The sequence below is a fragment of the Acomys minous genome (genome assembly GCF_964271855.1).
Source record: "Acomys minous genome assembly, chromosome: 15".
Classification (NCBI taxonomy): Eukaryota; Metazoa; Chordata; class Mammalia; order Rodentia; family Muridae; genus Acomys; species Acomys minous.
In genome coordinates this window covers 12179000-12323178 of record NC_140497.1, presented here as the reverse complement: position 1 = coordinate 12323178, position 144179 = coordinate 12179000, and positions in this window count along the sequence as shown.

Sequence of the window (144179 nt, the reverse complement as noted above, 5' to 3'; positions counted from 1 at the left end):
CCCTCCTCTCTGATGAAATATGAAGGTTTTTTTTTTTTAAACAGCTGAGGTCCAGGACTTGTCCATCTTTGTCTCCTTTGCATTACCAAGCACAGAGGCATGTATCCCACTGGCATTTCATACCTTTTTTTTTTTCCTAAACAGAAAACAAGTACAATAGGGAAATGGCCATGATGAATGTTTTATATGGGTACATCCCAAACACTAATGAGTTGACAAAGGAAATAGCACTGTCCTTAGTCCAAATGTGTTTGAAGCCTTCCCAGCGAGGCCTGGGGAGAGCCAGAGCTGTAGCAATTGCAGACTGTGTCTGCGGATTCGTCATACCTAATGATGGTTCCTACAATTAGACCGCCCATGGCACACTTTCCAGACCACCACACGTCCTTCCTATGTTTACCCTCTTTTTCAAAGTTCTATTGCCACAACCTGGAATAATAGGAAAGAACAGAATAGTGGGCCGAGAACTAAATCATGACGATCTTAGCACAGACGTGGAACAACAGCAAGGGACATGGACAATGGTGCAGATTTATGATTGCAATAATTTGTTTTGCTGCCAATAAAAAAGTCTGTTAGTCTAGCTTGTTTCAAAATACTAAAAATGTTTCATACACATAACATTCTTCACTTTTTTGCTTAGTATTATAATATTCCTATCATATACTTCTATTCCCTGTGGCATTTTTTTTTTTGCCAAGGCACAGAAAGTATGTTATTTGTAAAGCCAAAAAGTGATTACCTACATGAAAGTATGTTTAAGTAATACTGTTTTGAAAACTCATAATATAAGTTGGAATCTGTGTCCCCTGATTCCAGTTCACAAATTGAGATCTTATCCCAAGGCAGTAAAATTAGAAGAGGGAACCTTGGTGGGAGGATCAGGTCATGAAGACAGGGCCTTGGGGCTGACATTAGTACTCTTAAGAAGAGATACAGAGGGGGCTAGAGAGATGGCTCAGTGGTTAAGAGCACTGTCTGCTCTTCCAGAGGTCCTGAGTTCAATTCCCAGCAACCACATGGTGGCTTACCACTATCTATACCCTTTAACACCTTCTTCTGGTGGACAGGTGTACATGCAGATAGAGTGCTCATATACATAAAATCTTTTTTAAAAAAGGAGATGGAGGGCTCATCTGGCTCTCTTCTACAATGTGACAGTATGAGGGTATGTGCATCCTTAGCAAATGTGGAGCCAGCCAGCAGCTTGCTCTTGTGAGCCCCAGCCTCCTGAGCCATGAGAGGCAAACATTTAATGGTTGAACCCTTTGATCTGTGTCATTCTGCTATGACAACCACAGGCGCCCAGGACACATGCACTAGTCAGTGTCATTGCGACAGCCTTTTCTCATGTGGTCCTTATTTTGTGGAGTCTCATTGTGTGTGTGTGTGTGTGTGTGTGTGTGTGTGTGTGTGTGTGTGTGTGTGTGTGCATGTGTGTGTGTGTGTGTGTGTGTGTGTGTGTGTGTGTGTGTGTGTAGATGGGCATCTCAGATCCAGGTGTCTATATCGCCGCTTTCATTTAGGGGTGTGCGATTTGCATGTTTTCAAAGTGAAGTATCAAACTAGATTATACAGTTTGTTCTTGTTCAGTGCAGTCTATCATTCCATTTACCAATAGTAGATATTTCTATCATGAGAACAGCAATATCAATAGATATTTCCCACTTGGATGTTACAAGAAACATTATAGAAATTAATCTGAGAATGTTCAGCAACACAGAAACAGACCGCTCATCAGCCTCGTAGATATAACTGGAAACTTTACATCTAAGCAACAGAGGGAGGGATGGAGGTGTCTCTACATGTTGCCCTGTGAGCCCTACCAGCATTGTAGCTCAGTGTCCTCTCAAAGAACTCTCAGGACAATGCACCCCTTCTATTCACCATCTGGGGTAGACTACCAAGAGCAGAACAAGAAAGGGATAGAAAGAGGAGAAATACAAGAACCACCACTGACATGCTGAGTGCCTCCAGAAACACTCGACTTGGCTACTGTTTATGGATGACATTAGATCACTAGAGGTTAGTGTTCAGCTCTTTGTAATTTCTTTAACCTTGGGAAATATATTACAATTAAGAATGTGTGTTTCTCCTTTGGTCAAGTATAGAGCAAAATTATCTAAAATGATTTCACATGGACTCTCTACTTATGGACAGTAATTGTAAAACATTGTCCTCTTAACCTGTTGCCAACCTCAGGACATCAGTCAGGCTGGTGACAGATGAAAGGCCAGGACTTCTGGTAACAGTCAGAGCTGTGTCTGCAGCCACTATGCAGCCTGTGCAGCACAAGGCCTTCCAGCTTCTGGGATGGCATCCGCGGCCAGGACAGTGGTTAGTGAGAGACAGAGGCCACTACTTCATCCCGAGGGACCTAGAGTAGGGAGTCAGATTCTGTCTTTCCTGTGCATGAAAGAGGAGAAGTGGTGATGATGAGGCTGAAGACAATGATGACAGTGATGACGCTGATGAGGACAATGCTATCTGCCTTTTTTTTTTTTTGGAAAAAACCCTCAAGGAGTTGATCTATAGGCACCATCTGGAATATGGAACAACGACTGGACACCAGCTAGTACACCAAAGGGATCATTGTTCTTAAAGCCTAGAGCTGAGTAGTGAGGACCCCGTTAGGATCCTATCAGTTCTACGGAACTGAAAATGTTCCTCCGTTTCTTTGAGCCTCAGTGTCCCCCACAGCATTTGTAAAGTAACACTCGCAGTGTAGATTTGTGTTGACAATTAGGCGAACATGTATGACTAAACTCCTGATAAAAACCCCTGAACACCGGAAATCTCCTTATCCATGGGTGAGGGCTTACTGACTTTGCTTTCCCCTGGTCTCTTACAGCTCTGACCTCTCCTCTAAAACAAACATGGCATATGCTAAACTGGGCTTTTGCCTCAGTTCATAACAGTTATTAATAGGAAAGTTTAAAATGAGAAATGACAAGAGTTCTATTCTATAGATTAAATAAAAGCTCTTAGTGTCTACCACCACCTTTTACTGAAGAAGCACTGGAGCTCAAAAAGTGATGAAATGTCTTCAGTTTCATAGGGGTGGGTGGATCCCAACCCAGGTCCTTACTGACCAGCTCTGGGCTCTCACTGACAAGACTCTCGTTTCTGTATTCACTGTGTCCAGACACTATTCCAGATGGTGTCTGTAGATAAACTCCTTGAGCGCTTTCCAGCATCCTAGAAAGGAAGATACCATCATCAGCACCCTCAAAATGTTTCTCATTGTCCTCATTGTTGTCACCACCCTCATCAGCACTACCACCACCATTGTCCTTATCACCACCACCTACGTCCATTTTAAAGATAAGACAACCAGGCAGAGGGACTTGAAACCATCACTCAAGGTCCCTCAGGACCAAATGGCTGCAGTTGAATGGTTCCCAAACCCACACTCAAGGTCCCACAGTGCACAGAGCTCACTGCTCAGTGCTTCAGCCCTTTCTGAGTGTTTCACCATTGTTAGTGCACCATGGTCTGTCTGTGGTCTGCTAGAGGTCCTGATTATCCTGTTGAGCCCATGCTATGTAGTAGATCACCGTAGAGACAGCATGGCTCAAACAAGGGACTGCTTCCTTGACAGTTCTGGATGCTGGAAGTAAGGATCAGAAAAAAGGATGGCCCGTGGTTCAATGTGGTGAGGGATCTTCCTGGTTGGCAGATGGCTACCTTCCCATAGTGTGCCCACATGGAGGGAGAGGGAAGGGGGGAGAGAGGGAGGAAGCAAGCTCTGTCTCTGAAGGTAAATACTACTTAAAAGAATACATTTTGCAGTGACCAGCTGGAGCAGTTGCTTATGACAACAGGCTTCCACACTCTCTCCCTTTCCGATTATCTCTGAACCTATAAACCATACTACTGAGGCAGCAGGGTGCAGGTGTGCAGGGAGAGAGGTGAGCGAGTTGCACTTTTGTGGCTTCTTGTGGCTGCCCCTTTGTTATATTGTATTAGCCTCCTCCAAGCCCAGAGGGAAATGTGTCGATCATTACCCACATCCGCTCTCTAACAGGCACTCACTCTTCCTCCATCAAGGAGGTCCTGGATGCCTGCCTATGTGCTCCGGTATACTCTCTGTGCCAGGTCACAAATGGCCCAATAGGTAATGCTTTGTTTCCCTTCATCCAACCCCTGGAAGGATCAATTTTATTTTCTACAACTGAAATAAAAAATTACGGAAAAAAATCTGATAGCGGCAAGAAAAATTAATGCCAATTGAAATTCCTACAATATCAGGCCCACCCTGCTATTTTTCATAGACTCGAGCAGTGATCTGATGGGACCTATGTTCCTAATGGCCATTTGCAGTTCTCTAGCTCATGAATCTTTGCGATCCTTCAGTTTCCACAGGAAGAGGGCTTGACACCCCCCCCCATGACCTCCGCTGAAGCGGGGCTTGGCACTCCTCCCCATGACCTTCACTGAAGAGGGGCTTGGCACTCCCCCCTGCCCATGACCTCCACTGAAGCAGACCTGCCATTTTCTGTGCCCCTTTTGCCCATTGCCCGACTTGGTTCTCCACACGGCCTCCCTTGGCAGTGTGAGCATATCTGCAGCTTGTCGGGATGGGAAGTGCTGACCCAGAGGCAGTTTTCAAATTGAGCCAAGCAGCCTAGTCCGGGCCATTGTGTCATCCTGCTTGGGGATCGTTGGTCATGTTCTGCGGACCAATTATTTTGCATAAAGGTGAGATGATGACTGTGACAGTAAAAACTGAATGTGAAAGGAGTGATTTTAAAACAAGCAGTTTGTGGGGACCACAGCCTGGCCATGTGCTCATTACTGATTTGATATTATCTATATATGTATGCTGCTTTATGGATTTGGCTGATGGTAATTTTTTTTTATAAAAAAATGAATCACAGTCTTAATTTTATTAGCCCGTTTCTGTTGGCCAGATGGTTTTGGCTTACACTAGTGGGTCTGGTGATGTTTGACCGCATGGCACACTGACAAATGAGGTGAAGGGTTCCTCAGTGTGTATCTCAGGGAAATGCTGCTGCTGACAAATGTGATACCTGGAGGCGCCAGAACAGATTTTTCCTTATAGTAAATGTGTAATCTAATTTCCCATTAGTCTCATGCTTCTGGTGTTTTCTCAAGTCCCTCAATGTGAAACCTTCCTTGGAACTTGTGTTAAATTACGATGTTAGCATAGGAAGCCAGAACAATGGGCAATAACAACTTAGCAGTGGCAAGGGCTAAACGGGGCCCAGCTGGTTGCATTATCTTTGCATGTACACAGTTTGCCAATTGTTTTTTCCAGGGATCCTTTTCAGCAGGGTTGTGCAGGGCTTTGGTAATACACAGATCACGCCGATCTGACAACCAAAGCCCCGTGAACACACTTTCGGAAGACCATGATGAGAATCATCACAAACTACTACAGATGGCTGTTGGAAGAGAGGGCATGTCCATGTCAGGGATTGGACAGTGGCGTGTGTGTGTGTGTGTGTGTGTGTGTGTGTGTGTGTGTGTATACTAAGTCTGTATGGGTGTATGTGTGTGTTGTGTATAAGTGTATGCTGTATGTTTGTTATATATGTGTATGCTGTATGTTTCTATATATATGTGTGTGTGATTTGCGTTATGTCCTTGTGTGTTGTGTGTATGTTATGTATATGTGTGCTGTGTGCAATACGTCCATATAAGTGTATGCATATTGTGTATGTATATGCGTGTGATGTATTTGTGTGATGCATGTGTGTTATGTACTCATGTGCCATGTGCTATGTCTATGTATGTTGTGTGTATGTGTGTATACTATGTATATTTGCATGTGCTATGTGCATGTGTTTGTGCATGGTGTTTATGAGCTATGTGCATATGGATATGTGAGTTTGTGTGTCTGTATGTATATGCTTTTTAATATATATGTATGTGTATATGTTATCATGAGCATAATTTGTGTTCATACTGGTATATTATCATAACTTGAGGCACTATGGTTTGATATGACATAGTCTCCCCAAGGCTCATATATTGAAGGCTTGATCTGCAGCTGTTGATGCTGTTTTTGGAACAGCCCTGGGAACCTTAATGAGACAGGATCCAGTTCCTCTTAGGCAGTGAGGGCAGGGACCATGGTGTATTGTGAGCTGCTCATATAGAACACATGACCATCTCTGGGTGGACGAATAATTCTTCTATTGGGTAGGAGAACATGCCTTGGGCATGTGGACTCTTGTCCCACCCTGTGATATGCTAGACAATTGTCCGTCTCTATAAAGATCCTCCCAGGTTCTGTCCAATTCCTGTCTTAAGATTCCCCCAAAAGCCCACTGGAAGGGACAGCATGGGGGAGGTCATCCTTTAGAACCTTTTTTTTTTAAGTTTTCTTTTATGAGTTCTTTTTTACTTTTCATTAATAAACCTCATTTGCTCTGCTTGTTCCTTGTCCATATCTCCTCACTATTTTGGTTATGAAACAACAAACTCAAAAACTCAGCCCAGGGTGGTTTTGGTGTTCACTGCATTTCTAGGGCCCTAATTTCCCAGTGACTCCTACCAAGAGCCAAGAAGGTTCTGCACACTCAGGTAACCCTCTGGTTGGGCAGTGGGGGCTGGCTGAAGGCTGTGGGTTGCAGTGGACGTGTCCTTGGAAGCATTTCTTGTTTCTGTGTTGTGTCCGCGATGAGCAGAGTAGCCTTTACCACATGTTCTGCTTCTGTGGTGCTTTGCCTTGCCAGGGGCCCAGAATGAACAGAGCTGGGAAATATGGGCCGAGGCCTCTGAAGCCGCAGACCAAAACAAACAACTCTTCATTCTACGTCATTGTCCTCTGGTGTTTGTCTCAGCAATGGAAAAGTATGACTATACACTTGAGCATCACAACCATATTCTTCTGAACCCCAATATTAGACTGCACGCGTTTCATCTGATAACCAGCCATGTGGTCACAAGACCTGGGAAATGACCACGCTACCTCCCTGACTCTCACACCCTCCCTCTTGTCCATGCCGCCCATGGCGGCAGGGAACTGATGTGTTACAGTCATTATCGAAGTTACCGTGGACTAGCATAGCTCAGGGCCTCATGTCGGGGCAGAACCATAGAGTAGAAACGTAGGGAATGTTCCAGCTCATGCTTGACAATGCTGCCTTAAGCTGTACATATCCTATATGCAGTAGAAAGAACTGACTCCTGTGCAAGAAAACTGCTTACCCTAGGGAACAATGGACTCCCAAGAAAGTACAAGTTAGTTTTGCAACAGTAAATATTTTCCACATCACTGTAACTTTTTATTTCCTACCAGCTTCCCAGTATTAGTGAAATTGCATTATTTCTGTCCCCCTGGCACCTTGTTGTGTTTGTAATGTACCAGCCTGTGAGTGTGGGTGGGTAAGCACACCTCCCCACACATGCAGACACTGCATGTTGGGTGTCCTGATATACAGTGTTCCACCTTATTCCATCAAGACAGAGTCTCCCACTGAGCCTGGAGATTGGCTGGTGGCAAGAAAGCCCCAGTGATCTTTTTGTCTCCACTCGAATAGCCCTGGGGCTTCGGGTATGTGTGTGGCCTTGCCCAGGTTTTCAAGTGGGCTTTCGTACTTGTGCACCATGCGCTCTTATATTGATCTATCCCCCCAGACTCCAAATTATATTACTTTTAATGCATAAGTACCCTAGATTTAGTCTCATTTGCTGGCCTAGGATAATAATGGCCTGTTAGATGCAAACAGGGAGGCTCAGCTTTTGCTGCCCTTAGGGGCGTCTTGCCGACTTTTACAGACATATGTCTAGGCTTTGTTCATTTTGCATAGGTTTTGGAGAAGGTCCTATCCTGGTAAGAGCTCAGCATTGTTTCACATCAGGTTGACTCCGGTGGAGAGCGGCCACGTGGGGCCAATGGCTCTCCTTGGATTTGGGTGCTTGGTGAAATGACCAGTCTTTTCCCTCTCTTTCCTTTTCTCACTTTGTAAACAAATCCAGGTTTAGCCAGAACATAGGTTCGTGTGCATGTCCTCTCAGGCTCCTGAATTCCTGGAAAAATGTATTTAACTGTCAATCTCCATTCATATTCCTTTATTAATTTTGGTACCTTGTTGAATATTGATGTTTTCAGTTTAGTGGAAGGAAAATGTCAGCCCAGAAATGTCACATGACTTAGCAGAGGTCCGAAAATTATTGCAAAGCAAGTAGCGTTTCACCTTTGGGGTTCTGAATGTAAACTGGTATTGTGGTGGCCAGAGTTGGAGCGCTGAGCCAGGCTGGGTAGCATTTGGAGCTGCACGGGGCCTCGTGGAACTTAACAGTCACATCAAACAGATGTCACCTCTTTTGTTTTCAGTAGCTCAGCCCCTGACATGGATCCTAGAAGTGACAGGTGGCTCTTAAAATAATAAACAGTGTCCAACATGGAAACAAATCCATCTTTATGATATACACAGTAGAAAAGATGTTGTATGAGCTTGCAAAGGCAATACAATTGGGTAAACTTAATACTATCAAAAAGGAAGTTTAAGAGCCTGATTGTGTGCCATCAGCCTAACTCCTACTGTGGCTCTTCTGGCGCTGACTGTTAACAGCTCTGCCATTCTTCTTGTGCTCTGCTCTGTGACAGGGGGATGGGCTGGGTGGGGGATGGGTCTGGGTGTGATTTTCACAAAAATGTGTCCTCATTGGAAGAACAGTGATCGCCAGGCCATTGGAAAAACCTGCCAAAATCCAGTGCCTCTCTCCTGACTCAGCCAGCATTCTTCACTCAGGCCACGTGTCACACACTGATATTATTTATCTGTGCAAATGTTGAAAAAGACAAAAATAAAAGGCCAGAAACATTTTAGAAAAGGTGTAAGGCAATTTCTGTCATCTGACCTACTAGATTAAAAAACAGATACCAATTGGGAAGGAAAAACAATCAGGCAAGTCCAGCTGTTATCCGAGCTTCTAAATTAGGTGGAAAAAAATGTTTTCTAGAATTAGTTGGGCTAGAACATAAGTGTGGCCTTGTTTCCTTCCCAGAGCAGTCACAGCAGCGTTGGGTGCTTTGGCATGCATCAAGACACACTGATAAGTAGGATGCAGGCTTATCTTAATTTCCTTTGCGTTCACTTTCTTTATTTTTTGAAATAAATCACCAGATTTGTGTGTTTGATGTATGAAAGGAAGAAAATTAAATTCTTTCAGCATTAAATGACACAAAGACAATGTACCTGTTGCGAGGCAGTCAGGTCTTTCTCAATTACCCGCTGCAAGTAATTAGGTCAATCACATTGACAGGAAGAGAATATGATCAACTTGGAGTTGTTTCTGTGGCATAATATAGGTGTACATGTAGATGAAGGGAGTAGCCGACTTGGATGTTTCTGACACTATGACATACGGAGAATCTATGACATGGGTGTTCTATAGAGGACAATGATGCCTGTGCTATGCTTAGCTTTCACTATCAACTTGACAACCTACAATTGCGTGGGAAGGCTCAGTGAAGACTGTGGGCATCATACTGTAATGGAGTCATGTAAATCCATCTAAACATTGACAAGGATGGTACCTTGATGCTCTGAATCTGGTTTCCCATATATAAAACTGCTTCCTCCAGAGCACTGACTCTATCCTGACATCCCTTATCAATGTTTTTCTGATAAAGTAATGCCAGAGAGACATTCCTAGATAGCTGATGTACATACTGAGCTGTATGGGCTTCCTTAATAAGATGACGAGGTCGTAACAGCAAAGCTAGAGATAGTGGCTATCAGTGCTGAAATTCCTAAAAATAAGAGAGGCCACAAATCTTCTTGCTCGCTTTAAGGATAAAGTAGCTCTATGCAGTAACTCAATTCTCAGATTACTAAACCAAGACTGAGTGATGTTGACAGGCAGCGTAACATAGGGGGCGTTGCTTCAACAACATAAAGGTGTCCTGACTAGTTTCAGTGACGCAGTTAGTCAAAACACATCCCTTGCCAGAAATAGGATAGACACCCTCATTCCTTTTTGTACTGCATATGCCTGAGTCTCCAAGTATTTCGTTTTCCTCTGTTCTTCAACCTCTACTCAACAACTAGATCCTCTAGCTAGTCGTTCAACCAATGACTGTTTCCCAGATGTCCACTGCCTGCTCAATTCTCCCTACTGCAGATCCTCCTCTCTTCTCTCCTCTTTGCCATTCTTGGAGCTGGCCTTGGGGAGTGGCATGGGATGACCCAGCCAACTGTGGGTGGTACCATTCCTTAGGCAATAGTTTTTTGAATAATATGAGTGGAAAATCTGAGCTGACTAGTAAAGTCAGCAAACAGGTGACGATACATGCATTCATTTCTCTCTACTCTTGATTACGGATGTCATGTGACTAGCTGTTTGAAGCTCCTTCCTTGACTTTCCCACAATGATGGGCTGTGACCTGAAATAGTTAGAATAAATAAACCCCTTCCTCCTCTAAGTTGTTTTCCGTAAAAGCAATAGAAACCAAAACAGGACAGCAGGCCTGCTGCTTTGCTTTGATTAGCTGACATTGTGTTATGCAAACACAATATCATGCAATGGCACATGTGGTTGCTAAGTAGGGGTTTTCAGGAAGGCCAGAGCAGGAGGCCTTGCAAAAACATGTAAGGCACATAGGCATGTCAAACTGGTAGGGGACAGCATGCTGGTGGCATGCGAGGAAAGATAAGTAAATTGGCTCATGGTGGGCATTGAGTGGCTGTCAGGGCAGTGGCTTGTGTGCATGACTCATCCTTGTATGCGTAACGGGGCACTGATGTCTGTTTCTCTGGGGCTCATTCAAGCATCCAGGAAGTGAAGTTCCAGTGAGCTGGAACATCTTCCTTCAGCAGATGTCTAAGCAAATTGTTCCTGGCTGCCACTGTCACATGGATTGTCTAACTCAGTAAACAGCTCAGCTGCCTGTAGGACTCATGTCTGCCCTGTTATTTTTGTATCCTGTTTTGATTTAAGGCTGGTTTGGGCCACCGTTTGGATGTGCATAAGCCCCTAAAAAGCTATGCTTCCTGCATGCGTCTGTTTCCTAGGGAGTTCACCTTCTGCTGCAGCTGACTCAGGCCAGATATTGCAGGTTTCTCCTTAAGGAGTAGACACATTAGAAGCCACTGTTCCTAAGAAGAATACTTGTATTGCTACTGCAAGTGCAAAGTGACACTGCAAAGCTGCTTACCTAGAAAAATTACCCTATAATTATTCATTATTTTTAACCTATGACTGTGTGTATGTAAAGTTCTAAAACACACACACACACACACACGTGTGTGTGTGTGTGTTTATTCACATATATATGTATATATAAAATTTTGAGAACTTCATACATTTATATAGTTTTGATCAAACCCACTTCTGGTCTCTCCCCTCCATCTCCTCCTAGATATGTGTCGTCAGATCTCCCACTTCAAGAACACTTTAATCAGAGTCTGCCCAATGCTGCTAGTATATACACAACTGTAGGAACACCCACTGGAACGTGCTCAACTTCTCAGGGCCATGTCCCCGAAGAAAGCTGATGCCTTTGACCCCAGGAAACATCTTCAGCTAGGGGTAGGTTTTATGAGCTCCTTCCTCATCCGTATTGGGATTTTGGCTGGCTTGACTTTGTGCATGTTTTGAGCATGGAGCCACAGCTGCTGTGATTTCATGTGTGCAATGGGCCTGTCATGTCCAGACAATACTATGTGGCACCAGTCTTCAGCTCAGTCCTTGCCTGGCTCCAGGGATTCACCTAACTGTATGTCAAGGGAATGAAGAAATGACAAACACACAAAGACAGAGACAGAAGAGCTGGGATGGGGTAGATTGAGCTCTCTGAAGGAGAAGCCTCAGCATTCAGAAGCTCAGGGTTATTGCATGTAGATAAACAAGGAGGTAGGGTTGGCTAATCTTGATAGGACCAGTCTGCAGGGAAACAGTCCTCAGCCTATAAATAGCCAGGGAAGAATGCTACAGAGGGCATTGTCTGTAGACATGGGCAACATGCACACATGTACCAGAAGGCGGCCATCCTTCTGAGCCTTGCCTAGGGCTGAAACATTGCTCCTTTACATGGCTGTGGCTCATTCACTTGTGACTTTTTCACTCTTTACATATTTACTAAAGGCTTCCTTGGCTCTTCACAGTCCTTTGAAAGCTCTGACTCTTTCAGTCTTCACCCTTGCTCTCCAGGGGTTATCCCTGAACTATCAGGGGTGGGGTATAATAGACCATCTTCAAGTGTTCAGCTAGAGGTGCCTTCCAAATGGAATTTTGGGTTGTTTTACACTTCTGGCTTCTTAAGGCCACAGTAAAGTAAGAATGTTTAGGGAAGTTGATTTGGAATCCCTGGTCAAAGCTAGGGAGTAGAAATCAGATTGATATAGAATTTAGTTTTTTTTTATTAGTTCATTTGTTGCTTATTTGAAAAATACTACATCTTTTGTGTGTGTGTGTGTGTGTGTGTGTGTGTGTGTGTGTGTGTGTGTGTATGTGTGTGTGTGTGTAGGCCAGGCCATGCATGTGGAAATTTGAGGACAACACAAGCTCTGAGAATCAGTCCTTTCCTTCTCCCATGTGGGTCCCAAGAATTAAGCTCAAGTCATCAGGCGTGGTGGAAAGCATCATCGCCCACTGAGTCACTTCCCTGGTCCTGTTCATTTTTTTAAGGCACCAGTAGTGGCCCCCTTTCTAATGGTGTATAAAGAAAGTGTTTTCATAGGGAGGATGAGTAGCCAAAGAGATGATGGTGAGTGGATGAGTCCAGGGTTCTCCTGTGGCCTGTCCTCCATTCACTTCTAAGCTGGGGAATCACAGTCTGGTTGGCTATTCTTCGTTGCTTTCTGGTAGCCCACACTCCTCTGCCATAGAACGGTCTGGTCATTACTTCCCTGAGTCCCATGAATCAGGAGGCGGAAGCAGGCTCTCCCACCATTGCAACACTCACAAATTTTCAGAGCTGGCCTTGAAAACATGGACAATGAAATATACTTTGCTCATGGTTAGATAACTATGAAATAACCCACTTGGAATTTTTAAATTTGCTGATGCTGTTTATTATTTTTATGCCATCTAATATGTTAAAGAAAATATATTTAAAGAGTCACAGGATTATTCCACCGCCAGGCTGACTCTTACTTAAAGGAAAAATAAAACAAACTAACAGAATCACTCTCCAGTGATTCTAGAATGATATCTATGCAAATTTCCCAAACACTTTGGGAAATATTAAAATTTTTTTGGGGGCCAGTTATGTATATAAGAAGAGTATCAGTCATTGGAAGGTGGTGACAATCCTGGAAGATATTTTATTCAATGAGCACATGGTCAGAGGTGACAGATAACACATGGCTTAAGTAGAAAAGGCAGATATCTACTTACGAAATTAGGACTGGGACATGTGGTACTGGTGATGAGTCTCAGGTGCAGCTTGACCCAGAAGCTCAAGCACATCCTTGGCCCCAAGTCTCTCCCTGTCCTTGTCTGGGCTATTCCCTTTCACATGGTCTCATCCCTCGCCCTCTGCCATGACAGGAAAGATGGCTCTGATTACTGAGAGTCACATGCTTGTCCTAAGAGACAGAGAAAACTGGTCCCTCTCCCAGAGCACACATAGAAAAATCACACAATATTCTTGCTCCCTCTGCTGAAGTCATGTGTTCATCCACACGAAGGGAACAATAAATCACCATGAGACTTGGTTATATCCTGAGCCCACCATGGTAGGAGCTGTTTTGAACACAAGCATCAGGACAGGCTTGAATTTTAGAGGGATAATTTTTATTGAGGGGATCACTGATGGACAGACCGCCACCACGCCCACCATGGAGGGTTATTTCGTAGGTTGCGATACATCTGTCTCTCGTGGGGAGACAGCTTAAGTGTAGTGCATTTAGGTAGGCATTTGATAGTTAGGGCAGCACTGGGGTCCACTCATCTCCAGCGCTAGCTATTCTCTTGAAAACACAGTGGGCGTGAATTGAGTGTGAAACGTCCCACATAGGTTCGTGTGTGAATTCTTGGTCCCTAAGTGGTTATGGTGTTTTACAAGGTTGGGAAAAAATTTTAATATATTTTATTAATTTATTCATACTACATCTCAATTGTTATCCCATCCCTTGTATCTTCCCATTCCTCCCCCTCCCTCCCATTTTCCCCATACTCCCCTCCCCTATGACTGTGACTGAGGAGGACCTCCTCCCCCTGTATATGCTCATAGGGTATCAAGTCTCTTCTTGGTAGCCTGCTATCCTTCCTCTGAGTGCCACCAGGCCAAATGAATTGAACTAGAAATGATCATAATGAGTGAGTTAACCCAGAAGCAGAAAGAGTCAAATGGTATATACTCACTTATATCTGGACATTAGCCCAAGGGGCATGTCCCATGAAAGTCTTCACTCACAGGAAAGTGGGACAGAGGGGAGGACATCTTACTGGGACTGCTCAGGAGGAGGGATGAAGAGGTCTCGAGGTATGGGACGTGGAGAGGCAGGAGGAGCCTCTGACCCTGGTATTAAGAAGCAGTCTCCATAGTTTGAGCAGGACCCCTGGGCCCAGATCTGCCTATCATAATGTTCTTCTTGTAGGTTTCTAGGACCCTCCGGTTGTGAAATTTTTAAGAGGTGGAGCCTTGCTGGAAGAATTCGGTCACTGGAGGAGGGCCTTGAGGTTCTATAGTTTGGTCCTACTGTCTGTCCTTTCTCTACTTCCTCACTGTGGATGCTGTGTCCACTCCAACATCTACTCCATCTATGTGCTGTTGGAGCATGTGATGGGGGTGATCCTGAAGAATCAGAGATCATTACTGAATGAGTGGTCCTAGGCCTGCTGGCCAACTCTCAGCATAGAGCATTGGGCTGCTGCCCACACTTCTTGTCCTTTTGGGAAATGAATAATGTGTGGTTGTGGTGCTGCCTGCAGGCTATAAGCACAAAGGTGGAGCCTGTTGAGCCTTGGGGCAGGTGACATCAGGGCAGGGAGGTATGTGTCAGCCTGGAGCTCACATGGAAATTTCCCCTGGTTGCTCTGCACGTATGATCACCATGACTCTGGCCAACAGCAGGATATTCAAGATGAGTCTCAGTGATGGTCCAGAAATTATGGTGTGTCAGCAACCAGAAACCTTGAACCAGAGCAATGACCCATTGCACTGAATATTTGCGTGTAAAGTTGCCCATGGTATATGTTGCCACCTGAAGCCATGTTGATGTCTGTGGTCTGTGCACCCACCTGAGGCCATGTTGATGTCCATGGTCCATGCTGCCACTGTGGTCCTACTGCCGCTGGGGGCCATGTTGGTGTCTGTGGCCCATGTGAGCACTGAATGCCATTTGGATATCCATGGTCTGTGCTGCCACTGGAAGCCATATTGATGCTCATGGCCCATGTTACCACTGAAGGCCATGTTGATGTCTATGGTCCATGCTGCCACTGACGGCCCATGTGGCTGGGGGATATGTTGATGTTTGTGGCCTGTGTTCACTACCTATGGCTGTGGGGATGTCAGCAGTCTGTACTGCTACCTGAAGTCATGTTGATGTCCTTGGACTGTGCTGCCAGAACATGTTGATATATGTGGTTTATTGGTAGTCTATACTGCTGCCTGAGGCCATGTTGATGTCCATGGCCTATGCTGTTGCCCAAGGCGATGATGGTGTCCATGGCCCATGCTTCGGCAGAGGGCCATGCTAAGGTTCATGGTCTGTACTGCTACTTAAGACCAGGCAGAGGTCCTCAGTACATGCTGATGCTGGAGATCATGTGAATGTTCTTGATCCATGCTGTAACCAGAAACCACGTAGAAATTCATGATCTATGCTCCACTGACTGTAAGGGGCAAGGGAGCTACTTTTGCAGTGGTATAAATGACTGCAGTCACAACTGAGAAAGAGGGACACAGAAGGCTTCTGTGACAACCCCTACTCCCACCCCAACCCCCACAAAGCTACAGCCTAAAAAGAAACCCATCAAAGATAGCTCTTAAAAATTGCGATAAGGATGTTGAAGTGTAGCTCTTCACACTCGATGGCTTCTTGTTGGGGAGAAGGGCTCAGTTTTCTTCAAGGGGCTGGCCACTGGGAGTTTGACCATGCTTCATTGAGTATACTGACAATATGGATTGGTTCTCTCTCTCTCTCTCTCTCTCTCTCTCTCTCTCTCTCTCTCTCTCTCTCTTCCTTTCCTTTCTCTCTCTCCTCTTCTTTTCTTTTCCTCCTCCTCCTTCTAGAGTGGGATAGTAGTTATGGAAAGTGAGTGTGATCAGGGTGCATAATGTAAAATTCCCAAATATTATTTTCACCCTTTCTTTTCTTCTTCTAATTTTTTCCCATGCACCCTACCTTTTGGAAATCATGACCTTCTCTCTCTCTCTCTCTCTCTCTCTCTCTCTCTCTCTCTATATATATATATATATATATATATATATATATATATATATATATATATATATCCTATATAAATATAACCTGTTTGGTCTATTCAGTGTTACTTGTATGTATATGATTTTAGGACTGACCTCTTGTTACTGGATAGCCAAGTAGTGGACTCATTCCAAGGAGGAATATTTCTCCCACTTAGCATTTCTTAGTTGGCTATAGCTTTATTTCTATTGGGGTCCCATGAGATCCCCTCCCATGTCTAAACCAGAGCTGAAAAAGCACACTGATTGTGCTTATTTTATAAGGTAGGTGTGTGTGTGTGTGTGTGTGTGTGTGTGTGTGTGTGTGTGTGTGTAGATTACTGTGCCTCAAGGATGTCAGCTGGCATCACCTAACCAAACTCAGAGACAGCATGCTTCTTGTGTTTTTAGCTGAAGCAGGTGTTTTAAAAGTCTCAAGGATGTTCCTGGATGAGTGGTGTGTGGAAGACCAATGGCTGCTTAGAGCCTTTTCTGCTTGTAGCTGATCTCTGTTAGAACTCTGCTGTCTGAAGGGCGTGGTCCCAGGAACAGGGGCTGGGGTGTGAAAGGTACTCTGCCCACTGAAGCTGAGGACTGTCACTAAGGAAACTTCAGCTGGATTTTTGATTAATCTGGAGTCTCAAGGACATAGAACTAAAAGGTCAGGTTGAGGCAGAAAGAGCTCAGAGGAGCCCGGCTCAAGATGGATCAAGGAAAGTCCTTGTCCTGGGTTATGTCAGAGTGAGATGCTACATGGATAAACTGCCTGAGCATGGAGGAGTCTATGCCATGAAGGCCACCCTCCGATGTGGCTAATTTCTATACAGTGAACATTTCTGCGTCTCCTTCATTGTTTATGTCTGTTGGTATCTGCATTTAAACTACCACTTTCTTCAGGGACTGTGCTGTGTTGGGGCAAATGAATACTAGAGAGAATTATCTGCTTTGTCATTCATTTCTTTCAGCTAGGAAGAGCTGGTGTCGCTGGAGAATGTCTGGCCTTGTCTGAGCTTCAGATATGAGTCCTCAAAAAGGACACACAGGAGCTTGCAACCTTGTTGAATTTACTTACTTCCTAAAGCAAAGGACCAACCTCTTAGCAGTCATGTGTTAAATACTAGATGGCTTTCCCATGGGATCTGTCAATGCTCAGGGATGCTCTTGGGACTGGCATTTTGATATTCTTCCTAGCTCTGTTACTATGGGGTATGAAAGGTCCTACCACCAAATAGGCACTTTGAATGTAGATGAATTTTTACATCACTCATCTCTTCTTCTCTTTGTATTTAAATCACGTGGGTTTACATCCCCTCTCTCAGTGTTGATTTTCTGTTCTAAGTGTGTGTGTATTGAGATTTTTTTTTCTTGCAGGGTCTATGAGGTGGCCTCCCACTAGATTTCTCTCTTCTGCTTGTGGCTATGTTTTATAGGTACTGTTTTGTCTATGGGAGTATAAGCCCAGAATGTGGGACAACTGAAGAGTAAACAGGAGAATCTAAGAGCATATGATGGAATGGGAGGGGATTCATTGCCATGCATGGTTAAAAATAAGGGGCACAGCGGGATCCTTGAGCCCTTGGGTGTAAAGGAGCAAGCATGTCAAAGGAAAGCCCTTTTCCTTATGTTTCCTAGATTTTCAGGTGTGTCTTCTCTACGTGGTTTCTGAGGAGGCCACATCATTGTGAATTTACACCAGACCAATATTAACTCCTGCAGGAAGAAAATGTGCCTTTTCTATATTATGCCCCAAAGGTCCCAGAGGTGTCCCCTCACCACGGGCTATGCCTTTTGAGGACGAGGTGTGTTCTTAATGGCCAAGTTTGGGTTGCTGTGGAGTTTCAAAAAGGTTTGCTGCCTGGGCCTTGAAAGCTGTGCAAACAGAGAAAGGGGGAAGTAGATTTGAAAGTAATCACTAGATTACTGGAGTCTTCATTTACAGTTTGTAGCCCTGCCACCTGACTCTTCACAGAAGCCGTTCTTCAAAGATTCAACAGGCTTTACTTGATGATAGGCCTTTAAGATGAACCCGCCTATAGTAAATATACTCCATGATAGGCATTTAAGATAAACTGTCACGGTAAATTTTCTGTTAGTATTTTTTTTTTTAAATTCTGAGCATATCAGGTGTGCAAAGGTTGCAGCTATTTTCCAGGCTAAATGGTTCACAGACTGAATTAGTGAACTAACAGTATGCAACTATTCAGTGGTGTAGTTCCTGTCCTGCTAAGTCTGCCACCTCTGTGAGATTGAAAGTACTTTTCATCTTTTGAAAAGATCGACAGCATGTGTACTGCTCAGACATTTTGAGTCCTCTGCTGTGTGCTGGGCTGGTGGTCCTTGGGCTGAAGATGGGGAGTAGGCAGGGAGAGGGGGTCAGGTTGTAAGGAATAGAGTATTGTCACTCCCCAGCAGGAAAGTACCCATTTTGGGAGAAATATAAGTGAGACTGACAGAGCAGGCCCTGGCACTGGGATAAACCTGTATCTCAGACTTGTGTCCTTGTGATCATGTTAATGACAAAAGTGTCACTAAACCCAACATCTGCACTCAAAGGCTGTGATAGTTTGGAAGGGCCACTTGTATTTGTATTTCTTGGAGTCTATACAGAAGCTGTGACTCCTGACCCTCTTCCTATGGGCCCCAGAATACCATCTTTGTAGCCATCTTGTGCGTCTGACTGTGGGGGTAACACAAAAAGTTACCCTGTCGCTTTGCAAGCAGTCATTGAATTTTCTATAGCTGCTTTGTTCTCCTCAGCTTCCTGCTCTGAGTGGTCGCTGGCTCCTGAGCTCCATCATCTGCAGTGGTGGGCTCCTTTTCCTTCCTGTTGCACATCCTTGTGTTACCTCTTTGCTCTGAAAAGCCTCCATTTGAACTAATTGCAGTAGCAAGGGGCACAGGTGAGCCAGGCCCCAGGACTGAGTACCAGGAGCCCTTTTGACTCTATTTCCTCTGAGTTACACTACAGAGAAAGGCACAAAGCTGATGCTGGAAGCAAATGTTTAAGCAACTGAAGCACACAGGGCAGAGGCTGTGGGAAATAAGCTGGGAAGAATATAATTATTAAAGCAAATGTGTGTGGACAGAGGTCGAGCTTCAAGCTTGTGGCATTTGGTCTTTTCTCAGAGAACAACATCAGCACAAAAGCCTTCTAGAAATTTCTGTGCATAGCACATCGATAGCAGTGGAGGCAGGATGTCATCACCAGTTAGCATTAGTCCGTGCATATTGATTGGTGGGTTGTAACAAAATTAATTAGTTGCTGAGGCATAGGCTTGTCAAATCATGTTAAATGATTTTATCTCCAATACAGAGAGCTAAATGTATTCATTGGATTTGAGATGCGATCCCATAATTAGTAATATTAAATTAAGGCTTTATGTTGAAGCGGCAGTTGCCATATATCTTTTGAAGTTTTCCCGCTCTCCCCCCCCCCCCCAGCAAGAGAATGTCTGGAAACACCAGAGCCTTGGCACATACGCATTTATGTCCCCATGTCAGGAATTTCCAAAGTTGACTGATTAGAAAATAGGAATTAAGAAACAGTGTAAACGTGCTCCTGAGTTTGCTTCTGGGGGGTGCAAGCTCCTCTTCAAGCCATTAGACAAAAAGAATCCTAACACAGTCCGGAAGGGCAGTGTCCGTCTTCCGAGGATGAGGGCCTCTTAGTTCTTCCTGTTAGAGATGGAACTTCCCATGTGAAATCTGCCAAAGAGGTCCAGGAGTGAGAAAAAGCCACCCAGCCAGATCATGGCCCAAGCTCCTAGACTCTGGAGGTATGTGGTCTCAGGCAAGGCAGCAGCACCGGCCTGGAGTCCGACTGAGCAGTGGGCAGTGGGAAGGCTTGTAGTCCTCTTCATTGCTAGGCCTATTGACTGAGGCAGGGTCTTGCTCCCTGTATTAGCCATGCTTCTCACAGCTGTGACCCAGATAGCAGAAGTTAATTAAGGGAAGGAGGGTTCATTTTGGTTGATAGTTGAAGAAATACAGTCTCTCAAGGCAGGAAAGGCATGGTGCCAGGAACGAGAGGCCAGCTGGTCCTATTGCAATCCTAGGAAGCAGAGAATGAACCGGAAGTGGAGCCGGGTTATAAAACCATAACCCCCACTTGCCTCAGCAAGGCTCCACCTCCTAAATATTGCACAACCTTCTTGCACAGTACCACCAGCTGGGGATCATGTGCTTAAGCACACAAGCCAGTGGGTACATTTTATATTCCAACCGCACGCCCTCTCCCCCTTCTACTACCCAGATAGACTGTTCTTTGTTGGTCATGGTCTAACTCTCACTTACTCAGTCATCTAAATGAAAGGTGTGAACTGGCTGCCACTTTGTACTCACATCAGTTGCTTTAGCAGGCTGGAACTATGCAACCTTTTCCCTTGCAATGTTCACAGATGTACATTCCAACTCACCAGGTCGTGTGATAGGCTGAGGGCACGAGCACACAAATCCTCTATTTGCCTGAGGGTTCAGGTGTGGGTGCTCATATGGTATTTCAAGTTGCTCACTTTTCCCTCTGTTTCCAGGTCTTTGAAAATGTGCTTACAATGCTTCATCTTGCAGGACTTCGTCATCGCATGGGAGCTGGTTGGAGAACACCGTGCTCCTGATGTCTTCCTTATCACTTCCCACTTTACTAAGTGGGCTTCCATCCTTGTAGTGATTTCCCAGGCTTTCCACCACTTAATACTGTGTGAGAGCATATGTGTGTACATGTGTGTGCATGAGTGTATTTATGTGTGTCATGTGTGTGTGTATGTGTGTGTGCATACATTAATGTGAGTGCATGCATGTATGTAAATGTGTGTTGTGTAGTCCGGAAGGAAGCCTTAGGTGTCATTTTTTGGGAATCAATTGGGAATCAACCTTGGGGATCCATCTTAAGAGGTCAGAGAGAGTCTTTTACTTGTCTGGCTTTAGTTAGATAGGCAGACTGACTGGCCAGTAAGTCTAAACACACACACACACACACACACACACACACACACACACATACACACACACACACTTTGTCTACATGCACACACACTTGTGTACATGCACACACAGATGCAGATATAGACAGACTATTTATTATATGATAATTTATTATTATTAGTAGTAGCAGTATTATTAGTATTAGCCTTATTTAACAGACTTTTCATTCTTTTGAGACACAGGGAGTGCTTTCAAGTGTAAATGGGATGAGTAGTGGAGAAGAAGTTGATGATGGTTTGGGGAAAGGTCATGCCCTTCTTGGAGGTGTGTGGTCAGACTAATGGTTCTTATGTCCAAGAATAATTGTGCAAATTCTCTTCTTTCCCTTGTCATTGGATCCAGATTCTGAGACTCCGAAATGCCAATATCTAGGATGGAAACCCAACCCAGCCCTTGCTAAAAAGGACAGAGCTTTGACCCATGAGGTCAGGGGTCACTGTGGGTGGTCAAGTCCATGTGCTCAAGAGACGCTGCAGAGCTTACTTTACTCCATCCCCCAGTTTCATTCTCTCACAAGTGATCTTTATTCTCAGGCACCACACAGCATCCAGAAGCCCATGCTGATGCTGTTTTCCCAGAGGAGAGGCTGTCTCTGTCCCAGAGTCTCTGGGGATTCCAGGTTGACTCTCACGAGCCTCACTTTACACAAGTTCTCATCGACCTCACCTCTTCAAGCTCGCAGGGGGCATTGGAGTCAAACAGATCAATCCATAGTGATGAAGAGGAATGTGGGGAGCAGGATAGTTAATGTATGCCATTTGTCTTGTCTGAGAGATGTCCAGATACTGTCGCTAGGGTGCTTGTGAGGGTGCTTCTTGCATCAGGAGACTCACTAACAAGTGTCCTGTCCCCTGCCTGGGAAAGAAGCACCTGAATAGCTTGTGCTGGGGCAGTCATCTCCTGTTGCAATGTGGAGTGTGGTTGGCTGGGGCAATCATCTTCTGTTGCAATGTGGAGTGTGGTTGGCTGGGGCAATCATCTCCTGTTGCAATGTGGAGAGTGGTTGGCTGTGCTCTGACTCAAGTGACGAAGTCAGAACCATCTTCCCTTCTCTCAGACAGGAGACATTCACCTTGGGATCTCTAGCCTCTGGCATGTAGACTGTTGACTCCTATAGGTCTTAAAACTTTGGGCTTGAACTGTGTTACACTTCTAGGTCAATCTCAGTGTTGGCGTGCGGTGGGACCGTCATATGAGTGGGGTCTCATAATATACCTTGTCTTATGTGTTTGCATGTAGATGAAGGATTGTGTTTCTCTGGGGAGCGCTGACCAATATAGGGGGTTTCCCAGAAGGAAGTGACTAGAGTGTCACCATTACCTGAAAACTACAGGCATGGATGTGGAAAAGTAGCCATAGAAATGATTACAAATATGTATGGCGCGACGTGGAGAGAAGACATGCTTTGCCTAAATAATCACTGGTTAAGTTTAATCGCCTAAACACAAAAGAAGACAAACAGGGCAGGCAGGGTGAAATCCATTTCCCGTGAGCCAGCAGAATCAGCATTGTGGGGGGTACTTTCAGGGGAGGAGAATGAAATCCTAACGCAGAACGAAGAGTATTCGTTCTGATTAAATGGCAAACACTGCTGTTTGAATGTTATTACCGCCACCTTGAACGTCTGCCATCAGTGAGCTCCCTGCCCTGCCCCCTGTATCAGTGGCAACCTCTTTGTTTGGAATGGTAATACACTTTGCCCTGGATGTTCCTAATAATGGAGTTTAAATTGGTGGCTACAGATGCTATAATTTTCTGGAGGTTGTTATCTTTGCATGGAGATTGGAAGAATCCATTCAAGACACATTTTCAGCTCTCTGAAAGAAGGGGGCTAAGACTGCAGATGGCCTAATTTTCCTTCAGCTGCCACACCAGCTCCTTCCCGCTCTTTCATTTTCCACACTGCTGAGAGAGTGGTCTCTCTCCAACATCAACCCAATCACGTTTTCCCTGCTTAAAACCACCCGATGGCTCATAGTTGCCAAGAGACTCAGGTGGAGTCTGGAATCCTAAGTGGGAGGAGGCAGCAGCTTTCTTTTCTTGGCTCCACTTTCCCTAGTCCCCCCTTTGCTGTGGACACAAGGTTATCTTCTGTGTCCCATGGCGGTTCTGCTGTGTATGCCTCTGGGCTTTTCTGGTACCGTTCCTCCAGCCTACAGTTGTGTCTGTAACTGGCCCTAGTTGGGTTGGGGACTCTTCATTCTGTTAAAGCCTTACAGTACCTCATCAGTGTCTATTTGCCTCAGTTTGTGCTCCTGAAGGATTTGTTTATCTCCCTCACAACTGTGAGCTCTTCACACTGACTTTTACAAGAGTATTTATTGTTATGAGTATGAAGGTTTGCCTGAATGTATGCAATGTTTGCATGTGTGTTCACCTGCTGCCTGAGGTGACCTGGACGGGATGTCAGATCCTTTGTAAATAGAGTTAGAGATGATTGTGAGCCACCTAGTAGGTGCTAGGAGCTGATCCTAAGCCCTTTGCAAGAGCAGCCAGTGCTCTTAAACATGCTGAGCCATCTTCCCAGTCCCTGTGTCTCAGTTGCTGGCTCAGTACCTGGCATCTGCTTGGTGAAGGGATGTCTTAACTCTGCTGCCTTGGCTGAGCAGCAAAGATCAAAGCTCCTTCTGCCACCAACACCCCAGCTGAGGGAGAGATCCCAGAGTCTGGCAGTCCATTGCCTCAGCCCTGGAGAGGGCTGTGGGGGAGGGGCTGAGCCTGACCCCAGCCATGGCAGTCCATCCCCAGGCCCCAGCAGCCCACTTCCACGCTGTAGTGGTCTGTTGCTTCCCCCAAACTGCTGCTATTCAGTGCCTCTGTCCCTTCCCAGCCCCGTGACAGTAGACCTTCCTCAAGCTGCAAGGAGCCCCCTTATCACCACACTCAAGAGCTATGTCTAGCTTTTGAGCAGCAGGCCACTAAAATTTAAAGTGGCTCACTGGGAGTCCTCCTTCCAACCTCAGGGCAGGGTGGTCAGTCTCTCCTTTCCACCCTGGGGCTATATAGATGAGACATAATAGTGGCTCCTGTCAGTGCCTGAGCGGGAGCTGTCCTTGGTGACTATTCCTGCCTCAGATGATGCTATGAAACCCCTACACAACACCTTCCCTGCCTCAGAATGCCTGTGGCTGCTGCCATGGGAGCTGTCCACGATGACAACCTCTTCTGCTTCAGCCTACTGCCTTCACAGTTTTTGTAAATTTTGGACATATTGTAAACTTTATTATCCCTCAAGGCAGAAAATTGGGCCAACCACTGCCTGAGAAAGCTCCAGCAGCCCAGACCCCCCAGATCTCTATAACTGCCATCTCTAGCCCCTAAGTAGGACTCATGCTAGATTATGTTAATTTGGGATGAAAAGTCTGGACAAAACCCCACCAATCCCTGAGCTTCTCCCAGTTCAGGACTTGAAATCCCACCCATCTGCACTCTTGAAATCCCCACCCCAGAAAGCTCGGCCCCTAAGAAACCCTATATAAATAGGCCATCTGCCTAGTTCTCTGTTGTCTTCTCCAGGGAGCAGAGGCAGCCACTGCTGGATTTGTCCCTCCCATAAATCTCTTTTAAGAGATTTGCAGCATGCTTTGACTCACTCATTAGAAGAAGAAATGAAGAGGAGAAGCAACGAAGGAGTGGAGCTCAGGCTCCAAAGCTCCTCAGCTCCTCAGCTCCTCAGCTCCTCAGGGTTTAGGGGACACCCTCCCCTAGAACTGCAATGACTGGAGAAGTAGAGGAACTCAGGCTCCAAGGCTCTTTAGATCCCCGGGGTTTGGGGTGACCCTTCCCTGGGAGCTGCGACACCTCTGTTGAGGAGGCCTCCCGTCAGAGTTGTTAGGTTCCTGGGCTCCCGTGCCTCAGGATACCCTCAGGACACTGCCCCACCTCAGGGTTGGGATACCTTCCCAGACCTCACAGTTGTGGCCATCCTTCCACCCAAGGACCAGAAGGCAGGCCACCCACCTATGCAAACAACAGCACTTGGCACTCAGTATATTTATGGGGACCATGAACTCAAGGAAAACCAACCATATAAAACATGAATTCTCTGCATTCCATACAGTTGGCCAGAGATAATTTGGAACGCATTAGTTGTTGCTATAGAAACACGTACATAGCAGGGTAGTTCTAAAGCTCGGTTCACCTATCAGAGCCATTTTACCCAGGAAAGGACCGGACTACTGGATTCCATCATCCACAGGTCATGTGATTTCTTACAGGTTGCAAAGGGAGATGAGAACTCTGAATTAAACACTTGTCAGAAGGGCATGAAGCCCATGCCTACAATCCCAGCCTTGGGAGGCTCAGTCAAGATGATTGTTGTGGGTTTCTGGGCAGCCTGGGCTACATTGCAAGACCACATCCTAAAGCAAAAGTTACTAAGTCAGGCCCAGAAAGCCATAGGTTTTCCCTGAGACACCTCATCTATTAGGCTCCAACTGTATGACTTTTTTCATGCATTTATGTAGACTTAATTTTCTTAACCAAAATATTTTATTAACAACTTAGTGACCGAGCCTACGTCAATTATAACCTGATTAACCAAAACAGTAGGAAATGAGGATTAATCAACACAATAACAAAACCTTAAGGATATCAGTTCCGAGGAACGATTCTCTGGCCGGGAGCCACAGGATTTCTTCCACTGGAACCTGGGGTACCCAGACCCCAGAGCCTCAGCAGGAGCCGGAGCTCTGAAGCCTTCCCTTGAGTGGTTTTCTCTATGAGCATCTTGAAGGGCACTGATGAACAGCTAAATCTATCAAAGTCTCCAATCCGCCTCCTCCACCGCCAGTTCTGGGCTCATTTCTATATCTCCTCCCAGAGTCTGTTCACAGGATCTTTTTCATCTGGTAGCAATTAAGCTCCTGCATGAGGTGGTTGCTCTTCTAGTGAATTAACATCACCTGTTCTCTCATGAGACTATTCCGATCCCACACTTGGTATCCTAAAGAACAGGTTTCTCTCCTTCACATTTAGACAGTAGCAGAGTGCACAATGCTTGGAGCCTTTAGAAAGGAAACTTTAGAAGGTGCATAACTAAAGGGGAGTTCTAGAACCCTGAGAAGCACAGTGCTTACTAAGCAGTCTCTATAAGTTCCACTGTGGGCTGGCTTAATGCTGTCATCCACAGGCTGGTGAGGCAGGGTTCCTCTGTGACCTGTGCAGTCTTCTGTCTGTCACTGATGTTGGGTGGGCTGTCTGGACTAGAAGAACTATCTTCCTTGCTAAAATCCCAGACATGTAATCTGTTGCTCTCGCATTCTAAAAACAGAGACATTGTCAGCCTGTTATTTGCCTTTAGTTGTAGTGAGAGATGTCTTTCATCCTTTGGCCAAGTTTGGAGGTACCTGGGAAGGGCACGAAGCACCCAGACTATGGACTGCTACGGTCTGGAGGGAGGTCTTCCTACAGGAGATAAACCACCTAGGCCCTTTAAACTCTTGAGTGTCTGGAAAGTCAAAGCTTGCACATTTCCCCTTAATGGAACTAATGGGAGACTACAGCTAGATGTGGGAACTGTTTATTAGGACAGCTGCTAAGATCTTGCATGAGATTTGCATCTGAAAACACTAGTGCTTCAGAAAGTTGGTGCCATCTTTCATCTGTCCAGGTAACTCTAGGAAGAATTTATAGGGTCAAGCCTGGGGGTATTCAGAATAATTTGGAATCATCTGGACAGTGTGAGTTATACATTGGTTTGTGCTGTTATGGTTGTATGAATTTAAAACAAGGTTATTGTGAATTAGAGGAAGGAATGGTCACCTCTCCTGGAAGGTAGTGTAGTGATAATAGGACATTTGAAAGCGACGGTGGCCAATGGCATTAACGGTGGTAGAAGTGTTTTCTTCTGACTGCTTTTACTCCATTACCATTTCAACTCACAGTGTGAACAAATGGAAGGTGTCCACAATCCTTGTATTTCTTTCAAGACAATAACTCTCTTCCTACATGTCCTTTAGACAGACATGGCAAGGTCACCAGAGAGTGCTGGTCCCATTGTGCATGGTTAAGGGCCAGCCTTTGTGTGCCTTTGGTTAAGACACTTTACCTTCTTCTCCAGCTTCAAGCCACGAGAACCGCCCCTGGCTCTGGCTTGCCATCACTGTTAGATGAATTAAGAAGTGTAGACTTTTAGAGTAGTGCTTGGCACATGCACATGTTAAGTACTAAATATTTGAAATGATCATCAACTGTGAGGAACAGCTAGCTGCTCTTTCATGTGTCAGCCAGTGACTGGGAAAGGACAGTAAAAGTCCAGCCTTGGTTTTCAGCCCTATAGACAGGGAATGGTTGTAGTCACGGGGTATGTGACTCCTTCAGCCCTCAGACTAGATTTGGATGCATTTGTTTCTTCAGTCCGCTGTCAGTGTTCTAGCTGGAGTGAATAGATGTGTTGTGCCATACAAAGTTATGCAACAGTGTGATAAATATTTCTGTATGGACTTGGTAATAGAGAACAGAAAACTTACCTGTGACACACTACTACTGAATTGATAAATATTTTCTTAAGTGACAGCTCAGCCTAACTACGAAGGAACTGGACAACTGTGCTGGAAAAGTTGAGGAGCACAGAAAAGCATATTCAAAGGCCAAAACACATATGTTTTTTTCAAAACACACATGTTAATGTCAAACCTGGCTTTTCAGTAATCTGATGTGTTTCATGCATTTCTTTTCAATAATCTGATGTGTTTCATGCATTCAGACACGTGTGCATTTCTCTGTTCATCTCTACTATATCTATAGATGGGAAGGGATAAAGCCCTGGGTGTCCCATTCCTCATGAATTCTCATTTCTCCTAAGCATGACATCAAATGGCTAAATATGAAAGCTGTTTTCTTCCCTAAAATATGGTTCCTTGAAAAAGGAAGAGCCTGGAGGAGGGGAAGAGATGAAGCACCTGAACTTAGAGGAAGTGGGGTGGTGACTGGTAATCATGCTGTGTTTAAAGGGGACATCCCCCTTTTTGTTGAAAGGCAGAACCCTTCTGCTGTACTGATGTTGTGCTGAGCATCCATGGGGCTTGGCCTTCTCCATAGATACGAGAAATGCCAGGGATGAGACACACCCAAGCAAAGGTCTGTGGTGAGACAGAGTGAGTAAACTAGCCAGAAATCCTGGAAGAGAGGAGGGACAGTGAGCTCACCTTGCAGGCCACTTGCCGGCACATTCACGAAACCTGGAGGGCCCAGCTGAGCACTCCATCACCTGCCACTCTCGTCCCACATGAGAGAATAATTCTTGGTTTGCTTCAGCTCTTGTCGTGGAAGAAAGAAGAAAGGAGGTTTCTTTCACAGCAATCCTGCCTGCCACACCACAGGTTTTTAAATACATATATGGCTTGTTCTTGATAGCCTTGCCTGTTTTGGGGAGCAGCTTGGCTGAGGACTGGACTCGGGGGTCCTTGGTAAGCAGTCTCACACATGGCTTTGCCTGTGCCCCAGGGTGGATGAGCAATAGCATGGGAGCACATGGCCCGTGGCATTTGCTTGTCTTGTTAAGACAATCAGAAGAGAGAACAAACCAATGGTATCCTAGAGCCTTGTAAAATCACAGAAGCTTAACCTGTGCCCTGAAGATTATGAGTTACTCTGGAGAGCCAGTGGCCTTTGAGCTGACTGGCAACAGAGAGCATCATTAGGGAGGCTTGAGAAGATGCAAAGGAACAGTAAAAGATGCCTTCATGGGGCACCTAGTAACATCAACATATTTGGAAACCATCTGTGCTCAGAATAGAACATAAATGCTTTTTAAAAATTCCCTGCAATGATGCTTCTGTTCGCCTCACCGTTCTTCAATGGGCAAGTGCCTTTATTAGTTTCTGAAGAGAAAAATGTCCCTCCTGGGTATTACCTTGCTATGAGACCTACTTCTCGTCCTGGTAATTGAAGAAGTCACAGCAATGTACCAAAAAAGATTAGGGCTTGTGTAGGAAGGAATTATGTTGTATTGTCCCTCTCCCTCCCTCTTTTCCTCTCTCTCGCCTTCCCCTCCCCCTCTCTCTGTTTAGGTGCTATTGAGGTAGTCCATGCAGATCTCTTTACTAGGGAACAACACCATTACCATTTCATACGTTTTTAATCTTTAATCTTTATTAATTAAATTGGTTTCTTGACGATTTCACACAGGTGTATAATGTATTCTGATGGCTCTCACGGCTACCTTTGCGTAACTCCTTCTCCTTCCTGTCACCCCCCCTATAATTCTCTCATCTATATTTATGTATATTTGTTTTGTTTTATGGCCTACAACTAGAGCTGTCTGTGTATGGGAGTTTGGACGTTTCTGTGGTGCCTGATGAGCTCAGTGGTCGGTGTACAGCTGAAGACAGGGATTCCCCTCATATGGAACCAGGCAGTAGCCTACAGTTCACCAGGGAAGAGGCCCCATGAGCCTCTCCATGACCCACAATTGACTATTGACATGGTCAGTCTTGTGCAGGCCTTGTGGGTACCTGCAGGTGCCGTGAGTTCATAATTAAAAGGGCTGTGCCTTGACCAAAAGAGGGTATTTCACTGCCTTCCTCCATGTCTTTAACTCTTACCTTCTTTGTGATGTTCCCTGAGCCTTAGAGCGGGATGCACGGATCTTGTTTATGGCTGAGCATTCAATTACCATTTATCCTAGGTATCTTGAACAGTCATGACTCCCTGCATCCACTCCGAGATGCACCTAGAGAGAACCGCTTGAGGGAAGGCTTCGGGGCTCCGGCTCCTGCTGAGGTACTGGGTTCTGGTTACTCCAGGTTCCAGCAGAAAAAAATTCTGCTGATTACGCCAAGAGAATTGTTCCTCGGAACTGATATCCTTAAGGTTTTGTGTTGTTTAATCCTTTTTTCCTGTTGTTTTGGTTAGTCGGGTTATAAGTGACGTATGCTTGGTTAATAAGTTGTAATAAAATAGATTGGTTAAAAGAACTGAGCCTACAAGGGCTGGTACTCTTGTGATGTAGAGTATAGTTCATCTCGTTGATACGTAATCCAATAACTAATGAAATCCTAAGCATGAAGAAAGAGAGGGCTGCTGGATATAGATGGAGTACAGATAGCAGGGAGCTACTTCCTTTAGTATTTTCTTTTTTTAAAAAAAATTAATTCATTCATCTTACATCTCAATAGTTATCCCATCCCTTGTATCCTCTCATTTCTCCCTCCCTCCTGCTTTCCCTCTACTCCCCTTCCCTATGACTGTGACTGAGGGGGACCTCCTCTCCCTGTATATGCTCATAGGGTATCAAGTCTCTTCTTGGTAGCCTGCTTTCTTTCCTCTGAGTGCCATCAGGCCTCCCCATCCAGGGGACGTGGTCAAATATGGGACACCAGAGTTCATGTGAAAGTCAGTCCCCACTCTCCACTCAACTGTGGAGAATGTCCTGTCCGTTGGCTAGATACGGGTAGGGGTTCGATGTTTACTACACGTATTGTCCTTGGCTGGTGCCTTAGTTTGAGCAGGACCCCTGGGCCCAGATCTGCCCATCATAATGTTCTTCTTGTAGGTTTCTAGGACCCTCTGGATCCTTCTATTTCCCCATTCTCCCTTGCTTCTCTCACCTAAAGACCCAATAGGATGGTCCTTCCCTCTGTCCTACTTTCCTGGTAAGTGAAGACTTCCATGGGACATGCCCCTTGGGCTAATGTCCAGATATAAGTGAATATATATCATGTGAGTCTTTCTGCTTCTGGGTTAACTCATTCATGACGATCCTTTCTAGTTCAATCCATTTGTCCACAAAATTTGGAAATTCCTTGTTTTTAATAGCTGAGGTAGTGGTGGTACACACCGGTAGGATTTGCTGAAGGAGGCGGAGGCAGGAGGATCACAAGTTCGAGGCCAGGCTGGGCTACTCATTTAGTATTTTCAATGATATCACTTGCTTACAGCTTTCAGAAGATGTGATGGTTGATATTAGTGACCACGGGACAGGATCCAGAATCACGGAAAGACAAGTTTCTGGGCTTATCTGTGAGGTAGTTTCTGAATTAGGTTAATTGAAGTAGGAACAGTCACTCTGAGTGTGAATGGCACCATGCCATGAATTGGGGACCTGGACTTAATATAAGAGGAGAAAGCCGGCTAAGCATCAGTGGCCTTGCCACCATGCCTTCCCCACCACAATGGACCGTTCCCTGGAACCGTGGGGGCAGAATAGACCCTTCCTTAAGTTGTTGCTTATATTACAGCACCTGGAAAGGAATGGGCACAATCAATATTCCCAGTCAAGTTATCAATGTGCTCATCACATACAAAGAATTCTTCCTCTTCTGGTGCTTGGTGTGGTCACAGTCTGCTCAGAAATGATTTCAGCTAAGTCATATGTGGTGGCTTTGTCCAGGAGTGGTCTGTGGCAATGGTGTTGTAGAAGCTTACATTTAGAAGTCTCTGAGAGGAGCCTGGTCCAGCTAGCATGCTACTGCAACCTCAGTTACTCAGGCCCAGGGGATGAAGGACCTTCTTACTACTTGGTTACTGTCCACAGACAGTGCAGTTAACCTGGCCCAGGTGAGCTTAACCCTGGTGAAACCAGTATTTATCAAAATGTTTTATGGGTGCCTTGGCTCATTATTTTCTCCGTTCTCTGTACTACAGGGAACATTAGCTTTATGACTAACTCATTCAGCAAGTTCTCTGCGATCAGACCAAAGCTTTATAGATTGCCTGTGGTGACACCAGCTCCTGCATGCTCTCCATTTGGAAATTAAGCTGCCTGTGGGTTTATATCCAATTCATAGAAACCCAGGCTAAGGCCGGAGTTCTGCCTAATGGCACTGGTAAGAACTCAGTGCAGGGAGCCGTTTCTATAAGAAGGTCACTCGGAAAGCTGCTTATTGATTGAACGGTTAGTTACGGCCACATAAAACCTGACTGTGGTAAGCATTCTCTCTTTCTGTCATTTGAGCCCCTGCAGGAAGAAGAATATTTGGTATAGTGAAGGAAATGTATAAGTTATCTTCAAGGGGACAGGGGGAAAATAGGGAAGCAGTATTGATTATGCCCATAACATTCCCATACTCTCAGAGAGTGTTTCACAGGCCATTAACTGGGTAAGCTTTGGGTGACTGATGGGAGGAAACATGCAGTCATCTTCTAAGTCAAAGGTCAACTTTACTAGGTGGCAAAAGGGAATGTAATTAACCTGCTATTTCATAAGGAAAACAACACGTGCCCAAATTGAGGCTTTCCTGACCTGCTCTGCTGATTGGTGAGAGAGAGAAATTATGGCTGATTTGTACCTAAAAAAGTGATTTCTTGGGATAAAATTTCCAGAAGATGTAAAACTGTGCAAATGTTCTAAATTGAAGACAGTTTTTTTTCTTTTAAAAATTTAATTTCAAACTTGCTGTGGGAGCTCACCACTATAGTCTCAGCACTTACAAATCTGAAGCAGGAGGAATCGTGTGAGTTCAGTGCCAGCCTGGGCTGCAGATTGAGATCCTGTTTGAGTGCTCTACCTAGCCTCTAACAAGCTAGCAAAGCAAGCAAGCAGCAGACAAGCAGCAAGCCTGCAAGCAGCAAAGCAAGCAAGCAAACAAACAAAAAAAATCAATTTACTCTTAATTGTCAGCTTTAACTGTTACTCTTTCTGCTTCTTTGTATAGTTTGTTTGAGCAACATGGGTGGGTGGGGGGTGCACTTGACTCTTTCTTAGCAAAATGCCCAGGAGCCATTCAGCTGCATTTCCCAAGATTTGATTTTCTGAGTCCCTGAGCTTTCCCTGGATTTTCTTCTCTTTGGCAGTCTTCCCTTGGAGGCTGGAAACACATCTCTCCATACATGGGCGGATCTCTGCAGCAGTGCCCGCCTCTTTCCTCCACACCTGCCCCTAGCCTCTCACCCCCTACCTCTCTTAGCTACCATGTATCCAAACAACCAGGGGGCCCCAAGCTCTTGTTCCCACACGGTGGCCATGGCATCCTGCTGAGCTCCTTCTGCCTTGTCTGCTCAACTTGAAGGCTGTTCCAGGCTCTGCTCACCTGTTGTAATACCTTCCAGTGACTCAGTGAAAGCCAGAGTCCTTATGTGCAAGAAAAGGCAGGTCTTCTTCGACATCTCTGACTTTGCTTCCTCCTTTTCTCTCCTTGGTTCACGTCCTTTATCACAGTGTCTCTGTTGTTCTGTAAAGAACCAAGAAGGGTTTTCTATCCCAGGAGCTTTGCCAAGGATGCACTGTTGCTTGGTTCTAATTTGCTATCCACCCATTCGCATCCTCTTCAGCTGGTTACTCAAAGGGTACCCACTGTGGAGCTATTCCATGACCATTTCTCCTCTCACTCTCCGTCCTTCTCCACACAATCTGTCATAAGGGCATGATCTCTTGTTTGTCTCTTACTCTAAATTGTGACCCTCACATGGGCTGCAAATTTATCTGTTTGTTCATTCCTATAGTTCAGGGCCTGGAGTAAGTATGCACTCCTCACATCTGTTAAATAAGCACCTAACAAAGTCCCTAGAGTTTAGGAGAGCCCTGAGGCAAGCTGCACAGGAACCAGACATTTCCAGGTCACAGAGATAAGCTTGAGCAGTGGTGGAGGAGAGGGTGTGGAGCACCCACCCAAGCCTGCTCTTGTTGGCCTCAGCTCCCTGCTTCCTTGCCTTCAATTTTCTCAACACTAAGCATCAGCTTCTTGCCGACTTCAGGTCTTCAGATGGTAGAAGAGGCAGAGCCCTAGTTAATACTTCAAAACCTCTCCACGATGGTGCGCATCTGACTGCTGACCACGTTTAATTTCACCCCATCCCAAATCGGAAGGGACAGCTCTTTAACCTTCATCAACACTTTGATGACAACCTAGTTTTCACATACCACATCAGGCTGCTTTGTGAGGTCTGGATGACTTGTCTCTTTTATTTTTGAAGCAGGGAAGATGTTTGCTAATGGCCTCTTCATCATACTGTCCATTTTTGAATTGTCCTGATCCACTAAGTGACTGTTGAACTTGGGGCTGATATCAGAGGTTTAAAACACATTGCTGGCTTGTCATCTAGAGTCTCTTTTTTGAAATATCTTTTATAATTTAAAATCTATACTAAAATTCTGTAGTATTTTCAACCTCAGACAAGGACAAATTAAAACAAAACAAAATTACAGAAAAGCGAGCATATCTACAGGGAAGCATATGAAGATAACGGAGGGCCAAGCTAAAGGGGAAGCCTCGTGGAAGTGCTCATCCCTCAGAGCTCATCCCTGTTGTCTCTGAAGATGCTCATGTGATTAAGAAAAGATTTGGGAGGATCTGAAAGAGGTTTCACAGGAAAGAAAAAACAATTTGCCAGATGCTCAATGGGAATTTTTTTTCCCTTGTCATAAAACCTTGTAATTAAACTTGCAATTTAGTCATATTTTATCTCTTTAATTTTTTGATGTGTTAAACCATATAGGTAATTATCTATAAGTAGTCAATCAAAATTCTGGATTATGCTTTCAGGGGAAACCAGCAAATGAAAACATTGTCATAGAGTTTGAAAATACTACACGATACTCCTCAGCGACTGCCTGAGCCTGAGCCTCTGCAAATAGGTATCCTATACCTGGCACAAAAACAAACCTTTTCCTTGAATCAAAGATTGTGGTTGACATAGAGGGACAGGTCACAGACACATACTGAGCCCCTTTCATGCTGCTTGCGTGGTGTGTGTGTGTGTGTGTATGTGTGTGTGTGTGTGTGTGTGTGTGTGTGTGTGTGTGTGTGTATGTCTGTCCAGGACTAGCTGGTTCAGACTGAGTAACTTTCCAGCAGCCATTATTAACTCCTCCTCGTAGAGGAGGTCTTGGGAGATTTCCCTCAATTATGTGGACAAATCATTTGGTAGTGTCATTTCTCTCAGGCCCTGCTCAGGTAACCATATTGCTGTGGTTTCTTTGTCATATACACTAAACGCCATCTCACAGCAGACATCCTGCCCCTCTGGCCTTTATAATCTTTCTGTTCCATTTCCCTCAGTGTGCCTTGAGGCTTAATTGTGGGGGTTGCACGTAAATACATCAGTTATGGCTGGACACATGTGGACAGTTGCTCTATGCGTTTTGAACAGTTATGGTTTTGGAGTGGGGTCAAGAGTGCTCAGAGGATGTGGTGTTAGGGTTAAGGAATTGGAACAAGTTCTAAAAGATGCTATGCTGGGACCCACTTGGCAGGCTCTTGGATTTCTTTCCAGAACATTTTTGCATTCATAAAATAAAAGACGTAGGGTTTCTACAGACACTGACTACAACGAAATACCTTACTAAAAACAATACTTGGTCATATTTGTGAACTGTATTTATGAATAAAATAAAAAGATATTATATAAGTATAAGCATATAATAAAATATAAAAGAATATTTTCCAACCATAATTACAATTCACGAAATGCCGTTTAATGAAAGTGGTTGTACAAATTTAGAAATGGATTTACATGTGCTTCTGCATTGGCACGGTAAATACTGAGATGCAGAAGTCAGGCTTGAAGCTGATTTTAAGGTAGAGATGAGGGCATGGGAAAGGCAGCACCCCTATGAGAGCTCTAGTTATCTAGATTTTCTTGGTGTGTGAGTAGAGTGGTGGGTGCAGCTCCAGGGATGTCCTCTCTGCGTTCGTTTACCTTGAAAGGGTTGCTAGGTTTCAAACAGAGGCACAGAAATCTGATGGAGGCTAGCGTCTCTGTATCTAGGATCACAGATGCTGCCCCAAACTGGGATCCACTGGAGTCTGTGGAGTGGGGCTGGCTGAGAATGGCAGGAAGCACCGATGGGTCCTCGTATGTGTACAGATGTTCTCTTTCCCGTCCATGTGGATCACGGGGGCAGGAGTAAGTGCAGAAAAACCAGTGACTCCAGCCCTTCATTACATCATGGGTTTCTCTTTTTCCTTGTCTCTACCTGCTCCAGAAATAGAGAACTCGAGCTTCAGCCAGGGTGAGCTGGAAAGTCAGCTGACGCGAGTTTGCATTCCCCACTCACACTTGTCAGGAAGCAATTTCCTTCCACCCTTATGGTTGCAGTACACTCTCTTGGACACTCAGAGGTGAGGTAGGTGGGCTTAATGCTTCATGCAAACTTTACAATTTTCTAAGGCCATTTTGTATTTTTAATCAGAGGTAGTCATCAATCCTTGTCTTCATGCATAAATATGTGGAACGCAATAGGATGAACCATGTGGAGTGTGTTCCTGGTTGTGTTCTCTTTATCATTATTTAAGAGACCAGCCACATCCAAAAATACAGAATGCTATCATTTTTAAGTGACAAACACATTAAATGAGGGGCCCAGGAGATGGCTTAGCTGGTAAAAGCACTTACCTCACAAGTCTTCGGACAGAAGTTCAATCCATGGGACACATGTACAAAGCAGGATGTGGAGGCAATACTCCAAAATCAAAGCATTCCTAAAGTCCAATGGGAGCAAGAGATTGGGGAATCATCTGGGAGCTCACAGGCTGGCTAACCTGGAGTATGCTGTGCAAGATCAGAAACAAGATGGTCAGTACTTCCAAACAAGGTGGAAGGCAAAAACTGACTCCCAAAAGTCACACAGGATGTGTGTACACACACACACACACACACACACACACACACACACACACACACACACGGTCAAACCTCCTCTTTTTCTCTCCTCCCTTTCCTCTACTCCCCTGTGCTCTCTAATCCCACACCTCCAGTATTGTAGGGATCCCCTCAAGGTCTGTTTCCAGTTTCCATGTGGCTATTACCTTTGGAAGTCAATATTCTTTAACAGCTCCTAATGCCTTTTCCATCTACAATTAAATGGGCTTGTGTTAATTTACATGTGGGTTGAAATGTGGATCTTCTGTGTATCCAGTCTGAATTCATAAACCCCAATTGTTGTGTTGAATGATCTGATTAAGGTCATCATCACTTTATGTAGCAGAAGCTTAATTTTCATTTGAGCAGCTAGAAAAAGAAAAAAAAAAAGCAGCACCTAAAATTGCAATCAAAGCAGAAGTGTCTGTGCTAGAGGTAATGTGCAGAGAGGAAGGCACACAGAGTTCTCACTTCTCTCAGTGAGCCTGTGGTCTTCTGGTCAGGAGGGCATAGAGCCTGCTATTTTCAAGTAATTATGGTCCTTTCATTATTGAAACACAGATGTGCCAAGCAAGCTGGAACATTCTGCATATGCACAGAATAGCAAATCTCATTGCCGCATTCTACAGACTAGTCAAAGCATCATGGTGGAAACAGATGATCACTTCCTGAAGGTCTAGGACAGAGGATCCTGGAGACGGGCCATGGGTCTGTGTCAGGAATTATTTGGAAGTGGAAATTGATGGATGCCCAAGGAAGATGCACTTGCTGAGAATTTGTCTTCTCTGCCTTGCACATTCTCAACCTTCTCTCTTCTTCAGAGGGATCCAGTGTCCCCATTGTCCTCTTTGTGTTACTGTGTTCAGAGGTCAGGAGACAGAGCTACTCTTCTGGGGCTGATCTGGTGGAGTTTTGCTCTTAGGACCCAAATATATTTCATAAGACCTGAAATGGAGGTGGGTGTGGTATAATGCTAAGACTCATAATGAGATGTTGGTTGTCTTTAGATGTGATAAGTATGTATACACACACACACAGGGGGAAAGAGTGTATATATATATTTTAAAGTATTGAATAATTGAAAATAATATCTGAGTGTAGTTTGGAAAATATTTGTTTTCTTGGGCATTTATAGTTGTACACTTCTATTTGTGGTCAATTTCTGGTTTTGATGTGATTTACCTTCAGAAAGGGTTGAATATTTGATCACAAGTATGCATCCTTTTGACTTCACGTGTATGTGTCAAGTTGATAGTTTTGTGAGGCTTTCTAGTCAGACCCAAGTGTATTTTATGAGACCATAAAGCAAAAACTCAGACTTCTGTGAGTGTGGCCCTGAGGAAAGGGTAAACCCAGACCTCATGCTGATAAAGATCTTATTCCTTGTATCCTTTGCTCTCAGCCATCAGGGATGCCAGCCACACACAGGAGCTCCTTCCCTCAGTCCAACCAGCTCTCTAACTTTGTGCTTTGAAATGGTCCAAGCACCCTGCATTATGTTGACCTATTGGGACACAGACTTCTTTACAGATAAAACTGAAGTTTTTGTCTACTCCCATTTGGAGAGAAGGATTTCTCCAGGGTAGATGGTTGATAATTCACCCACCCATTCATGATTCATCCACAATCTTTCCATCCATCCATCTACCTACCTGTCCATCCATCCACCCATCTATCCATCTATCCACCATCAATCCATCTACCCATCTATCCATCTATCCACCCATTATCTATCCATCCATGCATGGGTCCATCATCCATTCATCCATCCATCCATCCATTCATCCATCCATCCATCCATCTATCTATCAATCTATCCATCATCAATCATCAATGTCTGCTTTTAATGCTACTGTAACAAAGGGCAACTTGCAAGACAACCATAAAGAGATCTAATTTCTCTAACAGCTCTGAAGGCTGAACGCCTAAGGTTAGAGTGTCCTAAGATCTGGCTCCTTCTTAGGACCCTGAGGGAGAATCTTCCTTAAGACTCCCTCTGGCCTTTGGTGGTGTGTTGTCCACTTTTAGCATTCTTTGCTTTGTGTGAACATCACTCTATATTTGCCATTGTTGCTATATTACTCCCTCCCCCCGCCATGTGTGCTCATGAACTCAGGTCAGAGGGGCAACAGTAGGTATCTTCCCCAATAAGCTTTTGTTTTATATATAATATATTACCTAATATATATATATATATATATATATATATATATATATATATATATATATATATATACATACATACATACATACACACACACGCACACGCACACACACACACATATATATTTCAGTTTATGACTGAACTGGGAGCTTTATAGTTTGACTGGACTGGCTGGCCAGCAAGTCCCTGCCATCCCCCTGTTTCCACTTCCCCAGTTTTAGGATGACCGTTGTATGTCTGAGAGTCCATGTGTTTATTAATGTGAGTCCTAGGGAATCAAACTCAGTCTTCATGTTTGTGCTGCAAGGGTATTACTGACTGAGCCTTCTCCCTCAACTATCCTTTTGTGTATCTTTACATGGTCAGTTTCTAATAAAGACATTATTGTTCAACGATTAGCACTCTGCTCCCCCTTCTCCTGTTGCTGCTGGATGCACAATTAAACCCACAGGATTAGGAGCCCATTCTGCTTCAGCATGATCTCACTGGAGCCATTTCCTAATAAGGTCACATTCTGAGGGCTGCTGGGGCTTTCTGAGTGATTAATGGTGCTGCCTATCACACGGTTTTGGATTTTGATGAGGTTTCTGGATCATCAGTGGGTAGGGGACACATTACAACACATCTCCCTGTGTGAGTCAGGCCTGTCCACCGCTCCTTCCCATGAACATCCCTGGATTATCAGAATGTGAAAGTGGAGTCCTGCACGGTAGCCACTGGAAGCTCCTCTCCAGGGAGGAGAGGCTAGAGGTGCCCAGGTAAACACCGAGTGGCTGAGATGACATTGGTTCTTTTCCATCGATGCCAGTAGAAACATACAGGGTCAAAAGCAAAACAGCACAACACCAATTAGACCTGCAGTCATGCAGAGGCCTCCAGAGCATGTTTTCTTCCTTTGCTTATCAGTACGAGCTGTTGGAGCCACTGTCCTCTCTCTCTTTCAAATCCACTTCTGAACTGCTACCTCTGTACAAGTACTTTGGGGTCTGCTGTTATGTTTCTGTAATGTTTTTGCCACCTTGGTTCATAAGCCATGTCTATTGATTACCTGTTACATGAAGTATGGGTTATGTATTTTCCTTTTGAACCAAACTTTATAGAGGAACTATACTACCTTTGGAGGAAAAAACAATCTAAAAACCAAGTGTAAACTACATTAATGCTACTTTGAATCCCCGTTACGGTGGCAGGTGATATGGGCAGCCTGTATCCACGCAAGAGATCTCAGGTTCAAATCTATATATTCCAACATCCCCACATTTTTTTTCCTAAGGAAAGATTACAGATTGGGGAATGTTCTGTGCTTACAATTAAGTGAATTACTTGCTGGCTCATCTCTAACTTTAATTACTTTCTCTTCCTCAACTTTGCAATTAGCTGATGTTGCTACAAATTTTTGTCACACACTTAATCTTTATATAGCATTTTTGGCCAGAGTGCAGTTCAAGTCTGTACGTTACTCCGATGTCTGTATCAAGAGGTGAGGCTGCTGAGGCTTGATCTTTAAAGAGAGTCCATGTGTGTGTGCGTGTGTGCATGTGCATGGATGCATGTGTGTGTGTGTGCGTGCATGTGTGTGTGTGTTTGTATGTTTTTGCCACTTTGTCCAACAGCAACAAGCTCTGTTTCCATTGCTCTTGGCCTCTATCCTCTCGTGTATCTAGCAGGTACAAGGTAATCTTGGACTTGCACATTTTTCTGAGCCCTCCATGAGGTTTCTAATCTATGTAAGGTTGGGTTTGGACCAGCAACCCTCAGACATTGGGTTTTGTTCTCCTTTGTAGAACCTCATGAACGCCTACCCTGTCAAGAGATAGTGCAGTGGAGAAAGAAAGAATGCATGCCTCAGTTGAGCTAGGACTTTATTATTCTGCTGTCTTCTCTCCAGCCTTTGAGTTCCACCATCTCTACTGCTAGCCACCCCTGTGCCATGCTCGCCATTTGTCACTGGAAGGAGGGAGGAGAGCCACACATTTAAAATTACAGGAGATACCTGATAAGGCAGGTTTCTGTGCTGGGAATCTGAAGTCTCCTTTAGGGAAAAGGCCAGATGTTATGTAGACTTTCTGGCGAAAAAGAACGTAGTGGATTAGAACCCCCAAATGTTGCCTTCAGGGATTTGAAAGGGGTTGAGAAGGGCTCTTAGGTATACATTACACTGAGTAAGGCGGAATCAGGAAGGTGCTCATCTGAAGGGTGTAAATCTGTTGTCTGAGATGTCAGAATGATGTAATAACATACTGCAGATACTGCAATGTCCTCATCTAGTGGCAAGTTAGGACAAGCAGGTAGAGCTAAGATATGCAGTAAGCAAGCCAGATTAGTGCCAATTGGAAATGAGTCCGTTGGAGTTTCTAAGTCTACTTCCAAATGAGTGGCCGAGAACACCAAGGTGAGGGTTAAGAATTTTGCTCAAAGTTACTTAGAAAGTGATAAAGCTGGAGCAGGCACCAGCTTTGCTTGGTTCTGCATCCAAGATCTTCCTTGTGTGTCTGTTAGTCAAGAACAGATGCTCTGCATAGGGCTGAAGACTGAGTATGTGTCCTCACTTAGTATGAGCCTTGGGTCAACAACCTAGGTCCCAGAAGCAGCATGTAGCAGTATCCCAGGGTATGCATCGGGGTAGTTTAACCCTGTGTGGGGGCTAGTCTTCAGTGACATCCTGACTGGGATCCCAATCACATGGAATCACATACCTTGAGGTGTGTCTGAATGTGTTTCCAGAGCAGCTTGCCTGACTGGGCAAACACCCTCTTCAAATGTGACTTATTGGGCTACTATGTGAAATTGAATAGATTGCTGTTATTCATTTTCCCTAAAATTATTGGGTTTGTGTGATAGAAAAATGAACTATTTATAATTCTTCTTAAGTACATATAAATAAAAACCTGCGTGACACCTCAGCAGATGCAAGCCCTCCAGTATTTGAATCAAACCTCAGGTAGCCAAAGCTATAATGCCTGCACTGTGAAGGTGACTACTGAGGGTCCCTGGACGTTCCTCACTTCAGATATTAAATTCTCAGTTAAGAAGCACCAGCCCATCTTTTATCTTTGCAAGTTTCCCACAGTCATTCCACACACTGGTGGTACTGATGAGGCTTACTGAGAAGAGACCAAGTCTCGAGGTTTCAGTGATCAGTGGGACTAATTCTGTTGGAAAAGATGCTTCCTGGAGGTGGCTGTCCCTGTCTTCTATGGTGAGAATGCACCAGGAAAGGGTTCTGCCCACAAGAGTCTGCTTGGCTTACCTATGCTCTGCACAGGAGAAACGCAAGGGGTTTCAACAGGCACCCAGCAGGGGTTTGACCATATTCCACATCACCTTGAGTAATACATAAGGGGGAATAAGCATCTGTTGGGGACTGGCTGGACATGAAGCACACCAGCAACCTTCAATAGCTTCTCTTTTTAATTTTCACAACCATCTTGGAGATCGTGTTAATCTACCTGTTTCAGAGATGGAGCACTGGGGGCTAAGACAAGTGAATAATTGGGCCAACATAAAATAACTGCTGAGACATTCTGTTGGTTCAGCCACGGCAGGAGAGGCAGGGCAGGGTGAAGTGGAAGACCCTTGGGAGTGGTTATGTACCAGCAGTTGCAGTGGGGCAGGTGGCAGTGGGATGGTGGAGGAACACTGAAGGTTCCTTTCTCTCCCGTCTCTGCTCTGCTCTCACTCTCCAGTGATACGTTAGGATTTACCTTCTGTCAAAGCAGGGCTCAACACAGAGTTTTCGCTGGTGCCTGGGGCCTTACCTGATTCCAGGCTAGCCTGTCCTTGCAGACCCATCAGTAGGAGGAAGAGCATGGTCGTGTCCTGTCATTTTGAGCACTTTAGCCTTCATAGAGGAGCCTGGACGAAGTCAGATGGCCCAGAACCCTGTTTGGTTGCTGCTGAGAGCCTGCTTCCTGGCGCATGGAAACCTTCTTGCTTTGTTTTCACACAGCAGAGTGATGGCCAGGCCTTCTTCAAGCAGTCTGATCCCAGCCTAGGCACTCAACCCCCAGACCTCAATCATCCTGATCACCTTTCTAAAAATCCATCTTCAAATGTCACCATCTTGGGCATAGCACTAGGCTTGGATTGGACACTCAAATTTCAATTTATTACACTCTCTTTGCACATCTGTAACACACTGTCATCTTCATAGGCTGTGAATGGAGACAGGCAGGGCCCAAGTCCGTAAAAGAGCTGAGTGGAAGTGGGAGGGATGAGAAAAAACTCAAATATTTGGGTTAGAGTCCGTAATAAAGACATCTAAAGGCAACTGAGACCTAGAAAGTGGCCTGTGAATTGTTTGGGAGAAGGAAGGGCCCTGATGTCACCACTGACGGACTTGCCCCTGTTCACACCGTGGAGAGACCTGTGCATGCTGAATGTCTGCTCTTTCCTGTTTGACTATGCAGCCATAAATATTTCTGGTGAAGCACTCCCAGTGACCCATTGCCAAGGAAATGGCTTTTTAAGCTAGTGAGCCACATCTCTACACGACACTTTTCTGTTCCCTCTCTTCATTCTCATGTAAAATATTCCAGATGACATTAAGTGTCCCCTGAAATCAGCATGGGGGTGAAAACCGAGCAAAGCTTTAGACATATCTGCATATTCTAAAATTGTTTGCCAAGTAATAACACACACCAGTGAGTAAATCACGCAGAGAGAAGAAAAGGTTACATCCCAATTTTATGAACCAGCAGCTGCCATGGCTGCAAAAGAGAAAAATCAATACTGTAAAACACGGCTGGATTCTGAAGGTGTCACAGAGCGGAGTTTCCAACTAAGTGTTTTTGGCAGCGCCCCAGTATCCACTTACACATATATAGATTTGTTCATACTCTTTTTCTTTAGTTTTTTTTTTTTTCGGGACATGAAATTTCCTGAATTGTTTTGCTAACTCAGGGTATGATGCGAAGGTACAGATCTATACTCCAGACCGGTATCCTGGCTCCAAGTTTAGCTGGGACAGGTTTCAAGTGGAAAACTTCAGAACCTCAAAAGAAGAGAAAGTAATTTGTCTTTCACATAAAAGTACAGAAGGAGACAGTGTGGGGAAGACTGGCTTCAGGGAGTGTGGCTCCTCCTAGCTCACGTGTGCTGGTCACACCTGCTCCAGTGTGGCAGCTGAAAAGGATGTGCAGTAGGTACCCCTCTTCAAAGCCATTGAACTGACAAAGCAAAATTCCCAAAATACAACTGAGTTCATTCTGTTTTGGCCATCCACTGCTGGACATGGAGCCTGCCCTCAAGTGTGATTTATATATGCAGTGAGACTTGATTGGAGAAAACTGTTGTTTTCCATTGTCAGCAGTTGTCAACTGGAGATAGCTTCTTGGTTAGGCACAGGAGCTCATGTGCACTTTCCCTTCTCAACACTGGGATGCCATCTGCCTTGGACCTGTGTGGGCCCTGTGCATGTTGCCATAGGCTCTGGGAGTTCATGTGTGCATCAGTCTGCTGTGTCTGGAAGACACTGGTTCCATGGTGTCATCCTCTCTGGCTCTTACAATTGTTCCACTTCCTCTTCCACATAGTTCCCTGAACTCTGAGGAGAGAAGTTTGATGGCATCCCACTTAGGACGGAGAGGATGCGTGGAGTAAGTTGGGTAGATAAGACTGTCATATAGTCATACTCTCTGGGTTCAAATGGCTAATAGACAAGGTGGAGAGTGACATGGAAGACACCTGGCAGCAGCTTCTGGCTTCCACATGCACGCATACATGTGCACCTGCACTCATGCAAACGTGCATACATACATACAAGCGCATACAAAACTAGCACCGACGCCAAGTGACGTTGAGGGAAATAAGGGCATGTACCTTCTCTGAATGAGAAGCCTGGAAAGCTTTAAAATATCAGAAGCCCCATTCTCAAAGTAGATAGCAAAAAACAGTTTTACATTTATTTGTGTTTCCTATAGGGATGTGTAAGTGTTTCTGTCAGAGTCTGCTTCTTGGGGAGGGTGGTGGCTGTGGGCATGGTGGAACTTTACTCTGAAGTCCTTTCAGACCTTGGCTTCTGTGTGAAAAACACATCTTCACACAGACAGGGTTGCAAGTGCTAAATGAGAGAGTGTAATTTGAGCAACAGGTCTTCTGTCCTATTCTTGATTAATACTAGCACATCGTCAATCCTTGTTTTTTTTTTCTTATTGAAAATAAATTATTTTCTCACACACTGTATCCTGATTATAATTTCCCCTCCTTTCTCACTCCTCCAAGTACCTCCCCACCTCCCTTCTCCCCAGAGTCACCCAATTCTGTCTCTCATTAACAAGAACAAGCTTTAAGAGATGACAACCAAACATGACCAAAGAAAATATAAGATGAAGTAAAATCTACCATATCAGAGTTGGTCACAGCAACCCGACAGGAGGAAAAGAGTCCCAAGAGCAGGCACAACAGCCAGAGACCTACTTGTCCTCTCAGGAGTCCCATAAAAATACTAAGCTAATAGCTATAGTATTATACACAGAGGACCTGCTGCCAACCGTATAGTCTCCATGATGTCAGAGTCTCTGTGAGTTCATATGCATCTTGTTAGGGACAATTCATACTGGGGAGGATGTGGAAAAGTGGAATAGTCCTCCACTGTGGTGAGAGTATAAACTTGTACAGCCACTGTGGAAATCAATGTGGCAGTTCCTCAGAAAGTTGGAAATTGATCTACTTCAATGTCCAACTATCCCACTCTTGAGCAAATACCCAAAGAATGCTCCATCCTACTGCAAGGTCACTTTAATTCAGCTTTATTCATAATAGGCAGAAACCAGAAACAACCCAGATGCCCCTCAACAGAAGAATAGATTTAAATATGTGGTACATTTACATAATGAAGTATTACTGAGATGTTAAAAAACAACATCATGAAATTTGCAGACAAATGGGTGAGACTAGAATAAGTTATCCTGAGTTAGGTAACCCAGACCCAGAAAGACAAATATGGTGCATAGGCACACGTGGATATTCACCATTAAGTAAACGATAACCAAGCTATAATTAGTGAACTCAGGTTAGGTAGAAAGAAGGGCTCTAGCGGAGAATGCAGGGATCTCCCTAAGCAGCAATAAATAGAATATATTTTATGGGTAGACTGGGGACAGATGGGGAGTGGGGAATAGTTGGGGGGACATGTCTGGAATTGGGAGGTTTTGGGAAGGTGATGTGAAAACTTAAGTGGAAACTTCCTGGAATCAATGAAGGTGATCCTGTTGAGGACTCCTAGTAATGGGGGACACAGAGTTTTAACTGGTGACTTCTTGTAGCCAGGCAAGGCTTCCAGTGGCAGGACTGGGTTACACTCAACTGATTTGTTGGCCAAGGGAGTCCTATGGCAATCCCCAGACAGTGGGACCCCATTGCTGAGGACAATACCCACAAGACTCATTAAACATGGTGAAGTGAAGCTGGTGCCTACAGGGAGCTCTTGCCCCAATGTTCTAGTCTTTTTGGTGCAGGAGGGTACCCTGCAATCAACTGAATGAGAAACATGGACACCAACCCGGCCACAAAGTCTTTGACCTACAATCTGTCCTGCCTGCATAGTACGTTATGGCAGTAGTGACACAGAACTTGTAGGAGTAACCAACCAATACCTAATTTGACTTATGGCTAACTTCACAAGAAGGAACCCATACCCAACATTGCCTGGGTAACCAAGAGCCAGAGTCTAGATAGCCCAAAGTCTTGGGGCTAAGTACTACTGGTCTGAAAAATGAATAAAATGATGATATTCTGTTATAGTCATAAATCAGTGCTTAGCCGTCATCACATAGACTTCCTCCAGCAGCAGATGGGAACAGATGCAGAGACCCACAGGTAGACATTGGGAGAGAGAGAGAGAGAGAGAGAGAGAGAGAGAGAGAGAGAGAGAGAGAGAGAGAGACAGAGAGACAGAGAGAGAGAGAAAGGTGTGATTTGGAGGTCTCCATCAAACCCCTCCTTTCAGAACTCAGGGGATCCTGAGAGAAGGTAGTGGAAAGATTGTGAGAGCCAGAGGGGGTGGAGGGCACCAGGAGAAACAGGTCCTCTGAGCCAACTAAGCAGGGCTCAGTCCTTGTTCTTAAACCCCACAAACTGTCCATTACTGAAATTTCATAGAAAAAGATGAACTTTGAGTTTGTTTTCTGAAAATGCTATAATTTCACATCCTGTTACCTAACAAAGCTGTTCAAAGTATCCTAAGAGGTCCCAGGAGAACTCTTCTCCTTACATACTCCACAATCCCTTCTCTGCCTCCCCTCCACAGACGCAACCTTTCCCTCATAGTCTCTTATCATTAATGCTCCTGATAAGTATAATGGGCGAAAATTAAAAGAATGCTCAGCATTCACCCAACCCATGAGTTTATGAAGCTCTTGAACATTACGTGTGCACAGCTCCTTTCTAACAGTCCCTCATGGGATAAGTGCACCGCCTTCTCAAAGGCCTTTCTGACCTTAGTGTTCACTTAAGTAACAGCAAAGCCTTTCATTTCTATGGTGGGGTGCAGACCCCACAGATGTAACTCCTCTCAGTCCTCCTGATCAGTGGGGTTATAGTAAGTGGATGACTACAAAATTAGACCTTTTGGTTTAAAAGATATTTTTCTGCATAAATACAAATCAGTAGAGATGTTTTCTTTAGAAGCAGAGGGAAATAAATTCATCTTTTATCTTACACTAAGCTGGCATGGGATAAGTATAGTCACATCAATTAATCCTTACACAGTACTGATTCGTGGCTCTGCTTCTTAGTTTGGGTAATTAATACATCCCATTAATATAAGAAATCTAATTTCTTTAGGTGATTAAACCATTATAAAAATGTAAAATGTAATTTTTCTTCCATTTATCAAGTGTAGTATTTGGTTCATATCAGACAGTCAATAATTGCAGGCAGTATCATGTGCTATTCACCTGCACAGAATGTCAGAGTGGAAAAATTCTGAGTAGAAGACTTGAGAGTGTGGTCTGTGCTAGTTTTTGTCTTTTATGAGACACTTAAAAAAAAACCACATGAGAGGAGTCCGAGAGGAAGCTCAGGAGTTGAGAGCACTGGCTGCTGTTCCAGATGACTTGGGTTCCATTATCAGCACCCACAGGGCTGCTCACCGCCATTTGTAATTTCTGTCCCAGTGAGCCACTGGCACTCACAGCCCTCACTGGTCCTCACTGACACGTGCTAGCACTCACAGCTCACGCACACACGGTGCATGGACTTACATGCCAGCAAAACACCAAGACACCTAAAATAAAATAAAATAAAAATCACATAACCATGTGACCAAATTTCTTACTTCTAAAATCAGCATTTGATGTCAGTCTTAGAGAAAAAGGTGAAGGAGGGGAAATGGTTTCATTTGTGCATGATGGCTGAACTCTTAAAACCTCTAGGGTGTGTTGTACAGCTTGTGTCTTCAGTAGACATTGTGTGTATCTTTAAAAATGTGTTCACCTTGTAGCTGTTCAGCTAGGATTCTTATCACAATAAATGAAACAAATAGCATTAGATTAGGACTCACAGTTGATTGCAAATTACAAACCCTTAAGCTAGGCTACATGTTAGAATTGGCTCAGCATAGGTATGCTGAGAGTGGGAAAAACAGGCTATTACAAAAATTTGGACAAGAACCCTTATGTTTTCTTTTTGAATCATCATAAATGTGCCTTGATGGCATTTTTGCTTCTTTTTATGGTATTTTTTCAGCTTCTTGGACTTAAAATGACTAATAGGAGCCGGGGTAAGTGTAATATCTCAAGCACAATGTGCTCGGCTAACACTGTACACCATCCCCTCAGTGGGGTCTGGGGACCTTTCACTCCAGCATTTCTTCCTTTGGAACAGATCAGCTGCATCTTTTAGTTTACTTATGTGCTAGGACCTTGGACACACACTTGACTGTATAAAGTCTTAAATAGCACCTAACAGTGCCTTGGAAAATGGAATAGATCTTATGTGACCTCTAGAAATATAGGCATGAAATATAGGCATTAAACCGCCACTGTAGTAACGCCTAAATATTTTGCTATGGAGAGGTAGGGCCTTAAACTCGCCGGATATAAAGGTTTTCCCATAAATGTCTCTCCCTGAATTGTGTGGGTTTTTCGCTTAGTTGCTCACTGGGCTGCCCAAGCCTGTAGGGAGTGTGTGGAGTGAGTCAGTTTTCTCAGGAGTCCTGGTTAGGAGCTTCTAAGTTTGCTGATTTTACACTGGCCATGAAGCTCTTTCTGGGTGAACACGAGTGTACACCTGAATTTCATTTTCTGGAGATTCGCTCTCTTCTGTCATGTGCTTTAAAGTCTTTACACATTAGTTAATATGAGGCTGGATGGAGAGATGGCTCAGGGCTTAAGAGAGCTTGCTGGTTTTCCAGAGGACCTGAGTTTGCCTCTGGGTTCCTCTCCCAGGGACTCACGGCCATCTGTAATTCCACATCCAGGGGGTCTGTCACTCTCTTCTCTGGCCTCTGTGGTCACCACAAATGGCACACACACATATAAAACAATATTAGAAATTAGCTACTGTCAAAGTACTATTCATTACAGAGGTTTATGATCTCAGGTTAACAAGAGTATTTCATGATTGAAATAATTTTGATGAAATAGTATCTCACTCAAAATTAATTCTCATCAATTTTTATGTGGTGTGAACTTATGAAAAAGTAACTTTGATTATATAATCTAGAGAGAGAAATCTGTTGTTAAACAACAATGAACTATTTTATGTTTTTAAAATTACTTTTGAGTTAACGCAGAAATTTAAGTACATTTGTGCTATTTTATTAGAACTTTTTCCCTCTCTCAGGGTGAACATGTTTGTATTTAATTTTAAATGTATTTAGTTATAGCTTTAGGGTATGAATAATTAGGAATGAATGCATGAGAGTTCATTTAATACTGAAAACAGATGTTGGGCAACACATTAAAAACATACGAAAACCCACTTCCAACTTTCTTTAGTGTAATTAATGCCAAGAAAACTCACGGCTGTCATCTTAGAACCATACCATGTAATTTATCCTACAGTCATAAATAGCTTATAAACTATAAATCTTGGTCATCACATTTATATTTAAAAATAATGCATGCATAACCCAAGAGTAGGAGCCTATGTGTTGCAGGTGACTCTATGTCCACATTAAAAGAGGCAAATAGGTAATTTTCAGAATGTCTATGTGAGAAAAACAAAGATGGACTTAAAAAAAAAAAACCAAAACACAAAACAGGCTCAAGTCTAACTAAGTGACCACTTTCAGGCCCAGCTTTGCCAGGTCTCACTCTAATCCTGAGCAAGTAGTTTGATTTCTCCTGGACTCAGTTTCCCTATCGGTGATACGGAGCTCCATCTCTGAGGGCCCTTCTGTCTTCTACGTGATATTTATTTCCACACTTTCCTCTTTTTGTTTCTTCTTTATTTTGATTTTTCAAAACAGGATTTTTCTGTGTATCTCTGGCTGTCCTGGACTCACTCTGTCAACTAAAGCTCAGAGATCCACTGCCTCTGCCTCCTGAGCGCTGGGATTGGAGTCAAGCGCCAGCTACCATGCCTGGGCTCTTTCTTGTTTTCTAAGGGATATGTTTAGAGGTCTCCCTGCTCTTCCCCCAGACTCCAAATAGTGTTTACTTTAGAAATATTTTGAACACAGACAGTACAGGAAATAACAAAAGCTATGCACACGTTCAAACTTATGTATGTTAACACTGTGCCATACTTCCTATAGCTCTCTAGGGAAATAAAACGTTCTGTATGCAGTTGAGTACCCCAGCTCCAACCTCAGCCCGGGGATTGTTTTGGTTTTGCCTGGCCTGTAGTGTCTCGATCCAGCCATTCTGTTCTCCATCCTGAAGCCGTGTGCAGCCCTCTCCACTTCAGGTCTCAGTTCTCACAGTTTCTCTCTGGATGAAAAGTGGAATAAAATGCCAACTTCAAACTTTAAGAAGTGCTGACACCACACAGCACATAACTGCCACCCATCATCAAAGCCCACTATCACCTTCCAGTGCTTTTGTATAATTTATGGCTCATATTCTGGTAATGGTTTGTAGCACACACTAATAGATGAGCCATATCTTTTCTCACTGTGGTGACCAAGTGCTTGACAGAGGGAACTTAAGGGAGGCAAGCCTTATTTCTGCTCATGGTTCAGGTGGCCAGTGTCCTTCCTGGCAGGGGAGGCGTGGTGGAAGGCTCAATGGCAGTTGGAGCTAAGATCTCTACACCACAGCCGGCAGACAGGAAGAGGGGGAGGCCAGGTTGGAAGCAGGGCTGGGCTGTACCCCTCATGCCCTCCTCCATCGCCAGGCAAAGTGAGCGGGGAGGACAGCATCTGTTCAAACTATAAGAGACAGGTCTATTTTCCTACCACAGCTGATCAAATCTGTATTATAAATTGTTAGTTTATGTTTCTTCCAGTTTTATGATTTGGAGCCATGTAATGAAAAGTTTTCTTTATATTGATTTTTAAAGGTTCATGTTTACATATGTGTGTGCTTATACCACATGTATCCAGGTGCCTACTGAGGCCGGAAGCGAGTGTCAGCTTCCCTGGAGCTGACGTTACAGGAGGTCATGAGCAGCCTGACGTGAGTGCCAAGACCTGAACTTGGCTCCTTTGCAGGGGCAATTAGTGCTCTTAACCTCCAAGCTATCTCTCCAGCGCTGAGTTTTCTATTTTTAATTTTATCAGTCTGATGACTCAGAACATTCTCCTCAGCTGATCATATTTCAGACCTCATTTGTTTTCATCGTTCATGTACCCCAGAACTGGTAGTTTGGGAGTCCATTGCATACAGCCGTATAATGCCTTGTTAACTACGGCTCTGACCCAGTGATCTCACAGTCAGAACAAACACCATATGGGTGACAGGTTTACTCAAGGACAGACTGTAACAACTTGATTGTTTCAAGATTGCTTTAAATAACAGTTGGACACCTAGGTATACTCTACTAACACCAAAGTAAATATCTGCCTGACTCAGCCTCCTGGTTGCTGGATGCCAACAATGCCTGTAGAGAAACCAGCTCTCAGGAACCAAGCAGAGTGTGTCAGGAGGCAGGTCAACGAGAGAAGCAACGGTTTCTCCACTGCAGTTTCTCAAATGTTGCAAAGACCATGACTAGAGACTGGAAGAGGAGCTTAGGCGTGGCTGTCCACGCCACAGGAGAGCTCTGCTACCAAAAGCTCCCAGGTCAGCTGAGGTCTTATCTAGTTGAGAAATTTGATGCAATAATTTAATTAATTTCCTCCAGACAGCTTGAAGACCAAAGCTGGGCTGCATTTGAGTGCTGTCGGTCTCACTGCTCCATTCTGCCACAGCTGGTAAGGGTCAGCAGCTCTGGCACATGTTGTTGTGGCCTTTAGATGCGTAGCACTCCACTACATATATAAAGTATATGTCAAGTGCCTTCCAAATGTCAGATATTATAGTAAGAATTGGAAAAAGGGAGATGCCTAATTTGGTCCTTGTCCTTAAAGATATTAATTAGTATTTTTATTAGAATTCCATTCTTATTTTTGAGATTATGATATGACTACATCATACCACCACTTTCTCCTTCCAAACCCTCACACACACCCATACTTGCTTTCATGGCCTCTATTTTTATTCATTGTTGTAACATGCTTGTATGTATGCACATATATATTCCTGTTCAGTCTGTATAATGCTACTGTATGGATGTTTCCAGTACTGACCACTTAGTATTGGACAAACCGATTGATGTGATCCTACTTGAAGAGAGGACCACTTCTCCTGTTCGCAGCTTTCCTCAGTTCCTGCAGCTCTTTGTATAAGAGTGGAGGCCTCATGGGCTTTCCAGGTTCTATCTGGGATGTCTATTGCTGTCTTTATTCAGCTCACGTTTAGGCAATCTTTTTTATATGACTTTATGGATGTAGTTTCTGACATTCCTAGGAGGCACAATCTCAAAGAAAACTCCCTGATCATCTCTAGTTCTTACAATCTTTTGACTCCTCTTTTGCAATGTCCCCTGAGCCTTTGGTGAGTTGTGTTTGTAGATGTATCCATTGGGACTGGGCTCTCAAACTCCGCATTTTGATAGGTTGTAATTTTCGGCAAAGGTTTTTCTCTGTTGCAAAGAGAAGGGTTTTTTGTGTGTTGGTTTTTTTTTTTTTTTTTTTTTTGCTTAGAAGTGAGGACTACACTTATTGGTGGGTACAAATATTTGGAATGTAGTTAGGCACTATGCTGGTTTACTAAAGTGGGTGGTTGTAGGTTATTCTCCAAGATCCATGACTTCAGTAGCACTGAATAGTTGGCTAGATTTCCAGTTCCAGTCATGATCTCTCTCTTGCAGAGTGGGTCTAAAGTCCAATTAGAGAGCTATTGGCTGCTTCCAAGCTATGTGTGCCATTACTGTACCCTTAGGTTCATTGTGCCATCCATGCTGGTCATGGTGTTATAGCTGGGTAGGGCTGTTGGTTGCTTCTCTTTTTTGGAACCTTTTGTGGCAGCTAATTCCTAGGGAGGGCTCTCCCCTCTCTTTTCCACCTCTTCATCTCTCTTCACATTCTTGATGGGACAGCTCTTCTGGGAATGTTCTAAGAGAAGATTTGTTTGTTTGTATATATATATATTTAGGTTTTTTGAAACAGGGTTTCTCAGTGTGGCCTTGGGTGTCCTAGACTCACTATGTGGACCAGGCTGGCCTCGAACTCACAGAGATCCACCTGCCTCTGCCTCCCGAGTGCTGGGATTATAGGCGTGTGCCACCATGCCTGGCTTGAGACGGTTTCTTCTTGGTTCTTCTCAATAGAAAGAATGCAGCCAAGAGACCCAGGCAACTTAAGTGGAAGTTTATTTAGCAAAGCAAAACTAAGTGAAGTGAAGGGAGCACAACGATTAGAACGGGCTGACCTGGAAGAGGTATAGCAGCTCAGTGGGTTTAGTGTTGTAAATGTTAAGATGTTTCTTATGGCCCCGTCTTTTTCATGATGTCACTGTGAAGTTATTCTACTTGGGTACCACCTTTATTTTTGTCTCACTCTATCAACAATGCTGAAGGAACAAGATGTCCCTGCACTCTTTTTCCCCCATTCTTGATTATCACTATGTTCATTGATGGACATATATTGTCATTGGGAAACTGCAATGGAGCCTTAATTTCTGATATGATAAGAGGACTACCAGAAGCTTCAAGGACATTGAGCCGAAAGGGGGCCTTTATTATACTGAAATACACTCCCTCCACCTGTAGTTTCTTTATGTTTACCTCATGAAGGGATATTAGTTATTTTTTTGTCTAGAGCTTTTACTGTGATTATTGAAATTATCATGTGATTTTTGTCTTTGAGTTCATATATGGTGAATTGCATGTATTGATTTATACCAAGCCATGCTGCATTTCTGGAATGAAGCTAACCTGATCATAAACTTTTTGATATGATCTTGAATTCAGTTTACAAAATTTTTAGTGAGAAAGTTCAATGGCAAATGCTTTGACTTGCTAAGCCATCTTGCTAGGCCTTAGCTAAGAGACATTTTATTGCTGATAGTTGCTTCAGTGTCATTTCTGGATATAGATCTAATGACTTATTTAATCATTAGTATGTCATGCATTTACAAATATATGTATTTTTCTTGGATTTTCCAACTTAGTGGAATATAGGTTTGTTTTCTGGATCTCATTAGAATATATTTTAATAGGTAATGGACATTTTACCATTGGTTTACTGGGGCCATCCATGGTAAGGAGCAGGTGCCTGGGCCCAGTGTAGAAAAGCTTTGCAAACGAGGACTGACCCAGGTGAGGTCTTTGTGGTGGTTTAAATAAGAATTGGCTCATATATTTGAATGTTTATTCATAAGTGGGTGGCACTACTTGAGAAGGAATAGGAGATGTGGCCTTGTTGGAGTGGGCGTGGCCTCTTGGAAGAAGTGTGTCACTGTGGGTGGAATTTGAGGTTTTAAAAGTTCGAGCCAGGCCCAGTGGCTTTTTCTCTTCATGATACCTGTAGATCCTGATGTAGAACTCTCAGCTACCTCCCCAGCACCATATCTACCTGCATGCTGCCATGCTCCCCACCATGATGATGAAGTTGTAGGCAAGCCCCAAATAAATATTTTTTGATAAGAGTTGCTGTGGTCATGGTGTATCTTCACAGCAATAGAACACTAAGCCAGCCTGCATTATCACCAGTGAGGACAAGTAGTGTCTAAGTATTCCTTGTTTCGAAATACCTAACTCTTGACTCGTTAATATTAATAAGTCAGTGAATACTTGTGGCTGAATTTTTATGTATTTTCTTCCCTCTCTGCCTAGCACAGCTCATTGGATAGGTACCCATTTTCACACATATCATTGGAAATCCATGCGAGCTATCCTATTCAGGCTCTTTTATGAATCCCTTGTAGACCCTCCAGAGGAAATCTGTAAGGAGGCAGGAAGGATTGCATCTATGTTTCCATTCAAACTGGGTCAGAATAAGGGGGTGACTTGAAAAATTTTTTTCTTCCCAATCCCACATTTCTATAGGGTATACTAATTTTTGCAAAATAAATTGTTTGAATAGTGACTTCACAAAATAATTGTTAAAACTTTGCAAAGGTACCTAGAAAAAAAGGCAGCAACATTTTATAAAACCACTGTGAACACAAGTCTGTCATAGGCAAATGGGTAGTGAAAGGATCCGGATACTTCAACAGTTTCATGAGTAGCCAGGGTTACTGTTCAGAGCCACCTGTATATTGTTTGTGTTGCTCAGAGATTTGACAGGTTAATCTGAGAAATTAGATTCTTGAGAAAGATGAAAATGCCTATTAAATCTTTATTCTTAGTCACTCTGGTTTACAACTACCCGTTCATCCCCATGGGATAAATTGCTAATGGGAAGCTACAATTCAACCACAAGCAACACAGCAAACATTTATTTAGAAAAGCCACCATCATTGCTACATAGCCATAAGGGGAGTCTGTAATTAATTAATGAGTTAGGCATAAGGATTGGAATTGCATGAAGTTGCAAACTATGCCAAAGCATGGCAAGTTACCCAGTATCGGTAACAGTCACATTACATCATAGCGGCAGGCATTTATTTAGTGTCTACTGGAGGCCTGACACTGTTGTAACATGGACACAGGCCTGGTAGTGGATACCACATAATGTAGCAGGCTACTTATGTAGGCAGAGAGACAGAAATGCTCATAAAATATATCATGCCAGGTGTGTGTGTGTGTGTGTGTGTGTGTGTGTGTGTGTGTGTGTGTGCAGGGGTGGGGTGGGAAGAGAATGGAGATAGGCAAGCCATGTAGATGACCATGTAAGCGCTGGGGTAGTCTGAGCACTGAGTACAATTACTCCGTGTCCAGTGGGAGAAGCCTGCCTGTGTATTGGAACAGTGTCAAGGAGGATGGTATGACCGGAGAAGGGAGGTCAGCTGATAAGAGTCTGAGACAGGACAGACTCACCGGGTATTATTTTGGGTGGGATACCCAGTCGTTGTCAAGATTTGAACACAGCAGTGAGGTGAAGGCTCAGAAGCACTGATGCTTTCTGAATCCAGACTGTGGATTTAGGAGCAATGTGACAGAGTGTGGGCTATGACTGAGACAGGAACATGTGGTCTCTGAACCAAAAAGGGAGAGAGGGACTACAGAGCCCTTCTGGAGGTGAAGCCTCAGGACCAGTTAGGAGGAACCTGGCTGAGATTAATGAAGTGGCTGGGCCCACACACAGATCACTGTGCAGAAGAAACTTAATTAGTAGACAGTGACATGTATGATGATATGGTACTGGTAGGTCTTAGTCCCACTCCATCATGTTCAGGAAGGCTCCTCTCCTCTCTTGAGCCTGTGCAGAGACAGCTGATACCAGATCCGCAAGGAACTCTGAATCAAGGCCAACAAGAAGTCTGAATCTTCTTGAACATCACTTTGGTTCTGTTTCTTTGGACCTCTGGATAACATTCAATATCATAGAGGGGACTTTGAGAAGGTCACCACTCATCTGATGGCATCCCTAGCTAAACTGTTAACAGTGTCAGGAAGGAGGAATGGCTTTTTAGCATATTACATTTAATACCTCAATGGGAATAGTGCCAGTTCTGTGTCATTAGAGCAAATATATATGCCTCCAGTGAAACTGTTAACAGTTTTTCCAGTGTGGGGAGATGAATTGAAACCAGTGGTAAAGTTTTCTAAAACGTTTAGATGTTTCAGAAAAAAAAATGAACTAACTGTAGCTTTCCTGGTACAGTAACAAGCCAGAACAGAGACACTCATTTTTACTTGCCTCTCATGCAGAATTCAAGCTCCTTGTGTAGGACCTCAAATCTCAAAAAAAAAAAAAAAAAAAAAAAAAAAAAAAAAGGGCACCTGTCAAGCCAGATGTGGCAGCACTGGAAAGAATAGAGGGAGCCTGGAGCTGGGTGTCACCTCATGTGGGGTGGTCCACCTGCATGTCACCTTCCGTGGGGTGGTCCACCTGAAGTCACAGCTGTCAGATTCTTCGTGTATTTGGTGCAGTATTTTCTGTCTGTGTCTTTCTGAGAGGGTCAGCACAGAGGACTAAGCTCCTGTTACTGATTGCCATGATCCGAGAAGCAAAATGGTTGTGCGAAGGGGGTCTTCCACGAGTTTCTTCACAACTCTGAGTTGCTCAAGTCTGACAGGAGCAGCTCCTGTGGAAGTCAGCCACATAACAGGACACATTTGCCTTAGGAGAAACATACACTTTCAACTTTTACATTCGTTTAATTTAGTAAATCATAGCCCAAACCCCAGTTCTTACTTCCTTAGCCTCGTGCTCTGAACAAACACTCTTTTTTATGAACCTTAAAAAAAAATTGGTTAGCGTTAAAAATTTGAAATAGTTTCTTTCATACGTACAGATCAGTTGCAAGAACAGTGTGAGAACTCCCTCCCCATTACTACTAGGAGAGTGGCTGTTTGGTGCCTTCTGCCCTGAGAGTTTCTAGACCATTCCTAATGATAAGAGAATCATTCTACAAAGCCTAAGAAAATCCACCAAAACCAGGAAATTGGTACAGATGGGACACTGTCATCTAATCCAAAATCCCAATGTAAATTTCACCCATAGGCTTCAAATTTCCTCCTTGTGTCCGCTCCCAAAATTCATCCTGTGATCCAGACTAGACCTCTACATGAGTGTGTGTGTGTGTGTGTGTGTGTGTGTGTGTGTGTGTGTGTCTGTCTGTCTGTCTGTCTGTCTGTCTGTGTAGGTTCCCAGGTTCCTGTGTGTGTATAGGGCTCAAGTCAGCCTTAACTTTTCTTCCCTAGAAGCCATTCACCTTGCTTTAAGTGAGCATCTCTTAGTTGCACCTAGGACTCTATGGTTAGGCTAAGCAGTGAGTCCCAGGAATCTTCCTGCTTCTGCTTTCCCACAACCACGATTACTAATGTGTGCAACTGTACCAGACTACGTCTGTCTGTCTGTCTGTCTGTCTGTCTTGGAATTTATACAATATATGTTGGTTTTATTCTCTCCCCCAACTCCTCATACACACACCTCCCTACCCATCCAATTTAATGTTCTTTCTATCTTGAAAACAAGCAAGCAAGCAAACAAACAAACAGCACTTACCCCCAAAACAAACATGGAATCTGATTTGTGTTGGCCAACTACTCCCTGAGTAGGGCTTGCCCTGGAGTGTGGTCACTTCACTGAAGAAAGTTGACTTTCCCATTCCCAACAGGCATCAACTATGGGTAGCTTTTTGGGACTTTGTGCCCACCCCCTCCTCCTCCATGCTGGAACTTTGTATAGTGTACTTTTTAATGAGCGTTCCGGACACTCAAGCTCGGGCTGATGCCTTCACAGCAAACACTTTACTGACAGCTGTCTCCCAAGGCCTCTAGCCTTGACAAATTTGATGATTACAGTTGGCTTCTTGTGGAATGTTCCTCAGTTTGGGCTTGTGTGATGTTTCCTCATATTGGATTCAGGTTATTTACTAGGCAGGGATACCCTGAAGGCAGTTTTTCTCAGAGAACTACATCAGAGGGTTTGCTGTCTCAGTTGGTCTTGTTTGGGGATAACCACTATCTTTATGGCTAAGATGTTGCCTCATATTTTTCACTATAATTAATTAATTAATATATTTACATATTAATGAAAAAGTTAATAAGATGTATTTGAGACTATACAACTATCCTGCATCTCAGAAAGCCCTTGATGCATTTTTATCCCACATCTACTTCTTTTTATAACTCTTCCCGGATCTACCTCCCACACACTCTCCCAGCTTCATGGTTTTTTTCTTCTTCTGTCTTTTCTCCCCGTGCTGCTTGCATATATATAGGTGTGGGCCATCCACTGGAGTATGCTACACCTTAGAACACTGACTTCTTTCTCCCAGAAGCTATTATCTGCTAGCAGTTCCTCAGCTAGGGGTGGCGACCTGTGAAGCCTTCCCTGTTCATGGTAGGATGCTGAGTGCTCCTGTGCTGTGACTCATGAGGTCCAGAAAATACTGTTTTGTCCTGGTCTTCCCCAATCTTTGTGATAGTCTTTAAGTCTTTTGGTGTGTGTGTGTGTGTGTGTGTGTGTGTGTGTGTGTGTGTGTGTGTGGTTATATTTATATGTGTGTTCATTTCTGAGTTTGTTTTCTCTTGTGAAGAAGAGAGGGAACAGTAGTGCTTCCCTCATGGGACCTTCATGAGGGAGAGTACTCCAGAGAGCACTGTTGAAGTGTTAGCATGTCACACATAACACACATGCTATTCAAATGTTAACAGTTTTTGTAAAGTACTATATGGGCCTGTTTCACTTTGTCAAAATGTTGGCTTTTACAATATGATGAGAGGTGGGATCATTTCTCGGAATTTTTATCCAAATAAAGCAAAATAACAGTGTCTTTTGTGAACATGTAAGGGCTAAACTGGGTACGGAAGGATCATAGTGCAGGATTCTGATACTCCAGGTGTGAGCTGCAGGTCATCATTGTTACTACCCACCACTGCCACCGTGACTACCACCACCATTATCACCACCACCGTCATCACCACCACCGTCATCACCACCATTATCACCACCACCGTCATCACCACCACCGTCATCACCACCACCGTCATCGCCACCACCGTCATCACCACCACCGTCATCACCACCATTATCACCACCACCGTCATCACCACCACCGTCATCACCACCACCGTCATCGCCACCACCGTCATCGCCACCACCGTCATCGCCACCACCATCATCGCCACCACCATCATCGCCACCACCATCATCGCCACCACCATCATCGCCACCACCATCATCACCACCACCACCACCATCATCACCACCACCATTATCATCACTATTATCATCATCACTGTCACCGTCCCCATCATATGAGAGCTTGTTAGGAATGTAGATTTTCAGAGACTGAGAGATGGTTTGGTGGTTAAGAACATGTGTTGTTCTTGCACAGAATGCAAGTTCAGTTTCTAGCACCTGTGTCACGTGACTGAGAACTATCTGTCCCTCCAACTTCAGAGGAATCTGATCCTTCTGAGTTCTGGAAGCACCTGCACTCATGTGCATGTACTAATAGGCAAACATATATAACTACAAACAATTAAGAAAGTAAAGGAATGTGAACTTTCCGATTCTGCCCAGCCCTACTAGACCAGAGCGGGTCAAAGATCTGTTTCAGAGCATCTTGATTAGCATGGCCAAATTCTGTCTAGACACGGGGCCACTGGATGAGGCCATTCACACGTATGCTTCACTCCCACCTTTGCTTTTTCCCTTTGCTGAAATCCTTCCAACCTTGCCGTCATTTCCCCACTGTGCTATAAATACAGCACTTCTCCTTCTCTCACTTAGCACATTTGCATTTCTAGAAAGAAAGATCATAAACACTGTCTGGAGAGCAATTTTCCCCAGTGTGCTCGATAGGATTATTAACTGATCTAATAAATTTGGAAACATTTCAAAACCTATTAGATGCTGTTCCTGATCTTCAAAACACATTAGTGCACTAACTAGAACTCTCATGTACTGCGGCAGATTATTCACTTCCAACAGGAAGGATATTGCATATGTAGCTTTCCCCTAAGCTTAGTTTAATTCAAAATCTTAGTCTGGAAGGAAGAACCTTGGTTCTTAGAATATATTTTCAAAAACACTAGCCTGGAGTACAGGACAAGAATGAGTTATGTTTGAAAAGGTCCTTAAATTTCACGTTCAAGATGCTTGGTTCTCAGGAGAGGCCATTATGGAATGATCAAATGCAGAATCCATTCAACAAAGCCGATAAAACTGAAATAAAGACATTCACCAAAGGACTATTGTGCTCCTCTTCCATTTTACCCAAGATAAATTTTAGCAGAATATAATGGTTTTTGATCAATGCAGATAGCATTTTATGTCGCCCCTCAAAAATCTCTTAAATCATATCACACACCTCAATACACATATAATATAATGATAGATATGACTTCAAGTCCTCTTTTAAAAAAATGGCCAAGTCTGTAACAGAGGAAGAGTAGGAGAGCCAGACAGTGTATGATCCTATGCCTGCTACCTCAGAACTATGTGACTGCTCAATGGTTCTATTAATTGTTCAGTGTGACATCTTTGATCGATAATCAAAGAGCTGTTTGGCGCCATTCTCATGATGTGCATGCACTTGCCTGTGTGCGCATGTGTAGAGACTTCACTGTCTCTCTATATCAAGTTCACTTCATTTTTTTTTTGAGACAGGACCTGCCATTGAACTTGGAGCCACCTGCTCTGGCTGGATTGGCCAACCAGGGAGCCCCAGGTTGTAGTATACCTTGAAGTGGCATGTCTCTGTTTCTGCCTTTGGCAGTGCGGTTACACGCACATTCTGTGATAACCAGTGGCTACTTTTATGTGGGTGCTGTGGATCCAGGCCAAGTGCTCATGCTTGTGAACCAAAGACGTTACTTCAATAGCCATTCCCTCAGCTCCACTTTGGGGTTATTTTTCTTTGCAAAGCAGCAGCAGCAGCAGCAGCAGCAAGAATACATACCCAGACATATTATTTGCATACAACACATATCAGACATGTTATTTGCATACAACACATACCCAGACATGTTATTTGCATATAACACACACCAAGATATGTTATTTTGAATGTTTGCAATGAAATTGTGATCTAGATATTCTGGATTATTGTTTTCTGGAGTTGGATGTGCTCATCTCTTATTGATGGACATATTTTTGCACAGACAATTTTCTTTGCTGGGGCCCTGAGTCATACATACTAATAGCAACTGAAATTCAGAATCTTGCCTCCGATTATTTCCCCTAATATGCTCATGATGAGATTTTATTCTTCCAAGATGACTCATCCACCACAAAAGAGAATGCAGCTCTGTTCTCCCCCTTAGAAAACCACTGGAGTGAACACAGGCATTGAATGCTAATTTCCCAAGTAAAGAGTGTGCCATTGTTGCATATTCTCTGATTCTGGGTAAATCTTTTGGAAAAATATGGCCACCATGACTTTATACAACCATAAGCAGCATCCCCACACACTTGGCTTGAAACAAAACTGGAGGTCACTGGATGTTCTTAAGCTTTGACTCCAGTCCAGGGAAAGTTTTCAGTTATTAAACTGTGAGGAGGAGCATGTTCTGGTAGACAGTGGCAAACCAGACAGGTCTGTGGAAAGGATTCAAAGGCTTACTGAACTTGATGAAGCCACATACAAAAGGGGAGGCATCTGCTAAGCTGAAGGCTTCCTAGAAATGCCCAACCTTGGTGCCATGCTCTTTACCTCAGCCTGTTCCACATCGCCTCTTTCTCAGTTTTCTTAGTTCTAACTGTAGTTTTTGTCACTTTAAGTGCCCTGCCCCTGTAACTTCCAGCCTCATTTTATAGTGTTTAGTGTCCACGTTGCTGAGACTCCCTTCATATGTATCTACTTCCCCAATGTCCTGTATTAGTTCAGTAAACAAGATCTGGGTCCCCGCTATCTGTCACAACTTCCATTCCACACCAACGAATAAAACAGTCTCAGATCCTCGAAGCAGCCTTCTTCATGGAAGACAGATAACAAGCAATGGTCATATTCCAAAGTGAGTTGTGTAGAATGACCCAGGGAAGATCCAAACAGGGGTCTGGGGTGAGCATGGGGAACAGTGGGTAAGGGGAGAAGGGACTATGTAAAACTTACAGTACAGCGATTAAGGACAGTGATGGTACTAGGGGGTACTCTGGGTAAAGAGTTTCGGGGTTATCTAGAATATCAGTCTAGATGTTAGTGATGGCTACTGTTGGCAGGAGAACCATGATGAGATAGGTAAGAAGTTTACATGTTAGCAGTGCTGGGAACTCTGTGTGCAAGGGAAGGATCAGAGTGTCCCGCTATAAAGTGAGGGGGAAGGCCAGTAATCTAGGTAAGAGATCCTAATGAGGATCTCTTCTAAGGGGGAGAACAGGACTGAAAGGCTCAGGAGAAGAGACAGTCTGAATATTTGTTGAAGACCCAGTAAACCATGCTGCTAGTGTGGGTGGAAGAGGTGGGGGGGCATAGATGCCTCGGAGGAGTTACTCCAAGAACTGAAACTGCAACTGTCTTCAGCTTTCATGTAGAGGATGACTTGAGCATCATTGGAAGAGTTTTTGAGATGAGGTCTCTAGTAGACAATCAGAAATCTCCAGGAAGCAGCTGGGTACAGGAATCTGGAACCAGAGTGAAGTGTCTAGACCAAGATGCAGATTTGGATATAGTACATGAGTGGATAACTCTTAAAGGCATGAGAAGGGATGACTGCACTGATGTACAGACAGAAAAATATCCAATGGAAGTAAAAGATGCATAAAATATGGAGAATAACTTGGAGGAAAGTTGACTAAGGTGTGAGGATGGGACCATGTGTGTATTGTGTGGGTGAGCTCTACATTATAATCAGACAAGTTTAATTGGACTGATCTTTTCCTTTTTAGTGTAAATATATTTAGACCATTCCCTGGAATGTGTGTGATGAATGAAGATAACAGACTACAATTTTCATTAGTAAAGCATGACAATTTTATAGCACAAGGAGTCCCCACATCGTTGTCATCTGCACACCAAAACCACTGCTCACTTGCGTTCACAAATTTGTTTACCTGATGGTACCAAACAAGTTATATTCCCTAATGAGAGTCATTACCCAAGTTACATCATTGAATACTAGCTGACTTAGCTGGAAGATTCACCAGAAAAAAAATCATGTGTAAATTATTCTACTTATTGGATCAGTAATTTATTCTAAGTAAATTGGCTCCACAGCCATCTGTTTTAGCTGTTGGTATAGAGAAACCTGTTCACTCCTATCCCCACAAACGTATGTTCACATCACAAATTAGATGAGTGCTTCTTTGTGACATAGCATCCTGCAGCAGATACCTCAGTTCCTCCTGCTTCTTGTCCCAGAGGTAGACTGCAGAACAGATGAGGATGGGCCAGGAAGACAGTACCTTAGTGGGTCATGGGTTCGCTGTGCACAACCTGAGGCTGAACCCCTAGAGCTCTGTAAAGCTGGATGTGGCAGAGCATGTACTGCAGTTCGGGACTCACAGTGAGATAGAAGGCAGAGAGAAAAGAGCTCCAAGAGTGGGCGGGCCAATTAACGTAGCGTGTGTGTCCAACAGTAGACACGGGATCCTGTCTCAAACAAGATGAGAGGTATAGACTGACACTTGAAATTGTCCACATGGGCAATGCACACCCCCAAATGCTCATATTCTCCCCTTCTCTGTCACATGCTGTACATACAATATATATACACATATACACACAAAAGCACCGTTAACAAAATAAAAATAGACAAAGGTCAGGGACTTGCAGAACTACTTCTCTCGGCCTGCCTCCATTTTTCTGTCTAGCTCACTCTCTCTCTTCATGTCTCTTTCTTCATGCTCCTTGAAGATCTCAGAGTTACAGAGATGAAGGTCACTCAGACACTTCCATCACCATCTCTATCTTGAGATCTCATTGTGAGCTCATGTAAGGCACAATGGATTTAAAGCCAGGTCTTACGGCTTGAGGGGGGGGGGATCCTTGCTCCTTTAGTTTGCCAAAATGTATTTGAGTCATCTCCATCCCTTCCTCACTTTGCTCCTCCTCGTGTTTCCTCCTGTGCCCTCTCTCAAATTCATGACCTCTATAAGTATTGTTATACTATGCACACCCACCCACACTCATTTATTTCCTCTGTTGTTAACTTAAAAATTATCAATAATATGTAGAATTATGATGAAAGGGATCAAATTTATTTGGTTCTTGTATAAAATATTTGTATTAAGCTTGTTTATCTTTGATTTATTCACTTTACATCCCAATTTTAGCCCCCTCCCTCCCTCTCGTCTCCTCCTGGTCCCATCCTCCCTTCCTCTTCTTCCTTCCCTCCTACCTCTAGTCCTCAGAAAGGGTGAGCCCCCCTCCCCTACCATCTGACCCCAGCCTATCAAGTCTCATCAGCATTGTCTGCAACCTCTTCCTTTGTGAGCTAGCACGGCCCCAGTTTTATAGGTTCCTTGTTTGAATAAAATTAAATGCCCGTGGCATGAAACTTTATAAATCATAATTTTATGAATACAGCCTGTCCTGATTTGCTTTTAACTCTCACACAACCTAGACTTATCCGGGAAGAGAATCTCAGTCAAGGGATTGCCCAGACTGGTTTGTCCTGTGGGTATCTCTCTAAGGCATTGTCTTCATTGGTAATTCTGGTAGAAGGGCACAGTCCACTGTGGGCGGTGCAGTTCCTTAGGTAGGTCATTCTGAACTGCGTAAGAAAACTAGCTGAGCATAAGCCCTCAAGCCAGCCAGGAAGCGGCATCTGCTACGCTTCCTGCCAGACTTCTTGCTGTGCAGTGAGTTCCCTGGTCAGAGCAGATGCTGGGTGGGACAGCATGTGGTCCTGCCTCCAGGCTCCTTCTTTGAACTCTTGCTTTGACAACCCTAGGGATGCACTGAGACCTGGAATTTTAAGCCAAACCATCCCTTCTACCACAAAGCTATTTTTGGTCAGGGTATTTTTTTTTTTTATCACAGCAAGAGAAATGAAGCTAGAACATGGCCAATTTTTGTTATAAGCCCTTATTTTGAAAACGACAGTGAAACCTAAAACAATTGGTACAACAGAAACCTCAGTGTGAATTTCGAGTAGGCTTATGGGTGGTGGGAGATCCTGTGTGACTGCCAACTGCAGCAGCAACAAATTACAGTTCATAGGAACTCCCAGCCACAGACTTCCACACCAGGACTAAGCACCTGTGCTCTGAGCCCACACTGACACCACTCACACGGCTTTAGATAAACTCCTCTGCCGATAATTTTCTATTTAGTAGTTGCAATGCTTGCTCTTTTACCTACTTGTTGTGTTTATTCCATTATAGTTAATATTTTATATATAATTAAAAATTATCTTATGTCTCTGGGTGTTTGGTCTGCGTGTATGTCTGTGCTTGTTTCCCAGAGGCCAAAGCTAATGTCATATCCCCTGGGACTAGAGCTACAGTCCAGTTACAGTTGCAAGCTGCCGTGTGGGTGCTGAGGGTAGGACCCGGACACTCTTTTTCTTTTTTGAGGCGGGGGGCACGGGTAGTTGGAGACAGGGTTTCTCTGTGTAGCCTTGGCTGTCCTGGACTCACTTTGTAGATGAGGCTGTCCTCGAACTCACAGAGATCAGCCTGCCTCTGTCTGCCTGAGTGCTGGGATTAAAGGCACGTGCCACCATGCCCAGGTGAATTTTCACCACTATAGAGGGTGATGATTTAACTTTGTACTATCTACTGCCTTTTACAAATGTCACATTTTACCCACTCAAGCGCATTATTTTTCCTGTCATCCAGTCTTCCCAGGAGTGCATTGTACTTTCAGTTAGATGATTACATAGTGTCTAGGTCACTGACCCACATGTTATATTTTGGTTACTTTTACTTTTGATTTTTCTAGGGCTAGTTATAATTTTGTATTGTTTATTTCATTGGTTTTCTGTATGTCTTTTATTAACTCAGTTCCAATCACTTTTAATTTTTGTGTGCAGGTTTGCATGGATATATTCTTATGGGTATGGACACAGCGGAAGAGCAGAGACTGATGTCAGTTGTTATTCTTCAAGACCTGTCCTCCTTGTGTGCTATTTTGAATTAAAATATTTATGGTATGTGTACACATCCATGTATGTAGGTGCATGTGTAGGTGTGGATGTATGCATGTGTGTTATTGCACTTTTGAAGTGTTTTCTTCTCTGAATGTTCCTTCCTGTGAGTCCTCAGCAGTCCACTCTGTAGTGTATCACTGGGTGTGTCCAGCATTCTTCACTGAGGTGGCCCTGCAGGGAGCTGGCTGACTTGCTATGCTTTTGCCTTGTTAGCTCCCCATATCCAATTCTGGTGTGGATGGTGACTCCCACCTGGAAACGGTGCAGGAGAAGCTTGGTCCACCCAGAACTCCTGAGGCCATGATCAATTCTTGTTCTCGCTCATGGCTCTCAGTTCACTGAGTCTGCAGCCAGAGGAGCTTCCTGCCATGGTGCAAGCTCTTGCTATTATAATAGAGTATCCTGAAAACCGTCTCTCCCAGGACCCCAGATTACTAAATTGAATGAGACATGGCAATTTCGTGGTTGTTAGATTTTCATTCACCTCTACTGACTTTTTTTTTTTTTTGCCTCATCTTTCCCAGTTGTCACAGTTTTCGTGGGGCTGGATAAGTCAGCCATAGTTAGAGCTGTTCACCTGGCTTGGCCCTTCCATCATGGGATACAAGTTTGTTATGTTTTTAGAGATGTCAGTGATTAAGCGTGTGATTAGGATTGAGGAGGGAAGCTTGGCCAGGTGACCTAATACACACAGGTGACCGTACCTCACAGTGCCACTCCATTCTGGGGACATTTTCTTGGGTGATCATGTACCGAGTTTTCGATGCTTTGCCTGACTCACGCCTATCTACTTATACATAGCTATGCCCTGTGAAACGTGTCCACACACTCTACTGAAACGCCCGGGATTCTGCTGTTTTGTCTGCCAGGCTTTGTCTGGAAACTGTAGGTTTCTAGTGCTCACATCCTGAGTGTATTGGGGTGTAACATGCATTCAGTGGGTAATCAATCATCCATTTGATAATTGTTCACTTAATATGATTTTGTCAGGATTGATTCTATCCCATTGATACAGCTGCTGGAATCATCTCCCACTTTAGACAATTCAGATTTTATTACTGTCCAATCTCATTGCATCTTTCTGTTTTATTTAATTAAGAAACCAGAATTTAAATGATTTGGTGATGAAATAAAAAAAATAACTAAAACTAATTCCCTGTACTCTTAAATCATTCTGCATCTTAAGAACCAGCAAAGGAGAACATTGTTGCAGCGTCCTGTTCATCACTGCGATGCCTTGGGCAGTATCACCTCATGTGTTCTTCTCCCGTGCCTAGCTGTTTTATTGGCCTCTCTATCTTCAGTTCCAAAGATTTATTTCATTTTTGGACCCTCAAGTACACCTTTAAGTCCACAATTCAGGATTGCCGTAAGGTGCCCTAAGCTCTCTGCCTGACAGTCTCCACAGCCGTGGAAACCTCACTTTTAAGTTCCACCATGGGAAACACCCTCCTATTGCTACCCAGCCTGGCAGAGCCCTCATTTTACACACTTGCTGGTGAGAACATTGACCACAAATTAAGGAACATATTTAGAAGATGAGGGAAGTAAATTTTATAGTGGTCACAATTACAATCTTGCAGTCAAAGGAAAATGCTTGTTTTACCATAAAAATTGAATGAGTGAAAAAGAAAGTTTTAGGTAACTGAAGTAAACCTGACTTTGGTGGCTAATAGCTATGTCACCTTAGGGCTTCTGGATGCTTCTGAGCCCCTACTAATAATGAGTCACTTCACTCATACACATAAGTCGAGTTATATTGAGTGAGCAAGTAATCCAGGTTTCATTGATTTGTCATGAGAACACCAGGTGTTTGTGTGCACACCTGAGCACACACAGTAGGAGCATGCATAGAAGAACTCTCTTTTCTCCCTCCCAAGTTTAGCGGAATGTTAAACCACACAAGAGCGGTTATCTTATGACATAAGGCATTTAAGAGAATTGGGTGAGTAGGATCACCATACACCCAGCGTCCAACTGACTTCATGTTCCCCTCGGAATGGAATTGAAGCTACAGATGATGAAAAGTTAAGATGACGGTAACTGAGATCATTTTTCTGTCCCATTATGGGAATAAGTGTTGTGTCAAGGCAGGCGCATGGCCATCCTCTTAGTTACATAGGTCCTCAATCCACTTTACTCTCAGTGTGCCAGGTGCAACGATCCCAGAGAAAAGAACTTGCTTTCTCTCAGGAGGTGTCTTGTCTGATGTGACATCCTCTGTCGGTGAGGGGGCCCCGAGGCTAGTTTATAGAATGATTTATCGTTACAGAGTACTATGTGCTATTTTGTATAGCATCACACAATTCACGTACAGTGATACTGCACATGGGAGTATTGTGTCTGTTACATGATTCTAATCTGTATTATCTTCAGCATTTAAGTTGATCAGTGTGTGAATGTTTGCCTACTTGAGCTGCTCAAATGCATGATAGATACTCCTGTACCTAAGAAACACTCAGTATCATGTGAAAGTTGGAGATAAGCAGAGACTTGGTAGACAATGCTTTAAATGACCCCACCAACTGTTTAGTTAAAATAGAAAAATTGACCGAAAACTGATTGGTCAAAGCAGATCACATGATTTCTTCCTCCATGAATTCAATACATGTGAAGCCTGTGGTGGTTTCAATGTTACATCTCTGTGCTCGGAGGCCAGGCTGTGCATCCGTATTAAAGTCTCTCCATCATGGAGTTCCCAGGAAAGACCATCATACTGGTGGTCAGCCTCAGGATTGTCGTGTTGCTTGGTCCTGCAGACTCTCCGGTGTAGCTATTTGGCATGACAGCTGGATATAAGACCCTCTGATGGGTGTTTATCCTCCATCCTCCCAGAGGACCAGCACAGTTGTCTTCAACACACTGACACAGACAGACTAAGGTCACTCTTAGTGACCTCTTTCCAGTGGAAGGTACAAATCCCATAGCAGGATGTTTTAGATCTGCAGCTCAAGCACAAGACCAGAGCAAATTCTGGTGCCCACAAAACGTCTTTTGGCTCAGCATACATGCTCCTTGTTTTAAAAAAAGACTTAAAAAAAAACTCAGTTATTAGATTATTATAGCACACCCTCTTATATGTGCCATTGTTCGCTATAAGAGGGGGTTGTTTATCTGTGGGATTGATGGTGGTTTAGCCGTTGCTGTTCCTAAATAGGATGCATCATAATTGCACGTGAATAAGGAGAGTCTTATCAGAAAGCCTTTCTCAACTCATTCACAAAGGAAGGCAATGGAATCTATAAAGCTGAGGTTTTTTTCCTTCTGCTGCTGCTGCCTGGCTCATCTCCAGCCTGGATGCCAAGGCACGTGGAGACCAGAAAGAAGAGACCAGTCCTTAAGCATAACAGCATGGAGGAGGGCGCAGGACATGCATTTGCTCAACTGAAGAGTGATTTGAGCTGGGGCTTCCAGCTACACAACAGGATACATTTCACGTGAATAAGAACAAATGAGTCTTCCCTTCCAGGTCAGGGTGACCTCAGAATTAGCCACCTTACAGGCTGTCATCTTGAGAGTGTAATTAGCTTGGGCTTTCTATGACCATGAGGGTAGGGCCGAGACTTTCCTTTGAGCTCCCAGAAGCCACTGGGTTCTCAGACTTTAATAGACTGAAACTTTAGTCCTGATACGGGTTTCAAGACCAGACAGCAGAGGGCAGAGTATGAACTCTCAATGCTGTCTGGCTCGTTGTTTGGAGGGAACAGGACAGGCTGATGTGAAGTGAGCATCACTGACAGCCGTTCTCTGCTTATGGAACGGTGAGGTTCTTTGCTGCTCAGAATGAGTACTACCTGTTGGAAGGCCCGCTGTACGTCAGCTTTAGGGGACAGTGTTTCTTAGGACTCCAGGAATCAGCCATCCTATGTGATGCTGTAGATAATAGGTTGGGTTCATATGCCTGTGACAGGAAGTGAACAGAGAGCTCCTTCCTGCCATTGGTGCTGTGCCTTTCCTCCAAGTAGCACATGCAGAATACAGCACTTCCTGCTTCCTGCTCTCTGGTGCCAAATCTTGGACAATTGCCATTTGATATTTTTGGGATTTCATATAATGTAGTTTGATCACATTCACCCTAGCTCCCACTCCTAAGATACTCCCATCCCCACCCCAAGCCCTAACCCCCAACTTAGTGTCCTTTAAAAAAATAACCCATAGACTCCACTTTGTATTGTCTATACACTCCTGGCTGTGACGCCGCCCTCTAAAGCATGGTCGATCTACCAGGAGCTGTGCCCTTAAAACGGACTCACATTCCCACAGAAACTATCAACTGCCAGTAGCTCCTCAGTTAGTTTGGGAACTCATGAACCCCTTCCTACTCCATGCCAGAATGTTGATTTTCTTGGTCTCATGCAGGTCTGGTGAAGGCAGTAAGAGCTGCGAATGTAGTGGCCCTGTGACGTCCAGAGGACATTGTTGCATTCTAGTCCCCTACACACTTGGATCTGAAAATCTTCTCACCCACTCTTCTGTGGTGGTTCCTGAGCCTTGGGGAGGGTGTGTGCATGGTATCGATTTCTATTTGCAGCTGAGCACCTCACTGACCCTTGGTAAGCACGCTACATGTCCCAAGACCCTAGGGGCAGAGTAAAGGTGGAAGGCATTGGCAGGAAGGCTCCTTCCATGCATCCTTTACAAACTAATGTATCTCTAGTGGGCACTTGAGATAGGCACCCTAACTGCAGAAACTGTTGAGTCATGGACGGCATTGACTACGGGGTCCACAGGCTCCATGATGTAAGCTATGGTTGCTGGGTTAGAGAATCTAGTTCCTAGGGGTGGCAACGGTACCAATTCTCCTTCTACCCTGCCAGTCAAAACCTCTCACTATGGCCATCCTCTCCTCTCCTTCAAATAATACCAATAGAACACATTATGGGGATCCATAAGAGCTAGCTTTCTATCTTCAAACTGCTAGAAAAATAAGTCCACTGGAGGAGAAGGGGAAGGAGGGAAAGGAAAAGGAAGCAGAGAGAGGGGGTGAGAGGGAGGGAGGGAAGAAGAGGGAGAGAGGGAAACATCCTGTTAGTGAGTAGACATAAAGGTCGGCAAGCCATAGTATTTTCTCAGGCTTTTTAAAAATGGCTAAAATTCAGGTTTACATTTTTTGTTTAAAGGATGATGAAATTTATGTTTGGCTAGGGATGTCCTGAGTGTGAACTGGCCACACGGCTATGAGATGTCTGGTGTCTTCTGTGGCAATGTCTTCCTCCATTAGGTGATTGGCATGATCTCATGGTTAGCAGTGGGACACAAAATATAGTGACACTGGTGGTGTGGATTGTAGGGTCTGATCATGCCACTGCCACTGTCAGAAGGACTGTCTGTGCTTTGTTGTTGTTGGAACTTTTGTACAGAACCCTTGGGTACAGCAAGAAGGCTTCAGAGAGAGAGAATGGGTCCTTAAAAGAGAACCAGAGGCTGATTAAACAGGTGGGGTGGGAAGTGGAGAAAGATTTCCAGGCAGTAAAAAAGAAGATACACATAATGATTCGGCTGGAGACTTCCAGACTCAATGGACTGATGCTTAGGATTATCTTCAGGTTGAAAATTTATGGGCTAGTTATAAAGGGTAATGGAGAGTTGCTGCAGTTCCCACCCCAGCCTATTTCTCAGTCAGTTTTCTGTGTATGAAGGGATAAGTCCACAGCTAATGCCAAATAGATGAGTGTGGATGTATGGATGGATGGGAGGATGGACAGAAGGAGAGATGGATGGGTGCAATGACAAAGGACTGATGAATGTGTGGACGGATGTAAAAGTTGAATCTGATAAAGGATGTTTGGATGTGGCTCTTTCTGAGTTCTTGGCAGTTCTGCAGGTTAGAGGCAAGCTCCATGTTGCATATGAAGGTTAACAGTTTACCCTGTGAGTCTAAAGCCTTCTACCAAGCAAGACTTTCAACTTTTTTACAACCCAACCTGGATGGCGCTGTAGGCGGAGACAGGCTTTCACATTCTTGTTACCAATTCCTCCAGGCACCTAGTTGTTAGCCTTGCTGAATATTTCAGCAGCCTGGGAGCTGTGGAGGATGAGGCTTTTCGGAGAGCCACCATCTCATTTTAATGAGGCTCAGGGACTTTCTGTCAGACGAGAGGTAGATTGCGTCTTTGGATATCTGCTGTCTCTGTGCCCAGGGAGAATGTGTGATAGCACCCTCTGGGGCAGTGCCTGCGGTTTTCATGTTTTTCCCTCTTCTTCGCTCAATTTGTCACTGTGGCAGCATAATGTCCCATTGCTGGGTCGATGGCACTCAGCTTAGATGCCCCAAGCCCCTCAGGGATGGTGGCCACAGCCTGCATCTCCACTGGAATCTGGCAGGTGTCCAAAGTGAATGGATGGGATTGGACACAATTTGCAGGAAGCTAAGAAGAGATAAACAAATTGAATCTCAGTGAACACAGACAGCATTCTGCTCTTTCATGATGTATGCATGCCTTGCCTACAGACAATTCTGTATCTGTGGGTGAGATCTGAACTCCAGCATTTACACCAAACACTGCCTATTCTTCATAGATCATGAGTGAAAGAAAAACTCACCCAGCTCTTATTATTAATTTTACTGAACAGATCCTATTTCATTACTTAAAGGAATCCCGGGGGAGGAAGAAGACACACACATATTCCCCCTCCCCACAGACACACAGTATTAGATCTTGATCTAATCACAGATAAAAGGATGAAGAAACATGTAGAGTTCCTGGTGGTGAACAGTTTGTCTTTGCTACTTTGTGGGATAGTCTTCTTCCTACCCATTATCCCTCCAGTTTCATCTGCTGTCCCTGGATAGGAGAGAAAGGATTGGGGAGGGGAGGGGGGAGATAGAGATCCTTGAATCTAATTTCTTTCTTGTTGATTTCTTGAGTGTGACTTTTAAGAATCCACAAACAACCCCCTGAACAACCACCAAGCCACCAACCCCACCTCTTGGGGTTCTAGCATTTCTATACCCTCTGAAAAGTACCCAGAATTCCAAACATCACATAATTATAGAAACTGTCTGCAGCTGGCAAAATCATGCCTCTGCTAGAGCACGAGGCAAATCATAGTCAGCTGCTGTGAAGCAGCGCCATATCCCACACCTGGGATTAAAATGAAAATATATTCTTATAATATTTGTTTTTTTTTATAAAAAGAAACCATAATTCCAGAATTGTCACTACAGGCCAACATTAAAACGACTGACTGAACTACCTAATGCTAATGACATACTCTTTGCCCTGAGTGACTCACCATTTGTGTCTTCAGCTCTGTTGAACTTCTGTTGAACTGGTTGAAGATATTTCAAGCCAGAGATTCTCCAGACTTAGTGACTGAGAGTTCTTCTCCACTGGGGCCAGTCACGTTACTTTAGGCACTGTCATGCAATCTGCAAAGCTCTCCTGAAGATTTCTATCATGTGCAGTTTTAAAGGCCTGTTGAGCTAACACAGATTTATCTGAAGTAGGGAGTAGTCAAGACATCCAAAGTAGCATTCAAGGTTCATTAGCTACTCTTTTCCCTCAGAGGGAAGCAAGAATTATTTTCTGGAGGAAACTACAGAGGGTCTGTGAAGTACTAATGATAAAACCAAACCTTTTTATTCAGGGACTGATGCTGCCATTTGGCTACAGTTCTGTTAAAAAGCTGTGTGTCACCTTACTCGTGGCTGTGACAAAACACCTGGTCAAAGCAACTCAAGGGAGGAACATTTATTTTGTCTCACAGTTCAGGGTGCAGTTCATTCATCATAATGGGGAATGTAAGAGCAAGAGCTCTTAACGGTTCACGTGGTTTCCACAGTCCGGAAGCAGAGCCAGATGCACTCTGACGCTAGGCTCTTTCTCTTTATTCAGGACCTCCGCCCACGGGATGGTGCCACTCACATTTTGGGTGGACAGTCTCACTTCAGTTAACCCAATCTAGAAACTCAGTCACAGCCATGCCCAGACGTGTGTCTCCATGGTGACGTCAGGTCCAGGCTAGCTGACAGTGAAGCTTAACCACCACAATCGGGAGCCAGCGCTGCCTTTCATCTTCAGATCTTCAAAGACGTACTGGATTAAAGAGTAATGTTTCCACATCACTATTCTGTGGGGTTCTGCAAATGTGAACAAAACAGCCTCCTCCCCCAGGGAACAAAAACAAACAATTCTGTATACAGACATCATCAACACTGTGGGAAGACTTTCTTCATACAGGTCAAGTTGGGAACCACTGACTAGAGTCACAGATTTGGATTACATCAGAAATCCACAGTTATGGACGGTCACATGTTCAAAGATTCTTTGATGTCTCCGAGCACTTCTGTTCTCAGGTATCCCTTTATGTCACTGTCACTCTATACTGTATGTCCAATTTAAGTTTTGCAGCCCCACAAAATATCCTCTGACCACCACCTGTGCTTAGGACTCGCATTTTTTTTTACTAGTTAGTCTGATAAAGCTATCACAGTAGGTGTTTGTTCCTCAAGCTTCCAGTATAAAAGAATTTGGCAACAGTAGTGAAACATCTTGGTGTATCAGAGGAGGAGGAGGTCAGGGACACAGATCCTCCAGATAATTGAGGATATGGATTTCCATTTCAACTGCAATTCACAGGCCTTAAAATTTCATGCCCAACAAATTAATGTGCTTCTCAACGCTGAGGAACTAAACAACCCAACAGGAAACCTAGGAAGCCTGTTACTAGGAATAAGGTAATAATGATTGATAGCTGACATGTGAGGAGCCACCACAACATGGAAGCCACAGAGAAGTTAAAGGTTGGTGACAATGAACCAAAACTTCAATTCTCTGTAGGTACCTATGCAATAGAGGCTTGCCTTGTTACCTGTGATTTTAGGAGTAGGAAGATGTCTTCCTAGAGCATCCACTTAGGATTCTCAGTTTTCTCTTTAAATGTCTGCCTTTGGCTTATAACCACAAATGTATGAGAACACTGAACCGGATTCAGAGCTGTGTGAAAAAGTCTATCGCCATGCCATAGCTTGTTTTCCCATCTTCAGCAGGCTCTGGTAAGGCGCCAGCATGAGTAAGCCAGGGATTTTTAGGACATGGTGAAGGACTGTGTGATTGTCACCTGAGTACGTAATAATCTCAGATCTTGGGAGAAGGGGTCTAAAAGTTGAGTATGCCTTTCCCAGAGCAGCATCTGCAAGAGCAAAGCAGAGATCAGGAGAAAATGAGAACACTTGGGGAATTTAGGTGGGGACACTAGCGGGGCTGGACCTGGATATCTTGAGCCTTTGTCTACTGGGGCTTTTGTTAAAGTTGGACAAGCCTTGGGATGACGTCTGCCCTCCTACTCAGTCCCTTCTTTTCTTGAGGCATCTCTCTTCTATGTGTGTGTGTCCCCATCCCAATGAATTTGAATGAGCATTGGTGGAAATCATTGATTTGAGAAGGGTAACATACCAATGGCTACATTGCAGAGGAAAAGAATCTCCCTCCCTAAGCAAACATGAGCTTCCTGTAGCTCCTCAGGAAAGAGCGGGGCCTTATGAGCTCATCTTTATATGTAGTGATGCACTTCAAAGCCCCCACAAGCAGCAGCAGCTCCTCAGCTCCTTGGAGAAAGGCCCATTCACCAAGTTCACCACTGTATTCCCTTCCTTTAAGAGCCTTATAAAAGATAGCCAGATAGAACTCCCATCAGCCCCTTTGCTTGTGGGTCCTCACCTGGTATGCCACTTCTTTGTTGGTACAAAATTCTGCATATTTTCAAAATCTTCCTTCTCTGAAAAACTTTCTTTATGACTTTCATTTGTATGATCATCATTATTGTGAGCATTGATAATTGGACAGCTATGCTTTGCATTTTGACAACTGCATGCTGATTGGCCTTTTTCCTCTTTGACTGGGTTTCATCAGAAGGCACTCACTCTATTCCTAGCCCCAAGATCCTATTCTACAACATGGGTTATTTAGGGCATGTTGGTTGAATCAGTGCTTGTCAGTGTTTTAGAAAGTGTGGGTCAGATAATATTAGTAGTTATTTTCATTCTCATGTCATTCTCCCTCCTTTCCTACCTTCCCCCTCCCTTCCCAACTCTTTCTCTTGAATATATGGGTATTGATGCCCAAAGTTGGATCTCCATTGCTATATTTCTATTTCTTCATCCTCCTCCTCCTCCTCCTCTTCTTCTTTCAATTAAGACAATTTCTGTCATTGAACTTGTAGCTCACTGACTAGCTAGGCTACCTGGCTAATTGGCTCCAGAGATCTCGACTCTACCTTCCCAGTGGAAGAATACTTTGCCTTTTATGTGGGTGTCGGGGATTTGAACTCAATTCTTCATGCTTCCACAATTAGACCTCTTACTAAGTGAGCCATTGTCCTAATTCTCAGAGCCTGCAATTTGTAAATAAACAAAATTCAAAGTCTCTTTTGCCTTCACAACTTAGAAAAGACTGCCAGTGTTGGTCTTTATCTTCTTTTCAGTTTTTCTGCCTTGAGAAACTTGTCCTCTTTGACCAAAGGCCAGTTTTGGTACCATAGGGTAAACTAAGGCAGGACATATAGTCTGTGGGGGCCCAGAGCTGATGGTTACTGGTGATCACTTATAACTGGGGAGAGACTCTGAATTCTTTGAACTTTTTTTTAACTCTTTGGGAACCGGCCTGCAAGCAGGAAAAAAGAAAAGGGGAGAAAGAATCATAGACTCACACGCCATACATTTAGTGGACGAGGTACGACAGGCTCCAATGAGCAAGTTCTAACAAACTTCAACAGCTTCACATATACATGCTACATACCTACATACCTACGTATGTATGTACCTACCTACCTCATATATAAGTACATGGAGTAAAACTCCAAGGAATAAGCTCCAGCCATTTTATATATATACACACACACATATGCACATTTTGTGGATGGAGCATAACTGCAATGTGCGAGCTTCAACAACTTTAGTTTTTTTCTCTCTCACAGCTTATATATCCCAGCAAAATCTTTCATGCAGTACAAAAATCACAATGTGGTTATACTCTGTTTTTCTTCAAGTGAATGATTACAGTGATTATATATAGAAAAAATGTTCCCCAATACCCTCACATGATCAAATAAATGTTTTAAGTATTATGGATTAAAAACAAATTATTCCCAAGAACTCACATACATCTGTAACTAAGCAACTTGTTATAGATTAACAAGGTGTCAGCAAGCAAGGTAATTTTTTTCAGCCAGTCTTTCTTTACTGGCAGGCTGCAATTTGCGGTTACAAAGAAAGAATCAATTATCTTAAAAAGTAATCTTATAAAAATCTTAAAAGAATCACAAATCTAAACTTTTATATAAAAAACAACCAACCGTTTCTATTTTAAATCTTCAAGGTGCACATCTACTCATTAATAACTTTTATTAAATGATATCAGGAAGTTGAGGGCAAAATAGGTGCAGGAAATTAATCATCACCAGCCCAACTTCACCGAGAAAGTCATATCAGCCTAGTGCTAATTGGGGTGTTCTTTTTGCTCCCTAACCTCAAAATGTCCACAGCTCAACTATTAAGAGTGTACTTTAAAAAAAAAAAGTGTGCTTTCTTGAACTTCAAATTGTTCCTCAAGATTTTCTACATTAGACCCACTGACAAAATATCTCTTAACCTAACCTTCTTAAACTATTTAAATCAAATCAGGAACTCTGTAAAGTCATGAATCCATCTAAACAATATTATTTTATGAACGTTCATCTTCATATTGATCTGCAATATAAAAATTGCCCAAATGAATGGACTGTCACCCAGGAAGCAATCGCAGCTGACTATAGGCAGTGAGGGTCTCCCCACACCCGATCAGACCACGCCAGATGTACGAGGAATACAGCAATGATAAGCATGATAAGGCACAGCACAGTGGGATGCACTCTGGAGATGAAGCCCTTGGCGCCCTGTCTCTCCAAGGCACATCCATCACAGCCATGCAAAGTGCTGGGCCATCTCCAGGAAGCTCACCTGCCCACTGCAGCGTCTGCCACCCCTTGCATATAGTTATTATACATCCAGCAAGCTGGATTTCAAAAGGCTCAAGAACAGAACTGTCTGAGACAGGAGATTTTCACCTAGTGCGTGCAGTACTGGGGACTAAAATGGAAGAATGTTAATTGCATATACTTTCCCAGTCACTGTAATTTCTTCCTAGTAAAGTGATTGATAAATAGTCAATGCCTGACCAGATAAACAAACTTCCTTTGAACTAAAAATGGGATCAGGAGTTGATTTGGGCTCTCTACCATCTCACATGTCGCAAGATGTACACATCACCAGAAAAAAAATGTTATTTTTTTCCTGGCTTCAGAAGAAACATCTTGGGGGTAAGATTGAGTCATAAACAGTTAAAATCTCAATAAAAATAAAAATAAATTCAGGCAAGCATAGACTATGTAAAAGATCCCTTTACTAGTAAGCTCTCTGAATGTCATCTCTTCATGCCTGTCACCTGTGTTAACGGAGGACACATCATCTTTTGCAGCACCAGTCTCAGGGAGTACCACTGCATTCCAGGTGCTGTATGAGTCACAAGTGACAGGTGCCCATAAATGTTAAGCAATGTGCACAGAGAAAGAAGATGCAAAAGAAGATGTTTTAAACAATGCCTTTAAATTCTCTCTCTTTTTTTTTTTGAGAATCACATATAATGTGTTTTGAACCTATTCCCATCCCCCCAACTCCTCCCATGACCACTTTTTGTGCCCTTCCCTCCCTACCCACCCAATGTTCAGTTTACTCCTCCCTTCAAGTCCCCCCATGAGTCTAGTTTGCATTGTTCAGCTAGTCTTGGGATTTAGGCCTGCCTTGGCATGTGGTAGACCTACCAGGGGTCACATAATCAAAGAAAGGTGGCTCTCACTCTCCCTAACGAATGGCAATAGCTCTTCAGCTACTACTAAAATTTTGTGCCCATTAAAGGAGGGGTTTCTGATGAAGAGACATCAGCGGGACAATGAGAACTAAGCCAATGAGCTCCTCGAGGCAAGATGGTGGCTCATGGTGGCTCGAGTCTCTACAGGGATTGGACAGTAAGGGGAAACTTTGAAGTTCGCAGGAGCATCATGGGAAGGGTCTTGGAGGGTAAGCCTCACCCTTATAAGAGCTTGTAGAAACACAAATTTATTTGAGAGGATGGAGTTTGAAGTGAAAATGCCACCACAGAAGTTTTCTGATCCAAAATGGTTGCCCACGAATGGTTTCACAAACTTCTCATTGCATGCACACAAAGCATGCTTATCTGTGGTCCCAGGGCTCAGGCTACATTTTGAGCTGCCTGCAGAACCTGGCAGTATTGTATGTGAGAGATTGACTTTGCAGGCATGTTAGAAATAACAGTGCAGGGCACATGTGTGCTACTTGCACCCAAGTTCCAGAAACTTGTTGAGGATAGACCATGTATCAAGGATGGAATCCAGGCAAAGAGCCATTGTGTGAAGCATTAAAGGTGAGGTCTAAGTTGCAATCCCTACACTAGATATAGTAGATGCCAGAAACACTGAATGTTTGTTGTGGGAAGCATCAGGGATGGAATGGATTCAGATTAAGAGAGAGGCCACATGTTCCCATGACTACAGAGATGGAAGGGTGGGAATACCCAACCTGGACCCAAATACATGACGTGAAACTTCAGGGTTTAGTCTTTACCCTGCTGGGCTTTGGCCTTTCCATGCTGCGCTCTTTTGGAATGGGCCTCTTCAGCCTCTGCCACTGTGTACTGGCAATGCATGCTAGTTTTTGTATGTCACAGAGACTCACAGCTTAAAAGACTCCTTAAGGCTCAGAAGAGACTTTTGGCCTTTTAAACAATTTTAGAATGTTAAGACATTGTGGACTTTTGTAAATGGGCTAACTATATTTCATATTATAAGATATCCACAAGCTTTTGAGGACCAAAGGTGGAGTATTACGATATAAAATCAAAGTGCCCGGATATTAACTTTTTTAAGGCATGGCATTGCGATAGATAATCTTCGCTGTAAGCTTGGCTGGGATGTAGCATTGCTTTGGGAATAGCTCTGATATTTAACTGAGGCAGAAAGAATTGGTCTGTATGTGTGTGCGGTACCAGTTGATGGGTTAGGTTGCTAGACTGCACAAAAGGGAAGAGTGCGAAAGCCAGGTATCTCAGAGAGTGTTCTGTTGATGAGGAGACATTTAACTGGGGGCTGGTGTAGATGTTAGTGTGTTGTCATCATGGCAGGGAGTATGGCAGCTGGCAGGCTTAGTGTTGGAGAAGTAGCTGAGAGCTACTTGCTGATCCTCAGCAGAGAGATGGAGAGCATCTCTCCAAAGCAAAGAGAGCTAGAAAGAGTGACAGAGGTGGTGTGTGTGTGTGTGTGTGTGTGTGTGTGTGTGTGTGTGTGTGTGTGTGTGTGTAGGAGGGTTGAGAGAGCTTGAGCCTGGCAAGGGCTTTTGCAGTCTTAAAGCCCAGGCCCACACTTCTTTCAACAAGGCCACTCCTAATCCCACCAGATAGTGCCACTCCACGGTGACTAAGCACTCCAATATGAGTTTATAGGGGCCACTCTTAATCAAATCACCATACCAGGTGAGCCCAAGCTTCCTGACTCATCCAGATGTGAGCAGGCTGCCACGCCTCCCGCCCCTGTGGACTGTACTGTTTGTAACTGTAAATCAAAGAAATCCTTCCTCCCTCAGTGGCTTTTCTCCTAGGCATTTCCTCCCAGCTTGAGGACAGCTACTAAAGCATCTGATAGATTAATTTCTAGGATCTATGTGGAATTCCAGAATAGAGAATCTCCAGACAAATCACAAATCAATAAGTGTCCTAAGGAACTGACTAGATATCCTCAGACAACATGAACTTTTCAACTCCGAGAGACGGATATTTATTGTTGGGCACTGCTGGGTCTGAGTGATGTGTCCAAGGAATATTGGGTTCCGCAGGTAGGAACTGAAGGGATAAGCTCACTAAGCTCTTCCTGTGGTTGGTGAGATTGAGTAGCCACTTTATTGCCGTCTGGTTATCTTTCTGCAATATGAATCTAGAGGTGGTATGTCCCACCTGACTGCCCTCCTGGACTTGTTTCCTGTCTTTCTGGATCATTCTAACCTGCCTATCCCTACCTTGGTGCTGGGTTCATGACCTGAGCCAGGCCCTCTGCGTCCTGCCTTAGATCTGTCTCCAGCCGCCAAAGCTTATGGCCCTATAGCATCTGTGCGTACTTTCATAGGGCCACTCTTACAATTTTTTCTTTTCTCATGTATAAAGTGGATGAGAGTAATAACTATCCATCATTAATAACAATATGATAAATAAATTTGAAATACGGGTGAGACTCTTATGTGTGGAACCATGTCACAGTTTGTCCTCACCTCTACAGAGGCTAAGACAAGTGTGGAATAGTGTGATAACCTATGCCTGCACAATTATTTCTTAAGGCAGAAGCTTGGCAGGAACAACTGTTTTTATTTTGCATAGCAGGCTGTTCATCACAGTATCCCTTTACATTTTATAAAAGGGTATGATTGAGGCCATTGCATTTTATTTATGAGTGGTATTCTCTGAAGAGAAAAGACAAACATCTAGCTGAACTTATTTCTTACTTTTAGTGTTAGCTCACTTAGCATTCTATAGGTCAGAGAGTGCATTTGGAACACAGAGAGACATGTCCCTTTGTGCAGACTGTGGCTGGAAGTCACTTTGGGATATTGCAGTTAAGATAACACATGTCCTGTGCAAGGAAAGGAGGCAGGCTATGTGACTCCTGTGCTTATGGCTCCAGCCAACCTTTCTGGCATTATGCTTGTGAAGACACACCTCAAGACCCCTTTGGAGACTGCTCTTAAGTTTTGCACACAGATCAATACTTCTGAAGGTCTAATGGATGGCTGGGGAGCAGATGGCAGCATCTAAGGGTGACACTGTCTTAACAGTAAGGTCACAGAGGAGGTCTGGGCACATCTTCCGGTGGCTGTTTGTACAGCCTACATGCAAGAAGGTCAGAAACATCTGTGGTTCCCCATGGTTGTGACTGACGGTGATGGTTGGCCATGTCCAAGAGTCAGTAGTGGGTGTGAGCAGTCATTTAAGTCCATGGTGTGTCCACGATTTCATCATATGCACAACCTCAGGGGAAGCTTTGTTGAAATCTATTTCTTGAACATTTAAAAGTCAAGACAGTCTCACTATATTAATTAAGGAAAATATTTCTTTATAAATACTGCATTTGTGAACCAACTGTTGAGATTGTTTGCTGAAATTCCATTGGGAATTCTTTGCTGCCAAGCCTAATTAAACTCTGTTAGGTCAGTTTGTTATTTTTCTCTGTTGATATTGTGTCCCAGCAGCTAACAATAAAGTCCCTCTATAACCTAGGACATCCCTCTCTCATGCCTACTTGGCCATATTAGTGACAGTTGACCACAGAAAACAGCACTACAGCTCTGAGCCCTTTCCACAGGGGTAGAATACAGGGCTGGACTCCACGGTCCTGGGCCCCCATATCTGATTTTCACACAGGCTGAGTTCAGCTGAAAGCTCTTCCCTGGACTCAGTCAAGCACCCTTGCCTACACAATGCTTTCTTTTCCCCAAAGCTCCTTCTGCAATCTTACTTTTCAATAGCCAATATTGTTTCTGAGAGATGGCAAATAATACTTAATTACATTAATTGTCATTTGTTGTACCTAGTTAGTCACCTCGTTCTCTGTTCAGGGTAGCTTTCTAGGCTTTCTTGTTCTCTCTTCTGCCTTTATGCATGATTCTTCTGGAACCTTCCACTGAGTTCTCTTCTTCCTCTGTTACTTTTTCTTCTTTTCTCGACACTCATTAAAAAATATTTATTTATTTACGTGTGTGTGAGAGTGATTATAAGTGAATGTACGTGCCACAGGTGCATGCAGAGGTCAGGAAGAGAATGTTGGCTCCTCTGGAACTGCAGTTACAGATGGCTGTGAGCCGCCGTGGGGTTGCTGGGAACTGAACCTGTGTCCTCTGTAAGATAACTAAATACTCCTAACTGATGAGCCATCTCTTCAGCTCTGACACTCATATGCTTTTAATTTTACTTTGTGACTCCCGATTTTATTAGCACAGTCTAGGATATGGATTAACAACATTTAACACGATAAGCAAAGTGCTTGAGCCTGCTAAGTGCCAAACTCTGTTCCAGCTAGAAGTGCTCATGTGAGTGCCCCTAGCTCTGCCTTGGGGACTCAAGGTCTTTCCCCTTCCACTGTCACCCACCTCAACACAGGCTCAGCACATGGTGACTTGGAGAGGGTCCCAGGTCAGGCTGAGAAATCATATATATGGCTTCCACTTGCAATCTAGTAGCATGACCTAGGGCCATGGTCCCATCCTAACCACACAGGATGCCATTCTCATTCAAACCCACAATGGGTATGTATTCAGGGAAGAGGGCTTGTGGCTGAGACAATTGAAAACCTGTGAGGCGAGAGACAGAGAAGCAGGAGTAGTGATGACAGTGCTACAACAGCCTGATTGTATTGGATGCCCCCTTCCTTGAGGATGCTGTACGGCTATGATCTACATACATGGCTTCTGAGAGGCCTCCAAAGAACATCGTGAAGGTTATGGTGATTCTGTTTACAAATAGAAGAGCCAAGACTTGGAGATGAGCAGGGGAGGCTGTTCGCATAACAGGTGCTGTTTTCATTACTACAAAATCTAAAGCTCATTCTCTTAACCATCACTTGCATCCCTGAAATAAAAATGACACTCCACTCCATTTTTGTTAACTAGTATCCCAACCTGTCACATGGCTATTCACAACTATAGGGATGAAGAAATGAATTTGAGGATGTCTGGGTCCCTGTGCCCACTTCACAGTTCCAAATATAACCAGGGTGTTGTGCTGTGTTCCACCCAGACCTGATGTTTTTTAGTGAAAATGTTCTCAAATTTTACACTTCATCAAACTGTACCACAAGTCACCTCTTATTTCATATGATTATATTTATTTAGATACATCACAGGACAGGGCAAAGATTTCTTAAAAGACAAGATCATAAAATACTGCATAGCTCGAGAGCAATTTACTTTGAAGGCCTGGCTCTTTTCATGTGGAGGGGGGAGGGGGAAAGAAACCATGATAAAACCATAAAGAAACATATTCTGAAAGGCCGAGTGGCATTGGGATATTCAAATTGCTTTCATATGTTGCCTAAGAAACTGGATAACTTCAAACAACCAATTCAAAGACATAGCCTCTGAATTGAATTCTAACTATTCACTACATTGTTTTCTATTGGTAACAATGAACTAATCTGATAGCAATAAACCTACAGTTTATATAACAAGATTTTCCTTTATTCTTGTAACCCAAGAGCAGTATTGTTATAGTGGAGGGCTGAACAGTCTGCCTCTGACTCACTGTTGGGTGACCTTGGACAGCTTTAGGACTGTAAAGGACAGGTGGGGGATGTTGATGGCATCTAGAGTGACTGTGAAATAAGGTAATCAGTATTTGGAAAGAACATAGAACAATGAAAAAGCTACATTATGGTTTAAATATGGATTTATATCATTAATGTACAGAATACTTTTACGAGCAATTACTACTTACATTTCACATGGAAGGTGTTTCTCCTTTGTGACTATTCTAGTGTGATTAGTTACATGAAGGTAATTTTGGATCTGAGTTCCCTCATGGATGGGAGGACATGGCAGCAGGATGTGTTGGTCACACTGCAGCCAATCAGAAAACAGTAACTTGCTCTTTTTTATTGGTCCAGCAGTTGGGGTGGTTCTTCATACCTCACTTAGTCTAACCTAGAAACTCCCAGACATATGCAGAAATTCTCTTCAAGTTGACTTTAGATCCCTTCAAGCTGACCATCAATATAAACGCCACATTCAGATTAGAAGCAGAATGCCTAGTTAAAGACTATTACCTACCCAGTTATTGGGAATAAAAACCACTGCCTCTTCTTTCTTTGGCTGAGCAGAGACCCAGATAAAATAGACCAAATCATTATAAATTACTAGTGTTGCATCACCATCTTGTTTTGTTACGTAGCAAGCTCACATGCAAGTGCAGAGAATACGTGTGCATAGCAAACATGTTAGAGTTGGACATGGGCTATGAGAGGGCTATGACAATGTTCTTGGTTAGGAGAAGATGGTGTGATTCATGTTGGCTCTGGCCCTGGCAAAGGTTTTCCCAAGACACTGCTCCTCTAGTTGTTTTGAAGATGTTATTTTTCTGAGCTCCTCTTGTAAGCATCTGTTTCTCTGTCATAATTATTGAGGCTTACCCCATGCTCTCTTATCTTAAAGTCAAGCGATTGCTCTTATTTCCACCCTGGGCTTCTGATTTATTGTTTCGGTCTTGGTGAGAAAAATCTGGTGTCTAGTCTCTGACTTCTGACCCCCATGAGATCAGAGATCTGTGATGTACAGAATGGTTGGACAGAGGCAAAGCGGGGTCAAAGGAATACTTCTTGGAAAAGGCGGCATCAAATGTCCAAGGATGGCAGGAGAGACATGGAACAGTCTTGTGGTAGAATGGGGAAGGAAGTGACAACAGGGCAAGGCATGAAGTTGAGTAGAAAGGAGGCAGGGAGCATTTCTGATAGGCTGGAAGGAAGGCAAGGCTGCAGGTTCTGTGTGTAGGTTGTGCTAAAGATAGAGCTCAGATTAAGTGTCACACATCTGTTCTGTGGAGCAGCTGTAGGGGCCAAACATCAAGTGGGGAGTGGTGGAGAGCTCTCTCCTCTTACTCTCTTCTGGTTGCACTCCACATGGTGGAAAGCAGGTAGCAACATGCTAGTCAGATCTCCCTGTCTGTACAGGAGGGTAGCACTGTTCTGACACAGCAGAGCTCAAAGCTCCCAGAACTTAGAGCATATCCCTTCATAACCATGCTCTACTCCCCACTTTTCAGCCTCTTAATCCACATAAAATGAATGCCAGCACCCTGGATAACCTCGTACATTGTCCTTGAATTTTGTGGCATCATAGTAGGGATGGAGGGAACAGAGGCATTCTGCTAGGAGCCAAGCTCTCAAACCCATGAGATCAGGAAGATAACAGAAGCTCCCCTTTCCTGGCTGTGGCAGGAACACATCAAGTGTTGTCTCATGATATGATGTGCTAAAACCACTTGAAACCATCCAAAGTTCCTTACCACTTGGACGCGGTGTGCTGTTGTGAGAGAAGTGGAACAAGTGTCTTCCTTAGGACAGAGAACGTTGTCCTGTTCCTTCACTTACTTCAGCATGTCTAGCCTGCCTTCAATACAGGAATGGGCACCACCCAATCATTTTAACAGACTGGGACTTCCAAGAGAGAGCATAAATAACTTTCATTTTTAGTATTAAGAAAATAAAAAGCTCTCTATAGGCCTCTTTTATGTCTTCCACCTGTCTGACAATCAAATAAATGTCATATTTATTCAACATGACATATACCTCTGTTTTAAGTTGTATCTCCCTATGTTCACAATCTCTGAACACATTTGTAATATAGAGGTTATATGTAATACAGTGTAGTCATTTTATTTTATTTTTTAATTTAAGAATCAAGGCTGCAGATGTTGGCATCATATTTGAGTTCAGGCAAACCTCCAGTTCATTCTGGGGTGATGATCCCTGGGAAACGTCGTGGGCCAAACTGATCACAGAGTGACTGCAGATGACATAATGCAGCACATGTGAGAAACATGGCAGAGGGAGGTGCTGCAGGGGTGAGGACTGAGAACAGAATGTAAGCCAACGTTAGACACAGTGGCTTAGCGTACTGTTGGAGACCAGCCACTCCTCTCACTGACTTTCTGCTGGCTTCAAGTGTTGTTGTCTAACTTGATGTCATGCAGCCATGTCTAGCCTGCCTTCAACAAAGTGTTGGACCAAAGTCGCCATAATCAAATGCAGCCTATCTCTCCTAGCATTTCCCCATATTTGACACACTTATACTGTGTCCATGGAGATTATCAGAGGCTTGGGTATGGGGAATCAGGAACGTTTTCCTTATATTTTTTTCCTTTATTTTTATTTTTTTATATGGGTGCTTATAAGTATATCATGCAGTCCCTGTAATGGCCAGAAGAGGGCATCAGATCTCCATGGAACTGAAGTTAAGTTGTGAGCTACTATGTGGGTGTTGGGAATTGAATCTGGGTCCTCTGGAAGAACAGTCAGTGCTCTTAACCACTGGGTTCCCCCCTATTTCTACACACACACACACACACACACACACACACACACACACACACACACACTCCACTTAATTTTTTAAATTGTCATTTAGATTTTATTGTATATTCTGTAATTTATTATTATTAGTTATGTAGAATTACATCACAGTCTTTCACTTTACTCTCAGGTACCTTCCCTCTAACCACTACTATGTTTCTTTTACTCTCAAATTGGTGAACTCTTTTCCTTTATTATGGCATGTATGTATGCACACACACACACACACACACACACACACACACACACACACACACAGACTTGTTTCGTCCATTTTTGTTATTTGTGTTTATAAACCCTCTCATACTCTTACAAGTGGTGACAGACATTGACCTTGTGATGTAATGAAGGTATGAACAGAGGGCAGGTAGGTGACGAGACTCCAGGTAGGGAACGCAGGACGTGGGTCCCTACAGCACAGAATATATACCCAACTGTCCTATAACGTTTTTTTTCCTTCTCCATTCTGACCCTTGCTCTGGTCTGCACGAAAGCTCATAGTTTGCTGTTCAAATGTGCAACCCCCGAAGGTGAAAAAAGCAAAGTCTGATCACTGCAATTTTTCTTTGGATTTATCTGGGGTTAAAGATTCTGAGCTGCAAGGATTATCTGAAAATACCAACGAAATGAGTAGCATTGTAGAGATGGCCCAGGAAGGTTTGGCTGATGACTGAGGCCCAGTGACTCATCAGAAATGGGGCCTGTCTTAGTCACCCAGTCCAGAGGGGACTTTTTCATTAACCAAATGCAAATAAAACAACCATGATTTCTCTAGAGAGGAGAAACTTACATTCATTTGAATGTTACCCACACGAGACCTTTAGGAAGACAAAGACTGAGTTGCGGCTGTTGGCTCCTCACGGCCTCTGTAATGTCTTTGATTTCCCTGCAGCATTTATTATAGTTGTTGCCCAGGTGCGGGTGGCAATACCACGATTTGATCATAGGCAAGGGGGAATAATGAACGCATGAGCAGTCCTCCTGAGCTGAGTGCTCAGAACCCTTATTAATGTGTTTTTTAATCAAACATTAATTTTCCAGGCTTTTGGTTAAGAAATATTGAATTTAATATAACTTATCCCTGAATGTTCTTATGAACTAAATGTTCTTGGCTGTTTCTGACATGTCAGATGCCATTGGTAATTGCAGTGCTTTTGCTGAGGAGCTCTTCGCTGTCTGTTCCTTTTTCTACCGCTTTGTTAATACTGGTAATTTGTGACTGGAGAGCAATATAGTAGAGAAGTGCATTCTACTTTCAATTTAATGGTTAGAATATACAACTAACAGCTAAGCTGACTGGTAGATGCCTAACCCCCTAGCCACGCGTGACGACAATCCAGCAAATCTCAGAGTGATCCCTAGGAATGTCAACAGAGGATGCTTCCTGGACGGGTGAGAACGAAAGAAGGGCCACATCACCCAGGCGGACTGTTGGAGGTAGTTTGAGAGCATCAGAGACCCAGAGGTCACTGTATGAGGGGCAGGCAGGCAAGCAGGAAAGAGGCTCTGTTGACCTTGCTGCCAGTGCTGAGAGTCAGACCAGCTCTGAGGCTTCCAGGCTTCCTTTGGACCCTCTCATTTGGGTCAACAAAATTTCATTATTGTTCAGTCAATTTGAGAAGTGTTCTCCATTATTCAAAGTGGACAATTTCTCTCTGAGATGGAAGTTTCCATGCTGCTGTTTTCAGGTATAGATATTTTGGGGGCTCATGACTTACCCTGTGATACTGTATCATCAGGTTCCTTCAAGTTGTCTAAATCTTCCAGGTGCTTCATTCTCACAAGACTTTTCTGTGCAGAAGTCACGCTGTGTTTTAGGATTTAGTGTCTTCTGACCAGGAATGCTAGCACATTCTGCAACAAACATTTTATTTGGACAAACAGACTCAGGGGGTTGAAAGTGGTAGACACCCCGCCTCAGACATATTGCTTTTCTTATCTCCCCAGTATTACTTAACATGCCATCAAGCCATGCTAGTGAGGCAAGCCTGAACAACACTTTCATCTTCTTCAGGCAGATTAGCTTCCTCCTGCATGCCATACATGACGATTTCGAAGGTGTCCCCAAAGACCTGGCCTGAGTTGCATCAGCTAGCAAGAGCATTCTCACTATCAGACATTTTGGCAAGTTGGACGTGAATTGTTAATCACTCTGAGCAAGTGTTATGTCTCTCAGCTAGAAATCTTTATCACTGTTCATTGGATGTTTAAGCCTAACTTAGGTCTTCCAATGTATGGCCAGAACCAGATTCATTTTGCCTACAGATTCAGAACCATCTCACTCCCCCTCTGTAAGCTCTCCTCACTGCCTTCTCTACCTCCCAACTGAGATCTTCTCTCCCCTTTGCTACATGTAAATGGACGTAGCGATGCAGTAGAGCTAGTGTAGTTGAGGGTCTGACAGTAGCCAAGATAGACTTGTCCTCTCTGTGGTCAGGAGTGAGTTGCTGGCAAGTGGGAAGTGTCCAGGCTAGCCGGCGGACTCACTGCCAGAAATGGGAGGACATTTTACCTCTCTCAGCCTCTTAAACTTGTTTTTAGAAAAGATATAATCGAGTTTTTTTGTTCTTCAGGGGGCTGTTGCAAATGCAACATGGCACCTGGGCCCTGTCTAAGTGTCTAACATAACAAGGCCTCAGGTGGGGTGATTCACATGATAACTGACCGAAGATGGGAACCGACATCCTTTAGTTGCAAGTTGTATGTTTTGTAGTGTAGTTTATTGTTTGGAAGTTTAGGCCTGGGATGGTGAGGTGGATTGACAGGTGAAGACACCAAGTTTGGTCCCTGGATCTTGGGCAATGGAAGGAAAGACCTGGCTCCACCTATACTTGTTCCTCTGACCTCCACACATGTGGTATGGACCATGTATGTGTATTTGCAACCCCCCGCAAGGAATAAATAAACATAAGAACATTAAAGTAAATGTTGGGACAGTCAGCCTTAACTATGCAAAGAGACCCATCCCCAAATAACTGTTGTCAATAGTGTCCCCTCCAGTGACACAGTCTCTTTCTCTACCATGTTCCTTCTAAATAACAGTGTTTCCAGGGCTCAGCTCTACAGTTGGCTGTTTTTTTTTTTTTTTTTTTTTTTTTTTTTTGCTTTTTGTTTCTTTCCTCCAGGATCTATCCTTAGCATCAAAGCCCTCCAACTGCCAGGCACAGACTGGTCTCATCATCCTTAAGGCCACCTGAAAGAGGGCTTTACTGGACTGCTAAGGGCTGTGAAATGAAATATTTGCTGAGTATAACGCCTTTTGGAGTTTACTATGAATGAAATGGTTTTCTTTTACTTGGGCTTTTTGGTGTCACCTGCTTTCTCTTGCACCAGTAATGCAGATCAAACTTTAGGGGAGGATGTGAAGGCCTGAGGTGGGCATGTCTGGAAGCAGCTATGAGTGGACTCAGCATCCTGCCGAAACCCAGAGGGCTGCCTCTCACTACACTGCAGGGAGAGGAAACTCTTCACTGTTCCTTCTGCATTCTCAATTCACAGTGTTCCTAGCATTCAGAAATGCCGAGGGTTGGAGAAACTGGTGGCAATTGAGTGACTTTTTCCTGTGTCCCTGTAGACACTAGTACCTGTAACCCCTCACACGTTCGAGAGAACCAGCCACCAAATGTACCTGTGCATTGGTGATGTTCCAAGGGAAGCCAGACCCCTGGCTGTACTGCTGTGGGATGCTTTGGTAGTAACCTGGCAGGATCTTGGCAGGAGGTGCATAGACACGTGTCTGAACACACTGTGATCACTTCAGTAAGTAGGAGAGGGTGGGGAATTGGCAGTAACCTTGATAAATGAGGTCATTTCTAAATTCCAAATTGCTAGGAGGTCACCTTTTATTTATTTTTTAATCAGAGTCCAGGGTATAAATAGCCACTCTCTACCTTTAGTTTTACTTACCAAGAGCAATTTAATTGCTCATTTGAGAAATTGTCGTTCCTCCTGTGCATGCTTCATAGCTTCACCATTTAGCATCTGCAAGCACCCCCTCCCCCTGCTGACTCCTCCCTTGCCTCCAGCCTCCCTTGTGATGGTTTGGTGTGAGAGGAGTGAGCCTGACAGGCAGAAGGTGGCAGCGCTGTCTCAGGAAGCAGGGTTTCTGGAGCTCTCCAGGGTCCTGATGCTAAGAGCAAGCAACCAAAGGCATGTTTGCTGTTGTTACCAAGCAAGTTGGCAGAAAGGCTCTAACCAGAAGCAACAAGCACATGTCCTGTGGCTAATTCAGATTCGTCTTGGTGATTTCATGAGAAGCCTTTTCTGTGCTCTAGTGCTATGATTTGTAGTGTACTGGCCAAGGGAATGAGAGATGGAGGCTAACATTGGGCATTTGAGAAAAGACGGTCGGTGTAAGCAAGCCAGGGTTGGTACTTCTAGATAAATGAGAATATTGTATAGGGTGGGGGCTTCTAGTAGTGTGTGTTCATGCTTGCATCAAGGACTTGAAAGTCATGTGCTGTTGGTCAAGATTTGTGGTGTGAATTACAAATCAGGTGTAAACTTTCCTAGGTTAGAGTCAGTCTGATCCCTGGTTCCTCAGATTCCAGCACAATTCTGAATTTGTGATAGGCAATAACTTTTTAAAATATTTTTTTCTGATAGCATCATACTATGTAGCTCAAGTTGCCCCAAACTTTTGATCCTTCTGCCTCTGCTACTTGAGGGCTGGAAATCACAAGAATGTATCAACATATCCTGGAGGCAGCCAGTAACAAAACCAAACATTGTTGCAGTAAAAATGCAGATAACAAACTTAGCCATTTTGACCATTTTCAATGTCTGGGTCGATAGTAGCAAGTTGTTGTGCCATCATCACAACCAGCAGATTCAAGCCTTGCCCATCTCTGCGGACGAGCCCTGTGCTCATTAAACAGCAACTTCTTATTTTCTTCCTGCACTCCTGGCAATCCACTGTCCTCTGTGTACATGGGTTGTGTTCTGCTGACCTTCCATGCCAGCCCAGTGCAGGGTTCTGGTAACCCCTGACCCTGTGGCTGGGCCTGCCTCTGTGAGACTGTGATTCTACTGAATGAACTTTAGCAGTCTGCGGAGGAGCCAGGCAGCCAGGGTGAAAAAGCAGAGCCTCGGGGTCCAGTGCTGAAAAGAGTAGGTGGGAGTGGGGGGTGGGTGGGTTGGCGTGCAGGTGGTGGTGGGAGAGGCTCAGAAACATGGCTGCTGTGTATTCACGGTGTGTTATGATGCAGAGAGGTGGCTTATGAATGACAAAAGCCAAGTGCAAGTGAGCGCTGACTGTACAAGGTATAGGCTGTGAATGCAGTTCATAGTTAATTCCTGGAACCCATTTTGCTTTTCTCCATCGAGGGCCTACAGCTCTTCTGCCTCTTCCAAGAAAGTCCATACTTCTCTTTCATGTTCCCCTTTCCTCCTTTCATTGTTTTGTCCTTAATTGCATTACTCTATGCAGAAGTTAAGGGCATCTACTTTCTAGCCCTGATATTCATGGTAGCAGCCATCCTGACAGCTATAACACACGAGTATCACACATAGGCCAGGTCTGGCTAGAGTGTATTATCTTACTTTATGTCTCATTCACTTCCTATTTCTAGCACCACAGATGGTGTCAGACATATCTCAGATGACCTGCCTATTACCTGTCTGTCTATCTATCTATCTATCTATCTATCTATCTATCTATCTCTTATCTAACATCTACTTATTAATCAATCAATTATATATCTATCATCTATATATTTAACATCTATTCTATCAATTAATTATCATCTATCTAATATCTATTACTCTATCAATTTATCTACATCTATATTAACATATATCTATTAATCTACAAGTTATCTGTCATCCATCTTCATTATAACCACTGCCATCTTTCTATTTTTTCTGAGTTTTAAAATGTCTGTATGGTCCTTGAGTAGAACACAACATAAGAACAAACAAACATATTCCTTTAGACTGCAGTTAGTGTCTTATATTCCAGGCTGCCTCCTGGTTATAAGACTTATTAGAACAATGGTTCTTCACCCGTGAGTTGTGACTCTTTTGGGGTCAACAGATCCTTTCACAGGGATTACATATCACATATCCTGCATATCATATATTTACATTTTGATTGATAACAGTAGCAAAACTAGAGCTATGAAATAGCAATGAAAATAATTCTATGGTTTGGGGTCACCGCAACATGAGGAAGTCTACTAAAGGGTCGCAGCATTAGGAAGGTTGGGAACCCCTGCCTTAGAACCTAGGAAACCCATGGACAACATAGACCAGGTGCAGAACTCTAGCAGCAAGCTGTTCTGCAGTGCCAGGCTGCTTGAGAGAGAGAGAGAGAGAGAGAGAGAGAGAGAGAGAGAGAGAGAGAGAGAGAGAAAGAGAGAGAGAGAGAGAGAGAGAGAGAGAGAGAGAGAGAGAGAGAGAGAGAGAGAGAGGATCAGGAGGTCAGAAGATAAAGAGAAAGAGACAGAGAAGACAAGAAAGTTTGGGGTCACGAGGTCTTGTTTACACTATATCTTATGCAAAGCAAGTTTATTAAGAAGTGAAGCATCTTATATGCTATTTTTTTTCTGGTGAGAGATGGGACAGAGTCAGCAGGAGGGTAAACAAGAATATTGCACAAAGAAACCCAGGATGTCTCAAGAGCATCTGGACTGAGCAGACATGACTTTGGAACTGATACCTCTGGACTCTTCAGGAGTGAAAGCTAAGCTCTTGGGAATTAGACCCTGGTCCCCAGCCCTAGGCTGGCCTTGCCAAGTCCTCTCCCTCAGTACAAAACTACTTTTCTTTTTGTCTTTTCATCAGGATCTCTGAGAAAGTGTCAGGTTGGTCCACACTTGCAACTGCTAAAAGCAGAACCAAGATGCCGTGTGGGATGCAGAAAGCAGGAGTTATTAGATCTGCGCTTAAGATAGAGGACCTTGAAAAGACAGGAGAAGGCAGGGTTGTATCAGCAACAGAGTCCACCAGTAAATATTTCCAATCCAACAGGAGTTAGAGTTTGCTCAAGCAGGAGGTTCCCTGGGAATGAAGGGCCCTGAAATGCCCTGGAGACTCTCAGCAGTTCTCAGTCACACCAGTGTTCTCGACAGACAGAGCTCTCCCACCTGGCCCCCCACTCCCCACCCACCATCTCTCCTTTCTGTCCTCCTCCCTTTCTTCTTTCCCCACACCTCTATATCTAGGTACCCCCTGACCTTACCTTGAAAGAACATAGGAGAATTCCTTCATCACACCCTCATCTCCATCCTCCTCCACATGTTTCAGAGGGGAGGATACAGCTCCTGTGCAGCTAATTCATGTATTTCCTTAGAAGGGAATCATACATCATCTCAGTCTATTTTTCAAAACAAAGCCTTGAGCAGATGTGATTTCCACAGTAGGGCTGGCGAAGCTCTCCCAGGCTTAGTGACTTCTCCCAGTCCCTGGTCAGGTAATGAGCAGCTGAACTGAGAGCCAACTGCACAGCACCTCGTGTGCTAAATTTTTGGTACTTGGGATGACTATCTGGTTGACGTTCATGGCCCATCAAAGGCTATGCATGCATTGCCCCAGAAGTGGCTGAATTGGTTCTGCTTTCTAGTTCCTGGGACAGACAAAGTGTTCAGTGCTAAATGCTGGCTTCTCTCCTCTCCTCTGGGCTGGGTGAATGAGTTATTCTGTCCACTCCTGACCGTGTCCCACCATTCCTATCTAGGAGAGCATAGTAACTACCCATCAGGTCTTGGCTTTTATGAGGCACTCAGAGATCGACTTTACCTTAGGCTCCTTGTGCTGTAACTAGAGTTAAGCCACTCTTAATACTCAATAATTGATCGTAGTTTCCTTCATTTTAATTGTAATGCAAGCATCTCCCCGTTTCCATACTGCCCATATGAATTACCCTGGTTAATTAAGAATTGACTGCAATTCCTTCAGTATTTAATGATTTATTTTTCCATGCTGTAGTCCTTTCTTCCCACAAAGGATTTCTTCTTTCTAAGCTTTTCCCTTCTGTTGAGTGTGAAGTTGCTTACAAAGATGCTTGATTTTGAATGTCGCTTCTCTGTGGTACAGACATGACAGATTGCTGGAGGAGACATTTATAAAGAGCCTTTGAGGTTAGGTGGGTAGCAATGGGTCCTTCTAGAAGATGTCCTGCATCAGGATTATCATGATTGTGCATTCAGATTTAGCATGCGTTCTCATCATTCAAAGCTTAAGGAGTTGCTGAGAACAGCCAGTTTTTATAGACTGACTAACTAACTAACTAACTATCTAACTAACTAACTAAAACAATCCCAAAGATAGCATACATATCTTCCATTTTGGGGGTAGGACAACTTTTTTTTTGCCTAGGAGAAGGAAGGTGCTCTCACCTTTGTATCACCCACAGCTTTGCACAGAGTTCTGTGTATGGTGGGTCACCTTTGCAGAGGTGTCAGCACTGTGCATGCACTTTACAAGTAGTATGAAGTCCAGCTGTGTGCCTCCCCGCCAGTCCAGCCCTGGTCTTGCTGGAGATGTCCCTTCTCTGAGTGTCCTTGTGAGAACGTGGCTCTTTCACGACAGACCCATCTCACAGGCACTGAACTTATTCATTAATCTCCCATGATTCTCTGCGTGAGTTCACTGTTACAGCATTCATAGGTGACACCCTTCCTGTCTCCAGCAATGGGTGCTGGGGTGCAGCTTAGATTCACTTGCTTGTGTGCATAGCTTTACTGACTCCCCAGCCCTGTACCTAACTTTGTAAGGTTATTTGCATGTATTCTTTTTTCTTTAAAATGATCTGGTTTCCAAATTGCTTAAGCCCCTGGATTCCCCCAAGTCAGCATCTGACCCTAGTCTAGAGATAGGGAGACTTTCAATAATGTCAGGACTCATGGAATGTGTAGGCACGGATGAGCGCTGATTGATGCCTGGCCAGGCAGTTCTGTCTTTCATAGACTGTTAGTGAGGCTTGCTTGGCTTTCCAGCTTCATGGTCAGCTTAGTCTCCAGATGTTGGGAGTCAGACAGTGAGCCAGTGAATATGTAGCTTCATACTATCATGTGACAGGGAGACCAACTCTACTGAGGATTTGGTGCCTGATCATCTCACTTATTCCCCAAATGTGCCTACATATACACAGACTTTTAGAGTCACTGTTTGCGAGAATTAGTTAACTTTGAGATTAGCTTAGTATTTAATGCTATGACATTCTAGTGTCCTTTGAAGTTTTAACATCTGGTGATTCTCCACGGCCTATGTCTATAAAGACATAACCAAAGTAATTTGTGCCCAACAGTCTAGCAACCTCACTTAGCGTTCATGGATTTTGCAGAGGCACGGGGAAGCAGAAACAGTGTTTGTGAACACATCTTTTGGTCATAGCTTGTCTGTTTTCCATTTGAAGGATGTGGCCCAGGGCAGAAACCTGATATGTTTTTAAATTGTGTGTCATGAAATGGAAAAGATTTATGGACGATGGTTATCTCTGGCTCTGTCTTTCTTAAGGATTTTGTAACCTTAAAAATGTGTTTTTGTTTTAGATTTTGTTCAAATAAAAATTGAGCCTGGTACTGGAACAGGCTTGTTTCCTCAACCCCCATCTTTTCATATTGATGTACAGATTACATTACTTTTATTAATTTCCTTTCTTCCTTCTAGCAACAGTAACAACACACACAAAAAGCCACATTGTAACTCTCTGTCAGAGTCATAGAACAGACAGGGGCTGCTTTCTTGGTATTTATATCACCAAGCCTGTGGGTGGAGCCAAATCTTTTCCTGAAGACAGAGCAGGATCATATGTGGTAGCCATTTCTCTTGTCCCCATGACACAGAAAAAAAGTCATGTTCCCTATAATGGGTCACATGCCATGCTTGGCACTCTACAGAGTGCAGCATAGTTAGTGTGCTTATACCTTGAAGGAAGGTGGTGGCCCTTTCCTCCTGCTAGCCCCTGCTAGCCCCTGCTAGCCCCTGCTAGCCCCTGGTAGCAGGCAATGCGGCCACAGGTTTGCTGACCCAGGCAGTTTGGGACAGACGTCCTCTCTTCCCTTTTCACCGAAGCCATGTTTTCTAATTGTCATGATTTATGGACCCTGCTTTGCTGTAGAGTGAGTTCATCCCTGCCCCTGCCCCGACCACGACCACCTTTCGCTGTTTTTCTCATCTTCGTTTCTTGGGTTTTCTGTTATTTGAGGCTCTCCTAATGGGACTCACTGCCTCTAATTGGCTTCTCTTTCAGTTTACCGCCTGCATAGTCCTGGGTCCTATGGGTGGCCATTAGCAGATTGGCTTCTGTCACAGTGATGTATTTCGCCCTGGGCAGGCAGCTGAGTGGTCCTCACTATGTTCAGCACAGTGCTTTATGTCTTTGAACATCAGTGTTGAACTTCTCTTACCCAGGGCCCCTGCCATGTAGAATAATTCTGTAGAGACGGATTATAGATTCCCTCTTCTCAGACGTCTTCACAGCTTCTCAGACCACCTATTCCATTAGAACCACATCATGTGTGTTCTCTTGATGTGCCATCTGCAATTGACTGCTGTTTTGTTTTTTTTTTTTCAATTTGGTAATAGCCTTATTGAGATATAATTCACATACTAACAGTTTGCTTACTTAAAGAATACAGTTCAATAGCTTTTAGCATATTCACAGAGTTATATAACCATCAGAATGGTCATTCTAAAACAATTTCATCACCCACAGCCCCAAGCTGGAAATCAACCAAATGTCCATTAGCTGAAGAATGAGTAAATAAAAGGTAATATATCCACACAGCTGACCATGATTCGGTCATAAAAAGGAAATAAATATTAATACATGCTACAATGTAGTAGAATCTCAAATCACTGTGCTACTTGAGAGAAAGAAGCTGGTTCCCACATCAGCTATGATCATTGGTTTCTATGTCTATGTCCTTTTGCATTATGGAAACCCAAATGCCAGGGAAAATCTAATGCCTTTGTAGCCCAAGGCTGTGCGCAGGGCATAGTAGGGATTCAGCCAATATTTGTGGAAAAGACAGAACAAGTACATCCTAGAGATCTAACTATATTCAGTGGAAGTAAATCCTTGTACTGAAATATCATGATGCATCTCATGAATATGGACAAGTTTTAGATATTAATAAAAATTTTTAGCAAATGTGAGTCATAGATGATTAGCAGATTTGTGGATCATAGCCCTTTCTGAGGCCACAAGAAGACAACCAAGTGATTTAACCACTAAGGAAGAGACAGGGATTTCACACAATGTGCTGTCTTTCACAGAAACATGACTAGGTGAGGGGCTAAGGTTCAGTTCACAAATAGAGAAAGCATCACATGCCAGTCACAGCCTTTGTGAGGGATTTGAATCTTCTTCTCTCTGATGCCCAATTTACCACTTCTTCATTGACCATTTATTTCTGCTAGTGGGCAAAGGCATTGAAATTTTACAAGGTGAGCTAACAGTTCATGGAGAGAGAGAGACAGAGAGACAGAGAGGAGAGAGAGAGAGAGAGAGAGAGAGAGAGAGAGAGAGAGAGAGAGAGAGAGAGAGAAAGAGAGAAAGAGAGAAGGAACCCATAACCACCAACAGCAGCAGGGAGCAGGGTGGGGGAAAAGGCCGTGATGGGGCCAAGTCATATCAGGCTGGGGGAGGAGTGCATAAGTTGAAGGAATGACTCTTATAGTTTCCTTTCTAGTTTCTATGGAAAACAGCCCATGAAAACAACTTAGGTGATAAGTGTTGATTTTGGCTCACAGTTTCATGGCTCACAGTCTCATGTTGCAGTCCATCACAGAGGGGCCATATCACGTTCATAATCAGGAACAGAGAGCAATGAATGCAAACATGCTTACATTTAGCTCGCCTTTTCCTCTGTGGTACATTCCAGGATCCCCCAAACCCAGATGGTGATGCCCTCTTTTAGATTGGGTCTTCCTTCACCAGCTGAAGCGATCGAGACACTCACCTACAGACATGCCCACAGGCCAGGCTGATCAAGCAGTCCTTCACTGAGACTCTTCCCCCAGGTTACTCTAGACTGTGTCAAGTTGACAGTTAAAAAACTAGGCAACACAACTAAAGGTGAGATGGCCGTTGGAAAGAGAGGCAGAGCTTTTCCAGATGGAGCTGGGAGGTGGGAACTCATCCCACAGGACCCAGCTCTTAGACAGCGAATCACATTCACAAGGTTCGAGCCCTGGAGTGAGGGGGTTCCCAAGGCTGGAGCTTAGGAAGCTGATACAATGTGTGCGTGGTGTACAGGCATCTTGTTATGTCCCCTCATAAGCCAGTGTGATTGATGTTGTGACCACTCTCACCGTCCTGTGTTTGGGTGAAGGAAAAGGCTATTGCTGGATTCCAGCGGGGGACCTTGAAGAATCAGAGCAGAGTCTGCACACATGCATGCATGCAAGCGGCTGCTGTCCCAGGGCTGCAGCCTAGAACAGAACAGAGTGTGAACAGGAAGTACATGGTGCTCCTGGGAAATGTGGAGGGCTTTGGTGTGGTCCTGTTCAGCAATGCCCTGTGTCGTTACAGGAAGTTGTAAAGATGAGACGGATATCTATGGCAATCTGTAAATCTCCAAAGAATGCCACTGCGATGACGAGAGCCCCTGACCTCCAAAGAGGAAGGGGATGTGGGCCAGGTTCTCTTCGGTATGCCCCGTCCGCCACTGTAGCTAGCTCCCTTGCTTGCTTCTAAAACAAACAACAGTAGATGCCTATTCATATTAACATCTCAGGGTCCCAGGCATTGGGATAGTATGGGTGAGCAAACGAGAGAAAAAATAAACCTGAAAATGGATAATATTAAATTGCAACCAAAGGAAGAAAAAACAAATAAGAATTGGAAATAGAAAAACCAATCCCAGCAGAGTCACTCTTCATAAGGAAGCAGCATTTAGAGAGATAGTTGCAGCCTGTTTTACATGTGTCCTCTTCCCAGCACTCAGATGTCTTCAAATGCTGCACATGTCTCAGTGGGAAGTGTGTGTTCTCAGTGGGAGAGACCCACTGTGTGTTGGGTGTCTCCCTTCATCTTTCTGTCATAATAGGTACAGGCAGCCAACCTTTGTCTTATTAGGGCCAGGCTCTTTCACTGAGTGGGAATGACCATGTTCCAGAAGCTGGTTACTTTTGGTTAGGTAGTGACTACTGAAACCACCTGCTATATGATGAAATATGGGGCACTAAAAGCAATTCTTAGGAGGAACCATTATAGCCGTGTTTATGGACAGTCATTTGTGGGCCAGGAGGAGAGGCACGCACACAGCCTGGTGCAGGGCAAATGTTTTCAGCGGAGGCTCCCTGGGAATTTCATAGGAAGCAAGGGCATGATTAAACTGTCCTCTACAGGAGACCGTGGGACCATAAGCAATCAGAATGCATGGGGCTTGAGCCACGCTGAAGGAAGCAACTGGAAGGCGCTGAAGTCTCTGAAAAAATCAGTGTTTTCTACCCCTACCTATCAGTTAAAGGCTAAACCTGCTGAGAAGGTGCTGGGAAGACCTGAAAGCATTAACAATCTGGAAGAGGGCTGGGGAAGACAGATGCGACCACAGACAGGCACATACTGTGTTCCCCCTCTTGTTTGTTAATTTTTTGTATACTGATGACACAAAACAAGTCATGTTCAGTTGTAGGCTACAGTAAATTACCTGTAAATCTGAGGAATAAAAGCATGGGATTTTCATAAATGGCTAATTCTCAACATTTTGGCATTAATCATTAGTAGTAAGTATATACTATATTGCCAGGAAGGACATTTCAATATTCTTAAAAATGAATAAGACATCAGAGTTAATAATTGGATCCTTCTTAGCTGGGGAACTATGAAAATTCTGTAGTAATTGATACTATTATCAGTTGTTTCTGTGCCTAGTAGTGTATCTAGTATTGCTCTGTGTGTGCATGCATACATGTGTGTGTATGTGCTTGTGTGTATGTGTGTCTGCATGCCTATGAATGCATGCATGCCTTTCTATGTATGTGTGTTGTGTGCCTGCATGCCTGTATGTATGCATGCCTCTTTGCGTGAGTGTGTGCTTGCTTGCACACCTGTGTGTGTGTATGCCTCTTTGTGAGTGTGTATGCACATGTGCACATGTATGAATGTTTGTATTTGAATACCCTTTGTCTTAGTTGCAGGTAATCATGTCAGTTCAAATATTAAAATAGAATTACCTTCTTTTTCAATGAGAATAGGTAGAGATTCCTGTGTATACTTTCTAACATGTTAGGGTCTAGGGTTGCCAGCGTTTATGGCCTTTTTTACTTGAAGAACAATAAAAAATTAAGCAACAACAAAGTACATGTAGTTGCTGTAAAATGTATAAGAAGGAAAGATGAGAACAAAGAAACACCATTTAGGATGCTTGGAGCAGATGCAAACACAGGTGGAAACTATGAGGTGAAGGCTTTACCAGTGTCATCTTTTACTTTGAACAATAGATTTATAATCCACTAATATATTATTAATATTAAAATTAGGGACATGCATAATGAACACATGCTTCCATTTATGTATATATATGTTTTACACACATGTGGGCCAAGTACAGAGCAATGATAAGGGCATGATTATCCAGGGATTATGACTAACAGAATAAATACAGCCAAATCCAAAAGAGAAAATTGTCTCTAGCTGTCTGGAGCCTTGAGATCCCCGGCCTCCAGCGTGCTTGGCGGCCCTACCCACATGGGCATCTCCCCCCCACACCCACTGCTCTTTCAGTTCTTGTGTTTGCAGTTAGGACCTTTCATAGAGACCATATGCAAATGCAGAAACAGCACAATGAACCATCATCATATGTATGATTAGTATATTAGTTTTCTCCCCTAGAAAAGTGGTTTAAGAATATATATGGCCCAGTGATGAAACCATCTTGTATTTAATATGGCCACAGAAAGAAACAGTCATAAAACAGGTAATAAATGAAAGCATTAATTAAAAAAAAACTCAGTGTCGTTCTTTCATGGAATTTAATATTAAATTCATCATTTTTTTTCCTGATGTAATAACCAATCCTCTCAGCTCTTTGGGGGAGAAGAAAAGCAGATGGCAATGGTAGAAAGGTATTCTTTGTTGTTCCAACATTACTACACTTGAATGCTTCCAAGAACAGCACTGAACAGATCTTTACCTCCTCATAAAGAGAACAAAACACCACCATGGCTGGACTTTCAGGTGATCACAGTGCAGGCAGCCGTATCCATTTGTTCCACTGCTATTAATTTAATAACTGATGCTGCAAGATTGGTGGCATGGGGCCTTTCAGCTCCGACTTGCTAGTTTAGGGCCATCTTTATCTTTCCCTGCAGGTGGGAGTTTTCTCACTTGAGTTCTCCTCCAGTTAACGAGGCTGGGCTGTGCATCAAGCCTTTCCCTTCCCACTAGAGCATCGCCATCTCCACCATGTCCCTCCTCACTCTCGTCACATCCTCTGCCTGGTCTAGCAGGTCTGCCTCCAGGCTCTGTTCTTTTTCTACCTGCTATCTGGTTTCATTTTCTCCACAAAGACTTTCAGGAATCACTCCAGTTTTGACCCACAATGTCACATTTGTAACATGGGACGCCAGGGCTTCATACTTCCTGTATGGGAGTCTCTTCGGAGAATTTTGAGGATAGTGATCATGTTGTATAGGGTTTGTTTCAGAAGAAAGAAATAGTTGCAGTATCTGATGTTTATGACTTTACTTTCAGGGTCTTGGAGCTCCAAGAGGGGCTGCAAACAGAGCTCCACCCAAGAGAATCATTTATGATTTTCTGAGACTCTCTCTCTCTCTCTCTCTCTCTCTCTCTCTCTCTCTCTCTCTCTCTCTCTCTCTGTGTGTGTGTGTGTGTGTGTGTGTGTGTGTAGGGAAGTAGTTGCCCTAGGCTCACTTAGACCACCTGACCAATGAGCTCTATGATTTCCTCTTTTTCCCACTTACAAGTGTGTGCCACAGCTCTTGGCTTTTTATGTGCGTGCTGGGGATCCAAACTCAGGTTCTAATGCTTGTGCAAGCTACACTTTACTAACAGAACCATCTCTCCAGCTCCATGGAAGTCAAGCTTTAAAAAGTGCCTTGACGAAGGTCATGCCTTTTGGGCTAGTGTCCAATGGGAGGAACTTGGGGATCCACCTCTAAGGGAGGAAGGGAAAATTTTACTGGGGCAGGCTTTGCACCGTCTTCAAATTAAATTATAGGAAAGCTGAATGTCTCCACACTTTGGGAATGTGCCTTCCCTCCCTCCCTCCCCCCTCCCTCCCTCCCTTCCTTCCTTTCCAAGTGAACAATGACACAAATAGATGGGACTCCTGGAAAGCCAGCTTTGCTATTTCTACAGGATAAATGCTTCTTCATTCTCCCATGGGCTCTGTGGAGATAGTGAAGCTGAGATTTCTTTCAAGTAGCTGGAAATTTGTTATTATGTCAAGACGTACAGACCTGTTTTTCTCTCATTGAACTAACCACTAAATCCCTTAATTATCCTACTGTGAGTCATGGGTAACTTTTTATATGCATATTGATTTCTGCAAACTTTGATTCTATTGTAATTGGATATTTTTTATTACTTTTGTCTTATTTTCCTAATTAGAAATAATTTTGGATATACTGGGCATCACTGACTTGTCCTTCACATAATTCATTTCCACACTCATTTTATCCAGTTTCTTTTCTCCTTGTTTTGTGCCTAAGGCTATTTGTGGGTGGTAATATCATTTATTTAAATTTCAAGAGTATCAGTTATACACTTTTCCAAATATGGTTTTCAGATATTGTAATACATTTTATTTATCTCTTTAATATCCTTTGTCAGCTCTGACGGCTTGTTAAATACCATTTAAGAGTATCATCTTCTTCAGTTTGTAGTTTGAAATAATCTCTCATTTACAGAAATGCCACAGGCTCATGCAAAGTGTTACTTCTGAGGCTCCTGGCAGTAAGCTTTAGTACTGCGGGGTGTGTTTTCCTTCTAAGCGCAGACATTTTCCTGCATAACAACTATGTTCCAGCAATATTAACAAGCTAAGAGTATAATTCTAGACTCTGACCTTCAGACACCAAACATTCAGATTTTACAAATGACTACAATATTGTCAGTTATGGTTTATAGCCAAGATCTATTTCTGCCCTACATGTTGAACTTGGTTGCTCTGTGTCTATACTTGCCTTTTGGATGGAAATCTTCAGGTATCTTTTATTGACTGCCATGTCCCGGGCTCCTGTAGATCATAGTTGATTATCTTCTAGAACACTTCTCAGGTTGCATTTGTCTAACAGATTCCAGTTACGCAATTTGGCAAGAATGTCACCAAGGTAACAGTGTGTCCTTTTTATGTGCAGTCCCTCGATAGCAGGTTGCAGTTTGTTCTATTTCTAAGGTTACTCTTGAGCGGTTGACTGAATAGATGCTACCTGCATCTGCACTGTAGAGCACCTACTAATGGGAAGGGGGTGGGGGGTTTTCAGACTCCCAAACTGCATTTCTGTTCAACTTTTACCCATAAGTTTTTATTACCACTTGCTGTCTCCTAGATGGATTGTTACAATGATTTATGGATTGCTTTCCCCAGATGGAGGAAGAAACACTGTCCTTGCTCCATTTCCTCGTATCAGCAGATACTCGTGGATAAATATATTATACAATTATTATCATTTTCCTTCCCACACTGTCAGGCTTGGCTGGTGGGGCCCTCATTTTAGTTTCTGTTTTATTGTGCTGTGGCCTTACCATTACTTTTAGCATCTCCTCAGTGTTTGGGACAAGAAGGGAACTCTGCTCTTCGTGTTCTGAAATTATTACCACAAGGGGATAGAAAACCATAGCTGACTGTCAGAGAAACTTAATAAAAACCCCATTATGGTTAAACTGTTAGTACTACACACACACACACACACACACACACACACACACACACACACACGTCAGTGGTTTTTAACTTATATGTATATATACAGCTACACATTTTCTTTTGTGTTTATTGACTTCTTCATTCATTTGAGACAGGTCTCATTATAGTTTAATATGTCCTGGAGCTCAAGTAATCTCCCTGCCTCATCGTTTCAGGAGGTGGAATTGTATGCACATGCCATGCAGACTTTACACATCCTTATTTAATAATAGCTGTCATGTGAGTAAAGCACGGTCACCTCAGTTTCTCAGCCTAGACTGCAGAGGCCCTGGAGAGTGGGCCAGCTAGGACCAAATCTCAGGATTCCCAGCTGCAGAGCTAGTGCCTTTCCATGCTTCTACCTCACCAACGTGTAAGTTCAAGAGAGTTTGGGGCTGTAGCCATGTGCTCATGCTTCAGGTCCCAAGGCCAGATAGGGCAGAAGGGACCAAGGAGGGTCACTGAGGGCAGCAGAAGGCAGAGCCATCTGGCAAGGGGCTGGCTGTCTCCTGTAGCTGTCGCCAGGGGGCGCAGATAGGCTGCCGCTGAGAGTCTGGAGGCCACCGGGATGCCCGGGAACTGCCTTTCTACCTGACTGCAGCCCAACAGCCTTGCAGAGGGACACACTTGGTGGAGCGCTGCCAAGGCAATAGCACACCAGGCCCTTCTGCTCTGCTCTGCAGAGGTACCTCAGTGAAAGGAGGGGCTAGATGGCTTTTCCAAGCCTGTCTGTGAGAAGTGGGGAAGTTTTCATTGTTTGAGCTTCCCAAAGTATCCACACAGTGACCCTAGACTAGAAAGGAGAGGCATAAAGGACAAAGCAAAGGCCTTTCCCTCATCTGCAAACCCATGAACACTGAAGGCTTGACGGTCATGTGACAAAGCCTGGACCAGAAGTGTGGGCTCTCAAGGATGTTCACCTTGGCTCTCGTTAGTGGAACATACACTTTGGACACTTTATTTTTCATCTGAGAAATGGATCCAGGCAAGGAAATTGAAGCTTAGAGCACTGGCCCTATATGAGGGATGGAGGAACAGTTTGCAATGACCTGCAAATGCAGAGTCACTCTTGTGGGAACTCACAGTCAGCAGCCATCCTCCGATGATACAGAGGAGAAACTGAGGCCTGACAAGAGAGCTTCGGTGCTCCAATATCTTTCATGTGTCACTACTAAGTCTGGAGTACTGACCTTGTCCTGAGCCAGTACAGGCTTGGGTGCTGGCTTTAGGCCACTGCCCACACTATACTGTCCTCTGCCTTCTTTGGACATCAATCCTGGGGTTTGGATGCGGCATCTGGCCATCAGTGCTTTCCGGTAGGTTATTTAAATGGGGTCCATTGACATAGTATGTACAAAGATGTCTCTACAAATGAAATGAAGGAGGAGTTCAGGAGGCCTTATGCTTAGCTATCGACAGAACCATCCTTTACGAGTGGAAGGAATTCTGTCAAGTCCACAGGGTAAGGGATAGCCTGGACATTTCTGTACCATGTGTCCCACAAAGAAAAGGAGCAGTACAGACTCCCAGGAGGCCTAGAGAGCACCTAGAGAGATGACAGTGCAGGAGTATACAGGTGGCACTGTTACTGGCTCCCAGCTCCCTCTTCACCTAATGTGACCTCTGTATCTCCTGGGGACTGGCCCATCATTTATTACAGCTGAACTTCCACTTGCATTAAGACAGTGAGAGTTAAATAATTTAACAGCCACAAAAGAGAAGTGAACCTTTATTGTTGTTATCACTCTATGAAAATCTGGCTTCCACCTTCACTGACTCATGATGGCCCATTTGAGATGGCTGCCTGCCTGACCCACTGGTACCCCACTTCTCCACTGCCTGGACACTGTTAAATCCTCCTCTTCTGAAGCACAGATTGGAATACACTGTAGGGTGAATTCAGTTCCTTTGTCAGCTAATTAACTCTTAAAATAGACCCACCAGCTTTCATTTTCAGGAAGGTAATTACTTGTTGGGGTAACGCACATATTTCTAAATCTGAGCCTCATTATTTTAGCTTACTGTGGAAAAAAAATCACACCTAGGTCAAGACAGATTCACAAGAGGGAAGAGAAACACCATTCCAAGCTAGGAGGCCGTAGTGGACAGGGCCCCCTGGGAGGGAGCTTTTCACTCCCTCCCTGGCTGCCCCCAAATGTCCACGCCTCTGCATTTAAACTGACAGCTCAGATGTACTTGCTAGTGAGAGCTGGAGCCCTCTGTCCACTCCCTGCAATTTAAGCCTGTCTTCTGGAAATGGTGCAAAAGCAAGGGTCCTTAAAGGGAGATTTACAGCCCAGGAGCCCAAGGCACAGGGAGGTTGGGTGGCCAAGTGTCCAGGACAGTTTCTGTTCTTAGTTAGGCTGATTGCACTTGGCTCTGATTTATATTGTCCTCCATGGCTTACATCACCGTGGTTTCAGGATGGCAGAATTCAGAGATGCAGAAGAGCAGCAGAGCTACACTGCAGTTTGATATATATTTACACATCTCATATATATATATATTCCCACATATACTTTATATCTATGTATGTATGTATCTATCTGTCTTCTATGTATCTATCTGTCTATCCACTCTCCCATATACATATTATATATATATGATACATATTCATACATACAATACATATAAGCACAAATAATATATACACATAGATTGTATATGCACATAAATATGACTATATTATATTGGCATAATATTTCAATCCTATACCATCTATACCTATATTTATCATCTACATCTATCATCCCTCTATCACTTATCTGTCTACCACATGTATACATATCACCTATTTGTTTTATATCATCTATCATCTGTCTATCATCTATTCTTTATCTATATATCATATAACTATCAACCATCATCTATCATCTACCTATGTACTCATTTGTCACATATCTATATATCAATGAATCAATCATCATCAGCTGTTTATCACACTCTTATAGCTTAAGGTAGTTTTGCCAGCTCTATGTACTCAACTTCATTCTAAGTGACTCAGATTTGAGTTTCTCAGCAGCACTTGTTTCCATCCACTGGATGTTTTGGTGACCACGGACTTGACTTTGTTTGAGTCACTGACTTTCATTGTGGGAGCTCATTTTGATGCTGCTCATGATGCGTGAGTTTAGGAAACAGTGACAGTTGTCAAAGGAGCATGCACCACACAGCCACCGCTCTGTGCGAGCTTACACTGCCATGCCATTAAGGCCCCCGACAAAGGCGGCATTGGAACTACTAGTAATCACCTTGCCCTAGGTGAGGGATCAATGAACAGATGGTAAGTGGACACAGTTGACGAGCAGAATGGTCAAGTTGAACTCAAATCTTATTCCCTTAAAGCAGGTATTCCATAGGTCATCCTGGTATAATAGCTTCACAGGAAACACTTGCAGTTGTTATGGGCATTGAGAGGGCCCTTTTATGTACCCTGATGGATACACACTAGCCATGATCCTGTCACCATAGGGGACACTGTGTGCAATGCAATCTGTTTTCATCCAGGTTAAGATCAAGATGTTTAAAGACTGTAGCTCACACACAATAAGTTAAAAAACAAGAACAACAACAAAAAACTTCAGAAAATTAGCACCCCGGAGAAAGTGAGGGGTAAAATGTCTTCAGAAGGGATCTTCTGAAACACTTGAAGAGCAGAATAGAGTGGTCCAGAGGCAGATACGTTCTGAGCTGTCTAATAACATACCAGAGAGGCCTTCCTTCAAATCTGTTCACATGCAGAAAGGAGGTCTCACCAGCATCAGACCCTCTAACAGCATGCACAAAGGAAGCTGACAGAGAAAGGTGCTGAGTCTCGCAGGGACTCTAGAGAGCATCCTCCTGGCAAGCGCTTTCTGCACTGCAAAGTGCATCCTTGCTACCAACCCCCACTCCCGGAATTCTGGTTTGCCTCAGGGAGTCCTGCCTTCACTGGAAGCCAGTGGAGGAGCCTCCTGTCAAAGGGCGCCTCCAGCCTAGCAGAGAGGAAAGTTCTTTTCCAACACAACGACACTGTCTCTCTCTCTTGCTATTTATAATTTCAGAAGTGATTTATAGCTTCATTCATCTGAGAATCAAAAGTGGAATTCAATTAAATCAAAGACATTTGAATCTAATAAAGCTCATTACTTTCCCTACGAAGCTACTGAACTGCGTTCTCAGAGAATTCATTGTGCTGTGTGGCCACATGGCCATCTCAGAAATCCGAGTCTTCTCCCTCTCACACATCAGTGTCCCAAGCTTTACTGCTTTCTGCATCCTATACATTCTTTTAGAGAGAGAGAGAGAGAGAGAGAGAGAGAGAGAGAGAGAGAGAGAGAGAGAGAGAGAGAGAGAGTGTGTGTGTGTGTGTGTTTTACTGTGCAGAATGCATGTGTGCCTATACATGTGGAAGCCAAATATCCATGTCAGTTGTCTTCCCTGATGACTCTCTACCTTATTTTTTTCAGTCTCGTACTGAACCTGTAACTCATCAGTAGGCTAGACTGTCTGGCCAATAAGCTGCAAGCATCCACCTCTCTCTGTTTCCCTACCCCCGTTTTCCCAGTGCTGGAGTTTTAGGCATGTCCTGGCATGCTTGGCTATCTCACGGGTTCTGGGGTCTGAACTCCATTCCTCATGCTTGTCAAGTAGGAACCTTGCAGATGAGCTGCCTCTGCAGCCCCTCCTTCTGTTAAGAGCCTGTATGTAGCTCTGCCTCGTCTTCTGGCCCACTTTCTGCCTTCTGGTTCCATATTTTTGCCTTTCCCACCAAACCATGTACGTAAGTCACCTCCATCATCCAGGCCCTGCGGCTGGTGAATGACTGGAGTGTTAACCTGAGGTCTAGGCAGCAGATACTCCTCACTATCCACCAGTAAAAACTGACCCACCATCTAACTCCAGTTATGGCCGCCGTCTCAGAGCCCGTGCGCGAGGGAGTTGCTGAAGGTGTTGAGAGAGTGGACAAAGGATGAAGGAAAGCATTCCATCAAAGTCCTTCCCATCGTGTGTGAAAGAGACTCCCTGAACCCCAGCTGCCTCCAGCCGCCGGTGCCTCTGGGATTTCAGGAGTGTGGAGTTAACTGCTAGGCCTCTTTTGTGCTTTATGGGACTCTTAACGGCAAAGGAGTGCTCTCCCCGTAAAGACTGGACTCTGCTTGATAGGAGTACTTCCTGGCTACTCAGCCAGGCCGGGCACTCATTCATTACACCTTATTGTGTTAAGGAAGTCCATTTGGGACCAGACAGTCTTGTTTTAAAGCTACTCTTGATGTGAGGCCAAAGGGTTTCATGAACAAGCTTTTATCCTAACAAAGATATATACTGGTTCTGGGTGTCTGAGTCTTTCAAAGGAACAATGACATCACACTGGGGCTCTGCTGTTTTAGCAAACCTAGCACTTCTAATAGTGATTTCCCCCAGCAGTCCCTTCTGTTAGACGCTTGATTTGCATTTTAGAGCAATCTTCCCCTTGATTACTAGCTCAGTGGAGAGGTCTAAAGAATTTGTGAGTCACCCTTCCCAGTGTGATGTGTTAATGAAACTGGGTGCCTCCCCCTCCTGCCCCTCTGATTGAACCCATAGGCGCAGCATTGAGATTTATGGTTCAGGGATGAAGCACAAGGCTTTTCCTAAGCATTGGGCAAAACGCTGAAACCAAACTCTTTTCACTGAAAAGCCTGTTGCTGCTCTTGCTTGGGTGGCATCCGCAGGCAGGAAACAAACACCACAGGGCGAGCACGATTGGTTCCTGATTCCAATTTGTAGAAAGACTGCTGAAGTGTAAAACAACGCACACCAGTAACCGACCCTCAGGGGAACCCTGAAACTCAATGAAATACACAAAAACATCCCTGTTATTTCGGGAAGGCTGTTTGTGGAGCATGAGCTACTACCTGCAGGAAGAGAAGACACTAATACCTTGTAATTCGGTGGCTTCGCCAGCCTATTCTAATTGGCAGGGCATACCTGGTGTGGGCTTCCCTGAGGCTCTTCTTAGTTTGCAGGTGTTGCTCTCCCAAGCTATTGTTTACGTGGCCCAGTAGGAGTCCCACACCCTTGAGTAATTTCAGCACCATGCTTAGGGACCTGATGCTGCTTGAAGGTATTCTCTCGGGAGACACAAAGCTGTGGCTTGTTGGGGTAACTCAAGAGTGAGACCTGTCACCCAATATTGGTGCATTTTTTAGAAGGTCGGAGCCCTTTTGTTACTTCTGGAACAGTGCCCCAGGGTTAGGCAGTCAGTGAGAGGTATGGCTCTTGTAGGTTAAGATTTGGGCCTGGTTAGGGTCTCCTCCAAAGTGCCCTAATGTCTGGTGTCCTTTTCTTTCTCTTTTCCCATGGCTCAGGCTCTCCTGGCCATTAGAGTCCCAGACTCCTGCATCATGTGAAAGAGGCTGAAAAGAGAAGCATCGCCAGAGCTTGGGGAAGCCTGAAGATAGAGCACAGAGCTGGGAAGGGTTAGACCGGAGGAAGGTGCTGTGGGAGGCGGAGAGATAGGGAGCGAAGGGCCGAGCATTGGCGCGATGTACCCGTCTTTGGATGTGGGGGTCACGGTGCCCTCTGGCACCCAGCTCTCTTTCTTACCTTTCCCTCCTCAGGAGCATCTACTTTTGTGTGCCTTAAGGCTTGGCAATGGACAGTGGAGAAGCACGAATAGCCAATGCTTGGAATCTGGCAGTTTGCTCTCCATGACCTGAACCCACTCTCCACTGGGCTGCGAGCTCTGTGGTCCCCACCTACAGCGGATATTGAGTGGGAATATTTGGGGTAGATATTTATTCTCTCTCTTTTATTTTAAACACTCCAAATGAAGCCTAATGTTACCCCATCAGGTCATACTGATATTTCTGCCTGCTTGGAAAGTAAGTACATTCAATTAGCAGTATAACCAAAGAAGTGCCTATAATTCTAGACTGCAGTTGTATTACTTCTACTATGGATAATTCTGGAAGCCTCAGCCTTATTTTCTCATAACGAAATCTTCTTTTGCACTGAGGTCCCAGAGCCTTCTGAAACAAAACTCCGTGTCTCCTGAAATTACTGGCTAATTCTGTTGGATCAGAGGATATGTAGGTGACAGATACATGAGATTTGCTCAAATGTCTGGGGAAAATGTAGAAAGGATTACGGAAGAAATGGATTTACTCCTTCCTTGCCGTGTGCATTTTAAGTAGAATGGTGTTCAAATTTCCTTGTGGGTAGAAATCCCAAGATAAAGCCTCTCCCGCCCCACACATCTTTGCTTGTCTTGTTCTCCTTGGAGATCGGCATGGCTCCCAAGCGAGAACAGTTAGCAAAGGGCACACTCCCAGGGGCCATGCTGGCACAGCAAAAATGGTTTGACTGTGAGAAGACAATCAGAACAACATGCGCCATTGTCATTGTTCCTAGTGTGCCATCACGTCCAAGGAGATAAAAGTGGGTTTGCACGTTAGAGCCGCTGGACCATGGGAAAGTTGTCTTGGGCTTTGATAAGAAAGGCGAAGGAGCTGAAGGGAACTGACAGGCTCCAAGGGAGTCCTCTCAGCTTGGCTCCATGGAAGGAAGGAAGGAGGGGGGACTACAGTCAGAAGTGGATCCATGATGACACGAAGGCTGCCAGACATGCAGAGCTCACAGAGGGCGAAGAAATTTAAAAAGCATGACACGGTGGCTGCTCACACTCCGCTTTCTCCATTCATGCTTCAAATGCCGAGTTTCTCCGATCCCATCTGAAGTTTTGGGGAGTGCAGAGTGAACATTCACTTGCTCATCCTGGTACTTTTTCTATTTAGCCACCCACTGAGTACAAAATGCCTGCCCCTTGCTGCAGCCTCAGAAGTAAGTCCCTGTGCCCTCAGTGCATTGGTGGTGGGGTATGCAAAGTTATTCTGGCTCCCAGCCTATGAGCTGGAGGACCAATGGACTTACTGACACATCTGTTCCATCACTGAAGGTGCTGTCTCCACTTCTACCAAAGGAATAGTGGATTTGCTGCCTTCACTCTTTTCTCTGCAAAGTGCATTTGCTTCTAGGGTTTTTCCCTTCCCTACAAACACCACTTCTGTCTATTTTCTACTTTGTAGAGAGATGTTTTGCCTCGTTTCCTGTTAGTGGTGTCATATCTGCTTCCCTACTTTCTGTTATGCTTTCAAATAGCATCTTCATCTACCTGCTCTCCTCAGCAGTGTCCTGGGAACCAGGAGAAGGACAAGAAGGAACACAGGTCTCTGAAATCTTTCCTTTAGTGCCTTAGTCCTTCTATCCATTTCCCAGGCTATGGTCTACTACCTGCCTCTTTCCACAAAACTTCCCTGGATTTATCCCGTCCCCTCAATGAATTTCTATTAGCTCATTTATTTTTATGTTTTTGCTTTTTTTAAAGACAAGGTTTCACTATATAACCCCGACTGTACTGGAACTCACTATGTAGAACAGGTCAGACTTGAACTTGTAGAGATCCGTCTGCCTCTGCCTCCCAAATGCTGGAATTAAAGACATGTATCACAATTTCTGGCCCTAATTTCTTTGTAAAATATTCTTTGTTATGCAATATAAAACATTCATTGGAGTTCTCAGGAATGCAAACATATGTGCCTGTGTGTGGGTATATTATAAATTATCATAAAATTAGAAGCTTGTACTTATGCCCAAGTCAAGGCATACGATATTGTCCACACTCATAGACTTCCCAAGTGTTGCTTCCTGTGGCTCAGGAAAAGGCTTAGATATTAAAAATCTCTTGCTGGCGCATGCCTTCAATCCCAGCACTTGCAAGTCAGAGGCAGGTGGATTGCTGTGAGTTTGAGGCCAGCCTGGTCTACAAAGCAAGTCCAGGACAGCCAAGGCTGCACAGAGAAACTCTGTCTTGAAAAACTAAAAAAACAAAAAACCAACAACAACCACCACCATCAACAGAAACAACAACAACAACAACGACAAACTCTTGCTATGAAATAATGAGGATTATATTTTGGATCGTAGCACTCACATGGCAATGACTGTGGCCCTGGGAATGTCTATCCCTGAGCTGAGGTGGGCAAAGGATCATTATGGAAAGAGTATATTAGCCAGAAAAGAAACAACAAACAAAATGTGAGCTTGAGGCTCAGGAAGAGATCCTGCCTCAAAGGAATAAGGTGGCGAGTGACAGAAGACACCACTCTGTCCACCGCCCATGCATACATGTGCATAAAACTCATATGCACACACACAACACAGGCTTACACATGTGCACATGAGCACACACATGCACGCATGCACACATGTGCGTAAGTACAGAGAAAGTTTTGTCCCAATTGATTGCAACACCTACTTTCTTCGCCTAGACAGAATCTGTGTTCACCACTACACTGTTACCAGAGATAATATTGAATGTTCCACTTCTTTCATTTACAGCTTTACTCTGTTTATATCCTTAAATAGTTTATATGGGTTCCTTTTAAGTGTGTGGGGCAGACATAGAGTTCGGATTTGTGTGATTACAGCTCCTTCCTCTAGTGTCCTGCTGAGTACCTAGTCTTCTGGCTCTATGAACTTGGAGTTGGTCCGTGGACCTCACACGTTAGGGAGTATTGTCCTTGGCCTTATAGGACTTTTTAGATCATAAATTGCTGGTTCCAACCCAGCTGGGTGTGTAGGCTGGGGGGTGAAACATGAGATTTTGCAGTCCCACAAAGTTCTGAGGCCGTCTTGGTGCTATTAAGGGTACCACAGGTTGAGCAGTACAGCTGCGAGGTATGGTATTTTATTATGTGTACTTGTATAATTTAACACCTCAGTCTATAAAAATATTTTGGCCTCTTCATTTTGACTGGCATGCAGAATGAATACATTAATGTTGTTGTGTCTGCTTCCTGTTTCATATTTTACCAGTAATCTTGCAGGAGAATTTTGCTGGGTAAGAAATCTAGAGTGACAGGTGTTGGTGTGCCTGAATATCCTGGCAGTGTCATTCCAGAACATTTTTTTTTCTAATTACCCTTTGCTGATCTAGTCTCCTTTAATATTTATCTCCTCACTTTCAGTAACAGCATATTCATTACCTATATATTTTTCATATATCCCTTAAAATTCTTTTTCTTTTTCTTCCAGTCTGTTCTACAGTAAGCAACACAATTCATGGTGTTTGTTCAAAGTCTGCCCTCTGAAAGCACCTTACCTCCTTCCTCGGTTCTTGTCCCTCCCACAGCTGATAAGCACATCCCACTGTCTCCATCAATAGTAATTTCTGCTATGCTGGGAACCTATTTTATCCCACGAAGTGCTGAGAACTTGACTTTGTTAGGTTCTTGATCTGCATTCTAAGTAACTTCCGAATAAAACTTTGCTAACCTGCTGCCCAAGACCTCTTCCAGTCTGTTACCACTCACTTCTCTGCACCAGAGTGTCACCTCCACACACGTCTCTCATCTCCAGTAGTGTAGGCTTATCTCTTCATGACCTTCCTAGTCACACGATCCTTGATTAAAACCTTCCAATGTTTCTCTTTTGCTACCAGAGAGCAAAGCTTATCCAGACACGCTGCCCTACCTGGCCCCTCTGTCTCCTTTTGCTACCTGTGCGAATGTTATTGGCATGGTCAGGTGGTCATATTGACTATGCTATAGCCCAGTTCCCAAATAGTGTCCTTCCTTTTTCCTGGGATGACCTGACTTTTGAGTTTCTACCTCCTTATGAAACTAAATTTAGCTTCAAATCTTAATCCTTCTAGTGTTAGATTACACCATGAATCAGAAAGTATCCATCTTGTCCCTCCACGGTCCTCCACTGATTCCATGGGCAGGGCATGCTCTCCACCCCTGGAGTGTTTTACATGGTCATATGACTTGTCCTTGCCCATAGAATGATAGAATGAGGTTGGTAATGTCTCTTCATGAGTTTGCAGCCAGGGCTGCAGAGGCCCGTGTGCTTCCACTCATCACTTCTGTGCAGGAGGAGCATCCATCTAGCATGAGAAAAGCATGTACTTACTGTTTACAGGAGAAGGAAGACATGTGGCTCTCCTATGGCCTTAGCATAGAGCAGGCTGAGCCAGACCCAGACGAGCTGAGCGAAGCCACCCACCTGCACTGGGCGACTTTTGTGTCACTGTGATATTTGATGCCTAATGATCTGCCTTTGTCTTGCCCTTGTCCACCCCCTAACTCTACTGTGCTCATATCTATATAACACCAATTATATGGTATTGTATTTTCATTATTGTATTATTGATCGCTTTTCCTCTAAATTCCTTGGGGGTAGATAATATATTGCGCTTATGTTTCTGTGTCAGGGCTTACAATTGCATGGCCTGTAATAGGTGTTTAAAATGTGTATTGAAAGAAAAAATGGACAACTTCCATTTCTAGCAGTGCTGACAATTAGATAACTTCAGTGACCTTCCTACTAAAAAAATCACTAAAATGTCCAGATTCAAAACAGGGGAACATTCTAGCAGGGAAGTACAAACCCCAGGAGCTAGAAATAAAGCCAAGATTAGAACCCATGTGTGTCGTCACATCAAGGGAGGCCAGCCTTCTTTGGGAACCATAGCTATTTGCACAGAACCAGGCCTTTTACTTTTTTGTAATGCTTAAAAAACATTACTTGGCAGCTTCCTAATGTGTGTACTGAATTCTTTTCATGCCCACATCTCCCCTCTTCCCAACAAAACTCTTCCTACTTAATATTTATTTTATTTTGTTTTGACCCTTCGACTTTAACTATGGTTGCTTGCACGAACACGAGTAGGGTGTTAGTTCCTGGAACCTGGACAGTCAGAACTGCTCAGGGATGATTTGGTGGGTGCAGGCCTCTGTAGCTAGGGCACAGCATGAAGCCATACGGCTCACATCGGCTGTGTCTTTCTTACCTCTTGGCTTGGCCCATGGCAAGAGCATCTCTGTTGAACTCAGAGATGCTCCAGCCCTCAGTGTCTCCCCACTCAGATTCTTGTACTCAGATGCAGGTGCACTCTGTGGGGAGGAACCCAGCCCTGCTGCCACCAGGAGACATGACTGAGCTGGAGGCATGGGAATTTCTGGGAACGCCAAGTACCTCGCGGTCATTGGGAGCACTTTTGCTTCTCTGTAAGATCTCAGTACATTCTCGCTCAACTCCATAGCTCTCTCTCCTTGCCTTTAGCCCTCCCTGATGACTTCAAGCTCCAGATCCAGAAGAAAATGTAGTATCCTCACATGTAGTTTTTTAATGAGAAAACCCCACAGTTTTGTGAAGTGACATCTCTATAACCAATTCACCCTTGCACATTACTCCAGTGGCTCTGTTTATTTCTTCACACACTACATGTTACGAACATGGGTCAGGAAAACGTTTGCTCCTGCTTCAGCCACTTGTGGATTAGGCTTAGATTTTTTTTTCATGATTACTTGATGATCATGGGCCTGACTCACTGGTGAAAGGAAGGCAGCTGTATGGGCAGGAAACAGATGCAATATTGACTGCAAAGTGGCAGGAAGCAGTGGAGTGTTCTAGCCTACTACCTCTTAGTCATCATAGCTCAAGATGCCTTTATACAATTAAAAATTAGTGCGCACTCTAGTGAGATTTTTTAAAATGGTGTTTTAGATATTTATAGGTAAATATATTTATCATATGCTATATATTAAATGCGTATATTTAATATGATAAATAGCAATATACTATACATACATATATTTATCATATTAAAATTAAGACTGAGACATTAAAATATGTACTTATTCACTTAATAATGAGCCTATTATCTAATAACATGAAAATAAATTTTATAAAAAATATAAAAAAGAAAATAACAATACAAAGAAGGCTTGTTTTATGAGCCTTCTATACTGTTTCCTTCTCTTTTTGTAAATTTCTTTTAACATCTCTCTTAACTGAAACCAACTGGATTTTGTATCTGGTTCTTCATTCTTCTTTTTGCTCTTCATCTATGTCACCTAGGAAAGTGCCCCTTGCATCGAATTCTCCACTGCTTATCTGGGTGCTAGGAACCCAGGTGCTTTTACAAAATACTGAGGCTGCTGGGCATGGTGACGCATACCTTTAGTCCCAGCACTTGGGAGGCAGAGGCAGGCCTATCCTTGTGCGTTCGAGGCCAGCCTGGTCTACAGAGCGAGTGTAGGACAGCCAAGGCCAACACAGAGACCCTGTCTCAAAAAACAAAAACAACAAACAAACAAGCAAACAAAAAATAATGAGGCCACTAGATGTGGGCTTGGGGCTGGTGTGGTGAGTTGTGGGTCTTGTCAGAGTTTCAGAGAGAAGTTGCTTACATCTGTAGTGGTTTGCATTGCAGAGCTTTCTGGCCACCCCATTTCATCAGGATCAAGAAGACGGAGTTGAGAACAGGAAACAGGGTTTGGCGTTGTAGCTGCCTCGTTCCGGAGCTGACTTGATTTTATTTGTGTTGGCGGGTGTCTGTGGAGTAGATTATGTCTCTCCTTCTAGGGACAAAAGTGGAACGAAGAGCAGGCGATTTAGAAGAATCATTGGCTATAAGGTCCTTTAGGAAATAGGGGATCCAGGTAAGCTCGATGATGGATCAAATGGGATTATCCCAGTTAGAGTCAGTGCTCACTGCCCTGAGGACGAGCAGTGCTTGATTCATTAGCCACACAGAACTTCCTCCTCTGTGGGTCACAACACGTTGATATGCGGTGGAGGCTTTGCCTTTCCTTTCCCTCACTCACGCATTGCATGCCCCCACCCCTCCCACAAAATTGCAGAGCAGAGTTTGAAGATTGTCTGGCTAGATGATTCTGGTCCCCTCCTGCTGGTCATAATCTAAATGTCTGTAAGGCACAGCCCAGGTGCAGCACAGCCAGGCTATTTTCCTGCTCTGAAAACCCTCTCTGATTTCTTGGAGCCCACCCCTGGGCCTCCGGGCAGGAGGTGGGCACAAGGTGGGCGGCTTTCCTACTACAAAGCATGATGTGTTGTCCTCCTTCTGATGGCCCAAGAGATAGATTCCCTCAGGCTGTTTCCTTTTTCTGCCAGAAAGCAGGAGGCAGCCACTCCCATCAAGTGGTCCTTTTAGATCAGATCATCAGTGGGTCTGTTCGCTTCCCTGACAGAAAGCTCAGATCCGAGCTTTGGCAGCGACCAAAAAGCAGAGGTCTGAAAGCGAGCTGAGCCACTGTCCAGGTGTCATTTCTAGAGTGCCACTCTCTCTCACTCTATCACATCCATAGTCTAACAGAAGACTTAAAATTGTTTTCACTTTGAAGAAAAGTGTTTTGTCATACATCAAATGCTCCTGTGATTTTTAGCTTTTTGTTTCCTAGAGAATAATAGAGAGATAGAAGCGGGCAATGAAGAAGAAGATACAGCCGTGCCCTGGTATAGGCTGGCAATTGCTTTCAGGACTCCTGTGAGCTCCCCACCCACAGGTGTTCCACTCCCTTACTTAAGATGCTGTCATACACAGTAGAAACTACCTCCATGTGTTTTCCTGGATACTATGTCTAATAAGTTGTAAATAACTGTTACACTGTATTGTTAGGAAATACTGACAAAGGAAAATAGTGCTCATGGTTGTCTCAATCCCACTTTTTCTTTCTCCTTCATGCTAGTCTCAAGCTCACTGTGTAACCGCAGATGACCCTGAGCTCTGATCTTCCTGTTTCCCCCGCCCCCTGAGTGCTACAACCATACGTGTGTGCCGCCATGCCTAGGTCACACCCTGCTGGGCTTTGTGTGTGCTGAGTAAGCACCCTTTCAATCCAGCCACACTCCTAGCTCATCTCTATTAGAAAAATTTCAATTCTAGGATGGCTTAATCTTTGACTGTAGAACATGTGGATATGGAGAGCTGTCTCTGTGTCTACATTTTCTGGGCCTAAGCAGTCATATGTTCCACCTGGAATTATTGTCCTGCCAAGATTAACCACCTTCCAAAGATCCACTGTTAGTTCAGCAACACACGCATTTCTTGGGCAGATGATGGAAACAACAGTGGGGTTCCATTTTTCTTCATTAATTTGTATGTGTGAGTTTTGAAGGCAATCATCTGGCCATGAGTATATGGGGTGTGACATACACATATTCACATGTGTACTTTTACGTCATGATGGTTGCACCATGATGCAGTTAACGTCAGCAGGGAAAACTCTCTCTGGACTCCAACACTGACTGTGAGCAAAATCCTATCTGTTCTGCCACATCCTTTAGTATTTCAAATCTTTCCAAGCTTCCTGGGCAGTGAATTATGTTTCAGGAAAGGTATCAAACATCATCATTTGGTTTTCAAAACTATATCAGAGTTATTTATTGAGTGACATCTCTGATTCATTATTGAAAAAAAAACTAAGCATGAGTCTGAAGACATGTTGGAGTAGAAAATATAACATTATTTAATTTACATGATTTAGATAATTTGTTCACTTTGGCAATGAGATAAATCACAGAAGCAGGTTTGGCCTCTTCAGAGTCTGAACCTTTTTCTGTTCCTGTCAAAACATATTTTTCAGGATTTTTGAATATCAATGATAATTTGGACTTTATTTCATGATAATTTTTAAGCTACATTATTTATATTCATTTTTAGTAACTAGCCCATAAAGTAGTCTTTCATAGTTTAGAAAGTTAACAGTATCAACATTTCCTCAATTGAAATGAAAATTAAACTCACATTACTAATCCTAGTAAAATTTATTATATATTACTAATTAATTTTTATTAATTACTGATAATTTTATACCATGTATTTTGATCATATATACCCTCAATTCCTCCCCCTAACTTCTGTCATGTACATTCCACTTTCCTAGTCCCCAACTTAGAATCCTCTTTGTTTATTCATTAAACAACCCATCCAGTCTGGTTTGTGGTGTTCGTATACTTTTGGCTGTTGGGCTACCCACTGGACTGTAGCCAACGTCCCAGGGGTCACCCCCTTAAAACTGACTCCCTCCTCCCCCCAAACTATTAGCTAGGAACAGCTCCTTAGCTCTTTGTTAGGGGTGGGTCCTGCGAGCTCCTTCCCCTGTCCATGCTACAATGTTGACTGCCTTGGTCTTCTGCAAGTATGATGTGAGTTCCTGAGTGCAGTGGTCCTGTGACGTCAGGAAGATACTGTCTTACTTTGATCCTCTTGATGGTTTGCTCTTAAAAATTTTTCTACTCCCTCTTTCATCATGGTCTCTCGAGCTTGTATGGGAAGGAGGACTTCTGCCCCCTCTTTGTGGTGACTGAGTACTCCGCTGATGGCCACTCTGGACACTTTGACCAGTTGTGAGTTTCTACAGTAATTACCATGCACTGAACAAAGAAACCTCTCTGATGATGTTCGTAGGATCCAGTAATTTGTAGGTAGAGAATTATGGATTTTTGAGGAAGTTTTATACCAGGTCCATTCATCAGAATAATAGAATATTCTCCTCTGGGTCCTATAGGCTATTCAACCACAAGTCCTTGCCTAGATTTCCCTTACTGTGTTTTGTGGGTCCAGGCTTACATGCAGAAAGTGATTGGCTACCCCTATAACATTCGTGACATTATTACACTCATGCGCATGTCTTTCTGTAGTCATTGTAATTCACAGGGTTCACATCTGGGTAAGACAGCTGATAACGTTTCTTTCCCAGAAGCTGGTGTATCACCGTTAGTACTGTGAAATCCAATCAGCAGGGAGGAGGCTTTTTGGTTAGCATCAGCTTGGTTTCTCCATGTCCTATGACAAATATATGTGGTGTCTTTACAATAGGGTCCTTACACAAAGCTCTAGAGTGCAACCAAAAGCCATGCAATAGTCTGAGTTGTTGGTCCATAGGACATCTCTAGCTAACAACGTGAGGAGATGTATTCCACACCTGATGTTGGCTTATTATTTGGAAACTTATGTATGGATTCCAGGATGAGCACAATCTCCTGTATAGGGTAACACACACACACACACACACACACACATACACACACACGCACATGCACAGGCACATGCACGTACACACACACACACACACACATGCACATGCACACGCACACACACACACACACACACGCACACGCACACACACATACACACACACACACACACCACACATTGTTTATAAAATGGTAGGTTTCCTATGGCTGTTTCGAACATCCTTCTCCTTGCCTCTTCCTCATCCCAACTCTCCCATCTCTTTCTGTAAACTCTCTGCCCATCATTTCATTTCCCCTTTATGCTGTATGTGTTCTAATATCCCCCTCACTTAAGCTCTTTCTTCTCCCTCTACACCAAGGACCCTTTTCTAGTTTCTTGTATTCTGAAGGAATTGCGAATCAAACAAACACACATGAGTAGCACTAATATCCTGGGTTATTAATGTCCAGCCTTTCCAGTGACCTTTTGATAGTAATCATCAAGTGCATGCGACTTCTTGGATTTGACATAAGCAGGATTTTCTATTGTATTTTCTTTTAAAAACATTTTATTTAGGGAGATTATTCAGATTACATCTCAGTTGTTATCCCCTCACTTGTATCTTCCTATTACCCCCTCCCTCCTTCACCCTATTCCCCTCTCTTAGGTCTATGATAGAAGGGGACCTCTTCCTCCACCATATGGTCACAGTCTGTCAGGTCTCATCCTGGTAATCTGATTACCCTTCCTCTGGGTGCTACCAGGTCTCCCCACCAAAGGGGAGTGGTCCATTGTACTCTTAATTTTCCCAAGCATCATGATGTCCAAGTACAATCCTAAAATGGATTACAATCATCCCATTATTGTGAACTTTTCCAGAACTGCATGGTTATAAAAATCATGTGACTATAAATATGTTGGTGTTAGGATATTTTCAGGATTTACAGTTTTAGAAGAAGAGTCATGCCTAAGGATATTATGTTGCTTAAAGATTATCTACATCACTTCCAAAAGGCTACCAGCAGTGTAGACCTCGCTCACACTTAGCCCAGATCTACATTGCAAGTAGAATAGTGATCTAGTGTTGTGTGCTTTCATTGCCCCTTTGTCTCTGAAAAACCTGATCCTGCTTGGTGATTGTTTAGCACTTCCATCGTCGCAGAGTATACATGCCTGGTAAACTCTCTTCACTCCTCTCACCCTCAGAGCCAGGGCCCAGGACGTGGAGCACTCTGGTGCCACTGGACAAACAAATGATTTATTGTTTCATGAGTTGTCCCCATCCATTCATTGGTGGATAGATGCTTCTTACAAACACTAGTCTAACAGCTAAGAGTGAGACTGTAACTTTGTATGTGGGTCTTAAGAGTGTTTAGGGGAGTAGAAATACTAAAGGAAGTCTTGTTATTATCAGGGCCATGGGCTGTTTCTACAGAAATAAAAGTCTTCAGTGAGAAAGCCGAGGACTTGAACATGAAGTGGATGAGCGACACATCTTCCTTTTGCAAACCTGTCGTCTCAGTCCTTGACGTTTCAAAATACTGCTTGGATAGATTCAGTCTTGTAATTAGAAGAGCTTTAAAATTTTAGATTTTAATTATGGATGCATAGAGATGCATGGATGCAAGGGCTTATCAGATATTTGTACACAGATGACTCAGCATTCCTGTGGGTTTAACCTTCAGGTAACTATGGGAAATGACTGCTTCCTGCCATCCCCAGCCTGCATCAGTATTCTTAGAGGCAGTGGGGTACTCCATGAAAAGTTGTTTCGCATATTCTCGGCCACCACATTCCAGAAGCACCATAGCCATTTGGTCATTGCTGTGCCTTAGGGGCAGTTTGTTCCTTTTCCAAAGCAACTTAAAGGAAGAAGGCTTACGTGGCTTGCACTTCCACGAAACAGTCCCTCACTGAGGGAAGTCAAAGTGGATATCCAAGCAGGAACTTGAAGCAGAAGACACTGTTGAGGAGCACTGTTTGCTGGTTCACTTATGCTTAGCTGGCTTTCTTACGGGTCCCAGGATTACCTGCCCAGGGTGTACTGCTCACAGTGGGCTAGGCCCTCCTTCACCAGTTAACAATCAAGACAGTCTGATGGACATATCCGTAGACCCAACGTATCTGGGCAGTCTCTCACTTGAGGCTTCCTTCTCAGGTGACTCAAGGCTGTGATGACAGTTAAAGCTAACTAGGAAGGGTATCTACTCAAAGAGAAGTCTTGGGTTTTTTTCCTCAATGTGCCTTTCACTGGTCTTGCAGGTGGTCTACGGAGACCCCTAAGACTCCATGCAAGTCTGTAACTACCTAGGTTATTGTCATACTCACATCTAATATGTCAGGACCCCTAGATCATTTGTTGAGCCTCATAAAAATTCAGGAAGCCATGGCCCAGACCAGGTAGGCCTGTAGTGTCAGGTGGGCCTGTAGTGTCAGGTGGGTCTGTAGTGTCAGGTGGGCCTGTGGTGTCAGGTGGGCCTGTAGTGTCAGGTGGGCCTGTGGTGTCAGGTGGGCTCACTTTCCCTTTTGTTTTCCTACTTCTTCTCCAATAGAGTATATACACTTCTCAGGATAACATAGCATTAAAAATGACATAAAATTTTAACTCTCTTTTGAAGTTATAATATAATTTATATCATTTTCCTCTTTTGTGAAAATTGTTAGGAGTGTGTGTGTGTGTGTGTGTGTGTGTGTGTGTGTGTGTGTGTGTCTTCGGGGCTAACTATTTGGTATTAGATAACCAATTGGTGTGATCTTCCCACTCTCAGCATCCCTTAGCTCTAGTTCTCTGTGTAGGGCTGAGACCCTGTGAGATTTCCCTTCCACATTAGCGAGTCTGTTGGCGTTATCTTGTTCAGATCATATGTGGGCAGCCATATTAGTGAGACTTATAGTAGAGCTTCTGACATTCCTAGATCAATATCGCAGCCAACTCCCTGGTCCTCTGGGACTGGGATCCACAACTCAACATTTTTGATTCTAGTTTTCTGTTACCATAATTTGATGAAATAAAGGGATAAATGGAACAGCCCTGATCATGCCATTTACAAAGCCAAATAGAGACTGACTAAGCTGCCTCTGGTTGTATTTAGTCATATTTTCTTGTCCTTCCTCCTCCCTTTCCCTCCTCATCTCCTATCTTTCTCCCTTTTCAGAACCATTTCACTGATGGTTATCACCCCCACTCACTTTTCCTTCCCCCCTTCTCTCCCTTTCCACATCCCTCTCCTTTCCTTTTAATTTTGTTTTAAGAGTAAGGCAGGAGTGTCCATGCAAATTCTTGTTCCTCTATTCAGCTAATTGCTTAAAAAAAAAATGCCAGCATGAAATTGCTGAGAACAGCCCATCGACCTTGAAGTTGCACAATATGGTTGCCTGGGAACGTAGAGCCCACTTTTGCATGGACTAAACGGAAAGCGCCATTGACTCGGTCCCTTTCTAATCACAGGGCCTTGCAAGACTTCACATGGAGGCCCAAATTTTATATCTGGCATCTTTCTGAATTCTCTTTACTTCATTTATTGATGCCAACTCTTTCAGTAGTCTAGGTAGCAGCTTGCCAGTGGCATCTATCCTGTCTTTGCCTCTTGAGTGCTGGCATTACAGAGGGCTGGTATACCCTCTTGGCTTTTAGGTGGGGCCTGGGGAATCTGTCTTCTAGTCCTCTACGTGTACAACAAGCAATTGATCCACTGATGATCTCACCAGCCTTGTAAGATACAGTTTAGAAAACAAATAGCCAGGGTGCTGGAGAGATGGCTCAGAGGTTAAGAGCACTGGCTGTTCCTCTAAAGGTTCTGAGTTCAATTCCCAGCAACTACATGGTAGCTCATAACCATGCAGGCAGAACATGGTATACATAATAAATAAATAAATAAATAAATAAATAAATAAATAAATAAATCTTAAAAAAAGAAAACAAATAGCTGTAGGCCATTCAACTCCCCCTTCAAAAGAGCTGTCCATTCACCAAGGTAATTGGTAGCCACAAACTAACTGCTTATACAAATATGAAGTTCAAACTCATCCTGTCTTCTGGATACAAGAAGGCTTGGCACTAACTTCCTTGTGACAGACAGTGGAATATTAGACATTCTCAGCAAGTCAGCATTTCTCATCCTATCAGCATCAGTCTTCTACCCCAGCTGCATCTAGGAATGGTTTCATTGTTAGGTTTTTAACCTCTGTGTAGAACACCCGTTCCTCACAATAGAAATTCATTGCATGGCAGAGAAAATTAGAGTACTAAGAAGAATTAGAGTTGGACTTGCTCCTCAAAGCCTGTGAACACGTTTGTGTCATCTGTATTCTCTGGGAAGCCTGGCTTTCCTATGTGAGTTTACACTCCTCTCGAAGCTGGCCTTCTAAGGCTCACTATTAGATCAGGCCTTAGGTTAATCCCATTGGGAGAATTAATTCTCCAATAAGGCTGAAAAGATACTAAAGGAACAGTGAAATTGTTCCTTTGTTTATTTTGAGTTGGAACAAGTCTATGGGGAGCAGGTAATTTTTCTGTATACCTATATTTCCTTTTTTTGTCTAACTCTATGATGTTAAATATTTATCATTTAATACAAGAAAGTAATAATAGAAATGGTCTCACTTCCCCAAATCGTGTTCCCTCTCCAGGGTAATTACTTTTGATGAGTGCTGGAGGGTACATCTTCCCAGGGAGAGCTGTGCTGGCTGGAGAAAGAATTACCAAGATGGCTCATGCTTTTCTACTTGTGTCCCCAGAGCCCTTGTGGAAATAGTATATTGTAAGCAAAGACAAAATGAAATTTTAAATCACAAATCCTTTCATTAGGAGATAAGTCTACACAGAGGCATGAGGAGAGATGGGAAGGCTTACAGCCTTTATTGGCAGCACAATAATATGCTTGCTCCTTCAACCAGCTAAATTTATCTGCACAAGACATAGGCTTTCCAATAAGGCAAAGCACAGGGCCTAAGTGTCCAGGCAAGACATCACCAAAGTTAGAATGTCCAGGAGGACAAGGATGTATGGTATTCATGGATGGTGTGCAAATCCAGGGGTTGTGAGATGTCTCCTCTCCACGTATAAGACATGGAGACTTGCTGCAGATGTAGTTGAGGTGGCAAATTACTTGCTTAGGTTGCATGAAGCCCCACATTTGACCTCAGCAACACACTAAGCAAACAAAGTAGTGCATGCCTGTGACCATAGTACTAGGGAGAGAAAGAAACAAGATTAGAAGTGTAGGAACACCCTCAATGACATAGTGAGCTCAGGGGCCTTGAGTGTGTCTCCCACACTCATGTATTAGAAGCTTAGTCCCCACATTCATTTGTTAATGGGATCTTGCCATAACCACAGCTCAGAGTGATTCTGAGTCAGAGTCTCCGATGGGCCAGGGAAGCAGTCAGCTTTACTGACTTTCCAGGTGACATGGATTCTGCTTGTCTGAGAGCAAGGGGCAAAGCTTTGTTAAGTTGATCTCTAGGCTTTGGCACATGGCTTGTTTTTGGTTATTGAACAAAGATATTGGATACCTTTATTTGTGGTCTTATTAGTGAGAAACATGGTGTTTATCTGAGCCTTTCATGTCCACAGAGAGGGAGAGATACACAGGTCACATTTAACACATGTTCTATATTTACCTGTCAGGGCTGACTCCTCTGTCTCCTCATCTCTTACAACAATAACAGCACCGAATATTCCCAGAGCGGCTACATACTATTTGCAGAGCTCTCTTTCAAGTACAACACGCATGTTATTTCACATACAGAATAGTTGAAAAGGGGAGTATACTACTTAAAATAAGGTTTAAACAAACTCCAAAGCACAGTATGACTTAAACACATAGACGTTCGTTTCTTGTACACAGGAGCCTCATCAGTTTTTATTTATGAATTTCTTTTCAAAGCAGTGACTCCTGGGACCTGGGCTTCTACCATCTTCAAACAGACTCACAGGTACGGCACTCGTTTCTGTGCAGTGGGTGGGAAGGAAATGAGCCTGGGGAGTGAAGCGGGTGATGCCCATTCTCCTGTTCCTTTTCCTTTGCCTATTACTCAAGCACATGGCCAGGCTTAACCAACAAGGAAGTTAGAAAATGTGGTTAAGGTACATGCTCAGAAGAGGGAGTTGTTATGTATACAACGTATGAGTAAATAGCCTATGTGTCTGAACTTGTTTTTCATTTCCCATTTGCTATCAGGGACTCATTAATAATGCGTTTGTGCTCCGAGGCATCGGGGAAACTCAATAACAATGGTCTGTTTTGGGGAGACAACTGGACACATGATGAACGACCTGACTGTCAAGCTGCTTGTTCTTATAAGGCGGAGGAGGGTGGGAGGGACAACTCTACAGTTTAGTTTGACCAGGTCAGGACTATGGCTCAGTTCAGTGGGTAGTGGATGCACAAGAGCAATATTTATGGCTGGATAGAATGGCAAAGCTTGGGAAGATTTGTCCTTTGGGAGCTCTAGAGGTGCCAACAGAATTGGATGAGGTGGGAAATAATGCTATGTTTTCCATATCACAGCTCTGTGGTCTATCCCACCTCTCTGCTTAAACCTGCCACTCTGGTCCTCTTTGGCCTTGGGGAACTTTGCTTCCTAACCACACTTACTGGGCTTGGGTGAGGTGCGATATTTGTTATACACCCACTTTCTCCATGTTCTGCCACCCTACCCACACACACTGCCTGCCTTGCAACATGTGGCTGCACTCCATTTTCCTGATTGAGGCCGTGCTGTTGAGCCCATGAGATTTTACTTTTTTTAAATTGATTTTAAAAATTTATTCCCTTTACATCCCAGTTGTAGCTTGTCCCTCCTCTCCTCCCAGTCCTGCCCTTCCTTCCTCTTCCCTGCTATGCCCCTCTACTAGTCCTACTCCCCTGCCAATGGACCCCAGCCTATCAAGTCTCATCAGGAGTGTCTGCATCCTCTTCCTCTGTGGCCTGGCAAGGCACCCTGCCAGAAGGAAGTGATCAAAGAGCAGGCAACAGAGTCCATGGCACAGGCAGCCTCTGTTCCCCTTACTAGAGGACCCACATGGAGACTGAGCTGTCTATCTGCTACATCTGAGCAGGGCCCTCAGTCCTCTCCATGTTTGGTCCTTGTTTGGTGCATCCAGTCTCTGTGCCCCCCCTCCCCCCCCATCGCCCTGGGCTCATATTTGTTGGCTATGTTGATCTTCCTGTGGAGCTCCTATCCCCTCAGGTCCTTCTATTTCCCGACTCTTCCATAAGACACCCTGCGCACTGCCCAAATTTTGGCTGTGAGACTCACCTTCTGATTTGACCCCCATCTGTGTTGAGTCTTTCAGAGGACATCTATGGCCTTTGCTTTGTGTGTCCAGGCCTGCAAGGCACCTTGACACCTCCATCCTGAGATCATTGCCACTTGTGTTGCCTACATACACAGTCTACCTGTGGTTCTGAGCAGTGGTTGTTATTTTGCTTGATTCAGGATTTTATGCCAGGAGAGCTTTCTGCCATGGTTAAAGAGGGAGAGTGGGTATAGGTGGGAAGACTAGTAGCCAATGAATAAATAAACAGAAAAATAGATATAGAATTAACACTAATGGATAGGAAGGATTTATTACTTCCTCTCAATGTCTCATGGCTATTTGCTTCCTACTCCTGTAATGCAGTCAAATCCAGTGACTTGGAAATCACACTTTGGTGACATTAGAAGTCACAGGATAGAAAGAACCTGAGTCACTGGGTCTCCTGTATGAGAACCGTCCAACAATGGTTTTGTTTGACCCAACTTCTGCTGTGTTTGAGCCATCCTAATTTGGGGGGGCTCACTTGTTGCAGCAGCTTTAGGTTAAACAGTAGATGTATTAGTGTATATGGTATTCAGAGAAGAGCCTACAAAACACCCAGGGAAGGTTTGGAATAATTATTGAGAGATGTAAGGGTTCTTTGGGTAAAGTTGACTTGAACAAGTATTAAACATGGCATCAGTTGACCTATTTGTATATTATAGATATTGCTTCAAATTTCCCAACACGGTTTGTCGCCTCTTTTAGTCAATTCTGAACAATTACAGCAACAGAAAGCTGTGAATATTAACTAACAAGTTACGCCAATCTCTTCTACCTTTGGACAATAGGATAGTCAATATAAACATAGACATACACACCCAGGAATCAAGTGAGCTTGTCTCCAGTTGTTCTGCCTCCTACTAGTGGCATAAGCTGTAAATCACTGCGCAGCTCTTATCTCCTTCCCCTCCTGTTGTCTCTGCAGGGGCGATGAGGGCTGGTGCTTCATCAGCTGGGCGAGAATCAACTGCATTGCTACCACAGCAGTGCCCGGTGCACAGTGAGAGTGACCACATCCTTTCCTCGTCCCAGCATCTCCCTCCCCCGTGACTCTTTGCTCACCTTAGCTCTGTCCTGCCCTCTGCATAGGCTCTCCTCATTCTCCACATCCTCTTTCTTTTCCCTGTCTCTGCCGTCTTCATCTTTGTGAGTCAGTTGCAGCAGAGCCTCTTCTTTTCTGGGCATATCTTACTGTAGAGACAGAGTTGAGAAAGTTAAGGACCTCAGTCCACTTGTTCAATCTTAAAAATCGATGCACAAGTCTTGACATGTAGTGAAGGCATGGGTTTTCACAGCACCACAGGTGTGAAAGTTCAAACAGCACCACATGAAACATTAACAAAGATCACAGTGATTCTCCGGCTGCTTGTCCCCAGACACAAACCCTGTCCCCAGCTTTGCTTCTGAGACAATCATAGGCACAATTCCCATTTCATTTAATTGTTTTTTTTCTGAAGTGCATGTGCCCATGACCTTGGAGATACACCCCACTGCTGTTTTATTTAGTGTTGAGGCTCTTTGAACATGAGTAGGCATGTGTCCTTAGGGTCATGGGAAGGAAGGATTGTTCTCATGGGCACCTTTGTCTGATAGCACGATTACTTTCTTATACCAGGAAAAAAACCCAAACAAACAGAGTAAGGTGGCAATGGGCTAACTCACACTTTGTGGGCTGGTAAGTGTCTTTCAAGTATCTCAGATCCACGTAGTTCCAGGAGTCTTTCCAACAAATATTTCTCAGACCTGGCAATGTATCACACATTTCATATCTATATCTATTTATCTATTAGATTTCACTTTATTTTCAAGTATCAGCATTAAATGCACAATAGATAAGAGATTTATTGTATCTGCAAACTCAATAATTGGACATGTGTTTCCTTTAAAGCGAATGTCTTGAAACTGAAAGGCCAATGTGAAGGGATTATGACACTGGCTTTCAGAGGCATCTTGCTCCTCAGGGCTTTTCCTCATGTGTGGAGCTGTGCCCTCATAAAGAAGGGCCCAGAATTTACCTACTCCTCCTGCCTCTTCTTCTACACTTTGGTGGCACTGCAGTCTTTGCCTCTAGAAGATGCAGCAAAGGGCCTCCATCCTAGAAGTGAGGAAGACCCTGGAGTGCCTTGATGGTGAGCTGCTGCCGTCCAGATCTGTGGAAGACGCAGTTCTGTCTTTGCCTCACTTCTCGAAAAAGCAGCACACAGACTGAGTCAGACCTACTGTAGTCTCAGGAAACAGCAGTGGAGTCCCGCAGCTTCCGAAGTTGGCTTTGTAACCTTGGCGTTCCCATGGCATGGTATCCGGATGCTACCGTTGCCTTCTGTTGCCCCGCTCACTTCTGTGAGGCTGTGTGGCTGGGATGCACAGCTTTCTCTTTGCTCTTCATGGTTCACCATTATGCCACGAGTGGACAAGGGCGCGGTGCCTTTCAGTGATGGACAAGGTAGATGTGCGTGTCTTCCAGCTGGGGCTCAGAAAATGTGGCTTCACAAAATCCTCGAGAGTGGTAGAAATGAAGTATTAGAAAAAGAGGAAATGTTTGATGACAGCAACTCATAAACTAAAATGGATGATGTGACTTTAAATGGCAAGTGTTGTGGTCAGAAATTATTATTTATTGTTTTTTTACTTTTTACTTTTAAAAAAATTTTTTTGAGTTTGTGAGATCTAAGAAGAACAAAGGAGCACTTAGAAAAATCTACAATGTTGTTTTATGTTGTGCTACTAAATTATCAAAGCTTAAAAGTACTGAATTATTTTAGTTAAATAATTGGCAACTATATCACATAAGCCCATACAGCATAACTAGAATGAATGATTTCATAATTATTGTCTGATTGAGATGTTCTCTAATTATTAAGTCAAGTGAATTCATTCTGTGGGCTCAGTCATTTGCTTTTTTTTTTTTCTTGATTACTGAAGTGGAAAAATAATTATTTTATTTCCCTGTCCTGATTTGTTTAGTTTTTAAAGGGTGAAGGTGGTGAGTTATGAATGAGAATAAATATTTAAAATGTCTTATTTAAAATATATTTTAAATGGCTTAAAACTGGGAAAAATCTGACTCACTTTAGGTATCTGCATCTCCTGTGTGATGTAATCAGTATCCTGGCAACCCAGAAGTGTCTCTGGGTAGCAGAGCCTCATTTGGTAAATGCATTTATGCGTTTTGCTGACACTACATTCCCAATGTTTGGGAGACATGTCACCTCAATCACCACATAAAACCCCATTTTAAAGTATTTTTATGATTTATTTATGTATTACTTATACAATATTCTGCCTGCATGTATGCCTACATGCAAGATAGAGGGCATCAGATCTCATTATAGATGGTTGTGAGCCACCATGAAGTTGCTGGGAATTGAAGTCATGATCTTTGGAAGAGCAGCCAGCGCTCTTAACCCCTGAGCCATCTCTCTAGCTCCTTAAAACTATTTTAAAATTTACTCTTTGGAAATTTTGTTCATGCCTAGGATGGATTTTGATCACACCAGCTCCCCATTTCCCACTAACTCCTTTCAGATTCTCCACATCTCCCTTACGTCCTTAGCCCACTGGTCCAGCTAGTGCTGCAGCGATGTGAGTGGGTACACGATCATCTATTGGAACGTGAACAACCTACCAGGCACTCCACTACGGAGGAAAACTGACTCCCTCCACCCGCACAGTCACCCGTGGCTTTCAGCTAAGAGTGGAGCTTCATAAGCCACACTCCCACCCCATGCTACCTAGATCTTGTGTAGACCTGGAGCACACAACTGCAGTTGCTGTGGAGAACTCTGAATATAGATCCAAAAATTTCCCAAGATGTCACCAAGGCAAAGGGACAGGGACGGAAGTGGACACAGCCCTGACAGATTCTAAAGCTGTTTCCCTAACTTTGATGGGAGGTACACAGTGAGGAGGCTAGCCTTCCATAAGCTTCCTCCATTTCTCTGCCCTTGAGAGTGATTTCTCTTGTATTAATATCTTTCTCTGCCCTTGTAACTAGCTAAATTTGCCTGCTTACTAACCTCTCCCTAATTTAAGACATTGCCAACTTTTAAGAAAAGCCTCCACATTGTGAGTCTTCTTGATGGCCCTGCTGTAGACGGGATCAGACCCCCTGGATGCTGTTTTCTCTCCCAGGCATGCACAGAGCTACACTGCTTGTCCTGGGCCCCTTCTGGAAGTTGTGTTCATTACTGAGATGTCACAGAGCATGGTCAAGCATGCTTCCACTTGCCACCTCTAAACCTGGATCTTATGAGCATCACAGTGTGCCCATCCCACTCATTCCTGTTTAGTGGTGGGCGGAAACTCTGGGGACCCATAGGAAGGGACACCTGCGAGGAAGAGGGAGCATAACTCACAGGAACTGTTTGGAACAGTTGTGCACCTGTGCTGGTCTTCATGTGGTGAGGGAAAGATCTGTATGATGTGACCTTTGTAGGTCTTGTTTCAAGTCATGTAGTTATTTTTCCTGAGGTAGTGGATAATTTCAGGTTTTTCTCTTTCTAACCAGTATTTTTAAACAAAATTTACATATATGTTAGCTCACACATATGCTTTTTGTAATTTTTTATACAAATGGCATAGTTCATAAGCATTTGCTTTTCCATAGGCAGCAGAGCAGTCACTACAGTCTGCCCTGTACAAACAGATTCCAGTTCCACTGTAGTCCGTGCAAATGTGTACCCTGACTTAGCTAGTAATTCTGTACCAGTAATGATATTTCAAAAGCCTTTGCACTGGAGTAATAACAGTTTATACAAAAAAAATTCTGAGCCATATGTAAGGAGGCATATTTGGCTATTTCTGCAGTTAAATGTTTAGAAATCAAAGTAGGTATATCTATTTAGTATGGATGTATAACTAGTCCCCACAAAGCTTGATAGCCTAAAATAAATGCATTTTTCCTTCACGATCCACGCTGAAACCTCCCAGTCAGCCAAGCACTTCTGAAGACTCGGAGGAATGCCCATTGCATTCAGCTGGCCTTTGTTTCATCTTCAGCAGTTGGCTGGTTCTGGATGGCTCAAGATGGTCTCACTACTCTGGGCTTGCTCATGGAGAGGACTCACAACTTTATCCTGTGGTGTCATTTGGCGTTGTTCTGGTAAAGATAGCATGAAGGTTAATATCAATTTGGTAGGATCTAGATTCACTTAGGAGACAAATGTGGGCTTGCTTGTGAGGGAGTCTCTGTGTAGGCTTGAGACAGGTCACTCACAGTAATTGTAGGTGGCACCATTCCATGGGGTCAGGGCTTGGACTAAATAAAACAGAAAGCAAGCTCAGCAGAAACTTCCATCTCTGCTACCTGACTGGTTACAATGTGACCGACCCTTTCGAGCTCCTGTTGCAGGCACCACTGCTATGAACTGTGAGCCAGAACAAACCCTTCATTCCTCAGGTTGCCTTTGTCAGGAGTTCTGTGATAACAGCCAGATAGGTAACGAATATAGACTCACCTGACCCGTCTAGACTCAAGGGGAAGCGAGGTAGTGTCCATTTTCAATTGCAGCCCCATCTAGGCATTGCGTTGTGGACATGCAGTGACCGCTCTTCAGCTCAGAGCGCCAGGGAATTCTGGGACATCCCAGGCCATCTTTTCAAGGTGATTTCAAAGTCAAAGTCACTCAGATTTGAGACCTCCTGATTTATTCTGTTGTCAGTGTTTACTGGGATTCCTCTTTCCTGCCAGTTTCAGTAACAGAACATGCTAGCAAACTTTTGGATTTTTGCTAATTTGGTGAGTGAAGACATAATCTTGGTTTAATTTTAGTATTCATCCCTGTCATGTTGAGTGACATTGCTGTTGTTCTCTGCTGTGGATGATCTGTTTGAGCACTTTTATTTCAGATGGTTGAAGCAGCATTGAGTTTGGAGTGAAAGGGTACCATGGAAGGAGGGAAAAAGGTAAGGCCACAGAGCACACAGGTAGCATAGAGGGGACCTGTGCCTGCCAGTTATGGGGATCTGGATTTCAAAAAGCAAAGAGGAAACATGGAGACTTGAAGCAGGAAGAATGGTACATTTTGAGCTGTGCCGTGGTGGCAGCAAAAGGGTAGCCATGGTGATGGCCACAGTGGCTTTCATGTGGGGTCCTCAGGCCTGCAGTAAATACCATGAGGTTTGTACCAGGTCAGGGTGAGCACAGATTAACTTGGAGGACAGGTTGAGTGTATAAGCAGGTCACTGGGGAAGAGGGAGTGGCTTTTGTGCATCCTGGTGCATTTTGTGTGCATCTGAGCCTCCACAGGGACACTTCCTGCAGCCTGCTTAATGTCTGCGTGTGCGGCTCAGGATCAAGGTCAGGCCTGGACATAAAACTTTGAGAGTCATCTATATAAAGGTGATAAAGTCTTGGAGAGTATTCAATGAATCAAGGGCCCAGGACAGAGACTCAGGAAAGATGTATTTTAAGGGACAGATATATAGCAAGGAAACAATAAAAAGGCTGGGAAATCGCAGTCATGACTGCCAAGGTTCTTGGCTGCTGTAAAACCCAGCGACTCTCTGGACACATGAATCCATCAGTCTATTCCACATTCAGCTTTGCCTTAGAATGCTCTCTTTTGAAGTGAGCCATCTCCTGTCTCCCAGTTCTCTTACTGGTCTAGCTGGAGTGCTTCATTTCCACAGTCAGCTCTCGGGGCACATGTTCTGTGTCAGCAGTTTGTCCTCCAGCCTCACACTGGGCTGAAATGTCTTTCTGTTTGCTATTCAGTTTGTCTCATGGGAACTCCAACAAAGTGTTCCCCAACCCAAATACAGCGTAAGCAACGAGTCCAAATTCTACAACCCACGATACATGGATAGGTATGTTGTTAGTCTGATTTCCAGTGCCAAGTGACTCAAGCCATTCTTCCTGCTCTCCTGAAAGATGTGGTTCCTTGGTCTTCATTTTTTTTAGTAATTGATTTTTTAAATCAACAGTAATAGAGATAAAATCAATACAGAAGTCACAAACTGGTATCTGCCAATAAAGAATTCATATTCACAAATATGTTTTGATATGGGGACTGGCTCCAAAGTGTAGTCTGTTGATTCACCATGGGAACTGTTTGGTTACTTCCAAAATATTCACAGGTAATAGCTGGGTTAAATCAAACCTCTACTTGTAATCTACTTAATGTTAAGTGCTGTTTAAGAAGTTGGGGAGGGAATAAAGAATTAAAAGCATTTCTCTTTTTCTGAAAACCTTTGTTTTTGAAATAAATAAAACTATGTATATTTTCATGTGTAACGATGGGATAGTTTGAAATGTATAATAAATACATCGTGAAATGGATAAATCTTGCTAATTAACATACACAGTACCTCCACTGTTATTCTGTAGTGAGGATGTATAAACAGCTTTCTCAGCAATTTTCAGGAGAATAATATACTGCTAATTTCAGGTATGTTGGTCACCACAAACCTTTTGAATATATTCTTCTCACTTAACTGAAAATTGAAACTTTGTGTTTGTGTGTATGTGTTTGTAAGTGTGTGTGTGTTTGTGTGTGCAATACACATGATGTGCCATGTTGCATGTGTAGAAGCCAGAGGACAGCCTTAGCATTAGTCCTTGGCTTCTACTTTTTCAGGCATGTCCCTTTTCTGCTCTTGGTGCTGTGTAAGTCAGGCTAGGTGGCCTGTAAGCTCCCAGGAATTCTATTTGTGTCTCCTGTCACACTACAGGAATGCTGGGATTATAGGCATGGAATCCTGTGCCCAGCTTTATTTAGGATCTGGGGACTTGAACTCATGTCCTCACAGTTGTGTAGGGAGCACTTTATCCAGTGAGATATCCCCTCAGCCCTTATTTAAAATTATATACCCTTTAGCCACTGCCCAGTTTGTGCTGGCTAATTATAAATGTCAACTTGCCATAATCTTGGGTTACCCAAGGGAGAGAGTCTTAATGGAAGAATTATATGGATCAAGTTGGCCCGTTGACAAGCTTGTGGGAGACTGCCTTGGTTGTTAATTGGCCCATGCCTCTGTAGGCAGTACTATTCCCTAGGCTGGGCTATCTGAGTGAGCAAGCGTGCAACATAGATGTATTCATTCTCTCTGCTCTTGACTATGGATATTATGGACTGGTGTCTGAGGTCTTGAGTCAACGTTCCTCAGCAATAAGATGGCACCTGAAACTGTAAGTCAGTCAACCCTTCCCCTCCTATGTTGGCTTCTGTCAGGATATTTTATCACAGTAAAGAAAGTGAAACTTGAACTTCCTCACAAGTATTTCTGACTTAAAATCTAGTGTCTTTCAAATTGCCTCATATGAGCAAAGGCACTTAAACTCTAAGGTGGGGGAAATCTGTGAGCTCTTACAGCAGAGGGCTCAGAATCCTCCACCTCCTTCTGGACAGCTGAGAGACACGGTGTGAATCGAGGAGCATGCTCACTGCTCAGGGCTACACCTCAGCTTCCCAGGTTCTAAGTCATGCTTGGGTTCGAGTGAGGTCCTTGGATGAGGCACAGGGCGGTTGCTTTTGAGCTGCATGTTAGTCTAAGCTCTCGGGCTTCCTCCGAGTTTCCGCTGCATCCAAACCTGCAGGCCTGCTGCAACCAGAACCAGACAGTTCTGAAAAAAACAGCATTTGTAGCTCACTGTGGCTCTGAATCCTGCTGCCTTCTCTTCTGGTGATGGTCATATGCTGTGTTCTCCAGGCTTTAGGCCTTACCACATGACAGATGACACAGATGCATTCTTGGGTGACAACAACATCAACCGAACAACAAATTCCAGTGATTCCAATGACAATGACAATGTCTTTTTAAACAGCCTCTCAGATCTTCCTTCAGAGCAGAATGATGGGTCCTACCTACTGTCCTGTGACTTGCTCATGTATGAGCACGCGTGAGCAATGGTTCTCACTGAGTGAGACGGGAATGCTGTGCTCAGCCCCAAATTCTTGCTTCTGCTGAAGGCCATTCCTCGGTTTCTGTAGAAAAGAGCATCCTGGTGTCTCACTTCCCTCAAGCCCTAGCAGGTGCCCACTTATGCATTGATGATCCATATTTCAGGAGCACAGCTGTTAAGTGTCTCCATAAATATATTGAGGAGAATAAATTTTGACAGTGTAACTTTTTATGCATGCTTATTGTATTTCTGCTGCCAATAAAATCATAGAATATATAGTTAGGGTGCTTTAAAATCTTCCTGCTTAGCCTAAAAATCACCTAAGCCAGCATTATAATTTTCATGTTTTAGGGTTACAAATATTTAATGTGTAAGGTGCTGTTCTTAATCCAGAAACCATAGTTGCACGGACCAATTTCTTATAACTTGTCTCTCTCTGAGCTGGCATCCGGTTTGCTGACTCTGGGAATTCACTCACTGGACACACGTTCTCCTCAGCTGTGTTGAAGGTTCATCAAGATTCACTGAAGGGGTTGAGCTCTGGGATGAGCACGTGCATGGGAGAGCAAGGAGGGAGTCACATGTAGTGGCCCAGGCCTCCTTTCCATGGTCTCAGTGACCCACAGTCAACTGGGGTCTGAAAAGCCCAAGTGGACCTCAGTGTAAACAAATGTCTCGTAGGTTCTAAGTCACCTTCCCTGCTGCATTTGGTTGTGCTCGTTCATACTTATTAGTGATTCCTGCTCATCTTTTCCTGACCCACTTGTTCAAACTTTACGGGATGACTTTCTCAGAGATGGGAGTTATGAGCTATAAAAACTATGGACACCCTGGAAACAGGAGAGTTTGTCTTTTTCCTCAGCACCTGAAGAAATAAATTAGCTGATTCAATGCCCTTTCTTTGAAATCTACAGAAATAAGAGCACAATCTTGACTGGAATTGTCTACTTTTTTTGATAATTCCATATTCCAGATTCCATATTAGAGTGCAACAGTTTAGGGTCTCTATCTATATAGAACCTTTTTTGCTTGCTCCAGACATTAACTTTAGAGACCTCAGGCTCCAGCTTCCTTCAGTGTGGGACATCTCCAGGTGACTGTGTTGGGGTTTGTACTGATCCAATTCAATTGTTGTAGTACACTGAACCCTGCACTGCTCAGATGACAAGCGACAGCACCTGTATATACCCCACTTCACTGGCAGATTTACTTGTGATTTGCACATAGCCATTACATGTAGCCATTTGTGAGGTCTGAATTAGATGCTGAGCCAAAAGATGTGACTGTGTGCAAATGTGTGTCCGCAGTAGATGCAGGAAGATGTCAACAGCTGCCAGGGGAAGAAGTAGGACTGCAAAGATGATCAGTAATTGCTCTCGGCTTGGCTGTTGCCCATGGCTGGGTGGGAGAAGGTATTTCCTGGTCCAGGGAGGGCAGGAATGAGAGCCGTTAATCTGCCGCCTGGAAAAACCTCATGCTCTTTTAGGAAGCACAGGTTGGAACCCGTTTCCGACAATTTCACCTTAAGAGATATGAAGCATCCACTGTATGCCTGCCTGCTGCTTAAAGCCCAATGGGGAAGAGAAATGAAACGACTACTTGTCTTGCCTTGGTATCTCAGTAAGGGACTAAACAGGAAATGTATTCTAATGCAAAGTGGGTGGGGGCTTCATTTTCTCTAGAAACATTTTTAAAGCAGCAAAATACTATAGTGTTTTAAATTTCAGAATCATAGACATTAATTTAATTTTTGGATTTTCCAGCTGCTATTAGTAAGAATAGCAAGAACAATTCCTTCAATATTTCATATCCTTCTGGCTTTTAAAATGGTACCATGGGTTAATTCACCCATAATCAGAACACCAGGCCAGTATCATTGCAAGTTCAAAAACTTGGGCTAAATAGCAAAATCCTACCTCACAAAACAAAACAAGAAACCAATAAAACCCACCGTAAGATTATTGTACAAGAAAAATAGCATGCGAATGTAAAAATCCTGTTATAATACATAACTTATAGACACTGAATGCAGGAGACATGAACCCTGGGGAGATTGGTGCAAGTCACAAAGATAATTGAATCTTTTTTCCTTGAAGGATGAATGAGGATGACAAAACTGTATCATAAAAGGAACCACATGAACTTCACAAGCCATCAAAAGTGTGGTGTGGCTGGGCAGTAGATGTGGTAGGTTAGGATACCTCTGAAAAACCTTGAATCCCCTCCAAGCTAAAGAGGCAGAGATTTGCAATGTCAGATACAGGGCCTAGAATGCAGAGATCCACCTGCCTCTGCCTCCCTGAGTGCTGGGATTATAGGTGTGCACCACCATGCCCGGTGGTGGGGGTGGTGGTAATGAACAAGAGATTGAAAAAAAGGAAGGAAAGAATTCATGTGCATAAAGGGATGAGGAGGCACAGTTACAGATCCCACCCTTTGCTGCAGTAGAACTCAGTGGGAAGGCTCCCATAGAACAGTCTGTGTTCAGACCATTGGCTCATCAGGCACAACATTTTCCTGTTGGATGTGCCACTTGGCTGGGGTCAGAAATAGTCACACATCGGGTTGTCTTCAAGATGGTGAGTGAGCCAGTCAGTCAACTGTCTATCCATGAGTAGAGAGCTGCTGCAATAAGACTGCCACTCCAGTAAACCATGTGCCGTTGCAGGTCACTCTGCCTGTCTATAATCAGCAGGGTGTCATGGTGTATGAGGGGAAAGTCATATTGCTGATGGAAGTAAACGGAGTATGACAGGAGCTCACACCATACCGTTTCAGATAGGAAATGTGCGCATCTGTTTACTCCTGCACAGACGCACAGAGAAAACCTCATGTACCTGGGAGCACATGGGGCTGGTAGGCTAGGAGCCCAGAGCTTGGGTCTCCTGACTTCTCTTTCAGGCTTCTTTTTACTACAGAACCTCTCACTGTTAGAAACCCAGCACACACACACACACACACACACACACACACACACACACACACACACTGATAGTAATTACTGTGCATTTGGTAACTTGTACTCATTTTATGACACTCAGTTAATTGCTGCTTCCTCTAGGAACCCCTCACAAGCTTTTCTATATGGGGGGATTCACTTGGTCCTGTGTTCTCATAGGACAGTGTATATATCTTGATAATAAAAGGATCTCTGTATGATTTTCTTTCTAACTTGTCTAATTTGTTCTTTCCCTAGCTTGTTTTAATTTGTTCCTAGCCAGCTTGGAACAAATGCTTATTAAGCCAATGTTCAATAAATAAATATTTATGCACGCATTAACTGAACAAATGAATGAGCGACACTCATGTCATCAGGAAATTCTTTGTGTGTAATCACATGTTCATCCTATCACTGTCTTCAGAATGTTTTTTTTTAATGTAGCAGGTGAAATATATTAGTCCAAGCTCCATATCATAGAGGTGAGTTTTATAGTTGAACACCTTGTGATATTTATGGTGCTGAGGCGACTGTGACATTTTTATTGTTCAGAGGTTATGTTCTATGTAGATTGAAGACTTTTTGGCTTTGTAATATGTAATGCTAGGAAGTAACCCTACCCGAACAGTGACCGGTTTGAGTAGGAGCTGGGAATGAGTGAGATTTGGAAATAAGTTTTTGGCAGAGTGACTTTTTATTTACTATGAGATTATGTCACCCTTACCTTAAGGGCCATAAAACATGAGGCAGCATAAGGGCTATGCAAATTTATCTTAGGACACAGAATAGTAAAGACAGTGAATTCAGGAGGTCACATGAATGTAAAAATCAGACTGGAAGCTTGCCTGAACTAATTACCGTGTTCTTGCGTTTTAAGATCAGGGTTGGTTTTTGTTTCTTCCTTTCTTTTCAGTCTTTTTCACACACTTTGAAGTCTCCTTGATTGAAAGGCACTTTTCAAGCAAGATCAAGAGGAAAGCAGCACTCCTAGGCAGAACAGTAAATTCTGATGTCATTGTCTGTGGGAATTTACCCAAGTGTAAAAGGGCCTCTTCCTGGGACCACCTCTCCTGGTAACATCCCAGTGGCATTGAATATTAACTTCTCAGGGATCCACGTTGTTGCTTTGAGTGACTTAAAAGCACACACTTTGATATAGCACTGAATAGAAGTGTGGTGCGTTTAGAAGAACAACAGCAACAAAGACACATTTGGTGCATAACATGCAAGCGCTCGCTAGACAACTGATTCCTTTCATAGTTTATTCGGCAATGACAAGCAGCCCATGTGTGAATTCTTCTCCTCAAAGGTGTGGCGCCCGCAACTTAACAGCATTTCCCTGTTGGACATATGTGATAACGTTTGTCTATCACTCACCAGACTATGAAATTTAAGGCATTTGAAAATGCCACCATTTTTTTAGAGTAGGTAATGGGGGAGGCTGGTGTGTCTACTGCAAAGATAATGGAGATTCATCAAATCTCCATGTGTCAGAGATTCCCTGATGACTTTGGAAAGGAACCATGTAACATTTAAGCATTTGTAGATGAGTGGATGTGATTGTCTGAAACGTGACCACAGGGACGTGCAGGTGCTCATTCCTAGGACCTGTGTGCTGCCTGTATGTTATATGGGGCAAAGACTTTTGCAGACAGCTACTTAAGATTTTGTAATGGGCTGCTATTCTGACCACATGTGTCACTCTAAGTGTGCGATGGGAACTTCTAGAACAGAAGAGGATGTGCTACAATAGAAGCAGAGATTGGAGTAAAGGGGCCACATACCAAGCACTGCAATCCCGCAGGTCTACAAGTTGGTGATGTTGAGAAACACATCTTGTTGGAGCCTGTTAAAGGAGCAAAGTTCTGGTGGCCCCTTGATTTGCACCCAGTGAACTTAGCTTTGGACTTCTGAGCTCTAGAATAGAGAATAAGTTTGTGTCGCCTTAAGCCAACTGGGTCACATCATGTGTGACAACAGCAACAGGAATTCACACAGTGGTGACACAGAAAGAAGAACAAATATCTCTACTCCCAAATGCTGCATGATTGTGGATAAGTGCTTGATTTTGAGAAAGTCTGAGTGACCCACCTTACTTGAGGTTCCTCTGCCTCCCCTAGTCTCCTGGACATATTCCGAAGATGCCCTCTTTAGGCCTATTCTTCTCATCCTCCACCAGATATGTGATGGGATCTCAAAAAATGGAGAGTTTAAATGATTTTCAGAGATCTTTGTGTTAACCAAGGTGGCGTGGTG